Source organism: Dicentrarchus labrax, unplaced genomic scaffold, assembly GCF_905237075.1.
Source record: "Dicentrarchus labrax unplaced genomic scaffold, dlabrax2021, whole genome shotgun sequence".
Taxonomy (NCBI): domain Eukaryota; kingdom Metazoa; phylum Chordata; class Actinopteri; family Moronidae; genus Dicentrarchus; species Dicentrarchus labrax.
The window spans coordinates 21124904-21269082 of NW_026136705.1; the positions used below are offsets into that span (position 1 = coordinate 21124904).

Below are 144179 nucleotides of genomic sequence, written 5' to 3' on the forward strand. Positions count from 1 at the left end.
GCTAGGATGATAGAGATGATGATGGTGAACAGGAGGAGGAATACAAAAGCTAAATAGGACAGGGCAAGTCTGAGGCAGCAGGAGGTGAAGAAAACAACTAGGAAGAGGAAGAAAGGTGAAAGAGTCGGGTGTGAGGTGCAAAAATGAGGAAGGTGTGTGAAAGAAGGCTGTGATTGTGAAGGTTAAGGAGGACAATTCACCCTACCTCCCCTGGAAATCTGTGGGAGGAAACTGAATGAGTAGTGCTCTCTCCTCCCTTGACAACTGCTGACAAGGTGCCCTTGAGCAAAGCATTCAACCCCCGCTGAGTGTGATGGTGTGTCAGCATCAATGTGAATGAAAAAATGAAAAATACCACGAAGACTCAGCAAACTACGCAGAAATATCGTAATAGTCTACAAGCTAACTCCCACAGTTTAAAGAATGTGCAGCATACGTGTAGTACACATAAAGGCAGACTGGATAAGCATGTCAAATGGGAGGAGGAGGAGGGGGAAAGGAGGAAGAGTGTCTCACGTACTGGTCCTTTTTCTCTTGATGATTCATCAGTGTCATCAAGTTCGTCTCCACGGACTGTGCGGCCTCAGAAATAACCCCCACGTCACTCCCTCATGTTGTCATGGTAATCTCATCATCTTATTTCTGCTACCCGTGGCAATCCAAGGCATTGGGTCATTTAAAAAAGACTGGGAATAAGAGAGAGAATGAGGGAAAGATAAGAGCAGGTGTGATAGAAATATGCATATTTGAGTCAAAGGTATAAAGTATGTACAGTATATGGTCCCATACATATGCAGGAAAAACTGCGTCCCCGGGAGTCAAATCTGAAATCTAGAATCAGACTTGTATCTGATAACTAACTCAGTCCTAACCTTGGTACTCTAGTGCTGCACTGCCTCTGAAACAAAATGGCACCTCTGCTAGGAGTGACGATGCAGTTTCTCTTTCACTGAGGCATTTCTGAGGAGCTTCCTAGAAAATGAGGCTGGATGTCTACTGACAGTGCAGTTCTCTCTCCGGTACTGTCCTGCTCTTCTTTCCTTTGTTTCTGCCTTCAAGTGTGTGTATGTTCACAAAGTGTGAGTGTGAGTGTGTGCATAGTGTCTGTTGTCTAGTTGTTAGGGGCCTTTGAGACATTTTCTGTCAGGTGCCTATGTGGGACAAAAACCTCCAATGGGGCCATTTTTTAGATGACCACACACACACACACACACGCACGCACCCACCCACGCACGCACGCGCACACACACACACACACACACACACACACACACACACACACACACACACACAAATGGATATGAATTGGAGTGGAACAGCAAGGTCACAGTTTTTTTTCTGGGTGCCATGACAGATAAACTGGAGAGAAAGAGGGAGAGGGAGAGGGAGAGAAAGAGATGAGAAGGGGGATATTTCTTCATAAATGATGAGTTCTCCTTGACCCCAATTATAACAGCAGGATCAGGTAATTATCATTTTTCTTGAAAAAGAAAAAAAAAAGAGTTAGACATCTACGAAAAGGGCAATATTAACTGACTGAATAGTAATGGACACAGAAGAGAAAAAAGAGACAAAATTCTTTCACATATATTCAGCAACTTCTTATGTGTCCTTGTGCATGACACTTGACAGGAAATGTACTGTATTTTATTGGCAGCAAATCTCAAGTCAATGCCCAAAATGAAACAGTTAATATAGGGTTCAAATGGGGTTTACTCAAATAATGATTTATAATTTAAAACCAATGTGTAAACTTTAATATATTATCATTATCATAAAATACAATTATAAGTGTTGAGCCTCACAAGTAGTAGTGTGTTTTAAGCATGATGTTATTAAGGAAAGGCTTCAGGGTTATTCAAATCAAAGAGGCTTTTCCCAGCACAGCTAGAGTGTGAATTTAAAGCTCCCGTGTGTAACATTTAGGAGGATCATAAAATCCATAGGTATGTTTTCATTAGTGTATAATCGCCTGAATAAAAGAATCATTATGCTTTTGTTACCTTATAATGAGTTGTTTTTATCTACAGACGGCGCAGGTTGCAATGTTGAACGGCAATGTTTCTACAGTAGCCCAGAACCGACAAACCAAACATTGGCTCTACGTAGAGTCCTTCACGTTTTTCGTGAGTTTCATGGCCACCATAGTTGCAACCTGCAACTTCACCGAGGTTGGGGTTAGCCAAAAACAATCATCATCTAGGGACCATAAATATCAGCAGATTTAATGGAAATGTGGCCATTTTTGTGCTATAAAGAAACGTTTTGTCCAAGTCAAGTTTTGTCAAATGTGACCTTATGACAGTGCTATGGAAAATAAACCAAAATAACTGAAATACATCTTGTGGGGACCCTGTATATTTATATCAAATGTCATGGTTGTCTGGGCAGTAGTTTGATGAACCAAGTGACTGAATGACAGGGTGACTAACAACATCAATTATATATATTATAACGTATATTCATACTGGACTATTTCTCCTCTTTAATGCTTCCTCTGACATGCAATTACCTCTAAACCTGCTACATCAACCTGATAATCACAGAGAGATGAAGCTCAAACACAGTGAAACGTCACTGCTCATGGAGTCGAGATGGACATGAAATATTCAAAATTATCAGCTTAGATCACATTCCTCTGGCTGGTTGATCAACCCTTCATCGTGCCAACCCTTCCCCCTACATGCAGATAAACTGCTACCTCATGACCTTTGTTCAACACAGATTACAGGTCAGGGTGTTGCTTTGTGCTTTTGGTTTGGAATGCACTTGCTTGCAAGCTAAATATGTGTTTGAGTCCACTCTATGTGCCGCATATGATTGGACTTTAGTTCTATAGTCAATTGCCTTTTCAAATGATTCTGGTTTCTGTGTCTCTCCCTTTCTGTGCATCTGGGTCTGCATGCATGTGTGTGAGTTGGTGGTGGTTAAATGGCTGCCTACAACTTGGCAGAACTCTGTTTAGACCTCGCTATGCATCTCAATGACAGCAGGCACACTGCAGAATGAGTCAAGCACTGTCAACAGAGCGTTCAGACTCGTCACTGGCTCTGGGTTTGAGTTTCTCAAGGTGTGTGTGTGTGTGTGTGTGTGTGTGTGTGTGTGTGTGTGTGTGTGTGTGTGTGTGTGTGTGTGTGTGTGTGTGTGTTTGGATCTGTGTGTGAGTGGAAGAGAAATAGAGAGTGAGAGAAGAGAGAGACATATTGTTTGGTCTATTTTTCTAAATCACCTGAAATGAAAGATGAACATTTAATGTTCAGGGTGTCTAATCAGGTCAGAGGACACTGGAACCGTCTGTGTTTTGCAAACAGCAGACGCTCAGACTGGCACGAAGGCAAAGATACTGTGTTACTGTGACCTTTGTGTTATTCTGCACCTGTGCTGTCCTGGTGACCTGCATACCCAGTGTCATTAATTACCTGTCTGTAAAAATGGTATGATGACTCACATGGCTTATTATAAGCCAAGGTGTGAAAATAAGCAGCATGGACAGCAAGTGTCTGTGGGTGGGTGAGGGAGTGAGTGAGTGAATCCATGCATATGTGAGCAGGCACAAGTTTTCTCTATGGTTTATGTCTGTGCTCCTCTAAAGCTCTCTTACAGCCTGTACACACAGAATAATGTAACACCCTTCACACATTCACTACTGAAGCTGTCGGGTCAAATTATATCTCTGTTTTGGTTGCAGATCATGCAGCAGCCCGTGTTTACAGTGTTACTCCCAGTAGAAAACCTTTTATGACTTTAATAGTAAACTTTTGGAAAAGTCTATGGCAATCAATATTCTATTAATTAAACTTTAAAACTACAGTCATAGATTTTAGTTCATACTCTTCTTATTGGTCTAAAGCTAAAGTCTGACTGCCATAAAGTATAATAAGAATATTTGACTTATTTACCAAATTAAAACTTAGATACATTTGTTCACCCTAAGAAATCATGATTCCTGGATACTGAAATTCAACTTTTTCAAATATTAAACACTTACATGTAACTGATCATTTAAAAATGTTTTTGTAATAAACCTGCTGTATTAAATCTCCAGTCATATTGTTGCACACACAACATCCTCATTTCATCGTATTTAATCACCATTTTAATCACACCATTACAAGACGGCGCCCATTCATTCCATCAAAAGTTGCTTGTGCACACACCAAAATTTTTTTCACTCTTCCTGGTTTACTTCCTCATTCCCGCACATGCAGATTAGTGTCTCTTTCCCTGCAACCCGCTGGCCCATCCCTGTAAACCTTGGATTGAGATGACATGAAGCTCATGAGAAAGTAGTGATGCTGACTCACCGCACCATATCCAGTTCTCTTAAAGAGGCTCTCCACTCCACATTTTACACATAAGGTCCAGGTTAGTCATCAACAGTAGGCCCCCAACTTTGTAGAAGTGCATATACTGCACCCTTAGTGCCAAAAAAAAAAAAGATAAAAAACAGGGACCAGGTGAAGTCAAAACTATTTGGCTGCTAAATACTCCAATATTTTCACCACTCTTTCTGAAAATGCCACAAGAGATGCATTCGATTAGAGTGAACCAGATCAACAAAACTGAGATGAGATGAAAGATGTTAAAGGTCGGAAACTACAGTACTGGGTGATAATTCTGTTTGTTTATTACTACTAGAGACCCCTTCGACCTACAAGTAGTTATGTGATCCATGGTTTAGTTGAGTCAAATAAAATTTTATTTATATAGCCCAAAATCACAAATCACAATTTGCCTCTGAAATCCTTGTTTTGGGGAAAACTCTCCCTAAAAACCCTTTAACTGGGAATTACTGAAAGAAACCTTAGGAAGAGTCACAGAAGAGGGACGTACACACATGCAATAGATGTAGAGTGTACAGAACAAAAAAAAAAATCACATTTTATACAAATCTGGATGACACAATTTCTGAAACAATTAAGATTATAAAATATATGAAGAATGTGGATTCTTCACCATGGAGATCTGGAAGCGGACAAGCCATTGTTAATATAAAAATATTGATTATGGCAGTTTTCAAACCAAATTACCATTCTGGGTGTGTGGCTAAACATAGGAATTGCGCAAGTCCTCTTTAACCCTGTAGTAATTACTTATCAGATTCTATAAAGCTCCTGAGCAAACCAAACTGAGAGCAAGGCGTTTGACTCACTCTCACAACAGCTAAGATATTTAATTTAAAAATGTATTTTATTTAACATACAGTGTAATCTTATAACGAAAACCAGTGACTTAAACATGGCAATCTGTAATGACGTGCTTAAGCTTGAAGAGTGTGTTACAAATAAAATGATTATTAATTATTATCAAACACAAATTAATAGTAAGAAAAAGCAGCAAGCATCAGTTGAATATAGAATAGAGGTGAAGACAAACTGACTGCATGGTTGTCATCGAGGTGGCCGTGGTTGACTTGGCAACCAAATCTCTATGGGGTTGTTGGGATAGAAACAGACTGATCATTATTAAGATTTTTTTTAACCAGTGCGTCTTTTTCTCTCCATGTAAGTATGCATTATGTTTGTGTGTTTGAATGCGCGTGTTACTGCAAGGATTGTAATCACAGCATAAAAAATGTCAAAAACTAGAATTCATGTACAGGCTAAATATCATCGTTCAGTGCAGCTCAGCCTGTAGGAAATGACATTTATGATACTGGGCTTGTGAGGTCCTTACTTGAAAACCCATGGTTCTGCAAGTCATGTTGGATAGAGTGTTCTCTGTATACAAGAGTTTGCAGTGTCTTATCGTCATCATTCAGTGGGTGCTTGTTTCAGTGAAAGCCTGAAGGACATTGTAGCATGACAGCAATGCAGCTATCCATTTTAGTTCCTGTGCCTCCTCCTCCTACTCCACCTCTACTCCTCCTCCTCTTTCTCCCCCGCCTGCTAATCATCTGCGTTTCTCTCTTCCCATCCTCCTCAACACTGTCATCCTCCTCCTCCTCCTCCTCACACTCTCTTTTTCTCTCTCCCTTGACTCATCATCCTTGTCCTCTCTTCCTCTCTATCGTCCTTCTCCTTTTGTTGGAGATACAGGACCCCTGGGACTCAAGGCTGCAGCAAAGCAAGTCTGATGGATTCAATATGTCCTGATGAAAGTCCTTGACCAAGATTTCGACAATTTAACAGAAACACGCCTTTAAAGGATCAGCTGTGTAGTTGCAGATTACAACCCCCTGACCTCACCCGTTCCAAGCATGTAGGAGAAACTACAGTGGCCGCGAAAACTATGGGGGAAAAAATGAAAGAGGCCCTGTCTAGAGCCAGTGTTTGGTTTGCTCATTCTTGGTTACTGCAGAAACATGGCGGTTCAACATGACGGACTCACTTTAGGTGGTGATACACTAATGAAAACAATCTATGAATATTGTATTCCATTTCTACCAATAGATCCTCCTAAATGTTACACACCTGACCTCAAAATATAGTATAGCGGAGCATATATGATCCTTTTTGTTGATAAATTGAGTTGGTTCGAGTTGATGAGTGCAGGAAGGAACAGCTACCATTCAGACTTCTGCCAAAGCTCCATCAAACTGTTAAATTGAAATTATTCTGAGATTGTGGCTAGGGCAGGTGTGTGCATGTGTGTGTATGTACATGTGGGGGTGGTATGGATGGACCTCTCTGATGTCAGGGACTGAGTGTGATGAGGCTGTGTCTGTGAGGTTGTAAATGTTTGATGGGGTTTGATCCTACCATCTGTCCACTACTGCTGGCTAAGAGGAAGAGAGAAGAAGAGAGATGAGCTGAAAAAGACAGCACGAACACTGACAATGATTAAAAAAAAAGATAAAGATAAAAATGTTAGCGTGTCATAGTGTCAGCAGCATTACAGAGGACTCATCTTTGAATGTGCGATTAAATTAAGATTTAGGAGAATGGTAGACCAATATATGGAATGTTTGCATGATATGTGACAAATATATAATCTAGTATTGTGTATATCATATGCTTAAAGCCCTTTAGTAAAGTGCTACAAACAGTAAATACCACCAATTCGACTTTGCCTTCCCACCATAGAATATTATTATCATGTACTCATCTAATTTAGTCACATCTACTCACCTCTGTACACCATATAACAAAGCAAACACTTTATTAAACCTTAGATAACAAATCTTACAAGTACACTAACTTGTAAACATACCATTTATAGAATTTATTCCAACTGAAAGTGAAATGTCGACATCAGTTTCCCCAGGAGACTATGGTTTGAATCCTGTATGAGGCAAGTTTTTATATTTACTATACTGGTTTTCAGTGGAGAAATTCAAATGTGGTTTTAGGCTCCAGAATGACATTAGGCTATTATGTGTGTGTTTTTTCAGAGGTGACCATAGTCATTTTGACCGACATCTTTTCAACTAAAAAATTTTCACTAACTCAATCTGGAGAGTAATTGGATCCTTCTACCTCATTAAAAATTACATAATCTACAAATACGCAAATATTGTTATTTTACAAAGTTTTTCTGCTAGACACAAGATGTCTCCTACTTCACTGTAAAGTCCATTATCAGTTTATGTGAACTGGTGGCTTCAAGTTTCTACGTCACACTTTCCAGGACGGACTTCACACAACTATTTGTGATGTCACAAAAGATGCTCATAGGCCCTGCCCCTTCAAAAAAATTGATTTTCAATGAGCACAGAGAATATTTCCACTTTCAGCAGATGAATGTGAAGACATCATTCTAGTGTCAAACTCTGCTCATACATCATTCTGTACAGTGAAGCGCAAACATCCAACCATGGCAAAAAGAAGGAAAACTGGCTTTTCAGTGGAACTTTAAATAGTGAAAGAGAAGAAAAAATGCAGTGACATTTGATATTCATTTGTCTGCTTTAAAATGTTCTTCTGAGGGCAGCAATGCAGATGATCAAAGAATATGCTAAACAGTTTATTATGGATTTTCTGAGGTATTGATTGTTGGGTGCCATGACAATTGTGTGTGTATAGAGTGTATATGGCATGTTCTTGATTAATGTACGTTCACACAGTGCATATGCTATTCGGTGTGTGTCATGAATGTATGATGAACAGATAGGCATGAATGCACACAGAATGCTCTTTTGTTTGCATGCATGCATCCAGGATCAGCCACCACCCTCAGCACCCCCCTCGACAGTCACGTTGTGGGCCTCCCATGACCCCAGAGGCTGGTGACTGGCTGAGTGCGATTTTAACAGATTGATCATCTATGTGTTATACTCCAATCAATGGCTCTAACTACCAATGGGCCAGATTGTGAACTCTGCAAACTGAGGTCAATAAACAAAACAGATCCTGCCCTGAGGGGTTGGGGTTGGGGGGATCAATCTCTTTACTAAAGGCCTCCGCCTCGCACTGTCGCTCACTGGAAAGGTCACAAAGTCTTTCTGCATGATAATAATGCTAACGCAAGCTCGTACAGCAATCATCACCCTCCCAGACATCAAATGGGATTAATGAAATCCTGTAAACTCCTGCGACCTCCTGTGCATCTGTGACCTTCCCTCTATAGTAGCCCTTCCTCAGATCTTCCTCAAACCTTTAAATCTTGAGTTATTGTCTGAGGATCAGCATTTTGATTGCAGATTAGGAAATCAAGTGGCGTATCACGTTATGTAACTTTGCCCTTACAGTGCAGCAACCAGCAAAGTAGAAGCAAGTGCTGCCCTTTTGGTGCAAGCTCGGGCTTAAATAATATATCAGTGATTGTCTTCTCATCTAATGAAAAACCAGGCCACAGTGCTGAAGAGCTCAAAGTTGAACAAACAAGAAAGTTTAAGAGAAAGTTGAGGTGAAGAAAACGAGGCTTCGGCTAAGGGAGTTAACCCTAGTTAACTTTTGGCTGGCAGGGCTTTAAGGTCTAAAGGGACCACAGCGAGGACAGAAACATCTGGAGGAGTAATTAAGATAGAACAATCTGGCTCTCAGAATATAAATCTTTGAAAAGGAGGAATCACTTATTCCTTCCAAGGTTCCCAACTCCCACTGATTCCTAATATAGAAGACCATGCCAAATGAACCTGATAAAACCCATCGCAATTCGAATCGCTCAACAGGCTTGAAATAACCACAACAAGCATTTGTAAATGTACATTAATGTTATGGATAGTGTAATGTATTACTTACTGATATATGTACTGAAGGATTTCTGAGGGCAGTTCATAGAGTAGAACAAATAGACAACCCAAAAGAAAATTAAAAGTGAATTAAAAATATTTAGCTTGTAACTTTTTTACCCTATGATGTTAAGGTGAAATCAAACACCTTTCAAAAACGCTCTGTAATGCACTGAAAAGATATTTTGCTGGGGTTTCATCCCATCCCTCTTGAGAAACGTCTTTTTGTAACTGTAAAAGAATAAGTGATGACTCAGAAGAATATGAAAAAAGTAAAGATCCTACCCAAATTTAGAGAAAGAAATTACAAAGAATATTCGATTGTATGTGCAGAAAACAAAGTGGGTTCAAAGAGCCGAGAGGCTTATCTGCAAGTTCAAAAACCTTCCAAATCTTAAGGCGTATCTTATTTACTGCTCTACATTTACCCCTACACTAAGAACATCAAGGACAAATTAGCATATTCTCCAAAACAACCCATCTTTGAAAGAAACACGTATACACTTAACTACAGTATGGTAACTTTTGAAAGAGAAAGAAATATATAGAGTTCACCTTTTGAAGTGTCTAAACTGCCAGTCAACCAACAATCTCACCCTACCATTGTGAAGCCTATCAGCATTAAGGATTTAATTTCCTGTAAAACAAAATGTTGTTCAGCATATCACTGAACATGATGTGACCCGTCCTGCTGCAAGACATTTCAATGTATTCATTATTTTTATAGGCACAGAAGTGATTAAGAATTGATTGGTGGTAATGTCAGTTGTTTCAAAAAAAGGGAAAGATTTGGGATTTTTCATCTCAACGGGCATCAATGAGGAGGTGTTTTATGATTCTTAAATATTTCCAAATCTCTTATTTATGAGATTTTATAATATATCTCATTGCTCTTCCTCTCTGCCAGCTTGGGAATGTGGCCTGAAGCCACATGACCATACACCCACCCCATATGTGCGGGTGCTCCATTGGCAGATATGTATGTGTATACATGATTGATTGTCTTTTATATTTTTTAACCTTATTTAAATGTTTTTTGGTATTGTGTTTTATGATGGCCCTGCTTAAGGCCACAAGCTGAAACAATTAAGTTTGACAATGAAGTTGTTCTTTATGCTTTTTGCTTTTGGAGTTTTGACCTCTTAAGAATAACAAAACGTCACAACATCAAAACTATTTAACAAGATATATGTGAACTAGTGAGCTTTAGCTTTAGTGCTGGTAGACAGATTTTATTACCTTTGAACCAGAGTCAGGTTAGCTGTTTCCCTGTTTCCTTATATGCTAAGCTAACTGGTTGCTCAGGCTCACTTCATATTTACTTTACAGATTTGAGAATGTTATCAGTCTTCTCTTTAAACTTTCGGTAGGAAAGCAAATGAGACAATTTTACAAAATATCAAGCTATTTCTATTAAAAAACTTTATTAATTGTTATTTAATTTATTAAACTAATTTAACTATTTTACATTTGGTAGAAGGAAGTTCCAATTAAAAGTGTTGACAGTGCTTATGGCTTATGCTGATTACTTATTTTAGACACTGTTTCATTTCCATTCAGAGGCAGACAACCCAAAATCAGGGACTATATATGCATGGTTGGATTCTGCTAGGGGTAAAGTGGGTGGGAGAATATATATAAAATATACAGTTAATGTTATATTCAGTAGAACCATCTATTCAAGATGTGATATAAACATACACTCAGCTGGCTCAGTTACTGAAGAATATCAAGATTTGAATGTCCAGGTTATTTGTATTCAATCAAATTAGATTTATAAACATTAATATGCATAAAATATTCCAATAAAAGTATGTTTCCATTAAACACACAATGCTTAACTCCGCAGTGACCCAGTTACTCAGTGCTCACAAAACAATTAATGTCCACAAGTGATGGCTTTGATAGATCAAAGCAATGCAAAGTGAAATGGTTGCACGTTGCATGCATGTGGTATGAGTTTCAGCCTGTAGGAACTTTTACCAGAAATTCCTTAATTCTCAGTTCACAGCTGAAGAAACTAAGATTTGGGGGATTACACAGTTGCTGGAGGGAGTGCCGTGTAGTCTTGTCTGGAACCTCTGGCTGGTAGTCACAGTGTGCACATCATTCAGACTGGCTTTCACTACATCCGCCGGCTGACACGCACATCACAGTACATCACAGTATCCTCAGAGGTACAGCTGTGTCGACTGATAAGACACACTTGGAGCTCCACCTCGCAGTTCAACGGATCTGGATATACCATAAGCCTAACCAAGTCTTTTTTGTGACACATACAGACACACAAACCTGGGAAGACTAGCCTGATGTCTTTATAAACAAACTAACTTAACACACGCGCGCATTATAACACAGGGCCACACATATCAGTGACTTTCAGGGCTTTAAGGAGGACTTTTCATTATTGATGAGCCCACATGTTTTGTACCTTTATTGGGGCAGGGGGGGGTTCAGGTCTGCTTGACTCAGCATTTCTCTGTCCATTGCTCTTTCTTTTAGCCTCAGTCAGCACTGTGTGCGCGCGTATGTGTGTGTGTGTGTGTGTGCAGACACACAGGAAAGAGAAAACAAGAGAAAGACAAACACAGACAATGAACCCCATGCAGACAGATTTACGAGAGACACAGCTCAAGTCTGTGTACAACTAGCAGATCAGCAGACAACAAATAGACTTTCTGATCCTGTTTTGTATGTCAACAGTTTCCAGAGGCTTCAGTGGAAATTAAATGTCATCGGAGGACGGTGGCAAACATAAGGTTTTGGTGTAAGTCCCCCAGAACTGAAGGGCAGAACTTGTTGGCTGAATACAAGACATGTTTTGTTTTGTGTGACCAGAGTGTCGTTGATCACGAAAAACAAGTTGGTTAGAAGCTGAGTGGGAATGTCAGCCTGCTGTTATGTTTGAGTTAGAGATTTGGGGAATATCTGAGGGCCAAAATATCTGGCAAAAAAACAAAACAAAAAACAATGCAAGTGAAAAAAAAAACTGTGTCAAAATGGCTGCAATAAATAAATAAATAAATAAATAAAAGTCAATATTAACAATGGATATTTAGTGTTCTAATTAAGAAATACCTATACACTTGTTTATTCACTTGTTAATAAAATATTTAACTTTAAAAAAATATCTAATTTAGGTTTAATCTCCATTAATTTGGACTACAAGTCACAATTCACCATTCTATACTTGACCTAAATGCTAACATCACAATGACAATGCTAACATGCTGCTGTTAAGCAGGTATAGAATTTAACATGCTCTCCATCTAAGTTTAGCATGTTAGCATGCTAACGTTTGCAATTGGGAATGCTATTAGTTAGCATTTGGTCATAGACAGTGGTGTAGCGGTGCCTGGGGAAGTGGATATAACACCCTGTGTTATAAACAGTGACTATTTAGTTTGGTGTATTTTAATTTGGTTCTCAAACGCAGTCAAAGTGGATGGACACTGTTTCTTTTTATGTGAAGATGAAACCATATTATCATCACTATCTTGTTGCTTCTGTTTACGTTGATCCTTGATCCCTAAAAATGGGACAACATTTGCTGCTTGACTTCAAGAAGTAAGGGCCATTATGAAATTAACATTATGGTGCATATTTATCAATCAATACTGGCCCACAGTCGGGGCAGAGTTATGCATTTTGAGTGAAGTATTCCTTATTCCTTACTCCTTAAATCATGCCTTCGCCATCCGACGAAAACCCATAAATAGTCACAGAGCCATACAGCGAGGCTAAAAATCATTCTGCGAGACAAAGAAAATCACTAACTGATACAGAACAGAGAGGAAGAGGTGTGATTACACCATAATATGACATTCTGCATTATGTTATAACCCATACTACAACACTTCCTGAGAAAATAACTCATTGATACTTGACTTGACCTGTGACTTGAACATCACATGATTGCAGCTTTAAATGATCAAAATGGTGGATTTTTACTTGAAGCCGGCCATCACATTCAGCTGCTGTTGTCCTGGCTCCTTTCAGCTTGTCATCCAGCCAGACTCATCAGCCGTGGAGAAGTGCCCAGAAGGTAAATGAAACCACTCCTGCTTTAGAGGCACGGTTTCTCAATTGATTTAACATACACATCTGTGCACATTCTCGAATTATACACATCCACACACACACACACACACACATACACACACACACGCACGACCCTTCAGCAAATCAATACTTGTTTCAAATTTTTTTCCTGGTGTCGATTCATGGAGACAGTAAGGATGCAAACAGATGAAAATGAGCAGAATCAGAATCCTTTTTATATGTCACCAACAGTGAATGAATGAACAAGTAGCCCAAATTTGACATTGCCATGGAAACAACAAATTCACACATTGCAAACTACCATATATAGTACAAGAATCACTCAAGATACAGGGATGTAGTGAAAGAAATAAAGATAGACAAACACAATTATACTGTACATCCTTGACCCAATTTCCCCAAAGGAAGGGATCAATAAAATTTGGCTAAACCAAGACACTGTGTTCAGTCCCTGTTTGAGTAGAAGGTTAAATCTCCTTTAACATAGTTCTTTGTGAAACCTTTTGGCATTAATGTGCACAGTACATATCTGATTATTGTGACTACCACCAGAGCAAAAATGGGTAATGTGCCAGTACTCATTTTCTATGCAAGTTATAGTAATTGCAGATTTTCAAATAAAATTATGATTTTCATAAATTCTTATGCACATTTAAATTAAATTTTGTATATCAATTGTCATCTTTTTCCTTATGCAAAGTTGCACCAATGTCAGATAAAACTAAGGGTTGAAAAATTTAAAATGAATGAAAAAAAACCAATGCAAACATCAAATTTTCCAGTTTTGTTACAGTGAAAACTTCTGAAATATGTGTTAACTGACTTAACTACATATTTGCTCCATCTAGTGTGAGCACACACATAGAAAAAAACACCCTGACACTCACATCACAGACCCCCAGCTGCTGCTCTGTTGTAATTTATTATCCCTTCTGTACCCAGTGGAGTCATGAAATCAGCCTGGCCTGACACACACTCACACGCACACACACTCAGTTCCCGAGTCCTTTTTCAAACAGTCATCCCGGCTCGCTACCCGGCAGAGACCTCTTTGGCTTAATTAGTATAGAGTCCCCCGGGAGAGCACAACAGGGCAAAATACTCTGGACGGATGAAGGATGTGAAAGGTCTCAAAAACACTGAGGAGATGAGTTGCTATCTAATATAGAAATTGAAGGACATTGATATGTTTCAAATAATGTTGCAATGATTATGAATGATTGATCAAAACAGATCAATATGATCATGGTAGAAATATTGAAAAACTGACTGAGGCTCTGTCTCATCTATCAAGTTTTCTTTGTGTGCGTGAGGATTATAAATAGTGTTTAAAACAAATGCAACACAATTAAAATCCTTGAGACATTATAGAGAAATATTCCATGTTTTATGTGTTTCTTGTTTGATCCTTATTTGGGAAACGTCTCTTTTATCTTTCTATTCTATTCTATTCCTCTCTTGTATTTGCTTTTCGCATCATCTAATCCACCGCCCTCCCACTCCACCCTGTACCCAGAGGTCCTTGTTGTGTCCCAAAGCCACCCAGGAGCACATCCACACCATTTTGTTAGCAACATGTACACTCTCTGAATATTTCATAGAACAAACACAACCCTACAACAGCACATTTTGAAGCTTTGTTACATCCTTCAGAGCCGTCCATCTTCCTCTGAAACACCACGCATGCAAATATCTACATAATTTACACAAATACAATTGCTGTCAGGTCAAAATCTTGTATTTCCCAAATGTCAACTTGGAAAACAGCCACGTTTTTAGATGGATCACCGTGCAGTTTTGACTTTGCCCAATAATATAAAAGTGAGCCAAGCCAAGGGGCTGCAGAGTTTTCTCAGAGTAGCAAGAAATTCTTCAAATTGAAATTTTAAGATAAAAATCATCAACATGGGAGTTATCAGCTTAGCATGTGCACATAAGCACTTAGGCACACATACAAATGTGCACTCGCACTCACAAACACACACACACACACACACACAAATGCACTCTGGGAGGAATTGCACCATAATTATGCCCTAGGTAAAAAGGCGATTAATTTTTTAATGGATTTAATGTTTTATTCATAGCACCTATCGAGTCTTGGATATGGCAGAGCACACACAAAACCATTGCCAGAAAGAGAACACATGACAAAACTGGCTATTAGCTATTATATCTCGGTAGCTTTGAGCACTGTAACATTTTGGACTGAAACTGTATACATGTAGAATCCATAAATTATTCAATATATGTATGCCATTTCCTCTCTATGCTATTTGTGTGAATGTGACAGTGAAAGGCAGACAGAGAAAGGGACAGAAGGAAGAGAGGGTGTTGTCTCTTAAGTAAGGCCAGTAAGACCGGTTATTCTGTCCTAGAAAATCCATTTACTGTACGGAGCACTCTGCCTAATCATCCACCCCACTGCGAGAGGAATACTCTGCCCTACTCAGGAGATATCGTAAAGCTGGAGCACATTAAGGACTATCAAACATGACTCCTTCCTCCCGCTGATTCCCGCCCTCCGGTGTATGATTAAGATTTCACTTGAACACTTTTGTTTGTGGAACAGAACGGATATTTGAAAATGAGGAAAAGGAAATGGAGGTCACAAACAGAAATTACAATGTATAATAGAAATGCATGATACAAGCGTTAGGCTGGAGCTGCTGCGCTGTATATGTGGTGCTGAATATATTACACTGATTAAAAAGCAATGCGGGGTAAATGACTTGCATTATTATATCATTATCATTACACAATTAAAAAATTGTAATTGTATTATTCCACAGAAGATAAAGAGCACTAACAGGAATATTTTGCAGTCTAAATTTAGAGTAATATTTTCTGATGAAGAAGTGCCTCATATTACATTTAAAGGGAACTGACAATTTTATCTGGAAGAGCTTTGGTCTGGTCCATTATTAAATGTAGTTGATCTCCAATAAAAATCTGTTAGGTTTCCCACTGTGGTGGACAAATTTGCTAAAGTTTGAATTTACTATTGCAGTACTGTTAAAGGAACGGTTTTGGTGAACAGTAAAAATAAGGAAAGAGTGACGTAAAAAGCCTCCAAGTTCTTTCGCATGGGGGTATTTGCACAGCTACCACCCTTTTTGCAAGATAAATGTGAATAGTGTTACTATCAGACATCTGTAATCTATTTTTTTAATCGGATTACTTTAAGCCGGTCGGTCCCTAACCCTGCCAATACCTGCCATCCACCTCCCCATTGCTCATCCTTTCTGTACACACTTAATAACGCAGAACACCACGGATTCACTAATTTATCACTCTCTCCCAACTGGACTTGAAGCGACAGATTTATTAGATAGCCATTGGCGGCTGCATGTAACGCTGCCAGTTGAGGGACGGCGAGACTGACAGAGTCAAAGCTGTTTGATGACCTCGAGGTGATAATGACCATACAGGAGAGGACACACAGAGGAGGACAGAGAGATAAAGAGAGATGGGGAATGGTGTGGGTGGGTGAAGAAAAAAGGGGTTGGATGGTCAGACATGTGGCAGAGAGTCAGGCTCTTAGAAGGGCGAAAGCTGAAAATGGTGTGGTATACTGGACAGAAACTGGAAGAGATTAAAACTATTATATCAGACAGTTTAATGTGCATGCAGGGAACAGTTGCAATGTAGGTTTTAAATATAAGAAGGGTGGGGGGGGGTATTTAAAGGAACAGTTGGACAATTAGGGAAATACATTTTTGTTACAGAGAGTAAGATGAGAGGATCAGCACCATATCTCTCAGTGAAATATGAAGCTACGCTGGCAGGCTTAGTTTAGCATGGAGCAGTGGGGGAAAAAATTACCTTGGCTCTGTCTATAACATAAAAACCAAAAACGTCTACCACTGCCTCTAAAGCTCAGTTAATAATATGCTAAATCACATTATATCTTTTTATGGTTGCTTCTCAGCCCCACAATGACAACAAGACTACAGGTCAGGAAAACACACAAAAAACCACAAAAACACAGTTTGTTGGGTTTTTCATATGGATTAAAAAAACAACATATAACGTATGAATTAGTGAGCTTTAGAGGTGCTGTTTATTTTATTTATTTTTATTACCAGGCTAGCTGTTCCCCCTGCTTCTAGTCTTTATGCTAAGCTAATTGTCTCCTGACTGTAGCTTTCTATTTAATCGTATGAGAATTATATACATATATATTATATATATATATATTATAATTCATATTTAAAAACAATGCGGGAATAGAGATTTTTTTACAAAAAAAAAAAGCATGTGTAAATGCATCACATGGAACATGGAGTGTAATATGTGGTGCATGTGGTATTGTATAAATATATAATCAATATTTTAGTTAACCTAGAAAATAACAGACAAACAAAAACAGCTGCAGAAATGATGCCATACCTTCCTGTCTTATTTCCACATTTACAATGACATGAGATCAAAAAAGCCTGGACCAAGGATGCTCTTTTTTTCTGATGCATCCTTTTTTCGAGCAGGAGCGGGAGGAGGAGGAGGAGGAGGAGGAGTAAGGGGGGGGGTTGGGTATCTCAGTTCTCACGACCTGATACCGGCTGCATCGTGAAAGGACAGGACCGTGCTGGGAGGATTTTTTTTAAAAAAAATTTTATATTTATTTATTTTTAATAATTCCTGACCTCAGTGGGCTGTACTTATATGGATAGCATGGCTGTATTATTGGTGCACGGCCGCTCAGTGTTGTAGATATTAGGCGAGGCTGCCGGTCAGCTCGACCAATCGCGTATCGAGGTGTGGCTCTCGGGGGGCGTGGCTGCGGCGGAGAGGGTGGCGCTAGAAGCGGAAGTGTGTCTCGGCTGATCTCTCGCTGTCATTCGGCCACGGTCGGTTCCAGGAGAGAGGGGCAGCCAAGAAGCACACAGGAATCGGCTGGCTCTGTAGGGGGAAAGGAAAAAAAAAAAAAAGAAAAGAAAAAGAAAAAGGAGAAATATACAGAAATCAAACAACGAACAATGAAACCGATCGAATAAGGCTTTGTGGAAGAACCGAGTGTATTTCACACATTGCCACGTTAAACAAAGCTGTTTGATTGTACAGTCCAGACTAGAAGGCAGAGCAGATAGAGAGCTGTGTCATTGAGCAGGCAGGACACGTCAGGAGAAGAGAGAGAGAGAGAAAGAGAGAGAGAGAGGAGAAGAAGAAGAAGGAGAAGAAGAAGGAAAAACTGCACTGTACGAGTCAGCTCTCTGATCGCCTCTTCTAAAAGCTTTGCCTGACGTACTAATTTTTTGTTTCCCCCCCTCCCTCCAAGGACACCGCCTCGCTCTCAACCCCCGAGGAAAAGGATCTCGACAGAGACGTCGCCGAGGTCGAAGGTGGTGATCAGAAGGTGAACATACATTTTATTCGCCCGGTGTTCAGGCTGTCCGGCTAGCTAGCGTTTGTGCTAACGGTTAATAGCTCGCTAGCTAGCTTGCTAACGTTAGCAACGGGTGAAAAAAAAAAAAAAAAAAAAATGGTTAGCCGGCTAGCTAACACGTCTGGTTGACGACTGTTGCCTCGAGTGTGTACGTGTAGTTAATGAACAATGATTTGTGACACTATTCATCGGTCGCTGTTCGATTAAAGTTTAATAAAAAAATAAAAAAGAAAAAAGAAAAGTGAATGACTTCGCTTATATCGGATCAGTTTTGAGGGTGGACTCTCCGTGGAGTCCTGACAGCTGTCAAACAAGGTCGACTGCTTTTTCTTTTCCTTATGTCGGTTTACTGTCAACATTTTCAACGTTAGTTCACATTTTATGCCACTGTCTTTTCTTTAAGGTCATGCTGCGGGTAATTAATTGTCTGTCGGGTTGTTTGCGTTGGGGGAAAACGTCTCAAATGGAGAATGTGTCGGCTCGACACAGCAGTGTTTCTGGCTATACTGGTGGCTGCCAGCAGCTCAGCTGTAGACTTACGAGCTGGCAACGTCACGGGGTTATAATTAGCTAAAGGTGTAACGTTAACTGGTTGGCTTTTTTCAACAGCCCAGAGTAATAAGGGTAGGTTGTTCAGTGCAAGAATAAGCTCATTCATGACATCGTGTGTGATGATCATATGTCTAGGAATTCTCTGAGGGGCTAAAACAGACCCAATAGAGAGGGGAAAAAAAAATCTTTTATGTCGGTATAAAATGTCTATGGCCATCACCTAATTGTTTCTAAATCCCTTGATCTATAGTGGAATGAGAGGGACTGACTGCTAACTCAGTGCATGCCATCCTGTGTGCTCTTCTCTCAATAGGACCAAACGATCACGGGATAGCATTTGTGTGTGGGGGGAGAAAACAAATGGGGGATTACGGGTTTGGAGTCCTAGTTCAAAACAACACTGGCAACAAGTCTGCATTCCCGGTCCGAATCCACCCGCATCTGCAGCCCCCACACCACCACCAAAATGTGTCGCAGAGCCCTGCTGCTTTCATAAACAGCACCACAGCCGCAGGGAATGGCACCACGGGAGGCTCTCCCTGGCTCTTCCCTGCCTCTGCCACCCACAACAGCGTGCAAGACGAAATCCTGGGGGGCTCAGAGAAGCCCAAAGCACAGCAGCAACAGGAAATGCAAGAAACGCAAGAAAAGCAGCAGCAGTTGTCCCCTGGGAGTCACCAGGAGGTTGGAAGTGGTGGTGGGATCATTTCAGAACTGGAAAAAGCCCGGTCAGAGGAAGCCAAGACGGACAGCGGGGTGTCTGAAGGAAGTAACGGAAAGGAGAAGCAGCTACGTCTTGAGTCTCCTGTCCTGACGGGCTTTGATTACCAGGAGACGTCTGGTCTCGGGGGAACTGGCCCAGTCCAGTCTAGTACAACCTCGTCATCACTTACTGGCTTCAACAACTGGTCAACTGCAATCCCACCGGCGCCATCAACCATCATCAATGAGGACGTCAGCTTCTTCAACCCGGCCTCTGCCAACAATGGGCCCCTGCTTTTCCAGAACTTCTCACACCACGTCAGTCCAGGTTTTGGTGGGAACTTCTCCCCCCAGATCGGACCGGCAGCGGCCTTGTCCCAGCACCACCCAGCTCCCCCGCCACACCCCCACTTCCAACACCCCCACAACCAACACCAGCAGCATCGGCGCTCCCCGGCCTCTCCACACCCTCCACCGCCCTTTCCGCACAGGAATCCGGCTTTCAGCCAGTTGCCGCACTTGTCCAACAGCCTGAACAAGCCCCCGTCCCCCTGGGGTCCAGCCAGCTACCAGAGCCCCTCTCCCTCTCCCGGCTCCTCCACCTCCTGGAGTCCCGGAGGAGGCTATGGTAGCGGTGGCGGCGGCTGGGGAGGGTCTCAGGGCAGAGATTATCGCCGAGGGCTGAATGGCGGGATGACCCCCATCAACTCTATCTCTCCACTGAAGAAGACCTTTCCTAACAACCACGTGGCATCCCAGAAGTACCCTCGAAACAGTCCCGCAGGCTTCAACCCCAAGTCCTGGATGGATGATGGAGTCGGCCGCAGTGATAACATCTTCCCCTTTCAGGTCAGTTTGCCTGTGATAGTCTCATTGTATGATTTAGCAATAATTCGGGCATACTATTTTATTTATTAACCAACACATTGTGCTGTGTTCATGCTTTTGTGTGGTAATATTTTTCAGCAGTGGCCGCTTGCTGGCAGAATTTATGTTATTTCTGTTGGCTGTTAATTTTATTATACTATGTGGTATAGCTGCTATTTTTAGACATTGGGGGAGGGCGTGGATTTACATGATGAATTTGTTACTGTGTTAGCTTAGAAATCAGTCGTTGGGTTCTGTACTTCCACAGCTGTATGTCTCTGATGATGACTAATGTGGCTCTGTCACTGCAGTGGTGTGTGCCACATAGATGAGCTGGGGGGCTGGAGGGGAGGAGTGGGGGGTGTGTGGGGTGGAGGCATTATGGATGTAGAGAAAAAGATGGGGAGAGGAACACGGAAATCGGGGGAATGCGAGAGAGGGTACGAGGAGAACAATCACAGGAATGGATCACCAAGATTGACAGAGACCGAGATGTAAGGAAAAATATAGATGTACCAGTGAACAAGCACACATCCTCCAGGGATTTATTTTATTCTGGCCAGAAACAAAAAATAAATAAATAATGGAGGTAATACTGTAGATTGATGGCCCGAGCCTAATGCCTAATGATTTTTCCAGGATTACCGCTTTATTAATCACCCAGGTCATGGCTGCTATAACCTAGCAACTCGTTTTCAAAATGCCAGCCTATTCATAGTGTAATTTTGATTGCCGGGTCCACACACAATGAAGATGGCTCACATAATTCTATTATCACATGTAGACAACAGCCGATGGGATTGATGGAAAGAGGTAAAGGGAGCATGGAGATAAATTCATTTTATTGATCTAGCTCATGATTGATTGTGTCGGTCATTACAGGGAGGCGGGGGTGCTATAGGCCCAGCTAGGCCTGATGAAAGGTTTTCTTTAAGTGCTTCACACATCCTTTGCCTTCTTACCTTTGGACATTGTCCCTTCTGATCTTTCAAATTAACTTCTGGTCAGTACTTGGTTCCCATCGGTTCCCAATGTCATATTGGTTGGAGTAAATGGTATAACATTGTCTGAATGATTGCTTCCCTTTGTTGTTTCAACTCTCTGTCAACTGCCAAACAGCACTACTAATTGGCCGTAGAGACCACCAGTGATGGGGTACTTCATTTTCTTGGCCTTGCCCATCCATAGAGCAAGTCATAATCTCTATTTTTCTTCAGGAATGAATTAAAATCCTCCAAACAAACAAATTACTTCATTTTAAAATTTAGTAAGTGATGCTTGCTGTGACCTTTCTAGGTCTTTCCTCATCTCCACGTGCAATTAATGACTCACAGTGCACCACAGGCCAAACAGTGAGGACGTTGTTCTGACATGTCTTGACATGTCTTGGGTGTTTTTTGCTGAATAAGTAGCAAAGCTTGCTACTGAGCAGCTATTTACCATTAGCTAACAGCCTAATTGCTGTTGGTAGTCATGAGGTCGGGTTCATATCTGACCTGTTCTAATTCACTAGGGCCTAATCCTTGTTAATATTTTGAGTCATATTGTGGTAAGATCCACTCCAAAAGCAGCTTATTTTAATAAAAAATTGCAACTTAGCAACAATAAATGTTTTTTTTAGATGCTACATAAAAAAAAAATGGAACTAGTACCTAGCTCTGTTAGCGGATTCTCTGTCCTCTGAACTGTGATTGTGCATCCATTTTGAGCTGTGGAGAGTCCCTTCTGTTACAGATTTAAGCTAAAGCTAGCATTACTGTAGCGGCAGTATGTTGCTCTCCCTTGTGGTTGAATCAGATCAGCCAAAGTAGCATTGTCCTCCTGACCTCTTGATACTGCAAGGGCAGATGGAGGATGGGCACAGAGCTGCCTTACTGTGTGTGTGTGTGTGTGGGGTGTGGTGTGTGTGTGTGTGTGTGTGTGTGTGTGTGTGTGTGTGTGTGTGTGTGAGAGGGTGACTGACTGATTATTTAAGTATAACCCTTTAACAAGGAACAAGTAATTGATAGTTTAGAAAAACACATGAAGATGGCTGTCAAGAAATTAAGACTTACTACGACATAGTATTGGACTTGAGGTAATATAAAGCAGAAAAAATATTTAGAGTAGAGAGTAGATATATTTGCTGTGACAATGGATTTCAGAACATACTAAGAATTCTGCTTTTTCTCCAGAACGTCTCCTTTCTGCTCTCCTATTTATGCATTTAGGGAGTAGTACAGCATAATTGTAAATTGTAAATATTTGCTCCACCAGATTGCCTTTTGCCTCACTTCGAGCTGCTAAATACAGATCTGTATCATTTTGCCTATGTTCACATCTTCCACTTCTAAATATTTAGTTGCATAATGGAATTGCTCGGAAGCATTCACCTCATATGCCTATATTGTTCAAAATAAGGTGTTTATGTGCCATATATCTTGTATTTTTCTGAACCATAAGCTGACAGTATTGTTCCATCCCCTGTATATGAATTGGAGAATGTGTCTTTTCGGTGTGATCGTATAGATCACGTTGCAGCGTTGAAAATGTCACTATAGAAACCACTGTTTAATTATTACACAGGCAACCAGGTGTCAAGTTTATTCGTCGGAGGCCTTCTCAGTGTAGTTCAATCTTTAAGATGTATAGGCCATTAGGCCATTGTCTTTTCATTCACTCCCATTTTATTGCCTTTGCTGAAGAATTGCTCTAACCAAAACCAATAGAACAATAGTTTTTTTTTTGTAAACTGTACTTAACGTTATGCTTGTTGAAATTGTGCACTGTTCAGATGACTGATGACACATGTTGCCTTACACAATGCACCCCCACCTTTGGTAATTGAAATACCGTAGCTCCTGTAACTCTGAGCTAAACAGACCCCATGAGGAACTGTTGTCACAATGTTTCACTGTAAGCTTTCTCTAACTGCCTCACATAATCTACATTTTAACACCAACACCACAGATGAAAGATCAGTGGCTTTTGCTTTAGAATTCCCATTGTTCTGCCTGTGTACAATCAAAAGTTAGTGCGTAGTGTTTCTTTGTACCCTTTTGGATTAGATGTGATTGTAACACATAACTCTACAGAGACAAAAGCAAGTGGTTGACTCCCATAATGTAGCACTACTGTAACATTTGCAGTTAGATGCTATTCGGTGGATCGGAACACACATTATGGAATATGCCACTGGCCAGGTATGTTACAACAGCTAGCTGCTATAGCAACGATCCTTCGCTCTGCCCATTTTCATGGAGTTTGGCATTATCCTGTGATTGCCTTGAGCCATGACATTCATTTGTGTGTATGAGCAAATGTGTAGATGCAATTTGAGAGCCAGGCTGTATGGCATTTGGTGGATATTTTATCCAAAGTGGTGTACAACACCATGGCACACAGAGGGAGAAAATGTTCTGTGGCTGTTGCTGCAGCAGGCAGGGCCGCTGCTGTATTAGAGCAGCTTTAGAATTTGGGGATGGGCTCCAGGCCAGGCACACTGCTGCTAACTGCTAGTATACTGGTCAGCTTGTAACTAGCCTCAGACCAGAAACATGTACTTTTTTTAAATGCCAGGAAAACCTTCCTTGCCTTCGTTTTTCTTCTCCCATGGTTCTCTTTCTTTCCTCTAATCCATTTATTAGCTATATACACACACATGCCCGTGAGGGGGTTCTGGAGCCGGTCCCAGCTGAAATGGGGCAGGGTACACTCTGGTAGGAATGGGACGATGTACAATATTATCTCATATTGTGATTAAAAACACATTTAATATATAAATATACGTTTGTTGTGGTGAATTTCAATTATAGCTATGATCATGAATATTCTCATGAGTGACTTGAAAAAGCTCTCTAACCTGCTAACATGCAAGAGCCTGCATCTTTCCAGTTATTCCAAAATCTTGAGCCTGTCACCGTGGCAGAGGGCTCGGCTTGCCCATTGTATCTCCAACATAAAAAGTTAAACCAAATGTGTGAAAATACTATGGATTCCAAACTAAAGAATGGGATGAGGTACCTATTTGAGGTGTCCTATCTGTGATGCAATGTTTCAGTGCCATTGTAAGGAGTAAGGAGTTTTAAGCATATTTTGAAGGTTATTGTGAATTGCAATTATTTTGCCAGGATAATCGTGAGCTGACATTTTCATATTGTCCCATGTCTACAGTCTGGACAGGTTGCCAGTCAATCATAGGGCTGACACATAGACACAATCATTCACACGCGTATACTCAACGGGCAATTTAGAGTCGCCGATTAACCTAACCTGCATGTCTTTGGACTGTGGGAGGAAAGCAAATATTCTTTATCTCCTTGTTCCCTAATTCCTCGCCTGTGAAATTCAAGGTCAAAGGCCTGCTGCCGTGTCAGGTGTACTGGGCTGATTCGGATTGGTAAATTTGGCCAGTGACCTGCAGGGCCTGAGGGGTGAGTAAGCCAAGACAGGATATTGTCTCAGTAAGCTACTTGGGTAACTGTTGGTTACAGCTCCCTCCTCACTGTTGAGCATTTTTCTTCTGTTCAGCATTTGATTGTTTGAAAGGCCATCTAATCAGTGTGACAGGTGTTCAGGCAAGTATCAGTTGGAAAATGTATGCAGTGATTGTCAGTACCTGTTTGGCATGAACGATCTTGTTGAAGCTAACAGGTTTACTTTGAAGTAAGAAGTTCATTCTTTTCAGATAGCCTTCCTTCGTGTATTCATGATGTGTGCAGACTCTTTATTTTGCATGCATGTACGTCTACAAACAAACACTCGGAGCCATTAAGCTGTCGAAGTTTCAACTAAGTCTGGTCCTTGTGACATTGGTGTTAAATGAGAGAAATGTTTTTTTTTTTCGACTAATGAGCAGACTGAGCTGTGCTGGCAAGCACAAAACTCTGCTGCTCATACAGCCTCATTGTGCCCTTCTCACACCCTTGACAGACACTCTGAAACAGGAAGAAAGTGAGCTTGTGTGCATGTGTGTATGTGCCCATGCCCGTGTGTGCATGAGCCCTAATTAGTCCCTGGCCTATGTCTTCTGCACATGTGTCTTAACAAAGGAATAAGAGAAAGGCGAGTCTATGTGGAGGTGTCATATTGTATTTAGCATAGCTCATTGCGTACAATAAAGGCCTCGGTTCAGTCTAATCTCCAAGCAGTGCAAATACTGCCGGAACCCCTGGTTCTTCCACTCCTGTTACACCCCAAACGCACACATACATACACCATTCAACCAACACTGGATAATAGGTTGTTTTTGACAGTTGGGGGTATTTAATGTCATAGCAGGTCTTTGAAATACTTTGACCAGGAAGAAACATAATCGCAAGCATCAAAAGCTCAACCTGCTTCCCTTTCCTGCCCTCCTTTCTTCTCTTTTTACTTTGCCTTACCTCACTACTCGCTTTCCCACTCTCCATCATCCCCTTTCTTTCATCTGCCATTTTCCCCTTCCCTTCTTTGCTTTGGGCTTCCTCTCTCTGCCTGTTGTCTCACGGATGTGATTAGAAGCACACAAAAAAGGAAAAAAATGGCTCCACCAGTGAGTGTGAGGTGGATGGAAGAATAATCTCTAAACCTGAAAACTCATATTCCACCCATTTATTTTTATGTCCCTTACCATGTTAAGTTCTCCACTCTTTCACCCTCGCTCAACTTTCATTTTTCATTAACAGGCAGGTGACATGGAAGAATAATGTTTGAATGAATCACTCACAGCATGATGTATTTAATCATTCTGTACTACCCTACATGTCACCAGAATCTGATGGTGGCTGCCCTGTCTGTTTTGTGGTGCTTAAGATTAAAACCTATTTAGAATTGAGAGGATGTTGTTACAAGCAATCTGGTCCACTTAGTTATTTTAAGCTTATTTTCACTTAATCAGATTCAGCTTTCAAAGGTTTAATTTTGTGAATGTTTAGGTAGGGTTATACAGATGCCCAATACCATCATCTATCTCTGATGTGTGACAGCTGTTGGCAATGACCTAAGGTATGTGAAATAAGCAAGCTGGGATGCTGTAGCTAATGTTATTAATTTCCCTTAATTTGCCATGGTACCAAGGCAGCAAAGTTCTGCTGGTTATTCGGAGTGATCTCTGCTCAAGATGCAGCTGATGTTAGACTGTACTGGCAGAATGGGCTAGAACACACACCAACGGCGTGTCAAAATCGCTGTTGTTTCCAATGTGAACTGGCACATTGGTGGTGACGAAAACCGGCAATTTGATCACGGTTGAATAGGTACATTTTGGCAACTATACCTTGACTACTGCTATTGTCAGTATGACCTAGTCAGTGTGTGGTATGTGCTTCAAATGATTGATGTGTGCTTCACTTAACATTAAGTTTATCTTGTTATTTTATAGCAGACTCACCCATATTAGCCTTTAATAAGGTATCATTGCTTATGTGGCAAATTAGCATCTACTGTATAGGTGAAGCAGTTAGTCTCATCATATTACTGGTCCCAACTAATCACAGTATTATTTTGTCATAGATGAGCTGTTCATATGAGATCATTTTCTGAAGGTCTTGCCCTTTTTTATAAGAAGAGACAAATATCTCTGATCCACTGAGGACACACGTTTGATGATTTCCAATTTGATTTTGCATTTGCAACTAGTGTAGCACAGTCATGGTAGAAAGTGGGTGTGTCTTGCCTTTTAAATCCATCTAGCTTGAACCAGACTGCATCATGCTTATTATATTGGTTCTGTTGAAATCCAGCTACACTTGACTAAATTTCACTATTGCCTGCAAATAATAGAGTATGTCCTGTCTTCTATGTTTATACCTAAAGCCTTGGGTTAGCGTGAGCAAGCTTTCATAAATACACGACATGCACTGTAATTTGTGTGTCTTGCTTGCAGGTAATCTACATATATGTCTGTGTGTATGTGTGGATGAGACAAGTGACCATGATTGTGTGTGTTTGTGTATCTGTGCACGCCCTGCAATCTGTCAGGGATGAGTACTTTGCTGGTCAGCTGGCCAGTTGTTGAGAGAGAGAAGGATGCACGAATCTGATGATTAATCACCGTCTGCACCTCTCCAGGCTAATGCTTAGCAACTGCAGAGCACCAGCCAGGCCTTAGTCCGCCATACTGAGTCCACCTCGGCCACAAAATGAATTCCTATTCTCCTGAAACTATATAATAGGATTACCATGCGGTAGTACAGCGGTCAAAATATAACTGTAACAAGGAGATGGTCCAAGAAAGAATAATCATTTTTGAAGCACAAAAACAGGGATTCCTTCTGCTCAACTATAATTGTCTTATACAGAAATACCATAAACTTTAGAAATGCAGCAGATCCCAGAAATATTTCACTTTGCTACTACCTATCTATGTTTGTCTTGTATTTGTGTGCTTGTCTGTGTTAGGATATACTTTACTAGTTGTGTATACTTCCGTAATAACCAGTCCGTGACTTGTTTCTGCTTCCCCTGTCTTTTGAATGTTTGTTTTATTTGACCTAAAGCAATAGCCCTAAGTCCACATAAGATACTGAGACGGATATGAGAAAATAGTCGACATAGTCTGGCCTATATCCCCGTGTTGATATTTGTTTTGAGGGAGAGAGTGTGCACTGGGTGTGTTCTCCTTACCATGTCATCTCTGTTTTAGTATGTTCCTCCAGTCAGTGAAATCTACACCAGCCAGAATGGTGGTAAGATTTTGGCTACAGCTGGGAAATTTGGCTGTTTCACCAGCCAGTGTGGCAGACATCCAACCACGCTTTTTGGCTGATCAGATAGTAAAAGTAGCTATTGAGTTTTTTTCAGAGCCACTGCAGACACCAGATAGGAAGATGAAAAAGTGAGTTGCCTGCCCCTGGTCATATGGTTCACGGAGCCAGGTCTGTTTTTGTGAACCCGTTAGCATTTGACCCCTGTGGAGTTCATGGTAAATCGTGGTATGCTATGAGCTTTTCTTTCCAAGGTATTTTTTTTCTCCACAGACATTGGCCCAGGGTTTGACCTGGTTACTGGATAAAAGAGAACATACTAGAGAGGTTAGGCCTAGATGCATTTGTTGGAAAGACAAAGTGGAAAGAGTGACTGTACAGATAGATTACCTACAGGTTGACACATTGGGTAATTCTTGTTGTGCAAGGTCTGGCCATTATCAGTCAAGTTGAGGGCAGAGCTGATCACGCAGTGTTGATGTGAGGAACTTTTCGATACTTTTCAGACTTCTCAGGAGAGTTGAGGTGTACGTTTTCTTTTGACTTCTCACAGGTTACTTTAATTAGCATGCTTTCACGCAATGTCATGCTTTGTTCCTATTGTTTAATGTTAATATTGTCAGCATCACCCCACAGCTGTCACTTTTCACGTGGTATTTGCTTAAGAGGATTTCAAGTAGGCTGTAAAAAGGACAAACGACAACCCTCTTTTTCAATCAGACCTCAATGTCAACTGTTGCTACACCAGACTGGATGAACGCACCACTTGCTGGGCTGACCCTGGCGTTTTCTTCTGATTTGTTAAATTTGGAAAAACATGGCAGCTATTTAAATGCACCAAATTCAGCTGCTAAGTTTTAAGAGGGTGTGAGTTGTGTCATCATCTAAAAACTCATGGTTCCCAGATTGGACCGTCAGCATCGTGTCAACCTCAGTCAACTCTTAAGTGGATCCTTTTCAGACTTAAATCTTGTAGCAAAAACCTGAACTCAAGATGTTTCACAAGCATGAATCTTTATAGTCTGGCAGGCTCTTTTTCTCCCGATCTTGTGTACCTATTTTTACTGGTGTTAAATTGCTCTTGTGTGCTTTACAAAGTGCATATATTTACTGCATATCTACTGCACTGTGTTTACGTAAAAGGCTATTTTGTATTGTTTTGACAGTATCTCTACAAATAGTCAAATGATAGTTTCTACAATTATATATGTAGTTATTATTTACATATTTCATTATGTTTTTTTTAAAGCTTTACTTTAAAATAACCAACAAGTTGATACAATAGATACTGATGCAGGAAAAATGGGAACAAAAGAGTTTATTTCAGTCGTGACCAAAAAACTGTGACTAAGCATTTTAGTCATGATGTGCAGCTTATTGGACAACAACTTGTAGCCAGAAGAGTCACTTGCTCTGTACAATGTGAGATCTCTGACGCATAAACAAGGAATAGAAATCTTTTTTAAGGTATTTCCACTTTTATGGTGGCATGGATTGGAGTAAAAACAGGGGAAGAGACAGAGGAAGGAATAAGACAACTGTGTGATGCTGTGGGGACGTGAGACCTTTGACACCAACTGTAAATGTAAAAAAAGAAGGATGAATTTCATATTAAAGTCTTCAGCAGCATTGTCTGCCAGTGTTGTGGTTATTTTGGATAGAAGACATAGAGTTTATCAGTTTGTTATCAAGTTGTTGTCAGAGGCTGCATATTTTGTTTGGGGGAGGTGGAGGCAAGACAGAAGCCTTATCAGCACGACACTTGGAGTACTGTATGTGTGTGCGTGTCTGTGTTTGTGCATGGGCACATGTTTTCGCTGTGTTCGCATATTTTATGTGTACACATTGAATGGGTGTGTGTGTGTGTGTGTGTGTGTGTTTACACATGTTGTCTGTGAATACAAATATTTCCAGTATGGTTGGCATGCCAAGGATGCCCTTGTTGTAGGTGACAAAGCTGTCTCTCAAGAATTGGCTCAGCTCCTGCTTGGTCGTACTGCTTGTTTTACTGTTGACTTTCATTATGCTGCCTCCCTGAATGAGTGAGTTTACAGCTTGGTTAGCTATTCAGTTAACTTTGCAAATAATGCAGCTGTTAAACGCACAATAACCTCATGAAGAGGGGAACTGTGGTTAGAAATAAGACAAAAGGAACTGAAAGATTTTATTTAATCAACAAAGGAGTGTATTATAAAGATCCTTGTGTTACTCAAAGGCTTCACATACCTGTGTCATGTAGAGATATCTCTGAGGGTGTTTTTGAGCTCCTGTTTGGTGGCGGGTTGTCAATCTGTCCATCTATTTCATTCTTGTGAACGTGGTATCTCAGGAACGCCTGGAGGGAATTTCATTACATTTGGCACAAACGTCCACTTGACACAAGGATTAATTGATTAAAATTTGGTGGTCAGCGTCACTGTGACATCACAGTGTTCTGCATAAACACATTTCTGGCCATTATTCAACGCCATAACTCAGGAACAGAAGGGGAGATAGTGACCATATGTTACATTTGGTCGATACTGAATTGGTGACTCTAATCTTAGGTCCCACCTCTGTGCTCCTGGGTTAAAGCTGTGTGTGAACCTTTGTGTTTTCAAATTTGTAGCTTCTTTGCATCCATTTTTCCATATTTAAAACATTGTAGTCCACAACAAGCTTGTTTGTCTCGCTGATATTGAACACCAGGTGATTGTTGCACCATGTGACAAAGCTCTCGTCCTCTGTAAAAATTCTTTCAAAGTGAAGATGGCGTGTTTCTCACTTGAAATGATTCACTGGAATCATACATGTCAATATGGTGACACGGAAACTTAAATTTTTCGCAAAAAAACACACTTAATTATATGAGTCTGGACAGACATGGACGTAAATGGCAACTTGACTGGTTGGCGGAGGCATACAAGCTCGAGGTGGTAATTCTAGTTATTAATAGCTTGCCTTGGTCACGAATGTTCAAGCTTTGTTTAGAGTGTGAAGCAGTTGGAATGGCAAAACAGTATATTTTCTTGTGTAAATTTAGCAGAATGCTCTCTCTCCTTCTTGTGTGTGTGAGAGCTCTTTGGCCAGCTTGGGTTAATTGAGGCAATGTTACATCAAAAGATAAAGATAAATGTAATTGTTCAAGTTGCTCCCTGCACAGTCGTCAACTGTGAAGACTGTTCACGGCTCTGAAGCAGAAAAAAGTAAATGGTGTTTCACTCCTTTCTCTCCTCTCTTTAGGAACGCACCAGGTCATTCGACAGCTTCAACATGAACACGCTGGAGAGCTCCCTGATCGACATCATGAGGGCTGAGCAGGACACCCTGAAAGGTGAAGATGTCCAATGTCAATCAGAAACATGAAACACTAAGCAGACAACCAGCAATACTCAGTGTATTTTTAGCACATGTGTAATGCGCAGGTAGAAGAAATAGTCTATAGTTTCCCGATATAATTACCACATGCTTATCAATACTATGGGTGCACTTATTGTTTGGCGAGTACATGGCTAGCGCACAATATTTATCCATGGCATATATCACCTCACTTAAAATGTAGTATTATGGCATAGAATAGAATTCAATGTAAATCGACTCTGCTCTTTCATAGATTAACATTAAACATATGCAATAAAGGTATGATTGTATCACCGGCCAAGCATCTCGGAGGAGCATTACATTTCAATGTAGAGCAGATAAGTGCTCGCACTCGCACTTTATTCACAATTTAACGCCTGAATTCTCAGCAGAGAAGTTTCACTTCCTCCACAGGTCAGACAACTAGACATTTTGTCTTCTTTTGATGAGCAATAATAAGAGAAGGTTAGCCTGTGTAGCAGTTCGCTCACAAGTCTGTGTTCTTTTTCCTTTTCTTTCTTTCCCACTTTGAATTTTAAAAATGAAACCACAAAAGAAATGTTTTTTGTGTGCATATGACCTCTTTCTCATGCATTTTGAGAAGGAGGTGCATAGAGAATTCCGGGCTGATGGAGGCTTAGGCTTTGTATTTAAGAGGGGATTTGTGAGAGAGATGGAAAGACTCCCACTGATCTGAACTGATGCTGTTGGCCATCATTCGTTTCTAATGATCACAGCTGCAGTCTAGTGTGAAGTTGTGGTTGTTTATCTGTAAATGTCGAGTCAAATCTGAATTAACATGTTTTCCACTATTTGCCATTAAAAAGTGTAAAAAGGAAACCTTTGGCTTGTTAGCAAACAGTGCTTATAAACTGACGGCTATAGGTGTTCAAGAGATTTTAGTCTGTTCCAGTTCCGGGTCAATGTAAATCCCTGTATTCCTTGTATTCCCGGTCTTACCGGATTACTGTCGTGCATTGTTACACACAGGTGTAAACACAGTTATACTGTATACCTTGCTAAAACTAATGCAGTCTGATACAACAGTCCTGCAGTAAATCCTACCTTCATGAATGTTATAATGTTCAGTTGTTGAAACTGTGATCATTTTGGAGGAGGTAGTTTGTGGTGCTGTTGAACTGTATAGTATTATACTGACAGGTGTTTCTTTTATTTATCCACCCTTATTGATATAAATGGGATGGACAAAATGATAGGAATTGGTACACCTAACTGGTGTTAGTTCATAAACTGGCAAGCGAGTGATATTCTAGCAACATTTTTAAAGTATGAGCAGCAGACACTTGTAATTACCTGAAAAAGAGAATCATCGATTAAAAAGTGGACACCAACTGACTTCGGTTATTGATTAATTGAGACTAGCCAATGTCCGTTATTGGCTGAATGGTGTTAGGCAACACTGGTCAATGGTAACCTAGAAATGGGTTATTGAGTACAGCAGGTAGCCGGTGTTGTTTATTGTTTCAGAGGGTGTAACTGACAGTAATTATAGATAGGGAGTGCCTAGCTAACAAAAAGGACTGGCCAATTTTAGCAATTGGTGGAGGGGGAGTAGCTTGTAGGTGTAGTTCTGGTAGTGATCATTGTTTGAAAGGAAAATGCCTTTGAAAGGAAACACTGGGGCTTGATTGGTTATAGACCAGAGTTCAAGTTGTCAGCCGCATATAGTTTTTTATCACACCACAAGGCTTAATACTAGATAATGATAGATAATGCTACATAACCATCTTTATTTTCTGTGGGTCATTGCGGTCCAAGTAACAGAAATTGATTAACTTGGATCTTATAATGGCAGTGACAAGATGTTGTTTTTCTTTTCTTGTCTGTGCGTACAGTATGTCTATTGACAAAGAAAATGTTAACATTTTCTGTTTTGAACATTTAAGTGTTACTGTGGAGAAAGTGAAAAACAAATATAGTACATGCAATATATGAATATATATATATATATATATATATATATATATATATGTACTGCCAGCAATGCTAGAAAAAAAGGTGCAGCCATGTATAACACACATACATACCAGTTTCACTACCAGAATAACAAGATGAGTGAAAACTGAGAGCTGCAGACACTTCACTATCACCTTGTATTTATTTCAGCCTCACACCCACTGGGCTCAGCCACATCCAGCTGTGATCTAATGTTCTGCTGTCAAACCAAAGTAAATCTTCCCTCAATATTAAGAGAGGAGGACTGAAAGGTTACCTCATTAGCCACGTTTCGGTGTCTTAGCTCCAGCCATGCTGGCACAGATTCCTGCGACTGTTAGATCCAAGAGCTTGGCACCAGAAGACAAAACAAGTTTTTTTTTTCCTTCTAAATTGAGAGCCCTAATCTTCTGCTTTATTAGAAATCAAACCATTTTGAAATTATGATGACATTAAATATAGTTTAGCAGAAGTAATGTTAACCCCAACTTCCTATTAGAGTTGTATATGATTGTCCATTTGTGTTCTCTGTTCTGTCTTTTGTTGATGAAAAATATACTTGTCTGACAGTGCTTATTCGTGATCCCGCAAATTAATCTATCTTTTCTATTTCATTCTGTTTATCTTTCTTCTCACTACTCTCATTTGACCTCCTTTTTCTCCATCTTTCTTCAGCCGTTCTCTTCAGATTTGTTCTCGTACAATACCCCATTCTATACTGCTTTCACATGATCCATCACACCGTATCTCCTATTCTTTATCTTTTGTTTTGTAGCCCTTGGCCTGCTACAAAATATTATTCTATTTATTCCTTGTTTTCATAATTATAGTCCGGGCTTGTACAGCGCCGTGCCAATGTAGCAGTGACTTAAGTGAGTCCTTTCCTTTTCCCTCACAGCAAAGTAAAAAGAAAAACATAATTACAGCACATTTTCTTTGAGCGCTGACTCTTCTCCAGGCCAACTGTCTCTTGCTCTCCCTTGCTCTCCCCTGCTCTCTGTCACACACATAACATGTATGCACACACAAATATAATAAACACAGACAGCGTGCAGACACAAGCACGTTTAGATACACATAATCATAGCACAAATTTCTCATTCCAGCCGAACATATTGAACAAAGTGAGAGCGATGAAGCCAGGGAACAGGCGAGGCAAAATGTCTACAGTAGAAGTGGCTTTGAATTGCTTCCAGCATTGTCCTGACTGACAGAAAGGATCTCTCTGTTCAGCCACCACACACACATACACACTCTCACACACACAAAAACACACACACACACACACACACACACACACACACACACACACACACACACACACACCACTGTCTTGTGTGTGCTCGTGCATGCGTGTGCTTTAACTATTACTGTGCTGTACATGTAGGCAGCCAGCAGCATGCAAATAAGGTTCACAGAGCGGGCACACACAACCCTGCCAACACACAGGGATGTGCTTATGTGTTTGCAACACTTGCTCCTCAGAGACTATAAAAAGCTCTCAATATCCAATATGATGGGTTGTGCTCAGATGGACTTTGATTTTGGGTGGTGCACTTATTGGCACATGTATTACTTTGCTAAATTACTGAAGGAGATAAATGTTGAATTCTGCAGTGCAGCCTATAGGAATTGAGCTTGCGTGCGTACCCTGATTGTGGTTGGCACCGCTGTTTTTTTTTTTTTTTTATATGACTGACAGTTTGAACTTGTATTCTGATGCTAATAATGTCTAGACTTTGATGAATGTGCTTGAATATATGGGAATCTAGAGTATGGTATGTATAGTGTTAGTGTTGTAGCAGCCGAGGCCACGGGTGGTCCGTCCTGGTTTCTGTGGTCTGTGAGCCCTAGTTCTGTTTTATGCACCACATCTACTGAACACTGTGGGGCTCAATAGGCGAGGCGTGGGGGAGGGGCCACCAGATTTCCATGTGACTGAGGCATCGGAATGCACCAATCACAGGGCGGTCCATACCCATACAACAATGGTTGTACTATTTCAGCTCTTTCATCTCATTATCCCTCTGCAGCAAGCGGGCCTTGCATAACTTTGAAGCTTGTTTGGCATCATAACACGTATTTGTGTGGGTGCAGGCGTGTGTGCGTGTGAGACAGGCCTGTCAAATGGCTCAATGTAAAATGTATGATATGAGGCTCGGAGAGAGAGAGAGAGGCACACATAGGGAAATGGAGGTCGATGAGAGGGAGAGAGATGGTTGGTGTCCCACAGATGTAGTCTGTAATGAGATTGATGTGGAAGCAACACTCAGTGTGCTCATATCTGTTATAGCCACGGCCTGTATGTACTCTATTAAAGAACTGTCTGAAACACCCAGTGTTTGATATGTTCTTCTGTACAAATCAACACAATTTTCAAACCAAAATCATGCCCGTTCACTTTGAATATGTCCTGCACTGTGTGCAGAATTGTTCAAATATTACCCATCGATTAAGTAAATGTTGTAGTAATTAAGACCACTATCATGGTCACAGCCATCTTAACTGGTAGTGGTGCTATTGTCTGATGGTTTGTCTATAATTTATGGGTTTGCTGTTTTGTGATTTGTACTTAATCACAGACATGTTTCTGTAAAATCTCAAAATAGGCCATAAACACCAAAAAGAAGATTTAACACTGATCGCTCCATTCATTCAAAAAGCCTCAGGGGAGGGATTTGAAGGCTATACAATCATCAAAATTGAAATTCCTGTTCTATTTTCATCTTTTCATTTCTCCTGAAATGTAGAGATTTTTATGTAGAGTAATAAATAATAGCATAAAAAACCTGCCTGATATATTAGTTTGTAGAAAGACCGACAGGAGTAATGTCAGAACTTATAGATTTTATCTCTGTGTCACATTTATTCATATTTAAATATTTCTGTTTTGTGCCACCCTGTGCAGGTCGTCTGGGGTTCCCTCATCCAGGAGGGGACAACCCCCTGCCACTCAATGGTACGTATGGCAACCTACTTCCGGTTTTCCAGGGCCCACTAACTAAATGAAAAATTATGTCCTTGAAAACACAAGTCGATAATGTCAATCTGTATGGCGTTGTCCTTGAATATCAGTTAAAATCACTTATTAATCTGAAAATATGCACCCAGTGGATATATATTTAGTATGATTCACTCGGTTTTCATTGTTAAACCTCCATGTAGGTGACACTAAATACTGCGAGTGGAGATAGTTTAAAGGTGTGAAAAGGTGTGAGATAACCTTGATTGTTTGTGTCTGGTGACTTTGAAGCTTCGTGTGCCCTTGCTGGCCTGGGATTGAATCCAACCAAAAAAGTATTGTGTCCCTCCTCAGTGCCCTTCTGCTTTGTAAATGTCAACATGAAAAAAAAATGGCCACACTCGCCCACTTTTAAAGTAAATCCATTTCTGTTATTGATCTTTCATGTAGTCCCTTAAATAAATAGATAGATGGAGAGGGGAATTAAAGAGGATAGGTGGATAGAGGACATAGTGTTTTTTGACACCAGGAAATAAAAAGATGAATGAAGAAGAGAATGACTTAGAAATAATGGCCTTAGGAGGGCTCTAGCTAAATCTATGTCAGCTCCTAGTACGAAGACGTTCTTGTCCTGTAAATTACATCTCTGAGTATAGGGTTTTATGATTGGATTAATGTGCTCCTGGAAAATACTATAAATATATTTAATTTAATTTCTGTAGTTTCCTCATTTGGTCCCATTGCACAGAAGAAAATAATACCTTTTTAAACTCTATATAAATAACTATGCCTCTCTCCAGTGGTCCCTCTGACATGCTGCAGTTTCCACAAAAGCAGTTTTATATTCAGCTACCTCTCCTTTACCCTTGGACCCTCTCCTTCCCTTTTATCATTGTGTAATTGTGTTGTTGTAGCTTTTGCCTTCTGGTCTTGGGCCAGGATGTAAAACAGGAGAAGGGCCAGTAGTTTCTTCACAAGATCGTTGGGTCACATGGTGAGATCACATGGTCAGGAGCTGCCATCAAGCCCTGAGACAGATGGTGCCAGCGGATAGGCAGGATTCAGAGGTTGCACACCAGATCTCTCTCTCTCTCTCTCTCTCTCTCTCTCTCTCTCTCTCTCTCTCTCTCTCTCTCTCTCTCTCTCTCTCTCTCTCTCTCATTCTTTTTGTCTTCTAAGCGTACACAGATTGCATTCCTCATTCTCTTGATCTCTCTCGCTCACTCTCATTTTCTCTCACCACCACGCAGCTTTTTATCAGCTTGCTTCTCCATCTCTTCCAATGTATTTTTCTCTCTTTCTGTCACACACACACACACACACACACACACACACACACACACACACACACACACACACACACACCTTTTTATAGCACTCTCTGCTCTCTTTCAATCTGCTTTCCTGTTTGTCTCTCTTTCTCTCTCTTCTCTTTCTAGCTTTCTTTGACCTTCCCCCCAGAGTTAATGTCCATCTGGGTTGGAAAGTCCGCTGAGGGAGCCGAGGATTATTGCTTGTGTGTTCTGGCCACTTCTTCATCCTCTCTCCATGTTCTTACAGTTTTAGATGGGTCGATGTTTCAATCTCTCCAGTGTCCACATTTTAATTTGTTTCACTTCAGCTCTGTGCAAAGAAACATTATTTCCCAGTGAGCGCGTTAAATGAAATGAGTAAAAAGAGCATCGTCTTGTGCACACACATGACACTGAACTGCATTGTGGGCTTTGCACCTGTTAAATAGGTTATAGAATAGATTTCCGTGTGACTGTTTGGGGTAATTTTACATTCACAAACTCTGTGAGGTGGTGTAGATTGCTTTATAATTTTCAACAGAATTATTTAAAATATGAAACATCACTCTTTAAAGCAGGACTCATATCTTGGTTTACTGACTGAAGCTAGGCTATCTTACTATCTTATCACTATCCCTAATTACTTCACCTCAAGGTTCAGTCCTTGGACACCTTTTACCCCTTCTCCTTTTCCCGTTTCTATGATCGGTGTAATTAGAAGGCAGGTAAATGTGTCTCCAATGTTACACATGATAATACACAGTTGTGCTTTTTATTCATGCTGAGTGAACTGGATAAGTGTTCACAAATATTTAGCCAGTGTATACAGACCTTTTTAATTGTAGACTTTTAACTATAAAAAGGATTGAAATTGTGCTTTAATTTTATAGTGTAGTGTCAGTAAAGTAGTCTGGTGACAATTCAAAAGCCTGGTTAACATTCACAGTGGACAATGGAACATCTCTGCATTGTCTTGAAGCACTTTTATTGGTGTATTATGCATCTTTTATAATCATCCTCTTCTTTGATTTGTTCTTATTCCACATGCAGCCAGGAATTATAGCAGGAGACGAGGTAAAATATAATCATGGATATATTATATACCTTTTCCAGCTTAATTTCCACTCTGTAGGTCTCAATATTTTGACAGATTTTGTGATGTTAAGCCATGCTGTTGTGACTGTGTTGGTTGTGGGGCGTTGGTTGTTAAATGAGTGCTCGTTCAAGTTTTGAATGACGCATTGTATCCGTCCAGTCAAGTGACATGTTTGTCTGCATGATTGTCTAAGTGTCGGGCCTTGCTTTAAGCTTGTGATGTGATCTTATGCATCTTTCATTTAGTGTGTGGTTTTCTCGTTGTGCTTGACTCTGCTTGCTTTTTTCTCATTTTCACACACATACTGCAAGATTGTTAAATCAGACAATAGCTGTTACTGTCACATTTAGCTGAAAGTTAATGAGGCAGAGATGCACAAAGTGTAGTGTGTGATTTACACACACACTGCAACAGAAGCACAGACACATGCCCAGGCACATGGCTGGACACACTCTCGTACACGCATACTTACTCACACACAGCACATACTGTAAGCTCAGGCTAACTCCCTTGCATAAATCTTTATAAAGCAGCTCAGGGCACGTTGTATGGGAGCAGGAACAGGCTAGGGAGGGCTTAACCTCAACAACACACAGACACACACGCACAGTTCACTGTGAAACTGTTGTTTGTTTCAGAGAACCTGCATGCATGTTCAGTCCTCCACAGACATTGCAGTTGCTGGATGTGTGTGTGAGTCATGACAACTAGAATTAAAAAAAATCCAGTCAGAATGACGCATAACATGTAATTCTGTACTTTTTGTTTTTGGTTCAGTCCAATTTGTTTTTTTAATCGCTCCATGTTATACGACTGAAATTTATTTGTGACCACTTGGATTTCTCGATTATATCTATATTTGTTTCTACTAATCTTCCTTACACAGTTCTAATATTAATTTTAGTTTAACATGATCCCTTATTAGCCTTTTGTATGTTTCCCTTCACACCTACTTGTGTTTTCCTCCAGACTGCAGTATTTTTTACAATAGTGGTCTGAGATTTTGAACATATTTTCCTTATAATGTACATCACACATGTTACTAACCTGCCTTAATGATATGGTAAACGATGTCAGATCAAGAATAAACTTAAAGACAGGTGGATTATTCATTGAGAGTGAAAAGTGAATGAAAAGTCAAGATAAAAGTGCAATTGTAGTTGTCATTGCTGCCAGAGTGTTGTAACCATGGCAACATTTACTCCTAGTTCTCTCTTCAGGAAATAACCCTTTCCTGCTCTCTTCCTCCTCCTGTTCTTCTTTTTCTCTCTCTCTCTCAGGCCACTCCTCTCTCTTCCCCATGGAGGATGGTTTTCCCGATGATGAGCGTGGCGATCAGGGTCTCACAGGCCTGGGTTCTCCGCACTGTTTTCCACACCAGAACGGAGAGCGCGTTGAACGTTACTCACGCAAGGTCTTTGTGGGAGGACTGCCCCCGGACATAGATGAAGGTAGATCTCATTAACATCAAAGGGATTTCATTTTGGGTCATTTCAGTCATTTTCTGTTATGATTAAACTTAGAAAAAGGGGGACTTGAAGGAATGGTATACCATAAGATAACATCCGAAAATTACACCTGCAATGCAAGCCTGCGGTCTGCCATTGAGTATGTATTCTATCTGCCTAATTTCAGATGAGATAACAGCCAGTTTCCGGCGTTTTGGACACCTGTTTGTGGACTGGCCTCACAAAGCGGAGAGCAAATCCTATTTCCCCCCAAAAGGTATGTTGAAATTGTCATCACGGCTTCTTTATTCTGTTCTGTATTGACTCATAATTGTAAACCGTTAATTTATTACAATAAAAGACAAGTGTCTACTACTACCTCTATTAATATGTGTTTATCTGTGCAGTCTGGTTTTGTCTTTAGGCTTTTATATGAAGCATTTTGTAACTGTGTCTGGACTGTTTGTCTGTTTCTCTGCCTGTAAAAGCGTACACCCTCCTGCTGAGAATGTTGTGATCAGATATACAGTCACAGTAATCATTGAACTAAACATGCCTCTTTGTCAATACTTTGCATCCACAGCAGCACCAATAACTTTCCTGTATTTTATATAGGCTACGCCTTCCTGCTGTTCCAGGATGAGAGCTCAGTGCAGGCTTTGATCGATGCCTGCATCGAAGAGGACGGCAAGCTGTATCTCTGTGTGTCCAGCCCCACCATCAAAGACAAGCCGGTCAGTGAGAGCACACACAAATGCTCCCATCTGCTCACATCTCCTGCTGTGTCCACTGAACTCAGTGAAACTTGTGGTTATGACTTTTACTTGACTTTACAAGCAGCTTTTATTAAACTGTGCTTGGTGCAGTTTATTTCTAGAGTGCTGAAACCTGCTGGTTTTGTGTGTGACAGGTCCAGATCCGCCCGTGGAACCTGAATGACAGCGATTTTGTGATGGATGGATCTCAGCCTCTGGACCCGAGGAAAACCATCTTTGTGGGAGGTGTCCCTCGTCCGCTCCGTGCAGGTATCCCACATTTTCATGTTTGTCCTTTTTCCATCAGGTGAATTATCAACAAATGAGTGTTTACAAAGACAACTCTGACATTTGAAGTATATACTGAGCATATGGGTTGAATCCTGTGTGTTTGTTATTGTAGCTTTCCCATATTTTCTGTCAATTATCAAAGGCTTTTAAAATGTAGTGTAGATGTTTTTGTATTCCTTATCAATCCTTTCAGTACACTTCTGCATTTTATCCCTTTGCATATGTTTATACTGTAAATCACAAATAAGCATTAAGCTTTGAGCAAAATTCTCCGTTCTGTAAGACACTGCAATGTGATCAGCTTGTGTTCATAATAAACATTAGACTTGCTAGAGGGTAGAGCTAAAAGAAGCACTGTTCCGGGGAAATCGGCTTTGACCTACACTAGTCCTATCAGGAAGTACTCTCAGTGGCATGCTGTGCCGTGCAGAATATTAAATTCCTTTTTATCCTGATAGCCATGTTATGTGCTCTGTGTTCATGTTTTCTGCACTGCTGGTAGCTGTGTTTTTAGACTTCTGTAGTCTTGGCACTGACCAAGGTCATAAGACCCTGCGGTGCATTAAATGTTTTATGACACTTTTGTAATATTTTTGTCTAAATTTACATGTATGATGTTTTTTTTGTTTTTTTTTATTTATGTTTTAACAAGTAAAGCTGCACTGTAAATTTGCAAGGTTATGTCCCCCCAATTTACAATACAAAGTGCACATAAACTTAATGGGATCTGTTGCAGCCATTTTAGCAGCTGAGACAACCCTCATATTTGCCCCATCAAACTCTACTTTAAACTTTAATCCATCTGTGATGACGGCTTTAAGCTCTCAGATCAACAACCCTCATCAACTTGATGTGTGGTGTGTTTGTGTTCACTGGCTACATGGGTTTGAGTTCATGTATTAAGCCTGTGTGTGTGATTATGTATGTGGGTAATTGCAGGATTTTGCCAGAATGTTTGTTATTGTGTTTATGTCTTTTCCTTTTGTGCATCAAACTTGTTTTTGCAAATATTTTGCTCAGCTAGTTCCAAATGTCTTTTTTCCCCCTCCTTTGCAGTGGAGCTGGCCATGATCATGGACCGCCTGTACGGCGGGGTTTGCTACGCTGGCATCGATACAGACCCTGAGCTGAAGTACCCCAAGGGAGCGGGGCGGGTCGCCTTCTCTAATCAGCAGAGCTACATTGCTGCTATCAGTGCTCGCTTTGTACAGCTGCAGCATGGAGAAATCGATAAACGGGTGAGTGGAAAGAAAAGAGAGCTCAGTATTTTTCGGCCTCCCCTCTTGGCCCCCTTCTTTCTTCATTTTTCTCCCCACATCTCAGTTCTTGTTGCTTCTATAAAACTTCTTGCCTGTGCCCCATTTCTGAGTTGTACCTAAAAAAGAGAGAAGGTCTTACTAGATTTGGTTTTGGAGTGAAAAAATTCAGCACTTTATACAGAATTCTTTTAGTAGAGAATGTGTAGCAGGAAAGGACATTTTTACATATAGTAATTGTTGAAGATCAGTGCAAGTAGCAACGTTTCTCCTGACTCCAAGCTTCATGAAGTTCATTCAACCAAAATGTCTGCCATAGAGTGAGAGCACAGGACAGTATCAAAAAAGACTGCTGTTGGATTTAGAGGAAACCCGACATAAACAAGGACTTTAAAAAAAAATGTCTCTTCCTACTTACTTATTTTTATTTAACCTTCATTTCTGTAGCACAGAGTAGGTTGGATGAGCAAACGTGCTTATTTATAGCAATGCCCCCTTAGCAGTTACAGTGAGAAGTAAAAAAAAAACAGGAACAGACAGTCATGAGCAGAACAGAGTGATAAAGTGCAGATTCAGTAAAAGCAGTTACGGCCAGGTGGAAGATAGTTATTGAGCACAGCGTTGAAGTTCCTGAAAGGTTTAGATGTTTTCATTTTTCCGTGTCATGTCAGATCATTCCATGAGACCGCTGACATTACCAGCAGTCCACTGCCTGCTTCGTTCAACTACTACTGTTACAGTTTCGAGCTAAGGCCATCAATGTCTTACCCACTGTTGCCAGCATTCAGTATCATAACTTAAGGTGGCCGGTAATTGACTCAAATATTATTCACATTTGCACAGTAGAGGTGAGTGAACGAGAAGATAACGGGAAATCCAACAGAAATATCTAGTGAAGAGGCAACATCGTACTATAAAACGCTGGAATAATGGTATGCTGCTTTCTCATTTGCATAATTGGTGTGCAAATTTTGTAGATGGAGTGCCTTGGTGACATTCACTTGCTAATAGCACAATCCCTCATCACTGAGGAGCTGGAAAAGCAAGTGAATAGTGTATAGTATGGTCTGTAAAGGGAATTTGAAATCCACTAATTTCAACATTTGGAGTCTTTCACGTGCAATTCTTTATCCAACAGCTTACTGTGGCTGGTCCTTTTTTGTTATAGCTCTTCTCCATTACTCCCTGCAATATTTAAAACTAATCCGCCAATGCCAAAAAAAGATAGTCTTGTTTGATAAACAAGCTTTTAATTTCCTGTGACTGCTTCACAATAACAGCCACCTTTATGTTTCAATAGTTGAATTTTTTTAATGTGAACTATCAGCGGTAGGAAATGTTCAGTTTCAGCAGAAACTTCATTTAGCTCTGGTACAGTGTCAAGAGAGTAAACGACATATCAATGACATAAGATTAAAGACAGTAAGCCGGATTACAGGCATATATCATTTCCTTTGAATCCCTTGTGCGTAGGTAGGCAATTTGAATCCCGGGCGGGAATGGCAGACTGTTACTTACAATGGAAACTACTATTTAGAGAGGAAATTACAGAAGCTAAATACATTAGCTCTAAAACCAGAACAAAAATAGGTTTGATTGAAAATCTAAAGGATTGTAACTCTAAAGAACAATAGTTGTATATTTGTTACATTTTCCATACAACTTATACGTTTTCTTACTCAATTTTCTACCTTCCAGGCACCCATCTCTCATTTCCTACAAGGTTGCTAAAAAAGGTTCTGGCAGAGACTTGGATTCATAAAGGAATTTTCGAAAGGAATTGCTAAATTCAAATGATTCCTCCTTCTGGTTGCAGGTGGAAGTGAAGCCATACGTGCTGGATGACCAGCTGTGCGATGAGTGCCAGGGAACTCGCTGCGGCGGGAAGTTTGCACCGTTCTTCTGCGCCAACGTCACCTGTCTGCAGTACTACTGCGAGTACTGCTGGGCGGCCATCCACTCGCGCGCCGGACGAGAGTTTCACAAACCCCTGGTGAAGGAGGGAGGCGATCGCCCCCGTCACATCTCCTTCCGCTGGAACTGAGTGGACGTCAGAGAGGGAGAGGCAACAGGGGAACAGGAGGGCAGGTAGTGCAGGAGTCGCAAATCATTGTACAAATAAATGCACTTTTCTGTTGCTGGTTCCTTTTTGCTCTAATTTCACTGAACCTTTTTCTCATTTTTTTTAAGTTAATATATATCTATATTTTGAAGATAGAAAAGAAAAACTGGAATTATATCCAAATATGTCCAGCAAGGAAAAAGATGTGTAACATAATTTTATTTATGTGTTTGATTTTTGAAATATTTTTATGAGTTCTCAAAAAATACATATATAGGAAAGTTTGAGGTGTGATATGGTACTCTGCTATTCAATTGGCATATTTTTCTAAACAATGTATTTTAATTTTTAATTTTGATACAAGACGCCCCAATACAAACACACTTCTTTTGACATTTTGACTTCTTTTGTAGCAGAGCTATTGCGTTTTGTTTTGTATCAAGTCTCCAGAGCAAATGCTGTTGAACCAGTTTATCATTGGCTATTTGTTTCTGAGAGGTGTGATTACGTTTTCTATTGATACAAGAGGCTCCAGAGCAAATGTGAATTGAAAAAAGGTGTTGCTAAAGAAGAGTGCACTTATTTCCAATTTAAAGAGTGCAGATCCAGTATATGAGACCCTTAGTAGTTAACCAAAGCTGAATTGTAATTAACTTTGAAGAACAGAGGGGGCCCACTGCAGAATGAAATGGATTCTTTTCCCTCCCAAAATGTTTGAAACTCTCTTTTTATGATTTTCCAAGATCATACAAATATTTTGATGTTACTTGAAAACCACAACAAAATTTTAGCAACACATATTTGGGTTTTGATCTCCATTTTGACATGCAAAAACTAATACCTCAAACTCAGCTGCTAATGTGCCGAATACAGTTTAAAAAAAGAAAGCAAGAAAGCAAGAAAGAAAACATTATCACCCGCTGGTGTTCTCCTTTCCTTAGAACTTTAATCAAAGGGAAGTGATGCAACAGGCAGAGTGTAATGTGACTGGCACAGTTTTGTACTCACTTGCTTCATCACCTCCTTATTTTTGTAATCAAACCCAGGGTTGTGCTAGGGACAGAGCAGAGCATCGTACAGTATACAGCGTATTTAGGGGAATGTATGGCGTAGGGAGGCTACAGGAGAGACAGACAGGCTTACTGCTAAAGAGATAAGTCCAGCCCCACTCCCCCCTCCTCATGTCTGCCTGCAGCCTCTGCTGCTAAGCTAGCAGCTAACAAGAGGGTAGGGCCTAATTGGTGGATCAAAACCTGCTTTCTGTGTCTGTTCACAGTTGGTGGCTTGGATCCAGATCTTTCAGGACTGAGGTTAAGGCAACTCCTCCAGAGAAGGCTGGTCAAGTTGGCTGCCTTTTTTATTGCAGTTTTTATGGGGCTACCACCAAACGGGGGAAATGCCTGTCTTTGTTAAATTTTTTCTTTTTCTTAATGCATTTGTGCAATTCTCCCAAGTCTTTAATGAAAAAGTTCTGCTTTGCATCCAAGAGTCAGCTAGATTTAATGAAAGAAGCAATTAAAGTTTATCTGAATTCCGAATCGTCAGCACACATTTGAGTCATGGAGAGATCTGCCCTTGCGGCGAACCCTCTACCCTTTCTCCTGCCAAGCTAATCCAACTCAGCATCCAGTGTTTTTGAAGCATAAATGAAGATAGTCTCTGCAGTGTGCTCTACTACTACACACTTGTTACCCACATGCAGTTTGCTCTTGATAACAGTCGGTTGTACCCAGTGGCTTTTGGGAACCAAAGATGGCTGTGCGGTAGTGGGTCATACTGTAGCTCATTTCTTGTTTAGGTTTTTATTCTTATTTTCTTTTTCATTTCTTTTAAGGACGTTTTTCATATATATTTTTTAAAATATGTCACTTCTACCCAGTTTCGCTTAACTGTCAAGCCCAGCAAACCAAAGATTGGCCTTGAACATAATATATTTATATATATATATTTGACAGTGCAGTCAAAACCCATTAGAACACCAGTGGAAAAACAACAGGGCTTGCAGACACACACATACACACACACACACATACACACACACATTCATACACACACAAGGCCTCACACTCTCCATAGCTCAAAATGGAGGTGCACGCTGTTAGGCACTAGTTGTTTTTATCTCAAATAGGTCTGCGTGTTGGGAAAATTTTAACATAAAGTGCACATTCACACAGCGAAAAGTAAAAACTAATCCTCACATTTGTTTGACGTTTTAAGTCACTCAGTGGCAACCTACTAGCCGAGCATTTAAATATGTCAGGGAGTTAGTACAGAAACTTGATTATACACACTAGTGAGTAACGTATCCTCATATCGGCGTGGTGTCGTTGCACCAGTTTTGCACCCTGGACATTAGTTTTGTGGGTGTGGTGGGTGAGCATTTTAGAAGTTAAAACACTTTGTGAAGAATTTGCTGTTAAATGAGATAAAAAAAAAAGATTATTTTATACATGGCCTGCTGATTTTTGGTACAGTGTTTTCTAGCTAAATTATTTTGTCATGCACATATAAACATTTATTATGCACTACTTTTCTAAATATTTTTTCTTTTTCCAACAGTCATTTTAGGCACATTTTTCACAAATGGGGAAACTCCTTTTTGCAATACCTCAATTTTTCACATTGTGAAAGGTAGCTTTTGTACTTTTGTTACTGAGAGATCTGCATATATGGAAATGTTCATTTTAAGAAAAAAAAAGTTGAGTGATTTCAATATATATTATTTTCAATTATGCTTTTTATACATTTCAGTGCTGAGGAAACTTTACAACTAAGTGCGCACTTGTGTTGATGCGACTTCAGATCTGCAGAGGAGAGACCAAAGTGTATTGCTCTCTTGGTCTTAGCTTTTTGGTACACTAGACGTTTCCAGTCAATCTGGTCAATAACAGCATGGCGAGAATAAAAAAAACAAAAAAAACAAGTTGTAATTTGAAATCGATGTTAATGTCTCTAAACATGGCTATACTAGTTGGAAAATGGTAACTTCTGTCTTGGTTTCCTCTCCATAGATGGAGTATAACTTATTATAAGGAGAATGCAAAATTTGGTTCACGCTTAACGCTGAATCTCGTATCACAAGAATGGATGTTTGGTGTTTAGATATTTTAATATTTGAAAAAAAAAAGTATATATATATATTCTTGAACTTGCCAACTAGCACCTATTGTAATCCTTAGCATGCATGACAAAAAAAAAAGAGAAAATGACAAGTACATGAATTAGCTATTAAAATTAATTGTTGTGGTGTGCACCAAATGTTTCTCAACTATTAAGTTGTTAAGAACACCCCAAACCCACTCTCACCTCACCTCACACCCCCCCCGGTCCCCCGTCCCCCCGTCCCCTCCTCACGTGTTGATCTCCTCGCTTCCCCATTCGCAGACCTCTGCAGGATGCACATGACAGAGAGATAAGACGAGAAACAAGACAGAAACTTAACTTTAAATCGATTTGGCAGTGCAGGACTTTGAGCATCCTTATAGAACACTGTTTTAAAAAGACTTGAGAACTCATCCCCGCTGTCTGTCGAGGTGATCTTATATAGACCTATCTGGAGGAAGGGGAGCTTAAAGACTTGAATGTGGTAAATGTTGCAAGTTAACTTCAAGTTGTTATGTGCAATACTTCTTTTGAACCTTTTTCCAGATAAAGACTCTTTGCAATGTAATTCTTTAATGCCATTTTTAATTGCAGACATTTAATTAAAGAAGATGTTAATATGTTTTTCACAGTCATTTTCTACTGTTATTGTAATCCTTTTCATGCTGGTGTTTGTAAAAAAGAAAAGAAATCAAACTATTTGTACTAATATAAATAATTGAAGTTATTTTTAAAACATTAAAGGTTTTGTGCTCATTTGCTTATTTTGTTTATTTTAAGCTACTGTGATTGATTGCATTGTAATTATTAGGTCAACAATGTATTTAGCTGTTTATTGGTATATTTTTAATTGGAATGTATAATTGATTTTTATAATTTTGATCAGATTTTTGTTATATTTTTGAGGTGAAGCTTTTAATATGTTAAAGTGTCTAGTTTTTACTAATTGCTATATTGTGCTCCACAATATATGGTTCACATTTTCTGAAGGAAAATAAATATTTAAATATTTGTCTGTTAATGATGTTACTTAATGGCAAGATTTCAATAGTTTTTAACTGTGTATGGGAAGGTTGTTGTATTTATTAATAGCATTTTTTTACTTAAGATATCACCTTAATTTTTATTGTCATTTCACTTTATAAGTTCCTATTTTTGTATTTTCCTTTCTAATTAAGTTATGTAATACGGATATGTCCATATTTCTAGGAGTTGGTCTGTAGAAGTGCTAGTGAAACGAAAAAGAAAAATCTAATGTTATTTAATTGTTTGCAGCCAACTATTTATAACAGTATGCATAATTTTTAAATATTTGTAATGTGAAATGTTGAATGAAATAAATCTTAACTGTGATGAAAATATGTGCTTGGTGTGCTTATTTATGTCAGGTATTGGACATTTAAAGCTGTTATGGGATAGTCTTACTAACCACAAGGCGACCCCGCCATTTTTTGTCACATCTGTCTGTGTTGTAATCACAGTTTGGCTCTGTTGTGTGGCGTAATATGCTCTGACTGTAAATCAGAAAAAACATCACAATTGTTGTCATTGTTTGAAATCGCCGAGGCAAATATACATGTTTGCCTGCACAAGTAGAGCAGGTAACCATTAGAGCCTCCAACCCCCTTCCACAGCCAGCAGTGATAGCATAGTATACTGACCACACCCTGGAGTCTACTGAACGTTACTGAATGTCAGCAAAAATATGACTTTTGGCTGGTAAAGGTCCAGTGTGTAGGATTTAGTGGCATCTAGCGATGAAGATGCAGATTGCAACCAACTGAACACTGTTCAGCCTTCCAAGCAAATGTAAGAGAAACTAAGGTTGCTGCGGAACTTGCAAAAAAAACAAAAGGCCCAATCCAGATTCAGTGTTTGACTAGTCTGTTCTGGGCTACTGTAGAAATGTGGTGGTTAAAAATGGCAGACTTTAGAAGAGGACCTGTCGCAGCTGTAGATAGAAAACAGGTCATTCTAAAGTAACAAAAATACGATTATCATGTTCAGCTGATTATACTCAGAAGAAAACAAATCTATGAATATTATATTCCATTTCTGCCAATAGATCCTCCTAAATGTTACACACTGAATCTTTAACTCTAAATCCACTTAACTGAGTTAATAAACTAAATGTGCAGACACAGATTATACTAGGAATTGATTCTGGTCCCATTTGTTAAATGTATCAGAAATTGGTTGCCTTTACATTTAGGTGCGGTCTTTCCCAGCCATCAAAGAAGCTTTAGGATGGACTGACTCGTTACTGGACTTAAATTCTCTTCAATCAATGATCTTACGATGGTGGGGGTTGTATGCTGTACAGATTATAAAGCCCTCTCAGGCATATTTGTAATTTGTGATATTGGGCTATATGAATAAAACTGACTAGATGCTCAGATACTTTGGTGGGATACCACTATGTTTAGAAGACCTGGGTCATCTGTTTGAATTTATTGCTAATGTAATAATGTGTTTAAATCTTTATATAAATACTTATCCAGCCTGAATCGTCAACCTATTTTTCACTTTTTTACTTTTTACTTTTCTCTTTTCCACTGAATTGAGCCATGTACTTGTGACTTTGTCATGTGAAGAATTTCTTTCCAACTTTATAATAAACCCCCAGTTTAAGGCCAAATCACACACGTCATTCACTTTGTGAATCCATAAAAACCTGACATACTATCCAACAATCAAAGCAATAGCTGACTGGGTCATGTGTTGTTTTCAAATTCCAGAAAAAATTGTAACAAAGTGACCGATGGCTCAGTATCACCACCAGCTGGTTGCACCTCGCACTGTTAAGTCTGACAAAAAAGTGTGATTGTTGCTCATTGAAACGTCATTTAATGTGCTGGCACCAATATATTTCATGTACAATTCCCTTTTCTTTCACACCTGATGATAATTTGTTGAAATGAGATTCTACTGGCATAAACTGCAGGCTGTATGACACAGCTTTGAGATTTGAAGAAGAAGACTTAATAAAGTACAGTAGCAGCCGACCTTTCCAGGTGAGAGTACCCAGGAATACAGATGCAGGATTAACAGAATACAGCTTTTCTCCACGCCTACTAACATGAATGCAACCATTACACTTCTTAGACTAATTACTACAAGACAGAACATCTTGGTAATATCTACTTAAAGGTTAAAAAATAAACATGACATGTTTGCATAAACAAAGAGGAGCTTCTCAGACGGTGCCAGGAAATAAACATAAGGAAATTAGCTGTATTACCATATAGCACAAAACAAGCAGAGGGTACTGTTTCTCCAGTGAAGACTGAAGCTTTGAGAGCACCCTGGCATTAACCACCATTACAGATTGGACTGCCAGGTGGAAGTTGTTTGATTTCCTTGTGCTTAATTAGTGAACGGTTAGGTTCCCTACCTTCAGGTTGATCCAAGGACGAGATGGATGGCCAACATGTTGTCAGCTGGAAGGATGCTATGGTGTAGTCCTGTCAGTCTTCCAGAGATCAGACCACATCATCTTTACAAACTACTATAACATATCAAGTCAGGGGAGGTCAGGATGGGCTTCTGTTTGTTGGTTGGTTAAAGATGAAGGGGCCAGGAGTTGGCAGCAGACTTTCTGGAAGATAAAAACATGCCCTTGTTGTCCATGCATGCAAATATCCTTGTTGTCCAGGAGGGCAGGCAGACTTGTTGGTTCAGGCATAGGAAAGTTGGATGGGAGCATGCTATGCAAATGAAGCATTGCAGGTAAGCAGGTCCACCAAGGAAAGCAGGCAGGGGTTGGAAGAGTACATTAAATATTTCGTAGCTGTAGTGAAGTTATCATACAACACAGGAGAATGTGAGGCGTGAAGTGTTGCAGGTCTTGAAGGGATAAATTGTTCAAAATAGTGTCATGGGGCAGAGATGGAGGGCAAAGGAGAGAGAAGAATTATGTTTCTGAACATTTCACTGTGCCCTGTGCTTCTGTTAAACATCTTATTAGAGAGATCTACTCAAGTCAAGTCAAAATTGATTTATATAGCCCCAAATCACAAATTACAATTTGCCTCAGGGGGTTTCACAATCTGTACAACATTCAACAGACCGTCGAATCGAGTAAGGAAAAACTCTGGATATAGGACAGAGAGAACAGAGAGAACATCTTGTGTCTTGCAGAGACATTTTTTCAGGTTGTTTCACAGGTTTGTTTCATTTTTCTATGTGTGGGATGAAGGGACTGCAAACCTTAACTGTGTTGCACACCCTTGTGTTGTTTAACGATAAATACATTTCCCTGATTCCTGAATATAAATAAAATGTGTTCAATATACATACATGATGTGTTTATTCAAAGCATAATGAAAAATGATGGTATTCTGCAAATATATATGTGTACAGATACCAATCATAGGTCAATATATATTGCTAAATTTGGCTGAATTATAGTCCTCTCTGTCAGGGCACATAAGGTACCTGAAGTAATCAGCTTATTTTAATTCCCTTTTTCAAATATGTATTTGTGAATTAGCTTTATCTTGCCTTTTTGATTTCTATTTATATTACCGTACTTACGCATGTCTAATTCGCTTTGATGATTGATTTATTCATCACATAAATTTGCTATGAGAAACAACTTATCTCAAATAATTTTCTCTCCGTTTCCCAAACAAACACATAAACATGTCAGCATCTGCCTCTCAGATGGTTTCACACTGACACTATTGATATGGATCATTAATGTAGTTTTCTTTTTTAGAGGCTCTCAAGTCTGACTGTGTGTCACTCATTAAACCACCAGGTGGAGCTGTAGGACCAAAATAACCAATTTGCGTGGCACATGGTTCATGCTGTCTTCAAGAACTGTGGGAAATATTTAATGTCTAATCTGTTGTCCCAGGATATTTGTCTCCTTAACATTTACAGCTGGAAAAGTGTTTTTTTGTTGTTGTTTGTTTGGGAATAAATTAAAATTAATGTATTTTCTATTTTTGTTGTCAACAGACTAGTCTGCATGCACCTTTCATCAAGCTGCTCTGATAATTTATCAAAAAAAAAAAAAAAAACTTAAAATCATGTATCTTTATAAGCAGCCTGTTATTCAGATATGGCCCTAACTGCACAGGTTATGCCTTCATCCTCTCAGCACGGGTATAGCGTTTACGAGCACCCATGAAAGGCAACATTAAAGTCAGCTTTCCACTTTGGCCAAACAAACCAGACTCCCGAAAGGGGGAAAAAAATAAAAAAGAATCCCCCTAGTGGCAGCTCCAGCGGCTGGGTGTAGCAGCGCGGTGAGGAAGAGGCTGTGTTTGGATTAGGGGGTTGGGCTGCAGCCTGCTGCTAGGAAAACCTGCCGCCAGACATCCAGTTTGTCTCCGGCGGTGCAGCGTTCCTTTCCCGCAGCATCAGCAGCAGCGACAACGCAGCGCAGCCTCCAGCCTTACCTGCTCTTTATCCGCGCTCCCCCTCCGCCTGCTGCCACAGACACTGCCGCAGCACAGAGCACCCGGACGGACAAGGACGGCCAGCTGTAAGTAGCTCCTTTTTTTAATACATTTTTTTTTTTTTTTACTGTTTTGGTTGTTTGTTTTTTTTGTTGTGGGGATACATTTTCTTTTATGTTGTTTTTTTTGTTAAGGAGAAAGGTGGCGGATGATGCCATTGGCAGAGGTGTGTTTCTTCTCTTTGGTTTCCTGTGAATATAGTCCGAGATACGTTTACATTGCAAACAAAATGTGCTTGTTTTTGAGTGTTTTCTTCTAATCGTTTTCTAATTAACCACAAGCTCCGAATTTAATTGCCTTGTCTGCCAACAAAACTGTATTTCTTTTACCTTTTTTTTTTTTTTTTTACATTTATTCATATTTATTATGTACTTTAAGGCTACAATCACGTTAAAAAACATTAATATTTAATCTCCTGGTACACTATAATTGCTATCAAATAGTCTCAGCAACTGCCAGGTTTCCTTGACCTGAAAGGCTGTGAGGTAAAACCATCCTTTCTCAACACCTCCTCCATTCAGGAGCAGTCTTCAGGGAAATAAAGGAATATATAAGGGCGGTTGAAAGATGGTGAAACTGGGGAGTAATCTTCAAGACAAAGGGGCCAAACCTGTGAGCGTGGAGGACGGCTTTCAAAATGTTCCCCTCATCACTCCACTGGATGTTGGCAGCCTCCAGAGCCAAGCACCTGACAAGGTGAGAGACTACAACCTGTTTGTGTATGTGTGTTTGTGTGTGTGTGTGTGTGTGTGTGTGTCAAAGGGAGAGTTTTGCTTGTTTTTTGCATCTATCTGTTTGTCTTAATCTCCTCCTGTTTCTATCAACTCAATGCTGTTGACCTACATTGTCCTCAAACCTTTCTATGCTGAATAACCCTCCCAACACGCACACACACACACACACACACACACACACACACATATATATATACACACAGACACACACACACACACATACTCCTACACACACCCACAGTGTTTCATTCATTCACACATTCATTCATCTCAGCTGTCTCCCAGCCATGTCCTTTGTTTTCCAGCTGAGATTAGGAGACAGATTTGGTGCCAGACAGACTGTCATTTATCATCTCGGCATCCCATAGTAACTGTACCGCCACTCGTTAATCCAGTTACCATGGCGGCAGTGCAAGTGAAGAGCCGATTGGTGTTTCTATGGGGTCGGGGACAGAGAGCTGCACTGATTACACATTATGAAAATTAATGGAATTAGACAATAGGCAAGCTCATTGACGCTCCTCGCACATATGAAAGCTTTATTATGCATCCATTGTGGGACATTGTTTCAAGGCAACAGTTGCAGTGTGATGATATAATTTGAAAGCTATATGAATCCATATGTCTGTATACTAATAGAACTAGAACTCCAAAGAGGACTTTATCATAAAATCATTGCACCAGTAAGTTGGCTCTCATCTTATTAGGTATCACAAGACATTATTCAGACCTCTATACTCCACTTAATAGGGCTTGGGACTGGAGTCTAATAGGACAATCAATTCAGTTTTAAACAGGAATACGGTTTAATAGCTACTTTATATTAATGCTACAACAATATGGATTCCCTTTTTGGAAATCCAACCCACATAAAATCATCTCTCTACCCTCTCAGTTAGCCTTTAGTTATGCTAGATTAGAAGATCAACCAGCTGCCGGTTAGCTTAGCACAAAGACTGGAAGCAAGTTGAATCAGCTAACTTGTCTCTAATGGTAACAAAAGTCACCATCCTGCACTTTTAAAGCTCACTAATTAACACGTTATATCTTGACATGACTCCAGTAAGTCACTGCTAAGAAACAGCACGGCACATAACGTCCTGTAAAACCAAAATACGTCACTTTTACATTTGTCTTGTAGTTTTATTAAATGATTAATTGCCTAATCGATAATGAAAATTTGCATGACTAGCAGCCCTAAATCCGATTTTTTTGAAAGAAATCCCAGCCCCTCTGCTCATATTATCAAAACAAGCAGACTTTATCCCCTGAAAACATGCAGTATGGAATTTCTGTCGCTAGGGGGTTAGGTAATGTATTAAAGTTTCATTTACGTTATGTTTAGTTTCACCGACTTCCTTTCTCACTCACTGACTGCATTGTTGGAAACATTTGGGATAATGTAAGTACACAACTCAACAAAATATATAACATAGCCCTAGCATTTATAGACATTTTAATGCGGAAATGTTTCATATTATATGTTTGACTGAAATAGTTTAGAGTGATTCCTGGAAAAACAGGAAAACATCACATGGAGGGAGTAAAGATTGCATTATGTGGCACCTTTTTACAATACAGGAAACTTACTATACAAAAGCCTTTTATATTATGATGTCCAAGGTGTTACATGATTCACATGATGGATGTTTAATTTTGGGATTAAGCTCTTCAAGTAGTTTTATTGTATACGGTTTACAGAAAACCACCCCACAAACGGACTTCCATTTGTGCTTCTGCAGAAAGAAACATACCGTACAGCCTGAACCCTGACTGTGTATTCTGCTTAGGGAGGCACAATCTCTTTCCATTTCATATACCTGTTAACCGGGCAGACTTGTCATTCAGTGCACTCACTCACACACAGGAGAACACACAGGAAGGCTTTTCATTCACAGTGGAGCTTAAGTGCATTCTGAAGGTGTGTGTGTGTCTGTGTGTGTGTTTGTGTGTGTGTGTGTGTGTGTGTGTGTGTGTGTGTGTGTATACATTATAGGCATGTAAACGTGTGAGTGACAAGTCTCTTCTGTCAACAGGCACCAATTCATAGAGCTGTCAGTCATTTTACTCGGATTAAATCACTAGACTCGAGAACATCGCTTTATACTGTGGTCAAAGCTGCATTGCCATGGCACTGTACTGTGAAATTGTGTTTTACTGATTACCTGAACAGGTAGAGAGACAGAGAGAATAGTCTGGGTGGTGTGTAAGTAACTGTGATATACCAGAGAGTTATTGTCATTGACATTTGAAAGGACAAGAGGTCAGAGAAAAAGAAGGCTTGCTGTTTCGTTGACTATCAGTGAATTTTTTACATGCCCTGGGAGAAGCAGGCACAAAGATTGTTGTTGCTTGTTGCTTCTGGATACACTCGCTGACAGCTGATGCAGATTTTGTATGCTGCTCACTTGCTTGAGAGGACTGAGAAATTGTTAGTTCAGCTGCTGCATGTATAAGCTGGTTTAAGTCGTCCATACTTACAAGCATTAAGCAAAAATTTCCTTTTTATAAATCATTATGCAAATAGAATTGGGTCCATTTGTTTTGACATGGGACAGTGTGGGAGTTTTAAAGGTCAATTTGCCACTAAATCTTTGAATGTGTCTCCAGCTGTAAGTGTGAGAATTTGTCTTCCTGGCAAGTGATGCATGAACACAACAGAGGCCAAGAGAAATAATAATGAAATCTGTAATTAGACGTCAGAGCGTGGGAAGTGTTGATGATGGCTATCACAGTTCATTTAATGGAAATTCTGCACACTGTACTTTATCGTACGTGTATGTGTATGATCACACTCTATCATTTTAAAATACCATGTAGCAGTGTTTTTGTTGTCCTTTTGATACCAGTTTTGAGTAATACTTAGTAATCCTGCTTCAAAGTTATAATCCTTACATCCTTTATGATGTGGTTGGCAAACAGTTGCTTATTGACTCTAACCTGATCAATACAGGATTTCTGAATTCAATGGAACTAACTACCAGCTTGCTGTTCCTGCTACACTACTGCGGTCAGTCTGTCACTTACTCTGGCCAGTGTGGAGGCCACAGGGTGCAGATCTCTGATGTATTTTTTACATTTGCAGAGAGGGAGAGAGCTAGCAGAATTATTATTATTATTAGAATTATATAGTTACACTTTAAGTTTCTATACATAACCCATAACATAAAAGAACATAATTGATGAGGTCCCCTTGTTTTTATTTACAGTTGTGATCTAGAAATGTACTCGTCTGGGCATTTTACAGTTGAATCTTTGGCATGTCTGTTCTTTATTTTCTTGTCATTTATCAGCTAACATATTCACCAACACCGATATATGTGCAATTAGCTAATATTGGCCAATATATTATTATAACTTTTTTTGTCATGTTTCTTGTCACCTGATCAAATATTAACTGTCTTTTAGCTCTGTTTTTGGTGTCTACCAACTCCTTAGGGAAACATTTAGGGAATCACAGGCTAGTTGCTTACTGAGTGTCTGATGTTTGCTGCTGAGCAGTGTGCAGTGAGTTTCTCTCTATGAGAGTGTGGAGAGAACTAAAACAGTTACGTTTAGGGCTGGACAGATAAACAATGAGCTGTAACTCAGTATAAAGCTCAGTAAAGCTGAGGGGAGCTATAGATTCAGGTGGTAATTCTCTTTAAGTTCATCTCTACGAACAACCCTGTTCATTTGAAACAGTGTTTTTAAAAAAATAGCAATTATAGCCACTTGTTGTAGGAAGCCATATCTATTTTAGGGTTTCTCTCTCTAACCCTAAAAATATGGCCCGTCAATGTCTTTGTGATGATAATCTCCCTGAATTTAAGGTTGTTGTTGTTTTTGCCAGCAGCCCCACCCAGAAAGAGTTCATTGTTAATCAGCTTTTATCAGCCTTTCAGAATCTGATCTCAGACCAGTTTTGCCCTGTCTGTCCTTTAAAGCTAAAGCGAGGTTTATTGGGTCACATGACCTGTCTAGTACCTCAGAGCAGCAGTGCGGTTCTGAGAAGCTTTACAAATACGACCCCAGCTGTTTTCACCCTGATCCTGCCTGATGACTGTGTGACCTCCCCGACTACAGGGTTACCCAGGGATATTTGCAGTCACAGTGAAGTTCATACACATACAGACACACACACAATAACAATGCTGCTGGGGCCTACAGAGGCTGAGGAATTAGAGAGGTATTAGATTTTATTCCATCTGGGCAGGGACGCATCACAGCCACCACTGGGGCACCAATATCTTGATTGGATTGCTGGTAGTTTATAAAAAAAACAACAACCAGAGGGGTGAGGAGAGACATAGAGATAGTTTGTATCAGAAAGACACACAGATCTTTTTTTTTCCCTTCATTCATTCTTTTTATATTTCATTTCTCTGAGATCAAAGCTCAGGTACAAAAATCTGCTTCAAAGGCTATGACATTTCCTGTCCAACATGTCTCCTTACCCCTCACCCTCATCCTTTTCTTGTTTCTCTAATCAGTTGCTTCAGAGCAGTCTCATTCAATCTTTACTGCAATGTGTTCTTATCCTCATAAATTAGGGAATTCCTGGGAGCAAGGATCCTCAGTCAGCATTTTAAATCAGTAATGCATCAATGAATGATTTCTTATGTGTTGTTACAATACGAGGCCTCATAACCAGATGAACCTCCATCCAAGTTTAATTTGACAAATGAGCGAAATTATACATAACCTATTTTATAATTTAGCTGGCTAGCTGTGCACAGAGCAGTAGCTGTAACTTCTAAAGGCAACTAAATGTATTATAGTAATGACTCAATATCAATAGCATATATTTGACCAATATGTTAATTGTGAAAGGTCAGGCTTTGTCAACGGGTAATGTAAAGCTATTTTATATGTAATTCATATTCATCTTACATGTTATATTTATCATCAAATCTATTTCATTAGGGCTACAACTAACAATTATTTTTGATTAGCTACCAGTTGTTTGGTCCATGAAATGTCAAAAAATAGTGAAATATGTGACATGGGTTAGAGTTAGGGTTAGGGTTAGGTGACATCAAGAGTCTACCAACCGCTTGCTTTGTCTGACCAACAGTCCAACACATCAAAATATAGACACAGACGTCTTCACAGCAGCCATTTTGACATGAAATAGTAGGGTAAATACAGGTGTTATCAATGATACCAATCAACGTTTCATTCCATTCAAGTCAAACATAGTCAGGATGCTGTTATTGTGCATGTTGACTCACTTGAAAGGCTCTGCTATACTAAATTGAACAGAACTGTAATTACCTAATGTTTTGTGTCAAAAGGACTGCTGTGAAAAAGGTCTATTCAGTCCACCATCATGTAAGCAAATCCTCACAATAGAGTGAGCTGCGGGGAAGAATGTTTGGTATTTGTGCTTGAATAACACCTTAAACAGTTACAAGAGTAGTGGCTGAATCAACTAATCGTTTCAGCTGTAACATTAATAAAGATTTTTAATCAAAGTTTGGTCTGAAAATGATTTGAAAATAATTGAAAATAATAAGCCAATTTAATAACAAGTACTGCATGCACTCATGTGGAAATTAGTTTCCACATTTAAATTGAACACAAACTTGTAGAAATGTTAAAAAGATTTTGCAGTCATACATTTGTTTAAAAATAGGAGGAACCAACTGCAACAAGGGACATATTAATATCTTTTGTATTTGAAGTAATGAAAAACTATATATTTAATACTCTTACAGCCACTCTTTGCCCCTGTTTACTGTGTAACAGTACTCTAGTGCTGCCTGTTGGTCCATTGCTCTTCAGGACTTTGAGCCATGCTGGTTTGTATTGTAGCTGTGTAGCTAGAGATTGGTTTACACCTCACATGCCTGGGGAATGCAAATAACTGCTCTTACTTACCTGGATGAAGAAATAATCAGCACTGCTCGCCCCGAGAGACCAACAGTGGGTTTTGGGAGTGAGTCCAGTGATTGTTGTGGTTTATTTGTAATGGTATAAAGATTTTCTCTTTTAAGCTGGTATAATCATTATTTTTATATTAACAATGTATTAAATTACCATGCATGTGAAAATTGTTGCTCATAGTGATTATCACCTAACTCTGCTGTTCCTCTTAGCTCTACTGAGCCTTTTAGCATCTTTCAGCTCATTGTTTTGGATTTAGGGTAATTGTTAGTGGCCTCAGGCAGCTGCTTTCAGCAACAAAAGCTCTAAAAACCCCCACTGTACGCTACCTCTCCAACAATAAATGGAAGACAGACAGCGACTAACTGGTGAACCTAGGGGAGTTTTTAGCAGCTAAGCAGATATTTGACTTATTTTAACTCCAAATGAACACTAATGTTGCTCCATACCTGCTTAATGTATAAATAGGTAACTGTTTGCTAATGAGAATATCCATTTAAAAGGTGATCCGTGTGGTAAAAAAAAATCACTTGTTTTAGGTTTTACACAAATATATAATGTGTTTGATAAAGACTGTGTAAGTGCAAGGTATGATAACTTCAGTATTATAATTACATCCTCTGAAATATATTATTGTGTAAGTAAATTACTTTGAAAACCCGTATTTGCAAATAATGCATACCTTATTTTAGAGTTACTTGTCATTTGTGTCTGCAGGGGTGTCTAATTCAAGTCAACCAAATATCCAAACACTAATAGAGATGTTTACTAACCGCCTTTGATTATACATATCATCACTTCATCCTGTTAGATCTTGTGTTGTACCAATAGAGCTGCCACAAGGATGGATCCCCCCTGCTTTTATGTGGCTTTCATTCACTGCTCTTTTCACAAGGAAAGACTTGAATCAAGCATGTCCAAAAAAAAAAAAATGTCTGCAGCTGCCTTCCACACTGAAACTTCACCAAAGACGAACTCTCCCGCAGCTCAGTCTTTGGGGATGAAAAATGAAACAGCAATCATAGTGATAACAGGTCTGAGGAATAACATACTGTGGAAGGCAGGGAGAAGAGAAAAGTTTTGACAGCTTTTCCACAGGGAATATCAAACCTAAAAAAATACTGTGATTGGAGGCACAAAGATAGAGAGACAGAGAGAGAGAGTCACTGGCTCAGTTTGACAAGCCAAAACAGTCTTTTCTGAAATGTACTTTTCTTCTTCTTCATGTGTCATTCAAACTCTCATTTATCCACTCAAATATAAAAATGACTTCTTGAAAAACTCTAAAGTGCTTTAAAAAAAAAAAAAACAACATATACCAAGTCTTATTGACTTTAAAAGCATCCAGCATCACATTGTGTGGCAGCAGTCATTTCACCACATAGAAATTAATTGTGGAGCTCTGTTACAGATCTAAGGGACTCTGTGTCAGTCGTGGAGATATTAAAAGGTCACAGTGAATGAAGGTGTTTGCACAAAATATACATGACTAATTGAATATCTGTAAATAGATTCCCTTGGGAAAATTGCAGCCTCTGCTGTTCATGCATGCACTGGATTCATTTACCTTCCTGTTACTGATGTAGAGGTTTGTGTCAATGTGTGAAGATATTAAATTAAAAAGTCCACAGTCACCATATGAGGCTGTTATGCTTGTGTTAAAGAAAATTGTAAGAGGAATAAAAGTTGAGATAAAAAGTCAGGAGATCACCAAAGTTATTACAATTCATGATAACACTGCAGTGCAAACCTGCAGTGTAATTTTGCCTTATCAATCATTTACTGTGTAACTACACTTTTCAGTTCTGCTAGCTCCCTTTCTCTCAGCAAATAAAAGTGCGTGCGATCGTGGTAAACATTGCAGTCCATTGATGTTTCTACAGCGTCTAAAGCACACGTCCAAACCACTGGGGCAGAAAAATACTAGCAAAAAACTAGCATAAACCCACGTGAATGATGCACCTCGATCGATATACATTTGAAAATGAGCGCAGCAGTTTCACGCTGAAGATTGAGGAGGACGGACGCCCTTCTCTGATTAGAGAAGGCAGTGTTTTTTTATATAATTGTTGTGATGTAAAGTTGCCACAAACTGACGACTCTAACTCAGCATTTGTCTTAAAATATAAAGGGTGATTTAAAACAGTAGAGGGCGTGTTGAGCCATTTTTAACCCACAAAATGCAGATTTTCATAAATTTCATAATAATGTCAATTTGAACACAAATATTGATGTGTTTCATCACAGTACAGTCATATAATTCAGTTTACAGCTCAAAAAACACATTTAGGGTGGAGTACAGTTATGTTCTTCCTGGTACTTGAATGTAGGTAGTGGAAGAAAATGATGAAGAACACAGTAGTAAAAATTGGGCATTTTAGAGGAAAGGTACGGAGCCCCCCGGTGACATTGGATTAAAAAAAAATAATGCGTGGCGTTACGTTATTATCTCGTAATGCAGTAGCGGGATGGTTATCCATATGGAGCTGTCAGTGATGCTGTTTATTATTCATGAATAAAGGTAGTTTATAGTCTGCTTTTGTATTCAAGAGTAGCTTTTTTGTTATTGTCATGGCGAGTGTAATGTCAATAATAATGCTACGATGGGCTGGAGGAGCTTACGTCTAAGTGAAGCCGGACATGTCACTGTTGGTAATGCTAAATGCAGTCCCTCCAGAAAAACGCGATTATGCGATACATTTATTTATTTTCAAAGACACCGCACTTTTGCCGCATAAATCGCCGAAATTAATTCAAACTTGTCCTTGGTAACAATCAACAGTCTCTGCATGGAAATGACTGCAATAATCATCTCGTGGCCACGCATTAACTATCTCGTTGCCACGAGATAATAACGCGTGGCCACGAGAAAGTAATGTGTGGCCACGCATTTATTTATTTTTTTTCACCAGGGGGGCTTCCTAGAAAGGAGAAATAAACTATACTATTACTATTTTTGGAAATACTTTGCACACACACAGCACTGGGAAACAAAACGAAGTTTGGGTGTAATGGTGTGAACAACACTGATATTCTGTGAAAATAATTATGATTTAACATATTTCACAGTTACAACATGCAACTGAAATAGCACAGACACAGTAAGTTAACAAAGATTTGGGTAAATCAGTGGCAGTCACCATTGTTTTGGTACAGCGATTTCGGTTTGGGGTAAGTAGCTTGAAGAAAAGGGGGTACAAATCTATCATCATTGAGGGACTTGTCGATGGAGTACAGCAGCATATTTATAGGGGATTTAACTGGTTAAATGCTATCCTACTACATAGGCAATTTAGCCTTCCAGCTTTGACAGCCTACAGCAATAAAAACTAATTATTTTGCTGTTTGATCATGGCAGGTATTAGTTGCCCCAATGGACAATCAGGTGTTCATCTGGAGCGCCACAGATATATAGTTGTTATAGAAAACATTTGAGTATGACAGATTTCATGGTGATCCAACCTATAAGTAAATATCGTAAATGCCAAACTCTTGGGGACAAAAAAATCGGGGGATTACCAAAGTAATTTGGATTCATCCTCTGGGGTGAATGTCTCAGTTTTAGTGTGGACAAAAAAGTAGGGGCCATGCTGTTACTGTGGCTGAGAAATAAACATTAATAGATTCTCATGACAAATCACAAATGAAAAATGAGGTGCTACCTCTGTGCAATATTAAGAACGCAAGTTGTAATTATATTTTCATTCATCCTGTCACGACTGTTCATGGCTGCATCATTTATATGATGTTTTTTACATCAAGCTTTGTTAAAACGAGATTTAATTGTTTGTATATTAATGGTTTCCCAGACAGTATTTGGACTTGTCGAATCAGAGAATGTGCCACTTTGTTCAGTGGATTTCTATGAGCTGCCTATAGCTAAAGGACTGTGCAAATGAGGCAACATTGATTGATCGCCACTTCATTAGGTAATATGAAATAAAGGGGCGAGAGGTACAGGAGGGGAGAGAGTAATGAAGCAACATAAAGCGCTGCTGTGTTTGAACCTAGAGGCCCCCTCAGCACGTTATTGTGAAATGAGTCAAAGAATGAGAAAGTTGAGACAAAATTAGGACATTAGTTATGACTATGACAAGCCTGACATCGGGTGTTGCTGCACCGAACGCCGCAAGGCTCCGGAGCCCCGGGGGTCCAATCAAATGCACTGGAGTCAGTACACCTACTGCGGTCTTCAACTCTTAGATAAGAGCTTTCTAGAGCCAATTGATGGCGTTGTTATTCAGATAGTGGAGCCAGTTTGTGTGCACAGCAGTTTCTGGCTTTGTCTCAAAGTGACGGGGAACCGCTAGGAAGCAGCGCAATTAGCCACAAGGACACTGAGACATTGTTCTCTTTCTCTCCATCCAACCTCTCCTCTGCCTTGTCATTTGTACACCTTTCACTGTGTCTGCCCCATCCTCTGGTGCGCATTAAAATACAATGAATGCACTAAACAACGGGGACACTTTCTCCTTTTAGTAAGTGCAGTGATGAGGTGAAACCTGGTAAAAGCAACTCTTTTGTTCACTTAAGCCAGTGCCACTAAAGAGGAGACTATGCTAAAGCTGAGGGGACAAGTTAATTCAGGTTTTTTAGGATTAGGATTTGTAAGTGTGGATTGTGAAAATGTTTAGAGGATAACTCAGATATTTAATGTTAGATATTATAGATGTAGAAAAGATTAGTTTATTCTGTTGTTATAATGAATTAATCTGCTGTACACTGTTAGCTAAAGTTCTCACTCTCTTATGTACTAAACAGGACTAGTGGGCACTGATCTCAATCACAAATATCCAGTTGCTGGAAGCAAATGTTGTTTTTGGGTATTTGCTGGAACGATTGATGCTGACTCAAAATGAGACACCTTTTAGGAACTGGTTGCCTAAAATACTAAACAAACAGCAGTTCAGAGGCTTTTTTATATTGTGCCTGGATTTTCTGCAGCTAGTACAGTTAGCATATGCAACAGTGCACCAGTAAGTGACTCCCTGTGTTACAAGAGAAAAGGTCCGCTGATATTTTTGTCCCAGTGATGAGGGGCAGTTTGACATTGTTTTTCTGCGACTGTCCGACAAATGAAAAGTGCGTCGACTAAGACTCTTCTCAGCGACAAACGGATAAGTCGACTACTAGGGGGTAGCCCAGACAGAATCAAGGGACTGGAGTTTGACACCTTGCTCAAGGGACCTTAGCCGTACTGCCAAATGAATCCCATCCATTTTCCCCCACCAAGAGTTTATGAACTAGTACCTTCCACAAAAGTAGACAAATATAAGAGTTTGGGAGTTACACTCTGCCTTTTTTCCCCGTGTCTCTCTCAGCCCTCTAAACCTGTTTGTTTGAGGAGTGTTAGATTGACAGTACTGGGGCATAGCTTTACTGCCCTGGCTGTTTTTTTCCATCTAGCTGCCGGCACAAAGCACAGTGTTTTCCCTTCGGACTGGGAGTCTTGGATTCTGGGCAGTAGACCTTATTAACATACAGTAGAGCTCTAACATATGCCTGGCACCAGTGTTTTGTCTGTAGGATGGTTTGTAGCTGTGTTGGGTGTTAAGTGTAATTCATCTTTGTTTGATTCTGTGCCAAGTCCATGAATTCACTGCTATTACAATATACTGCACTGCTACTGTATATTAACAGTGCTATTATATGCATCATCTATAGCTCTGTCTTTACTTATATATACTTATGTATTTTTCTTCATTTTCCATGATCTTCTTGCACCTTGGTATTGTGTCTGAAGTACAGGGATCTTCTCAAATGTTTGACATACTTTCTGTGTTCCTATAAATCTTGTTTTCCACATCCTCAATCTAGTTGTCTGTTGATGTAAGGTGTGATAAGACCTTTAAGTGGATAAAAATGTGACATGACTATCCCCTTCTAAGAATAACATCCATCTCCCCTTCATTGCCTTCAGCATCCCTGAGTATTTGCTTTAACGGTGTCTCTCTCCTCCAGGTGGTGGTGAAAACTCGCACAGAGTATCAGACAGAGAAGAAGAGGCTGAAGGTTCCCAAGGTGGAGGAGTTCACCATCAGTTTTACTGATGGGGTGTCTGAGAGACTTAAGGTAAGAAGTTGTGATGAAAGCTAGGGATTGATTTAATATGCCTGATTGGTATCTGCACTGATACTGACCTTATTAAGGAGATCTGGGATTAACCATTATGTAAATACAGTTTTCTGTCAATAAATATCATCATACAGATTCTGTGTTTCCACAATCAGTTGCATGCATGCAGCTGTCATACCCTAAGTTCTGTATCGGGAAGGAAAACAGTTGCATCGTTGTTTTGCTAAAAAAAAACCATACTGTACTTGATCTGTGATTCAAAAGGGTAATGGCTGTTCAAGTAGAACATTCCTGTGTGTGGGTTGGCTCTAACCAGAAGCAAGATATTTATTCATCTGACATTTCCCCCTCGGCTTACCAAAATTAACTCAGTGTGACCAGGTTGAACTGCCAGTTTGGTTTAGAAATACACTTACAATTGACTCAGACAGTTTGCTATGTAAATACTCAAGAGTTAGACATGCAAGCAGAGCTGCGGACCAACAAATGGAAGAATTGGTAATGATACGATCATCATCATGCATACATGAACATCATCTCTCTCACATGCATGCAAGCAGATTTACTCAAGAACTGTATATAGACTGGGTAAAAAAATTGAAGTATTTGTACTTTAATCCATTTTTAAATAACAGTTGCCACCCTAAGAGATAATGTTAGTCCACAAAACAGATTTGTGTAGCAGCCATGTTTTTTCTTCTTTCCCATTAATAATCTCACAACAGCTTTATCTGTGTGACCCTTTGGACTGGCCTGACCCACTGGTTGGACAAAACTACTTGTCTGTATCTAAAGAATGGAGCAGATTATGAGTAGGTCCAAGGTTTGAAGTTTCTAATCTTAACACTTGTTGCTGTCAGTCGTTCTCATACTGATTTTTTGAAACAATTTGATATTTACTATGTCATCACTTGTGCCGGTGTGCAGCTTTACAAATTTAACTCACCTCCAGTTCCCTCCGTAAGCTATACAGTCCTTGTGGCCCATGCCTGTCCATCCAGGATCTTACACAAACTCTTTCCCCTCCTTTTTTGGCCTCTGTAGTGCAAATTGCAGTTTAGTGTATTTACTCAGTCTTAAGGCTTATGCTTCTTCCTGACATACACTAAAGTTGGTGGAAACAATCTTTATGTGCTGTTTGTCCAGTCTTTGTAGCTTTTGGCCGGTTTTCAGGTTTGTCCCAAAAGTAGATAAACCAGCTCCCCCTCATAGTACAACAGTAACATGCTGCCTACACTTATAATAATATAAAGTGTGATTTACAAATATGTATCAGCCACATGAGCTATTTTACTGAACAAGTACTTTTACTTTTGATACTAGGTATATATTTTGCTGGTCATACTTAGGTAGGAGTATTTTTACTTTGGTTGTATTGCTACTTTTACTTAAGGAGGCGAGTACTTGTTACAACACTAATCTTCCCTGGCAAAGAGTAGGACAGGTGACTTCAGCTGTGTGTGTGAATCACTGAGATACCTTTCCAAAAACATCTACATCACTAGGCGCTGTCTGTTCCATTCTTCTGTCGTTAGGGGAGACCAAAGAGAAGTCATGTTGTCATGGCAGCAAAGAAAACCTCCCTCCATGGCAACCCTGACAGAAAGCGAGGGAGAGCGGAGAGAAAGTGCTAAAGCAGAGTTGTGCAAATGTCTGAGTGTAGGTGTATGTGTGTGTGTGGGAGAGAGAGGTGTAGCACTGGCCTGAAAGATCCTTCAAAGCGAAGGAGAACAGAATTAGATATCAGACACCAAAAGAGGCTGTGAAATCTGTCTGAATGAGACAGTGTGTTTACATGCACATACACACACACACACACACACACACACACACACACACACACACACACACACACACACACACACTGAAGCTATGTCAGAGCATGTCGCCAAGGTTAAGTAGAAAACTGCATCACTTGGGCCTCTACAGCACTCCAAAGTGAAGCGATGAGCTCGATGTCTTGGAAACAGCATGGTGGACAAGCATGTTCTGAGTCCTCTATGTAGACATCACTGTATTATCCATTATGTCCTGGAGTCCTTATTTATTTCATTTACAGGGGAGGAAGTTCTTTCATGAGCTCTGTTTGACATCATACAGGTTAAGTGGGGAAAGGAGTGGGCGATACGGATAAAATCACAGTATATGCAATATACTTTTTTTGGTAAATCGCAGTATTGATTCATTTGAGAAAGGATTTATATGTGTAGTAATTACATGGGAATTTGTGTTTGTAATTAATCTGATGAATTTAATACCTGAACAGTCAAGGTACTTCATCATTGATTAATGCAACCAGAGATATGTATGAAAATCTCTCATTTCTATCATCTCATGGCTTATTGTCTTATTGCCCAAGCTAATCCAGGGATTAACAGTGTATGAGAATGTCTGAATTTGAATGCTAAGAGGACATTGATGGGAGGTGTTCAGTTCTTACATCTTATTGATTTTTAAAAGGCTACATTGGAAAGGCAACATTAGTCGTTACTAGCATAACACACCTGACTGAACTGTCAGCGTTTGAGTTGCATTGTGGGTAAGGTAAGCGCCAGACAAGGAAGAACAATTCAAGGAACAAAAAAGACAATATCTCTGGAATTGTTGCATACATTTTTATCTTTTTTAAAAAAAAAAACAACAGTAACAATGTACAGTAGGATTTCAGTGCTAAATCTGGGGAGTAATCTTTTAGGGTATACAGGTATTTTGGAGACATGCGATTGTGTGACACTTGCAGTGACACAGTGTCAAATAATGTCATTTAATGTACATATCTCAGTGCAGGAATGCTGAGCCAACTTGTTAAGATTGTTGCTCATCAGAGTTGCCAAAAATGTCGCCGCACACTTCCCTGTCATCTCTGGCTCGCCACACCACGTCAGCTTTTGTTAGGCAGAAATGCACTTCGGTCTGTGTGATTTTTTTGTGCGATGTCGGTTGGTTTTGGGTGCTCAACTGAACCGCTTGCTTTGCTTGACTGACAGAGCTGATTCTGCAGGCGCACAGGCATGTCCACACACACAAACACACAGAGAGAATGCTGTGCAGCAGTACAGAGCAAACATTTCTGGATGAAAAGCTTGCACATCTCTTCTCTCTTCAAAGCTTTGCAGATTGTGTTGATGGATGAAGAGCTCAGAGTGTAAAATGCTCTCTAATCTGCCCTCGCTCTCCGCCTTGCTCCTGCTTACCACTCTCCCTCTTTTTCTCCACTTTTCTCTCCTTCCATGCCACTGCTTTTTTCTTCCCTCTCCTTGCATGTTTTTGCTTACTGCAATGCTTTTTCCTTTTTGACTCAAACTGCTTTATTTTCAGATGCAGCTCAGCTTGTTTTATAAAAGACATTTTGTCGCTTTTAATCCACAGTGACACAGGTGGCCAGGGAACACAGAATGACCCTTTATGCAGGGAAAGCAGACAAAAATAGGACCAAATGGGGAAAAAGGCAAAATGGGTGATTTTTGTTTTGAGACATGTTAATATCCAAAATGCATTATTACCTAAAAAAAAAAAAAGCACCAAGGATGTAAAATACGGTTATAATATGGGGGAAGTAGTGCATAAGAGCAGACATACGATGGTTTCTCACAAGAGCTCCCTCTCTTCATCCCTCTCTATTTCCCAAAGAATCCTCCCTTTAGACCAGGTTCATGTGTCATCGTTTCGCATGTCCCAGCCCCCTCCCTCTTACCACCCTCCTACTCTTGTTCTGTCCCTCGCCGCCTGCCTTTTACCCTCCTTCCTCCCTCTCTTTCTCCATCTTCCTGATTACTCCCAGCAGACCTGAGATACAGCGTATTCCCTGTAGCTGTTTTGTTCCATTAACAAACCGAAGAGGGTATGTTTCCCCCCTCATTAAATAACTAAACTAAAGCCAGGCTGCTAGCTCCTGGATTTCACTGTATGTCGGTCTCAGTGAGTCATATATAATGTTTGCAAAACCTTTCCTGTATCACATAAAGAGAAAAGGTATAAGAGTAAATTAAATCCAAATTAATACGTAAGTTAATACATAAAGATTAATTAGTCACTGGTGACAGTTGGTTTTAATTTTTTTTTAATACATAAAGATTAATTAGTCACTGGTGACAGTTGGTTTTAATTTTTTTTTGTTAGTAGCACAAGCTAGCCCATACCGCACACTACATCATCTAATGTTTATTACAGTTATACTGTTTATTACAATATCATTTATTAGGCTATTGTGATTTTTTTTAAAGGCGCAGGCTCCATTTTTATATTTTTAAAGTATTTTTCTCATCTCAGCTTTATTGATTTAAAAATAAAATGTTTATAGTTTTTACTATTAAATTTTTTTGTGATGTTTACTATTTAGAATTTACTGTTATACTGTTAATATAAAAAATAAACTTGTAAAAAAAACCAATAACACTGAGAGTTTATTTTTTACCTGTAAAATGCCCTGTATATTTTGATCACAATAACACAATTAACCCCAGTCACACTGTTTATATACAACTAATTTGCAACAGCAAATATATTTAAGAAGAATTGCCATGCTGGCCAGATATCTTTTTATTTTGTCAATATAATAAGGGAACATATGAACATATCTGTAAAGTCAATATACAACAAATTCACTAGCAACATATTTAATTAGTTTTTTCCTACGGTAACATCTTGTAGCAGCTAAAGACTGATTTGTGTTTTTATGATTATGTTAAGGAATCCTACAGTATCAGACAAGAAGGGTTTTTTTCAATATTCAATCAACGATTTGTTCCCTGACAAAAGTGTCTTTTAGCCCAGACTACTGTATATAGGACCAACATCGTTCTCTGACGTCACAATCCTGTACGTTGTATAGCCTCGATCCACCCTGAGCTCTGTGTGGTATGAGATCGTACAATCCTGTAGTTTATTAATTACCAATTTCTTTTCCCAATGATGTTGTGGTGGTGGAACGTTTTCTGGAGTAAATGAAGCACTTCTTTTATCTACCGCACTAGAGTGCTGCTAGCATCCCTTTTTCAGAACCGGATAGTATTTCTTTATTGAAGGAAGAGCAAAGAACGTCACTGAAGACTTTTCTTGATGGAAAACATGTTTTTGCTATACTCCCAACTGGCTTTGGTAAGAATTTGACTACATTTGACTACGTTTGTTTCATACAATCAAGTACTTTTTGGAAAGTGCCTTTGAAAGTGGCTGCCCCCCCCCCCAACGAACCATCTGGCGATCTCAGGTTAGGTGGGTGTACAAAGTACTTTGACACTAGAGACTGGAGTTTTCATCCCAAGTCTCGTTTGTGGCTGGGTTTAGTGGGATATACTGTAAAGGTAGGTTTTTAGAAGTTTTCTTTCTTGTTATTTGTTCTGTCAAAAAGCAAAACAAAAATCGGCCAATATGCTTTTATAAGATTGAAATATCTAAAGGGGTTAGTCTCAAAAACTCAATATTGGTCGGGATCTAATCAGAAGGATAAAACTGAGGATAGAGGAAAGGTGTTGTTTGTGGTTTTTTGATTTAAATTCAGCTCATGGTCTTCGTTGCAAAAGATCTATTCTCTTTCTTTTTCCATTTTTGCCACCACGCTCAACTGCAGACTTTCTAATAAAAATAAAATGCCAGAAAGAGCATCTCTGAAAATGAAGACTCAGAAGAGAAAGGATTAGTATGGAAAGGAATGGATTAGTCTGGCGCAGGAGGGCAGGGATTGAGAGATGCAGGTGTAGAGATTGATGAAAGGGAGATTTAATTCGTGTTGTCCTGCTTGGTTTCTGGCACGCTCGCTATCCAAAAAACATGGTGTACTTGGCCGGCGCTCACCCCCCGCACACATTTCAAACCCACATGCACACACCCACTCCTGCAGGACTGACACTCTCACACTCCCAGACAAATGCCAACACAAACCTCATCATACACAAACCTCATCATGCACACACACACACACACACACACACACACACACACACACACACACACACACACTCACACAAACGGACACATAGACACTGACTACATGACAGTGCCGTGACTGCCAAGCCAAATCCGCTCAGTGCCAGCAGAAGTTAGCAGGACTGTGCAGGTAACGACGGGAGAGGCAGCCATCGTCCAAAACAATTATCCCATTATTACCTCCACTTCGCCTTCTGATAAAAGCTTTGCTGCAATCTGCCGCCTCCACAGAAGGCCTTCTCTGTTTGTCAGGTTGGAGGTAATTACTGCTGTGGTTCGAAACCTTACACAGCCTCCTGTTCCACGTATTGTTCGTCCTTGTTTTGTATGGATGACTAATAGTACGCTGATTGTAGGGAGTGTTCATAGCCGTCGTCTGCTCTCAGTTAAACACCCACGCTGATGCGCGCACACACGCACACTCATTACACATAACACACACAGAAATTCAAGTGAGCAATGGGGGAACAATTGATTTACCTTCAGCACTAGTATTATACTTTGAACCGTGTGTGCTGTGGAAGGCGGGAGAACATCAGAGGGAGGGGAAGAAGAGGGCGGATGCTTTTTTTTGCTGATGTGGGAGCAACAGCATCCAAACTCCTCTGCTGCACTTAGAGTACAGCAGGTGTTAAAAAACAGAGATGATAATGTGTTTGTGAGGTAGCATCGACTCCAGCTGTGGTAATCTATTTTTAAAAAAAATCTATACATTTAAAACTACTGTGTATACATGTGTGCTACTTTCCATGATGTTGTGTTTCGTGGAGCAAGAAGACTCTGATGACCACAGATTACTGTGTCTTGTGATAATGGCGGGTCAGAATATGGGTCTAGTAATAGCAAGTGGAGTGGAAAATGGGGGTAAAATGTGAATAAGCTGCTGATTATGCACCCTTTAAGTGAGTAAAGAAACAATAACTGTGCACTTCAAATGGTACTTTTAAAACCAGATTTTCACTCTGATTCTTATACCATTGATTTTCACTTGTTTATTAATCATCCAGTATACAGTCTCTGCCATCTCGCAAGTCACGTAATGCATAATATGCAAGTAATGAGCACTGTAAGCACAATATTCTATATGCTTCTATCTGATATTTTACATTATTTACAATTCCTTTTCATCAATAATGCAAATTTTTTATAATAATACTTAATGCGAAAGAAAATAACAAATGCATAGCCAGCCAACCAACCAATGAACCACAATTGTGAACCTCATGGTGGAATTAAAGGGAAAGTCTGAGGATCACCAAAGTCATTGAGATTCACATTCGGAGCAAAGTATTTCTTACTTAAGGGCAATACTGTCTCACACAGATGCAAAATATATACAAAATATAAAATTTTGCCCAAGGTTACATGAATATCCACATATAACATTGGATATGTGCTGCATTCAAAAGAACTCTGAGAATTCAGCCAAGAAATTGTCAACAGAAAAAACCCAAACAAACAAAAAACAAATATGCCCACAAGAAAACTGCGTTGTTTTACTTATGGGAGTCTATGAAGAGTATATATGTACATCATTATACGCCTCTTGCAGATCCTTCAGTAACACTGTAGGAAATATAAGGTTAGACTGTAGACAGCTAAGGCTCATATGCCTAAGGGCTGTCTGGTTATACTTTCAGATTTCTTTTTTGACTCATTTTTAACAAGTAGTGAGCTGACTTGAATGTAGTTATCGTGTTGCAGTATTATTATCTGCACCTCAGCAGCTGTGGTTTTGCCCAAAGGCAGCTTGAAAGTAATTGGTTGAGGGTTTCTTAACTTGTTCAGGGATTCAGCCCAGCAACCTTACTGGCTACTTATCATCATTTGGCATGTATTTCTTCCCTTTCTCTCCATCACATCTTTCTTCGTTCACATTCTCTCCCTCTCATCATCTGTCCAGCTCATACTTTTGTTTGCCATTTTGCCTCCTTTCACCCTCGACTTCTCCATAACACGCGAACAATTGGTGGCAGCATGCTTACGCTCTCTCATCAACCTCAGTTCTGGGAAGCATTTTACAACACCTCTAACACATACTCACAGTTCCTGTTGTAACAGTGCCAGCTCCTATTGGCAGATATTCACAGACATTTTATTGTTCAAAATTGGCTTCTGATAAAATGAACTAGCCAGATGTGATCCCTACATCCTAGAGCCTTGGCTTGCAAACAGACACACACACTGAAGTACACACACTTTGAGTTGTTATTGTTAAATTATGAATCGGTTCAGGCTGTGATGATCAGTTTAGGCCCCAGCTGAATATGATGGCTGTATTGGCTTCATGTGAGCAAGAAAATGAGTTATCAGTGTAAAACAGACAGGAAGAGAATGCTGTTAACAGGCTGAAAATGGAAACACTTTGTAAATCAAAACCAGCGTACAGTGGTATGATGCTGCACGAGTGTCTCCACGAGTGTCTCCACGCTCCACTGAACCACATACACAGTCCTGGTTAGGTCAGTCCGCTTTCCTGAAGGTTTCAGAGCCGACTTAAGTCTGAGTCATTTGTCACTGCAAAGAGGTCCCCCTGTGTCAGCTGCCATACGAGACGCACAGACAGACACTTAGACAGCCCGGACAGGCGGACAACTCGCAATCTTCAAAGCCAAATTGAAAAGCGGACAGACAGATAACAGAGACAGAGATCGCTGCTGTGTAAGTAATATTTGGGATGATTTATAAGTCCAGATGGCTTCCGTTCTGCTCTACTTCTTGTTTCAGATCCCATATCAAGCGGCACCTCAAAGGGCAGCAGACTTCAATCACCGTCTGCCTGTCAATAACAGCAGATGAATACATATACATAAATCTCTTACCCTTTCAACATGTGAAGAACTCTTAAATTAGGGATGAGGGAGTACACTATAATTGTATCTGTGTCTAAATGATCTGTATTTGTATCCAAACTCAGAATGAGTGGGGCCTAAACTGTACATGGGTGGTGCTTAAGCTGCAAGTGGGCAGGACTAATTGGAAGTTGTTAATTGAAGCCAGAAATTGACATGGGGTTGATCAGAAGTTGATATGTTAGATTGAGCAAAGTTTTTTAATAAAAGTTGTTATATTTAGGATTACGTATATTGACACATTTTACTCTAAAAAAGAAACATTATCTGTTCTGGATACCCGTTTCAGCTGAGTACTAAGACTGATGTTGACAACACAGTGTGGGCTGCATCCAAACTCTATTGTTGGACTTATTAACTGAGTCATGAGGGGTTGCCAAGATTAAAAAGGATTTCTGAGCCTGATCTATGGCCAACAGGTCAGACAACATTAAAATCTCTTGGCACACATATTCATATGCAGCCTGATTTGCTTTAATGTATCAGACAGTTTTGTTTTCGAAATCCACCACGGTTCAGGACATGAACGATAACAATGTTTTGCAAACACTTCTGTTCGGTTGATCACAACATCATCTGATCCAGTTTGTGTTAATCAGTAACTTAGTGATGAGATTGAATCAAGTATCACCTTCTTTGGGTTTTAATTGCTTGGTTGGAAACTGCCTGTGAACATAATTATTATCTGTGTCTTTTGTTTTCGTAGCTTGCAGGATATATGTAAAACTTCCAAGCATATTTGAACAAAATTTGGTTAAAAATTAGGCCATTGCCTGTGGAAAAGGTAATTAGTGTCTGGTGCTGATCTAGCAATATTCAAAGGATTTCCTAACATTGCAAGAACAGGATGTTTAAAAATGTCTTGTGAAAATAAGGCATTTTTAAGATAAATGCAGACGGTTGCTTAGCTGAGTTTGCATGCTCTCTGAGTACTTTCCAACTTTTTAAAAATGCTGCTAAAGGTATATGGAGCCAATCATATTTTTGATAGTTTGCAAAAGTACTTTCGATAAAGACAAACAAAAGATACAGGATCAAGGTCACAATGAGAATAAATAAAAAGACAGCTACAAGCATTAACCAGCAGGGTTTGTGAGCTATATTATATATATACAGTAGCAGTATTGGTATACAGCTGTTACTGTTTACCAGATTTAAGCAAATACCCAAAAATATGTGTATATTAAAGTGACAAGACAAAGTTCTCTAATGGTCACTGGAACTATTAATCTTGTGTAGTGTGATAGATGTTTTTTATAAAGGACATAAATATGGATGAATGTTTAAACAAAACGTTGGACCAACACATCATTTTCACTCCCATTACGACACCTCAACAATGTTCTCTTTTTCCAATGCAAAATTGGTGCATGTCTCAGTGTAATTCATTGGATTTATTTTTAATGAAATGTAACATGAAGGATTGCTGTGGCACTAAAAACTGAGCCGGCTGCACACAGTTACTGAATCAATGTAACTGATAGAGTAAACCTTGAATGTGTATGATAACAATGACAAACAACTGTATTTAATGTGGATCCGTCTCGTCTGGCCAATATCTGATCTGCTTACTAAGGTCAGTATTGGTATTGATAATGCTCTGGTGTTTTGGATCAGTGCATCCCTAGTTTGAACCCAAACCTCAATCTCAAACAAGTCGTTTTTGTGCTTAAACTTAACCAAACTGTAACCACAGCGTTGTAGCATCTGGTTTTACAAATGACACATTTTGCCATTTAGTTTGGGGGACATGTTGGTACCTTTAGTCTCTTCCATGATAAGAGGGATTAAAATGTAACTTTTAATCAAAGGCCCTGTGCAGAAATGATGAATTTAAGCAGATAAGAACTCAAAGAAACAAATTACTGCTGCTGGCTAGTCAGTATCTGTTCATTCTGCCACAATAGAAATGGAGCCACAACCCTGAGAAAAAACCCGGCTTTGATGTTTCCATGTTGAAAGTGATAAAGTGAAGAAAGTAAGCGAGCGGCCATTGCGCTCCCTGTCCTCGGCCAGAGTCCTTCACTTTGCTGCTGTTGTTCTGACAAGCTGAGCCATGGGAGCAATTAGGAGACAGACAGACTGCGGATGACTAGTCTGACCCTCCACTTCTCACTTCTCTGTTGTTTCCTCTCACTTTAACATCCGCCCTTGAAATCGATCCACCTATCTCTGCTGTATTACTCATGCTGTATTCGCAGTGGAGACATCAGTGTTATTACTGTCTTGATTTGTTATTAGCATCATTAATCCTCTTCGACATCTATACGCTTGAAAATCATATATTCTGAACATTATTTTGAACGTTCGGTGTGTTGGTTGACACAATTGACTCTCCTCACTTTCAACCGATTGTGAATTGATAAAAAATTGTGTAGTGACCTTCCAACAATAATTAGGGCAGCCGGCAGCTTAGAGTCTCTCCCCATCATCTGTTCTACCCCTAATGCTCCTCAAGCTAAATCCTCACACTCGCCTCTCCCTGCTGAATCATATCCCTTTTTAAAATCTCCCCATCTACTCACTCTTAAGTACAAAAAATCCTTTCTATCTGTCTCCTTCAACTTTTATTTCTCATTTTATCTCTGAACTTTCTCATGTGATTATTCTGCTGTCACTGCGGGATTGTCAGGTCTTCACATGGTTCTCACGGCATTTCCATTGTTTGCACTTAATGTTTGCTGATCCAATACCTGAAACTAATTTTAGTTTTGTACTCAAATATATAAATTGCTCTGGATGGAAACTTCACATAAATACCTGAAATATTGTATATATATAAACATTGTGTAAGTAATGCAAGTCTACACAGCCATTAAGAGAGACTGCAAGTATGTACCAATTGATAATAAAAAGACCTTCACACTACATGTCAGCATTCACACAATGGTGGCAGAGGTTGCCATGCAAGGTTCCAACTGCTCATCAGAAATAAATGCCGTTCACACACATACCCACACACCAATGGCAGAACCCAAGGACACTTGGACATGTGGACCGGAGGGAGCTGGGGATCGAACCGTCGATCTTTCGGGTTAGGATGACCTGCTCTACCTTTTAGCCAGCCACAGCTGCTTCTCCTACATTTTCAAATTGCCACTGAGAAATAAGATGTTTGTAAGTACTTCAAGGGTTATGTTATTTACCAAACCTAGGGTGTCTCAGAAAGCGACCATCAGTATTTCAGGTCATGCAAGAAATCTCACAAAAATGTAATTTGGTTAAGTGCAGCTGTGGAAAAACCAAGAAGGTAAAAAATGAAAGAAAAACTGACTTGAATTTCAAGACATCTGTCAACATGACTTACACACCTTAAAAGTGACGAAGTAGCGACCCAGCACATTTACTCACAAACACACGCACGCACACGCACATACACACACACAAACAGCTGTCTACAGGGTGAACACAAGCAGGAACATAAAAAACACCCAGGAGACTGAGAGCCGAGGATACATTAGAGTAATGAACCTTGTCTTGTGATGTAAACAACTGTTTAGAGGTGTGTTAAGTGTCCTCTGTGTATGTGTGTATGTGTGTTGAGAGGCGGGTCCCATCATTAATAATATCTCCTCTCTTGCAACATCTTCATCTAGCAGAGTAGAAGCTGATTAGCAAATCTTATCCAGATGTTTAGTGTCTCCTCTGAGAGTTATTACTGATTCTTAATGAGTGTCTGTTTGTGTGTATGTGCGCTCGTGTGTTCACATTACTGAGGATGCCTTCAAATTTGTTGTCATTATCGATTAGTGAGGTCTTTTTCCTAAGTGCACGTGTTTAATAGGTGTGAGGGCACAGTAGGTTTCAGGTCATGTTTTAGGAGCAATTGAGTATCATGTTTCTGGATTAGAGGTTTGCAGCAGATGTGATGTTTATTCATTGTCCTCAATTTACATTTTCCGACCCTGTTCTGTTTCTCACTTCTGTCATTTTAAGCCCACCTGCTATTTGACTTGGAGTCTACACACCCCGAGAGCACATTCTCCTCAGAGGGGCATCTCTAGCCAATATGACAGCACGCTTCGACAAAACCTTTGAAGTTTTGTCTCCATAGAGACCTTGCTTAATTGGGGATACATTAGCATAATTAGCATCTATCTCCTGCTGAACATGCACTGTCTTACTCGGTATTGAGCTGGTGAAGTCTATGTGCATGTGAGAGAAAGACTTTTGATGTTCTTTAATGACACCTCTTTCTACAGAACAGTGGACGAAGTAATAATTCATAACGCTATCTATACACAGCAAGACCCTAAAGACACCTTCAGTATTCCAACACAATTCGACCCTCTCATTGTACATTCAGCTTCATGTAGCCCCCCAGAAATTTCTAAAAAGCATCATCCCTCACTAAAGCTGGAAACACAACGCATGATATGAAGGCTGATTATAATCCTAACATTTTCATGAAAACAGTTTTTTGAGATTGTAAAGAGGCCAAGTCACCATGGACAGTCAGCACGTTATCTTTTAGTGTGCAGGACTTAAAGCTCTCGTCTCCCAGCTAAGCATCAGAGCAGTTGGATCCTTTATGATTATATCAGAAACGATAGATTTTTATTAGTCAGATTGGTTAATGTGGATGTGATTTGGAACTTTGGAATTTAGATAAGCGTAAGCTGCACAAATCAGTTGTTACACATGTGATGTTGGTACTTTCCATGGGTGGTTAGGAGTTTAAAAGTCCTCTTAATAATTTGTTTCTGGATGGTATATCTCTGTTTAAGCTTGAACACACAATTGGTAGGATGCAGAGCTGTCACTTTGTTCCTGCAAGTCAGTGAATTGGCCAACCTGGTCTGGTTAAAATGAAAATTCAGCAACTCTTACTGTGCTTTTATGGAGCAGGCTGCAAAGGGCGTTCAAGTACAAAGTGTTTGCAACTCATTCACCTCTGGATGTACACAGAGAAGAAGAAGGAGATTTGTTTGTTCGTACCAGAATTTAGTTTCTGTATTTTTCCTGTATATGTGGCATAGAAGCTTTAACATAATCAAATCTGTCTTAATCCATGAATTCAGTGATCCAGGACTGCTGCCATCAACATACACAACCTCACTGAATGAGTTGTTTTCTTTATTGCATTCAAGTGACCTTTACATGAAATGGTAGATCTATAATAAAATCCCCTCACATACACGGAAAAACAGCATGGGTCCTGCGTAAGTTTCCACTAAGCCCATGTTCTATTCATTGTTTTTGGAAAATATTGAACAAAGCTTGTTGACCTCACTAGATATAACCTCACAAAACCTCCTGCAAAGCTCTGAGGGAGACGTGCTCTTGTGTGCAGACCTCAGCTCACCTGAGATCAGAGGAAAATCTTGTGTTTTGTCAGGTTGGCATTTTAACAGTAAGTGTTTCCATCCGAGACACAATGCATCTCGACAGCGGCATGTTTGTACTTTGTTGCCACACTACTGTAGCTGTGCTTGTCTCAACCGGATAGCCAGTCCTCGAGAGCCCAAATCCCCCGTACGCGGTCTCCTTGACATCCCTCTGCCCCATCTCAGATACTCTGCTCTGAGGTAGCCGGCTCCCCAAAGATCTCTGCTTTGAGTGTTGTCTTTGTTCCACTAAAAACAAAGATAACTTTGCTCTGCGATGCTTGGATTGAGAAGATTGAGAGTATCCTGGAAGAAAGTGAACGAAAAAGTGTTTTTCTCTTGATCTGTGGCATCATGCTTGTATCTGAACATATGTTTAAAAACTACAGTGATTGTCACTAAGAACATTTACTCAAGTAACTGTACTCAAGTATTATTTTCAGATACTGCTGTTCCATTGCATTATTGTACTTTTTTACTTCATTACATTTATGTAACAAAAACGTTCATATTAAGATTTAACTAATGATATAATAAGCTTATAAAATACAATGCATTGTGTTCCATTTCCAGTTTGGGGCCCTCAGCTCTCATCTCATGATGTTTTATTTAAATAATTTTACAAAACTCAGAGGTCAAATTATCCAGTGTGTGTAGTGTCCACCACTATCAGTTAAAATACTTATTTATGCATCACTATAAACGTAATATATATAACATAATATACACATATATACCAGTCACAGGGGCTATATTTCTGCAGAACGAGTACTTTTACTTTTAATACTTTAAGCACATTTTGCTTATAATACTTCTGTAAGTAGGATTTTGAATGCAGGACAAGGCTTAAAAATATCTTAGGATTATCTACAACCTGCACATTTATATCCCATATACAGAAAGAGAAGGGGGCTCAGTGTTTTGCCCAAGGACACATAGGGATCAAACCTGTGACCTTTAAGTTATCGGCTGTAGTTACCACTTGCCCCAACAGGTATGGTATCACCCACTTCATTAATTTCATCATTACAAAATTGCCTTAAGTGAATAAGAGAATATTTCATTTACAGTTTTATGTAACTGATCCCCTGACTTATAACGCTTATACATGTAATGAATAGGTGAGGGCTTAGTGTCTCGATTAGACACCTCAGCAGGACATATTTTCCTCTACACCTCAGGCTAGATTAGTTGGTTCCAGAGGGAATTAATAAAGAATATTTTTTGCTTTTACTTTTTTTGAATTTTAATGTTTTGAACTGACTATGAAGAGTTTTATGGTTGATCTCATTCTTAAGATTTTGGCTGCAACATAACATTTATATACATTATCTGCTGTTTACTCTATAATGTTGGTTCCCATAAGTTCCCAGAACCTGTGGTGATGTATTAAAATGACTTGTTTGGTCTGGTCCAACAGTCTGAACCTTGCAGATATGCAATTTACGATCATATAAAAAAGAGAAAAGCTGCAAATCTTCACACGTGAGAAGGTGAAACCAGAGAATATTGGCCTTTTTAACAGGAGACATTTTGATGTGTCGCAGTGGGAAATAGCACAGGTGTAAATAATAAAATGTAATGATCCTGGTGTTGTACATGCTGGTTCACATTCATGCTGTCATGACTTACCGGGACACTTGGAGCTGATATTGTTATTGTAATTGGTAATACCTGTTGTTTTCCTGCTATGATAAGAGTAATGAGACTTAAATGATTAATTAATATATACATATAGTCAAATCCCTTGTGTACATTTGTCCACTAAATGACAATTCTGATTCTGGTTCTCTTTTCAATCTGGTGCCATGAAATCAACAGTTAAAGGACAATTCTAGTCAATTTCAACTTGTGTCCTTTTTTGTAGTTTTTGCCATTGAATTTATTTATTGTGATAACACTGCACTCACCAAGTTAATTGCACAGCAATATCCCAAAAAATAAGTCATTTGGAGAAAGACAGGCTATATATAAGACAACAGAATATGAGATTACCTAAATCACATTGTTTCTGTTAATAACCCCTCACCAAACTGTGTGTGGAAAGTAGGGAAGGTGAAATATGAACCAGGAATTTGGTCTAGTCTTCCTGTTTCTTGCCTCTTCTGACTTATTTTTCATAACATCGGTGAGCACAACCTTTTCATAGCGGATAGAATCAATGGCTAAACGTTTGAAAATAAATTAAATTGTAATAGCCCAGAATGATCCTTTAAGGCAGCATTCCCCCCTTGTCCTATCCTTTATTGTTGACCATTGAGTCTGGTGGACACATACTGGCTTTTTGCTGCAATATGACCAGTGACCTTTAAGCGTTTACAAATTTCTTTTTTTACAGGACTTTCTCTCCGTGCTAGCTCACCCTGTCACCAAGTTCATTAATTTCATTAATCAACAAACTTCCCTGAAGGCATTAGAGATTAGTACACCCCAGATATGTAAAAAAAAAAAAAAAAATGTATTTAATATTAGAATGTTTCTCATTTGAAATTAATAGGTCTTTTCAAAGCATGTAGCTCGACATGTCAGCACTGTAGACGGAGCAGAAAATAATTCATAAAAACTTGAGGGATTCAGCTTCCTTTGTGCTGCTATTGAGAAGGTGTCTGAGGGGTAATAGGAAGATGAATGAAAAATAGTTGTGTATGCTTCCTTCCGTGGTGTATTGATTGATGCAACCGATATCCCATTGTGTTTGCTGCCTGTCTGCCTGTCTGTCTGTCCCTGCCACCTGCTACCGAGAGAGGGAAAGAGATTCTCCATCTGCCCCTTGATCTTGATCATTTGCTCTCTGTCTGCCTTTTTCTCGCTGCTTTATTGTCTCTGTCATCCCCTCCTTTATTTCTCACTTTGCTCCTTTCTGTCACTCTGTTATCTGTTTTTATCAGCGTCATTTTTCTCTCCTGTCACACACCCACCTTCCCTTTTCTCCGGCTCAGGCACACACTTACATATTCTCCCCTTTTTCCTCGAGTGAATGCGATGAGGTGTCTTCTCTCCCATATGGCTTGTCAAGTTCCAGCAGTGAGAGTGTGGGTGGTGTGTTGCATTCTAACATAGCGTGGCATTTAAAAAAAAAGGAGAGAAATCATATGTCGAATGGCTGTTAAATAGGCCGCGAAGAAGCATATCCATTTAGGAATCTGCCTTTGAACTCGTGATGCACTGTGCAGCCTTAAATAATTAAAGGGAAGTGGATTTTGGGGAAAATATCAGACTTATAAATCAATTGTTTTCTACCACAGAGAGAGAGAGTCAGTGTTAGAGGATATAAGCAGGTGGTGTGTGTGCTATAAAGAACGTGGGTAAACATAAACAATAGGTAGATTTAACTGCTTAATCTGCAGTCAAAGATGAGAAAGCTGGAGAACGAAGGAACAATCCTACTGGATATTTTATAATCTGGTTTGATTGTTTGTCTTTCTCTATAATACACAACTCCAGCTGCAGTCGGCTGTTGTTTCCCTGATAGGACTCAGAATAAATATGTGCATCAAAATATGCAGGATGTTAAAGTTCACTGTGAAAAATAGACAAACGTATGCCAGTTCCAACTTACAGGTTGTTAAAATTAGCTGCTTTTTATTTCAGTGAATGAAAATGTGTTAGCAATGACATTTTAGTCCAAACTATTTATCAATTAATCAACAAGTTTTTTGTTACAGATTTGTTTTCTTTAAGTTGGCCCTTAAGGTTGTTTCTAGGAGGTGATCTCTTTGTGATCTATTGTCTGAACATTTTTATTTGTCATTTCATTTCATCTTGTGACTAATTTTTAGTTATTTAATGTTATCTGTATAACTCTTCATTATTGACCATAACTCTTGTGTATGGGGAATTTTCAGTTCAGTTTGTTCTTAAGCACCTTGAAATCATCAATTGTAATGATGCACAAAGAACAATGAACCCTGTGTGTTATCACTGTATAGCATAATATACCATTGAGAATACCATTGGGATAAAATAGTCTTATTAGTTTTTGTTTAGTTTTTTTATTTTCCTATTAAGCTTTTGTTTGTCAGTTCTAGTTGCATGCGGGCAGATATTGTGAACGCACAGGAAGAAATTGATTCTGCTAAAATGTTTTTTTTGCATAAAGACCTTGCTCAGTGCAGCCTTAAATACAATCAGAATGTTCTTTATTCATGTGAATAGTAACATGGGGTTTCTACCGACCCTGGGTGGATTTGGTGAAACGATTAAAGCCTGTGCAGTCAATCCAGTCTTTACTGATGGAGCCAATAGTTGTCAAGGACACGTTGCTTTTAGTCCAAATTATAGCAGCATGCTGTGCTTCTACCTGCATCCAAGAAAAACAAACGTCTGTCTGTTATCTATGTCGCACAGCAAAAAGGATGATGGTTGTGGTGGTGGTGATAGTGGTGTATGATGGCACATACTGGAGTGCTAATGACAACAGCCATATCAACTGTATTTCACAGAAAATAGGATGATGTCTATGTGGGTGGGAGAAGCTGCCATTCTGCAAGATATCATAGCCTCCTATTGAGCAAAAAATCATGATTCTCTACTATTGTATTCTACTGTATTTTGCTCTATGTTCATTTGTGTATGCTTAATGTGACCGCAGCCTTGGCCCAGATTCAGCTGATATCAGATAAATAAGTATAAGAGCATTATCTTTTCATAGAGGAATATTCCGTCAGGCCAGTAGATACTGGCAGATAAAAGTATGAATCCACTTCATGCATGGAGGGTGTCTTCACCCGTTAGCTGTATGACGACCTCCTAAGGTTTACTGCGGAGTTCAGCCAGATTATGAATAATGTAGAAAGGTCAGGATAGATTTTTAATGGATTTATACACCACATGGTCACGGCTACATCAACAGGGATTTTGGAGTAATCGTTTCTGTTACAAAGGGTGGGGTATGTTTTTGTCTGAACTGACTGCTGCTGCTGTGTTGAATCTACAATGAAAGTCTCATTGAATGTTAACACATGTACTCTCCATGCCAGGGTTAATACCACTAATCTGTAATCATTAAAGAGGGGTCAGATAATATATGTTATAGGATGCAGTTCCATTCAATAAATAATGTGCTTAATATTGATAATCAATATCAATATATTGATAATCAATAATAAGCATTTGTTTTATGAAGCAGTCGAAATATCCTACACTGAGATTAATCCATAATAATGCTAGCCAGGTATCGGTCGCTAATAAGTGATGATTACTAACTTATCTGGATGGGTGGAACGTGAACGAGTGACAGATACAAGAAGGAAAATAATTAAGGAAAACATAAAAATCCTGAATATTATCACAAGGAGAGTTTAAAGGTGTATTCCACCTGTTTTGGAATAAATATTTAATTCTGTTATTACATTTACATCCTGTGGTTTTGCATTTACTCATGTTGTATGGTAACTAATGGTACTTTCAAGCTGTCATTAATAGTATAGTTAGCTAAACCAAACCTGCACCCTGACCAGATTTATTATTATTGTAAGCTAAGAAGCTACGAGGCATTTCACTTGCCCTTTGTTAGTGAACAGAGCAAAGGGTATTGTGGGCCGCAGCAAATTGCAAAATCCAAAACCTGCCTGTTTTACACTGTGCCCTCTCTGCACTGGCATCTCACTTCAACTACCGCTTGTAGCCTTGTGACTCTCACCCCCCAAACTAGCAGGAACAACAACAACCATCCTCCCCATTTCTCTGCCAATCACAGGTCCGCTATCTCACACAAATCACTGTTATATGTAGCTGAGATGAGTGGCAGGCTTCATAGCTTCTAAGCATGTAACATGTTCACTGACTGAAAACTCAGCTGCAAAAACAGTCCGTTTTACCTTAGCTAACAGTCTTTACAAAGTGACAAAGTTACACTATAATACCCACCTCAACCTAATTTCTAAAGCACCGTTCATTCAAAGATGCAGCCCAAAGTGCTTCACAGAGCAAGATGTAAAAAAACATATACACATTGCAAAATAAAATAAATAAATAAAAGAGGTAAAAAACTATGAGAACCAATGGAGGCCAGGTGCAGAGGATCCGAGGGACCTTCTGGGTACTTATCTGAAAAGTATGTCTGAGAGATAGGCTGGTGCCGGCCTCATTCTCTTCATAATAGACCCCTTACCGATCCATCTACCTTGCAAAATGTATTTTCAGTTCATGTTTTGAAGTATGCTACAACGTAATGTATAATAAGAATTGAGTGAGTGGGCTAGACAGACAGATAATTAAAATGCATGCTGTTTAGTTGTGCAAAACAGCAAATCTCTGTAGTCATTAGCAACATAAGTCTTTGTTTCATGTTTCAAAGTGTCTAAGCAAAGTTGGGTCTCCACATGCATAAAACACTCATTGCTCACTCCATGACATGAGGAGCTTTATCGTAATCCCTCCTCTTAATAAGCCATTTCATGTGCATCACTATTCAAAAAGGGGGTCAGGGTGGCTCTTAATCAGTCATTCTACGTCTGTTGCAGTTCCAAAAGGCGGGTCGCCATGACTTTAAATGTGTCCTTTTAATGCATCGCATTGTGTGATGTGGGAGATGTAATTTACACAGAGTGTCAGCAGCAACCAAGGCTGAAAGTCGTGTCCCCCCGTTGACACCTAGTAAACACTCACTTAGCTTGCGTGTCCCCATCCACCCCCACAATGCTGATGGAGACTAATGATCACACCCATGTGTAATTGCTCTGACATGTCTGTGACAGATCATATAGAGAGCAGTAAATCTGGAATGGCTTTAAATGGAAACAGCACATTAGAAATATTCATCCATTATATCTATTATCCATTCATGCTGTAAATCAGATTTTTTTAATACCAACTTTCTATTTTGTGTATGTGGGGGAAAACACACACGTACACACACACAGGTACAAGCATATGCATGCACTACACATAGCTACAGTGGCAATGACTTGCCAGACTACCATTTTTAAACACAGCTATCCTTTGCATTTAATTTGCATAATTCTAATTAAATGCTCGCTCAGAAGCACCCAATCAGGACGTCAAGTAGAAAGTAGGAGGAAACAAATTCTTTTATATGTTAATCTGCTTTACACAACATTGTCTAGCCTGCCAGGGAAATGAATATTTCACATCTTAAACTACAGAGAGGTTCTTATTTGCATCAGTGCGCCGAAATAAATGTGTTATTTCCATCATTTTAAATTAGCTCTGCTTTTTGCTGCTATTAAGCATTTTTCACACTGCAGATGCATTTTGGTTCTGTCCAAGCAAACCCTGATAACATTTCACAGTTCCTTGTTGTAAAAACTGACCAGAACATTTTAGTTTGTACCAGTTTTTTATTAATATATTTTGGTTAGACAAGCAAGTGAAAGGTTTAATTTCCACACTTGAACACCTCAGAGCTGCTTGAGGTTTCAGAAAATGTAATTCATAAATCTGTTTGTCACCTTCACATTGAAAAGGCAGAGCTTATTTCTGTCTTCTGCCTCTCGCAGCTGGACACATTCAGAAGGTAGATGAAGCGCTAATTGATTTCTCCTGCTGAGTTGAGTGCACCGATAATCAGCACAGGAAGGAAGCAAATTGATTCACCAAGCTGATTTAAAAAGAAGATACCCAACAATTGAAATCCATTACATTTTCACAAGTCATCAACACCAAAGTCACTGTGGATTGTCACGACAGCTGGATTTAATCAACAACAATATATATTAAAATATGGAAAACATATGCAAATCACAGATAAAACAATCAGATTGATCCACTGAAAGTTGATACACAAATGAATTATACTTGTCTACTCTTAATATAACAGGTCTTTATGGAAACATTACTTATAAAGTCTTATAGAAAATTTCATTGTCTGCATAACAGGAGGTGATCCCGTGTAAATCTATGTAAAACAAAGTCAGCAGTATTAGTGAGCTTTAACTTTTCATTTTTGCAGGACATTTGTAATTTAGGGAACTTGTGGAATGTTTTTATGCATATTAATTTCACCATTATTTATTTGAAAACCTAATTAGAATTCATATTTTATGCATTGATTTACATCACTGACTTGATATCTTATATTTATCCATACATAGTGTCACAACCTGAGTTATTCATCACCTAGCACAACAGAAACACCTTGCCTTGAGGAGCCATTGACCTCAGTCAGCAGTGTCTTACTGTACCATTTATTACGACTATACACACACACACACACACCAGTGCACATACTTCATCGTTCTCGCTGTCAAACTCTAACCCTGTCTCACCTACATAAACCACATATTCACAATCCTTTTTATTGCTCTGGCGCACACACGGACACACTGACCAGCGTTTGTCCTCCCTCCAGGTGACAATTCTGATCATCCTGGCCCTGGCCTTCCTCGCCTGCATCGTGTTCCTGGTGGTTTATAAAGCCTTCACCTATGACCACGCCTGCCCAGATGGATTCATTTATAAGGTAAGACCCATAAGTGGCCTGTATTTCTTTTTAAAGCCTTACAACACACCTATTCACATCCCAGTGACAGTCTGGAGGTTAACAAAGCAGCTGGAATGTGAAGTGGGTAGAAGATTAGCTTCCACAAGATGAGGTAAAGGTCCAATGAGCAGGATTTAGTGGCATCTAGCGGTGTAGTTGCAACATCCTCAGTTCACCCTCCCCTTCCAATTGTGAAGGAGAAACTACTAGAGCCGGTGTTGGGTTTGTCCGTTATGGATGGATTCCATGGGAGGCATCTGTGGATAAAAATGGCTCCCTCTAAGGTAACAAAGACACGATTCCTATATTGACGTGATTATACAATAATGAGAACATAATTATGCATATTGTATTCCATTTCTGCCAATAGATACTCCTAAATGTAACACTGGACCTTCAAGTAGGGCATAAACTACTGATTATTTTCATTATTGATAGATTTTCTTTAATCATGAAAATGAAAAATAGGTAAAAATAGCCATCACAATTTCCAACAGCCCAGGTTTACATTGTCAAATCACGTGTTCTGTCCAGCCAACAGTCAGAAACCAAAAGACGGAGTCAATTTAGTTGACCAAGTTAAAATGGAGAAATGCATCAAATTTGAGACATTTGTGGAATTTACTTAAAGTGTTTATAAAGTAAAATGTGTTGCCTCTTTATTTTCTGTCAATTAAAGCAAAAGTTTGACATTTTAGTACGAAGGCTGGAAGCAGGGTGAAACAGAGACAAAGTCAAACAACTTTAAAGCTCACTTATTAGCAAAAGCGTTAATTAATGAGGTTTAGAGGTGCTGGTAGGCAGCTAGGCTAGCCGTTTCTCCCTGTTTCCAGTCTTTATGCTAAGCTAAGCTAACCCGCTGCTGGCTATGTAATGTCAGACTAATCCTCTAAGTAACTGATCAGTCAACTATTCCCTTCAGCAGTATATTTACATACCCTCCCATCCTAAGTGTCCTTGCACAAGGCACTGAATCATCTCTGCCCTTCACTATCTCCCTGTCCAGTTCCCCTTCTATCTAAATAAAGTATTAAAGGTAAGTGCACCACCCAGTCTCCTATGGGAGAGGAAGAAAATAAGATACTCCCGCCCTACTTTACACATTTCTGAGGTCATGTAACAGGAAGAGGCTAACAAGGCTTATCAGACCAGCAATCATCAAACAGTGATTTTGTTATGACCAGTGTAATCAAGTGTAATTTTAAGCTTTTGTTCCTTGACACGGAAGCCAAATAAAGACACTCCATTGAGGCCTCTCTCATATGTCATTAGCCGTGTCGACAGTTAGATGAAAATTAGACTTACCACCTATTTTACAATAATTACCACATTATGACCACTAACCGATCCATATGGCTGAGTCGTAAAAGAAAATGGCTCATACAGCCGCCCTTATCTAACAATCTGATGTCCAGACAGTATTAGTGTTGAATCGTTAAAGTTTTGCAGTGTGTGGATGCAGACAGCCTTCTCCTCTCCTCCCTGGTACTTATAGATTTCCACCGCACTGCACTTACAACACAAGTTTCACCGTAGTTTGTGGGAAGTCACCTTGGAAGACTGTGTCTCTGGACAAATCTGGTCTTTTAGGTGGAATAAATCTAGTTGCATGACCACAGCCTCTGCAGGGGCCCGGACTGCAGTCTGCAGAGGTATTATTAGAAGTGTCACATGCACGTTCACCAGGTGCAAAAGTGTCGATAGAAAAATGTGCACACACACACAATATGGCATGTACACTACACAACTGCACACAAGGTTGTTAATTTTTTTTTATGGGGAAGCAACTTTAATCCTGACAAGAAACACAGTTTTCTTCTAATCAAAGCTACTCCATCATCTGAATTTCTTGGGACACTTTTGTTCATCGTTTTGCGTCACCGATAGCTAGATAGTATTTGTTTTTTAAGACAAGCAACAACACAACTCGCACCCTCAGTCTATGAAGCTAATGTTAATGTTAGCATTGGCACTTTTTACTTTGAGAAATACAATATAATATCTAATCGTAATATCTTCATAAATGTTCGCCTAATTTGTCAGTTTTCTGTTTGACTTTTCTCCAACTGACTGGTTTGAACCCTGAAAAGACTTTGACAACAAGCAGCTGCACTGATTATAATAATGTAGAAACAATATAAATATGTGATTTTGCTCGGCACAAACATATCTTGTTTAAAACTACACCACAATTACAGCACTTGCAATTTAAGTTAAATAATGTTAATGAAATTGCAGTATTAGTTAAAAATGTACATTGTTTACAGGTATTTTCCTTGAATTCTTCTTGAAAATGGTTCAGTGAATTTTATTCTGTTCTAACTTGATAACAGATATCACCTTGAACAATGAATTAATTCACAAATGTCAACCTCACTGTTGTTTCTCTCTCACAGCACAAGCGGTGTATCCCAGCCTCTCTGGAGGCCTACTACGCTGCCCAGGACGCCAACTCGAGGGGCCGTTTCTACACAGTGATCAGCCACTATAGCATGGCGAAGCAGACCACCTCGCACTCTGTCTCCCCCTGGCTGCCTGGAGGGGCAGGGGGGCAGCAGCACGATGCTAAACCCCCGAGCAGCGAGGGCCACTGAGTTGGCTGTTAAAGGGTGTTGTAAACACATACAGACACATGCAGACATAAAAAATACAAACACAAGCAGATGTAGATGCAGACACACATAAACATGTAGGTGAATATTTAGAAATATAGACTAAAGAGATGCACATAAACACAACAGCTACATATATATTGCCAATATAGAGAGAAAACATGCATGCAGACATAAAACCACACAAGCACATACTAGGTCATATTCTGATTTACCTTGACTGCCCATTTATGTGCTCACTCTCAAATCAAGGGGCATTTCCCATTGAACCTTTGCTCTCTTGGGATTATCATTGTCTGCTGATACACACTCACATACACAAATACATACACACTGTCTGCTCTCTCATTACCATGTTTACTCCCTTCCTCTAATTTATTATTTGACTGTCATGATATATTTTTTACTGTAATGTATGGATGATTTGTATGTGATTATCAGGCAACTCTTTGTACAAAGGCACAAGCCAGTGCTGAATTTCAAGCTTCCTGTCTGTTAGATTATCTGGAGTTTGAAGTCTTAATTTCTTTTTTTTTTCAAGTGTGTATACAGTAGTAAATGTATATTCATTCACCCTTTGCTTTCTCGCCTTTCTTGTCCAAACTGCGTAACCTCAGGCATGTCCATCAAACATCACACGCACACACAATCACAGATCACTTCATATTCCAATCCATAAAATGTCAGTATGGTCTCGTATTGCTGTAACACGTTTTTAAACATAAAATATCAGCTGTACTGTCTGAGGAAGGGTTGACTCCAGTGTCCACATCTACAAACATCCTGAGTTGATTGAATGAATTTTTCCATCATGGCTGTTTGATAGCTCATATACAGTGACATTTCAATGTGCTGTGCTATACATTTTAAATCCTGAAATCCCCCAGTGACCCAAGCTGTACATACAACTGTGCGTTCATGCTAGTTTTTTGTGTGTGTATGCATTGTAGTAGCTTTTTTAGGAGGTCCCCCGCCCCCCTTTTTTCTTTTCTTTTTTTACAGACTTACAATTTCATGCAAGTTAATTACATATTGCTTTAGTGGCCAGTCTTGTAGCTCCATTAAAAACAATGTTGCAGATGGGAAAGGAAATACTGTGCATATCACCGTCTTCTGCCAAAACCCTTTATTTTCTGCTGTGTTTTGTTATTCGATGGGCTTCAACTACAGCCACGTTTTGTTCCTCTACTGTTAATTATCATTTTGTAATGTTGGATCTGTTGTCAAAAGAGCGCTTTTATGAAATATTGTGATGTTGTTAGTTGATATGTAGCGATACTTGATGTAATTTATCAGTGTGCATCCTTGTCCCTCTTCTCTTGGTTTAAATTCAAAATAAAACAAGCTGTGACCTGTGCTGAGTGTGTCTGTCAGTCCTGCTTTCCGCCATGTCTCTTTAGCGCTCACACAGCGTCTGATGCAGCCCTGAGGCTGTTCAGTGTGAATGACAGTGACGGCTTTTCATACAGCACGTCATATTATTCAGATGTTCATACTCCCACTCAAATTCATCCTACATTAGTTGTGTATTCTGCTGTCTGTATATAGAACTTTCGAGAGCTGCAAGGAGCAGATTTGTGGCCTGTAATGATGAGCACCTATGATTGACAGCAAAAAAAGTACCAGAAGAACACCTGTATCTGTAATTCCTTCTGGATATATTATTCATCTACAGAGTCCTCTGTGAATGGCAGATAAGGCCTGTTTTTCTTATGTGCAGCACTAATAACAGTGGTGAGTGACAAGAATAGCTGGTTTCCCTAATTAGAGGCTTGAATTCTAATGAATCTGTCAGCTGTCTCTGTTTTTCACTACTGAGGAGTGACACACTCGCTTAATACAACAGCTTTCAGAGACAGAGAGAAGAAAACAAGAAAAAGACTAAAATAAACTTATATATAAATATAAACACATATACAGTCAATACAATATTTATATTTAAAATGTCCAGTAAGTTGAGGATTCCTCTTTATGTTGAAGCTTTTCAATCTGTCCCATTAGTGTTACTAAAGGAAATAAAGGAGGAAATAAAAATGCATCACCGGTAGTGTCTGTGATGTAAGACCAAAATAAAGGCGAATCCATGTAATTTATATCTCTAAGACATAGTAGCAGCAATAATACTTGGACTATTTCAGTAATAGATGATACTTTACTGCTCTGTTGTTCAACCCTTGTAATAATTTTATGTCACCTTGTGTAAAAACCAAAGCACCTCCAAAAGGCTAACTTGTAAAACTTCAAATAAAACTAAATGTTTTCACAGATTCGTCCTACAACACTGGGGACATTATGTGTTCTTTTCCTCATGTTTCTCAATAATAACCCTTTAATAGCTTCTCTTCTTTTCCTCCTAGAATGCCCTGCTGTTTCTATCTAAATATTAACCTTGTGCTCATATGCTTCTTGCTGCTTGGGTAACATTGAAAAAATTCCATTTTATGTCATTTTAAAAATATTAATTTCCTGGAAAATCTAATGAGAATGAGACAGAAATGCCTGTTTTGGGGCAAATCTAGCAATTGAAAAATGATAGTAGTCATCCCAATGATGCAACAATGTCCTGATTTCATATTTGCATTTATGAGAATTGTCCATAATGGACTACACCTTTTGATGTTTACAAATGTACAGCCACCCCGATGTCAATTACTCAATATTACTTCATCAAAGGGTATTCAAAAAACATATGTCACTGGCTCTTTGAGGAGAATAAAAAATGGTTCAATATACAGGAAAGTATTAAAATAGGATGAATGTGTGTGTGTTCCTTCAAACAAACCAACAAAGAAACCTGAATTCACACAATCAGCATGTGTCGTTTGTGTTGCATCTGTCTGGAAGATGAATAAAACCAAGTTTAGGAACAGTTTCTTTCTGACTGAAATAAAAATAGTGAATGTGATCTTTTGCACATATGTTGCTATTCACTCCAAAAAATGCAATGTAAGACAGCCTAACTAAAAGTTACACATTTACACTCACAGCTCAGAGTCTCACACTGACAGTGGTAACAAGCTGTTTGGCAGGTATACTGTTTAGTATAATATCCTAACATTGTCACTAAATACAATCTACAGCTAAGGCTAATAGGAATGTCAACCACATGAAAACCGAGGTATTGGACATTAAAATTTTTACTTGATGCAGCACTAGATGGGAAGTTAAAGGATCATCAGAGTTGTTTCGGTTCATGATAGGAGAACCTGAATGTGTGGACCAGATTTCATTGCAATCCATGTAGTATTAAGTCTCTCATTTTATTCTGCACCAAGGTGGTGGACCGACTGGCAGACCATCATTACAATCAGTCATTACCAACCCTTTTGTCACGCCACTAAGGTGGCTAAGACTTGCCATTTAAATCAAACACACACAGTGTCATTGTCAGAAACAGGATGTGGACATTCAGTCCTTCACTGGAAATGAGCAGGGCTGTTGGGCATAGTTTATTTTAAGTACTAAATGGTTGTCGAACTGTTGCAAGAAAACAAACTCATTACTGATAATTTGTTGGGAACTTAGATGTTGACAACTGATCATAAAAAAGTTTTCTTAGTGGTGTTTGCCGTTTTCTTTACTCCCACATGTATACACAACAAAAAGAAATGACTGAGTCTATACGAACTGGACAGATGGTTGGTTAGGCAGTGCTTACACAATGGTAACACAACGCTGACATGTTGTGAATTCAGGGGTCAGGTGCAGAGAAACAGCTGGTGACTTCGTATGGACGAGAGAAGGTACATGGTTGTCTGTTTCCTTTAAAGGTTGCCAAGAAAAATGACCAAGGTATAAAGTGAGAATAAATTAGTTAAAAGTGCGCATAAAGATATGAGAAAAAGGACAGAAAACCTCACTTGCAAATGTTCATCCAGTTTTGACACTATTACAAGATAACAACCTATGTATGAGTTCTAAAACTCGTGGATTTTTTTAGAACTGCCTAATGTAAAGATCCATTTCATCTCTTCCCACTGCAGAAGTGTACAATCTTCACAAAGCTTATTAGACCATTCATTTAAAAGACCTTATGGCCCTGATTACTTACTAGGGACAATTGGCAATCAGATATGGGATGAACTGTGGCTTAATCCTCTCTCTGGCGCTGTAATTATAACAGCAAATAGCTTGCAGTGGTATAATTCATGATAAATTCCTGCCGGTGCAGGATATTAGATATTGATGTGAAGAAGAACTGATTGTTGCAGACAGGTCATTGGTGCTTTCTCAAAGTAAAGAGGGATGTTAGAAGAAGAGGGGTGGAGAGAAAGAAGAAAGGCTCCGTGTTGATTGGCACAGAGGGAAATTAAGCATGACATCTGGAAATGAACAGCAATATATATGTCCATCCTGTTGTCTCCCAACACAGGAAAAGATACGATGGGCTTGAAACTTCCCTGATGATTTGGAGGTGCTGTATTTGTATCCACTACAGAATAGTAACAGTTGCCTCTCTGTTTGCCTCATATTTCTTTTTTGGTTTTGTATTCAGAGCGTCTCATCCTTCCAGGCCTCATGTACGTTTTTCTCTTAGTTTACAATTTGTCTTCTTTGTTTCATATGCAAGCCCCCTGTCTCTGCCTGCCTGTCTGTCTCTTTCTTTCTTTCACACTCTCTACTTCAACAGGCACTTCATTGCTGTCATCTCCCATCTCCCTCAGCTCTCAGCTACTAAGGATGGGCAGCACTGTTTAGATTTTTAGAATTGGTGAAATGAAAAACTTGTTCTCATTTGAAACAACTGTAACCACTGGAGTGAAATATTTCTCCCTGTGAAGGCTTTCAAAAGCTGGCTTTCATTAAAATGGTTGGAATCAAGTATGTGTTTAATGTTTACTATTTTGCTTTGGGCAGAGACTTGTTGTCTGTTTCTTCTGAACACATGAGGTGTCAATATCCAGCAGACCAATTCTTGGTGTAAGGCTGCCACTACCATAGGAGGAAACATGAATTTATAATCCCAGCTTCCTGTTTGTTCTTCATGCATGCCCGGTTTTAAACCTTTAAAATTAAACTGCCAATTTGTCCAGCAATTCAAAAGAGGCATGGTGTGATACTTGGTAGTTATTTTCTCAAGTAGGAGAAACAAGTGAACAATAGCCCTGTAGACAGGGTTAAGAGTGGGGACATCATAGACCTACAAAGCCAGCTAGCTATTAAAAAGTGACAGATAAATGGCAACAAAAATGACAGCAAGCATGGATGAGATCAACACCTCTCTGGCTGTTGTAAGCTGACTGGAAGAAATAAATAAAAGTAAACCGCTCCAGCAACTGCTACCACAGCTTCTGTTTCTAATTAAAATGTTATTGACGGGGCAATTGAAACACTTGTTGCTGTTTACTTAGGGCAAAACACAATAACCATAATATTCAAACAAAAGTCATTGAACATAAACACACTGTGAAGCTAAATAAATAATGGTGTCTTGTGGTGTACCCCATGGTTTCATTTTGGGCCCGATTTTATTTGCAGTATGTGTGTTCCAAAAATACAACATCCTTCCTTCTCTGATGACACAGAGTAGTTTGATCTTCCCCATCTATCGCCATTTTTTAAATCCTTAAGACCCATATTTTTGTCATGTCATGTATTTACCTATTTCTTCTAATTATTCATTAGAATGTATAAATAGTTTTTTGGCTTTATTGGAGAGGAAAGGCAGGATAGGAACCAATCAGCCAACTGATACTTGGCAAAATTAAAAACTGAACAGAAAATTAAATGAAATTACTATAAGGCTTTGTGTCTTTCCTCCATTCTGTCTCCCTTGTCCTAAACACCCACACATAGACATGCACACACGTATTGAAATTCACATGCACTCAAACATACACACATATGGCCATCTGTGTAATTTGTGCTCTACACCTCCGTCTCTCCCCTCAGCCATCTCCCCTGCTGTCAGAGAAAGGCTGCTTCTCAGCAGTTGGCCCTCGGAGGTGTGGAGGAGGAAAAGAGAATGAAAAGAAGGAGAGAAATAGCAGAGGAGGGGGACAGACCTGGGGGATTTAAAAAAAGGGGAGGGATACGGTGGGAAGCCGGCAGACTGCACAAGGCCTTGTTTGTCCCTTTTTTTTTCTGTATAGGCCTACATGATAAAATTATTTGTTGTGAGCAGAAAGGGCAGAATTCGCCACGATCATGGAAATTCGATTTCAGCTTTGTTAAAATTTGACACACAAATTGCGCAGCTGACCAATAGCAAGCCGTCCTGACAGTGCTGACCTTTGAGGGAATGGAGAGAGAGTCCAAAATAGAAGAAGCCTTCATAGCTAATCAGCTGTTTCATACCATTAGCTTTAATTCAATCCTTCTTATCCTTCTGGAGTATATAAACGGCTCCATAAAAGAGGAATGGTTTGCTTTAAGGGACAAAAGATACAAATATATGTTTACTTAACTTAGTGATTACAAACTAACTGTTAGCAAGCTAGCAACTCTTAATTAAATAAAATGATGAGAACAAAATTCCAGGGGGAACCAAACAGCCCACTACAGACAAAATTATCAGAAACTCAGAAAGCTATTGTGACTGACCAGTGTTAGATACACTAAGCCTACCCGTGTCAGGGCATGGTGGTAACGTGATAAATATATATATATATGTTTTTTTTTTGTTTTTTTTTTACTGTATTCTGGTATAAGAATTTTACTCAATAACATAGATGAGTGTATTACTGCCTGAAGGAAACTAGTTGAGTAAGATAGTAAAGGAAAATAGTTTTAATCATATAAATCGTATCGGTGTCTAGGTCACTTTGGTGATCTTGATCACAGCTGATGGAAACTAAATAAGCTTCAGATGTTCTCACACCACACCACCCTTCACCTCACATCCCACTGGTGTGCTGCTGGCCTGCCTGTTGGACTACTGATGATGTTTTTGAGCAATATATTTTGAACAGCCAGCCATAATATACTTAGGGTTAATATTTAACACAGTCCACTCTTTGCATAAAAAATTTAGGGTTCCTCTAAACTAACATCGCAGGTAATGTACTAGTGTAGGTGTGTAAATAATGTATTTTAAAAGATTTTAAAATGTCAAAGAAACTATTTAGTTACACCTTTTAAAATGGTGCCCCATTTTAATTCATTACAAGACTCACTGGCCTTTCCAAATGGACCCTCTCTCTCGCTCTCTTTCTCTCTCTCTGATTTGTGTGTGTGTGTGTAAAATCAAAAGCTAAATTCAAATTAGCTACAGTATAACAATAAACTATGACCCTGATGATGGCAGTCTATCATGTTAAAATGCTCTCTATGCTATAATTACAGTGTAGTTTGTTAAATGAAATCAGCGTATAAATGTTCAAATGTTAATGCTTTTAAGTGTGTGTGTCCCTGTGAGTGTACTTTGTTCTGGCCTAGTTTCTCCCACCCATTTAGGAGGTTGTCAGTTAAGTCAATGAACCCTCACTGCTGCTGGGGTGCTCCCGCTGAGTTTGCTACATATAATATTCAAAATACTGAGCACAGTTAAATTATTTAGAAAAAAATGTCTGGGTTAAAGGATGTAAATCTTGTCTCTTTCTTAGGGAGCGGCTACAGAGCATAATAATCTGGCTGTTTGCAGTATTTGTTATTGCACAAAACAGAAAATGTGCTCAACGCTTTGCTGACTCGGGGGTTTTAATATTTATATAATTTCTGAAAAGAAGACTCATTAGCTCATAGGTCAGTAAGTACATTTGCCCACTTGGTTTTTCTTAACTACCTTAAATCACAAACAGACGCACGCTCACTGACTGAAAGCAGACATCGGGGTATGCTCCTAAGCAGATAAACGTATGCTCACACAAACTGAAGTGAATATGGCACTCACAATAGTCTGTGCAGCTTATTTGCGACACAGCACTCTCTGCTCGCCAGTCCCAGTGAAACTGGGGCAATGGGATAATCCCTGGTCAGATGTCAGTCATATTTAGAAATGGATGCCAAGACACTGTGTGCTGCAGACAGCAAACTGTGCTCTGTGAGGGCACGGATTACTAAGAGATGATGTTAAATACCAGCCTGGATGCATTTTATGTGCACTTGCTGGCTACAAGTGTGTTAATTTGATGACTTGTGATTCATTTCCTTCTAAAGAGGCTGGGCCAGCCAACATGGGCAGGATACCGTTTAACTGTAGTCATGACACCAAAGCACTTTGCTCCAGTGATCCCGCAAATGAAAAATTTAGGAAACTAGCTCAGACGGCAGCCGTGCCAATGAATCCAATCAGCATTTTAGGTTATTTAAACCTTATTTAAAATAGACTGAGTGCCCAGAACTGGTCCTCAATGCAAAATCAGAAACAAATTGTTAAACCAGGGTTCAAATGAATCTTGACAGAATGATGCAATACAATGCAATTACATCACAAACCTCAGATACACATATTTCAATACCACACAGTATACCACACCAGACACAGTTTCAGTAATTGTGTATTTTTGAGGTTTTGAATAATTTCGGGAGGTAGTATTTATTGCAACTGATATTATATACATATTATAATATGTTTGCAGATTTAAGTAGACTGAGTAGGTCTTTTTGAATAGGAGAGGATAATAGAAGTTGTGCAATTTAAGGTTACACCTTGACATTAGAGCAGTTTTACAAGAACACAATAATGAGTTGAGTTTGAGGAATAGCAGATGTAATGCCCAAAGCTGGAGAATCCATTTACAAATGAAAGACACATACAACTAAAACATTAAAATTGACATTTTACACACTATATAATTATCCTATATAGAAATTTTCACATTTGAGAAGTTGGAACCAGCAAATGTTTTTTGCAGTTAATTGACTAATTAATCTACTAATCCCTTCACTTAATGGCATATTACCTAAATTAATTATACCATTGTGCAGGCTTAAATTCACTGGATTTATTATGACGCGATTTATTGGTTTGCTGTACAACCATAATAAATCAAAATCACAGTCTCTGCTCATTGTCAGGCAGTGCATCTCTGTTGACATTGATCTCAACAATGCTGTTTTCAGGAAACTTTAATAATGCCACATCTTCAGGTGACTAAATCATGACTCTTGCTCGTGCTCATTAAAAGTCAGGTAGAGCGGTGTTCAGTCTGAGTTAATATTCACAACTTTCCTCACCTATCCTCTGTCCCCTATTCTCCTCTTTTCCCCTCACTTGCCTCTCTAATTATCCTGTAATTGGGCCTTCATTCACCAGCGTATCTGTCTCATCACACCATCATCTGGCATTGAAACCTAATCAGAGAGAAAAGAGAGACATAGAAATAGCCAGGTGTGTTTTCTCTTCCCTTCTGACCTGCAGCTGAACTTAAATAACAACCAGTCTGTTTAAAAAGAAACCCTCTGGCTTCATACATACTGTGGATTCTGTATTAGAAACAGGGGTGACTGTATTTTCTACTAATCATTTCTCCCAGCTAAAAACAGTGATGAATTCAGTGGAAAGAAGATGCCAGAAGGGATTTGGGTGAGTGAGGGTGAGTCATATACATATACATGTAAGAGTTACCACAGAGGATGAGGGATAATTACAGAGTGAGAAGGCGCTCTAGTTTTACCCAAAGAAAAGGAGAAGGGAAAGGGCAGCTGGATCACTTGTTGATGTGGAAAAGTTTTCTCGTGCACACAAGACTGTGTGGGTGTTTTTTTTCCACTGAAGAGTACAACATTTGTGTGCAGTGTTTTACTACAGTTTGACAGCAACTTTGTATTTGGTCTACTTGTTGTGATCCTCTTGGTGGTGGCTGTTTCATTCCAATTTGGTGTTGGTCACCAGTGTATGTGTTGGTAACACAGTAACTTTATCATATTCGGTTTTTCTTGTGTTTCCTTTCACCTCATGGAGGTAGCCATTTTGTAATTAGTGGGAGTGGCACCCACTGATTTGGCTTACATGGGTGGTTGCTGTTGAAGTTTGACCCAAGTTGACTTCTTTGTCAGTAGTCCCATTTGACAAAATTGCCAATCATTTGCTTTGTATTGAAGACTACTGCATGTAGTGTTAGGCCCTCTTTACATAACATTATAACATTGTAACATTATTTGCTGCAATATTTGAGTGTAATCTGGATTTATCTTCAGGTAGTCTCTGTCCTTCTGTCGTTATCATGAGAGATGGGTCATGACCAAAAGAACAAGATCGCAGGTACAAGCGGCCGAAATGGGTTTCCTTAGGAGGGTGGCCGGTGTCTCCCTTAGGGATAGGGTGAAAAGAGGTAGGTGTTCCTGGCACGTCCAGCTGGGAGGAGGCCACGGGGCAGACCGAGGATCAGGTGGAGAGATTATATCTCAACACTGGCCTACGAACGCCTCGGGATCCCCCAGTCAGAGTTGGCCGATGTGGCCAGGGAAAGGGAAGTTTGGGGTCCTCTGCTGCATGAATTGAATTGAACAGTGAGATAGGTACGCAGGGACTGAGTCTTGTGGATGTGCTTTGGTCTGTGTACATATACAGACTTGGTAAATAACACTCCTTTTCTCATAAGTGCGAACATTTCAATTAATAAATAGTATCATGATCATTTGTCACTGAATTCTTGTGTGTTATATTAGTGCCTCATTAAACTTTAAATGTTTTTGTACTTGTGTAACAAACTATTTATTCTTTGTTTTAAGGGTGGGGGTGTTAACCTTCTGTTTGTCCCTTTTTCTCTTCCGCTCCCTCTAGCTCTGCCCAGGTGTGCTGATTACTAAATGAGGCGCACCTGACCTGTGATTAGGCGCTTTAAAGCACTGTGTGAGCATCAGAGGTCAGAGACTTTTGGAGCGGGGACTACTGCCTCTCTGCCTCTGGGATTTTCCTGTTACTTCGTATTTATTTACGGTAACAAATCCCATGGTTTCTTTCTGTGGTTGATTTGGGTCAATGGTGTGTGTGGAGTGTTGTTTCCCCCGAAGGGCCACTTAGGGTGGATCGTAACACAGGAAAAAGCTTGAATTCACCAGCGTAAATGATTCTTAATAAGTCTGCAGAAATACTGTAGTTGTGTCATGTCCCATATGGTGACCTTACATACAAGGAAAGTGTTACTGATGTGGACTGGCGGTCATTTATACATTATGTCCAAAATGAGCATATGGTGTAACAGCTTGCGTTGACTCGTAAACCATATGTGATGGTACAGTAAGATCTACGGTATGTCTTTGCCAGTCATGCAGTGGGATTTGTGATTCAACAAGCAGGTCACATGAGAGATATACATCCAGAGAAGGGTGTCTCACTCTCGTTCTCACCCGTGGCCTATCCATCCGATTTCATACTCGCTGCATGATGGGTTTGCTCCATCAAATCAAGATCTCACTCTGACAGCCACAGCAACATACAGAGGATACAGATATGTTCTGATTTGCACACAAAATGCTCACACACATACACACACAGACTCACTCAAAGCACTGTTGTCTGTCCCAAGGCTGACGTGACTGGCTGGATGGGTGCATCCATGGGAAAACTTAAACAAACGTAATCCTCAGCTCAAGCGTCTGATGCCTCAGTAAATATATGAGAAAAATCAATCTTCATCCTTTCTTCACTCTTCAAATGATTATTTTCTAGTAATTATATTACTTTTTTTTGCTTCAATGCTGCAATTAGTAAATATTAAAAAATAAGGTTTATCTTCACTCAGTTGCTGTATCTTTTGCATACTTATTAATCGTCTATTATATTTAATTAATCTCTTCACCCCTTCCATAACCAACAACTCTACAGAAGGAAGCAACACCTCTTACTTGGGCCCGGAGGGCTCATATGTCTTGTTAATCAGTTATCTTAGTATAAAAAAATTATACAAATACATTATTCTTCTATTTTAGAATAAAACCTGATGTGACCGGCACACATGCCTGGAGTGCTCTGTACAATCAGACTTTGATGTAAAAGTTCACCACGCTAACTCCCTCACAAATGCTAGGTCTTGTCATGTTACTTGAAATGTCACAAAATCGAGGACAGACAATCTCACAGAGGTCAAGACATTTTTAGAAACTAATACTTCATATGGCTTCCCCTGCCACAAGAGTAAATCTCTTCTCATTCCTCTGAAAATGTCAAGAAAGTAGCGGGTGTGACGTGTTTACACTTCTCTATTACAGTAGCGTGTAGATATTGTGAAGAAGTTTCTTATTTGGGCATATGTGTGTCTTAACATAATCTTTGAACCCTGTATGGGCTGAATTCATGGCATGTTCAAACATGCATCTAAAATTTCGCATACTCAGGGTACGTCCTGATTCAACACACACACACACACACACACACACACACACACACACACACACACACACACACACACACACACACACACACACACACACACACACACACGCAGACACACATGCAGACACACACAGAGGACCCCTGCCTGACATCCTGAGGCTGACATAGCTGGCATATTCTGAACTGGATGGGTGCATCCAAGGAGAAACTGCTCAGCAAACAGTCCTCTGCTGACATGTCTGACGCCGAGGGAAGGATACTAGAGAAATCACTGTCCATAAATTCATTCATTCGTCCATTGTATTATGTATTCTGTTCTTTTAGAGTAAATTCATAACAATTATAAAATAAACATAAACAATCAGCCACTATGACAGGTTAAGCTCACTTGATAGTGTATTACAGTAGCTTTGAAAACACAACAGCTACAGTAGCACTCTTAGACACAGTAAATAAGCCCGAATAAATAATGCTCCTTGTTATGATTGTGCCCATCTGCCACAGACAAAAACAATATTTGCTCAGGATAAAATGACCCATCTGGTCCCTGTACATTGCACCAGTGTCTTACACATTTTTATTCTGTTTGATTTGATTTGAGCGCACAGGATATATCATATCTGGTGGTGTTGGCACAATTCGTCTCATAATTTCGGTATAGTGCAGTACATGTTAGAAATATTCTGACTTTACACTTTTCTTGGCAGAGAATTGCCAGAGAGGTCAATAAGCTACGAGCAGCAGTGACTTGCCTCCCCTTACCTGATCAACGATAAGAATCGAAGCATTATTATTTGCACTCTCAATCAAATGGAGAGTTTGTTAGCATTTGATTTATGTTATTTATACAGGGCACTGTGCCCTTCCACTGACTCAATACAACTGAACTGAATATAAATTCAAAATATACAGTACAAGCTTGTGTTTGTAGAAAGATAAAACCCTCATACATATCAGTGTAAAGGTCTTAGCTACTAAACAGCTGTCACTCTTAAAAATTCAGTCATGCTTTTACCCAGGCATTATTTCAACACCTTTCCCTTAAACACGTCTTCACAAGAAAGTTTAGAAATGTCCTTGGATTGCAAAATCCTAAACCAGAGGTGGCTATGATGAAAGAATACAAAGTTCTACTGAACAAACACAAGGGGTAAGAAGAAATGAGGTAACATTACAGCACATGCCTTACAAGTTACATATCTAGACTGCTTGACCTGAACACATGGGAATGAACTGTTAAATCGGATCTATTTCACATTTCTTTCAGTTAAAAGAGGTACGGCACATTTGTCCCAAAATTCTAAAGGCTTTGTACTGTTGACCTGACATGGTTGACACCATTCTTAAGTGCTGCATAGATGTATTAAACACAGACAAGCAGGTGTGTTATTGTGTTTAAAAGGGACCAGCAGCTTTAGAGACTGGGACTAAGCTTTATTGACCTGATATATTTTACTGGCGGTGCTGAAAGAGTACAGGGCATGGTGGGTGGGTTCCCTGTACACTTCAACTGAGAGCTGCTTTTACATTCTCTGCATTACGCCACATTCAGAGAGCGCTTTGGCTTCCAACAACAGTGCCGAGAATATAGGGGTCTGAAGTGCATCTGGTGTGTTGATTTAAGGGTAGCATCTCTGTTATTGACACATGATGTTATTCTTCTGGCTTTATTTCGCTGTGACCTCTGATGTTACTGGAGTGCACTTGACGATCAGCACCTCCAAGATTAGGTTTCTCTGCAGGGGAGTTGCTTGCAGTCTATGGGATGGAGTGAGGATGTCTGTGATTTGTTCAGATCTTGTTATCAAACTTCCGTCTCTTCGCATGAGAAAAAGACAGGTGAGGAACGTATGTAAATGCATAATGGCCTCACTCTCCTTGGATGCCTTCTAGGCACAACTGGCTGGGAGGAGACCAAGAGGTAGGCCTTGGATCTCTTGGATACACATTTCCCTTTTGGGAGATGGGCCTAGGACCATAGGAGCAACTTGGGGACCCCTTGAAGGAGCTGGAGGACCTTGTTGCCACAGCAACTGATGGATGGATAGATGAGTAAAAGGTACATTACTGTATTGTATTATTTACTGTATTTTGTTTGTGTGTCAATGAAGACACAATTAAAATGCTATTTTAGCATGAGGAAACACCAGCTCAGAGTTCGCTGCTTGTGAAATTGATCGTTTTTGTTGCATTGCTACAGGGTTAGTATTTAGAAAATAATACAAATAATAAATACATATTTTTCATAACACAACCTTTCATTGCCTTCTTTTAACCCAAAACTCACTGATCCCTCTATGTTGCCACAGTGGATACAAGGATTTCTACACTAACAGAAAAATTATTTTCATACTCTATATTACATGTAACTTCTCTCCTACTTTCTTTTTTATATATAATGCTCACTCATCGTGCCCTACCATTCAACACCCTCTATAGCTGCAGCACTGCACTCAGATTGTGCCTTTCAGGAATTCTCAGTTAATCACCAGAGAAATGAATGACACATTCAGGCACATTTCCAGACAATACATTAGACTATGATTATTATGTCAGTCTGTGTATGTGCACCGAGGAGCGAAGGAGAGCTTTTTAAAATCCCACTAATCTGTTTACCGCTCTGTTGGAGTAAAATTCACAGAAGGAAATGTCGTATCAGAAGAATTCTCTCTCACTTCATCTTTATGTTTAAAGACGACCACAGGCTCTTTTTAGAAATGGTAATTGCTCTGCTGATAAACCTAATCTCCCTTGAACAACCAAACTGAATGTGAGAATGATGGATTGTGGTGTATGGTTAGTAAATGAAAATACAGTCTTTGTTATTTTGGCTATAAGACAGATTTAACTGTAGTCTGGTGGTTATGATAATGCTTTCAGGGTTTATTCGAAAAATTCTCTTACCTTCCCTTATTTCATTTTAGATGTAGACACATTCATACACTGACAGTATGATGTGATAATATGATGTAATGAACACACAACATACATAACTGGATTGATTTAAACTAGATGTTTAGGGTAACATGTCCACCACTTGTACATGATATAGAAATGTAATAACAGCACAGTGACTTATTAAATCATATCTGTATCTAACATAAGTGGAAGAAAAGTACTAAAGAGGAAGGCCATGTATCTTGCCCCTTTTCATTCTCCCTATTCACAGAAATGTTAAATTTCAATGTGAAAATAAGAAATTCCTATGATTGATTTGTAATGCTACACAAAATTTTTTTGAAAAAAAAAAAAAACCTCTGAGTCCCATGGGATGCAGCACTACATACAATCATAAGTATTAGCTATGAAATTCAAAGTGTAGGGAACAGCCCGTTGAAGAGACAGCTGTCTCTCTTTAAGATACAATGAAATGCATTTTGCCCATCTCCGTAAATGACTGTTATTTAGATTTTCTGTCACTGCATATTTAGTTTGGGCTTCTCCCATTCATGTTTCATCCTCATTGCCATATCTGCTCCACATGCCTCTTTCCATACATCAAAACACCTTGAACAATAGTACTGAATAATGCCTACTGAATTATCATATGAAAGCCAGTTTCTGAGAGATGAGTGGTATCAGAGAAACTGTACTGAAAGCCATATAGAGTCTAATACAAACACTCGCACAGAAAGAGAGACTCTCTGGAGGAAGTGGTGAACGACAGACAGAGAGGTGTTTTGAGAACTGTTTGATTAGGAGAAGTACTAGAAGTGCAGGTAACAAGAATGCTGGAAGAGATGGGAGGAAGATAAATGCGTAACACCACCTGGCTGCAGAATCTCTTCTGGTGGTGTTTGTAACGTGTCTGACTCAACTACAACAATGCCAGAAAACCTCTGGGAGAAGCCATTTACACCGATAAGGAAGCATAATTTAACCTGTACATCACTCACTTCCTGAACAGAGAAAATTGTGCATGTGGGAATCATGCACCGGCTGAGACTTAACATTTTAAGTTATATTATGAAACATTTTACCTTTGGCCAGCTCAGCTGAACAATTTTCATCACCAACTTGAGTCATTCATCTGGATAAGCAGTCCACCATTAGCTACTTGTAGCTTCAGGTGGAGCTGACTGACATCCTGTTTTATTGTTGCTACGATCTCCCTGAAGTCTGCTGTTGATGTCACAGTGACGGCCATGGCTGAGCTTACAGTTGATCAGTCCCACAGCAAAATGTGCAGCAAAACATGACAATGAAAAATGGGGGAAAATGATTGACCAAATTAAAAAACGATAGTTACTACAGTAGCCCATTCAAAGTCTCCAGTCTGCAGAAACACCCTACTCCATTTATACATCGATCATGTCTCACCAGGATATGCAGCTTTAGCTACAGTCCTTTGCATGATATCATCAGACTCTTTTAGTCTCCCCATACCACAAGTTACACTACTCTGTTGCCCTCCATAAATTCAATCCAAGGTATAATCCAATCGTGTTTGAAAATAACCTTTAAAGTGATCAGGGTCTTCAATCTTTCAGTCTACCGCATCAGGGCTGGAGACAGATGTACTTAGCTTAGTTTTTAAATTCATTTTAATAGAAAAAAGCACTATTGAAACATTTTAAATTAAAGATCCATCATCTGTATTTTATTTCATTAGCTAGGCCAAGAAATAGTGCCTTCTCAGTCAATTCAACAATCATTGTGAGCAATGCAAATTCATTTTGTTTCAAGCCTGCAAGCAAGAGCAAGCACTTTTTTTTATGTCCTTTGCCCAATCTCCACCTCATGATGATAAAGTGGCAAATATGTAGGTAGGTAAACCCTTTGTTCTGGGTGCTGCTTGCACAGACAGGGTTCAGTTTTTGACAACCTGAGGTTATTCTAACTGGATTAATTACCTCCATGCCAATCATCCTTCTGACTTGGAGCTTCTGTTAAATTCCTGCCTGAAACTGAGGGAGTTGCGCCATAAGAGGGAATTATATAAAATAAATGTGAAGAGGTGTTGAAAAACGCTTTCTGTAAACAGTTAGTAGGGGGTTTCACATTCCCATCTGTGTGGAAAACATGTCAGAATAGGCAAATATTTTATTATATGTTCTACTTTTCAAAGGCGGAGGTAGAGTTTATGGTTTTTAGGTGGATTATTTCACCCTCCCAAATATGATACCACACATTACATAAAAACTCTGCCTCTGGACAATCTACAGGGAATGTGAGGGGAGATGGCCGACAATGATGCTTCATAGATGCTTACCTTGAAATCACTATAGCTAATTTATTCATTTATTCATACGTTTAAATGTGATTTCAATTAGCTCAATGATACTACTCTATTCCAGTAGAGTCAGGAGCTAAGGTGGTTAGCTTACTGCTACTCCACTAAGCTAGACTGCTAGTATGCCACTTATTCTTTTCTAATTTTTGGATTTAGCAGGATAACAATGAAATGCAATTATTAAGATGTTGTTTTTTAGAATTGATGCTGTTAATGTCAGTAACGTCTGAAGGAAAAACACAAAGTAAATGCAATAGCACTGGCTTTAGCTGTCTAATTGACATTTTTTTCTGTGATAGAGAGTGCAGTAAATGGGATGGAGGTAGCCTATATATTGCAATAATGTGCAATTTCTTTGTTAAATAAGCCAATTAATAAATTATATAAACTACAAATCACCCCACAAGAGTGCAGTGAATGTTGTTTGTTGCTAAGTTCCTTTTTATTAGTCTTCTGAAGTTTTTACTTGCTATGTTCATGGGATATATATTCCTAATGTCTTAGGAATTAGGGATGTCCCAATCCGATTTTAGTGATCAATATCGGGGCCAGTCAAGGCTTAAAAAAACATGATCAGGACATCCCTACTTTAGTTGGTTGAACATCAAAATTCTGATTTGTATCACATATCAGCTAAGAAATAAATAAAGCAGAATAAAGGGGATAGCAGAAAAACATGGATACAAACATTTTACAGTCCCAGGGTAGCTGAGGTGCTTAAAATGACGGCTTGTTTCAGACGGAGGATGAACTGAGGCCTGCATGAAGAGCCAGTATATGATGAAAGGACGTTTTTGAAGAGTGCATTATGCAAAGCTACACTGTAAGACTTTTCACTGTAAATTTACATCAAAGATTTACAGCGTTCTCTAGTGGAGCATAATAGGTCCCCTTTAAAAACATAAACAAAGTAAACATAAATATTTTTAGTTAATGCACTCACTGCAAGTCAGTTGAGCCAATTAAGACTTTTAGAGCCACTCAAAGTTTAATATTTATTTTCAACTGCTTCAGTACAGTGTGTGGTTCACTGAGTCACCTTTAATCTCATGAAGACATCCAAGGTCATTAAACGAAGAAACCGGTGGTTCTGTTTCAACTGTTTCAATAGATGAAATCAGTGTAATTATCTAAAGCTGCAGTTGTAAATGGCATAATTAGGGTGAAGTGATGAAAACCTTGTGGTCTCTCTCTCTCTCTCTCTCCATCACACACACACACACACACACACACACACACACACACACACACAGTGAAAACATCTGATGATAGGAAATCATAATTAATCATAATTATTGGCTTTGACCATCACATCCTCTCTAGTGCTGAGCAGTTTGCCTTTTTCATTCTTTTCTCAGAGTTCTCTGTGAAACCCTGCCCTTGATACCCATGATTTGATAAGGCGCTGTAACAGTTTCTCAAACTACAAAAGGTTTTCAAACTACAGGTCTCAAGCACCAACATGGAAGTTGCCAGGTTACAAAATCTCCAGCAGAAGGAGTGCTTTAATGGTGCCAGCAGTCTCTGTTATTTATTATAAGGTAAGTAATAATGCAGCCTAAAAAGGCAAATTACTATTTTTCTGTTGCATATTGAAAACAAATATTAAAAGTTAATTAAACTGTCATAATGTTGCCATTTCCAGTGAGGGGGAAGTGCTAAAACTGCTTTAAGAAGTAAAATTCACTGTCATCGTGATTGAGAGCATTGTCCAGAAAACACATTAAATTAACAGACAGACAAATTTCCAGTCAGGATGTTAAAAAACCTCTTGATGTCAAAGACAACCAGTGTTGCTGTTTCCTTTGTAAGAAAGAGTGGGTGTGATAATTACAAGCTGCCAAACAAAGGCTGCTATTGAACATGGACAACAGCTTAAAATTGCCTGATACATTCTTGCCGTTTCATACTGTAGCTACATAATAAACACCTTCCAGGACACCCACCATCTTTCTTTCACTCCCTCTGCTTTCCTCACTTTCCTCTCCCTCTTTATGTCTTCCAAATGTGTCTGTTTCTCTGTCTGTTCTCGCTCAGTAATTACCACATGCTAGAGCCAGATGTTTAAAACAGCAGAGCTTATCTTCACCTCCCCATGCTGTAGGGACGAGCCAGCCAAGCTATAAACAAACATGAATGAATTCAGATAATTTACAAAGGAAGGGCACTCCTTTTATTCCGTCTTGCTACCCCGTTCTATTTTTGGATGGAGTGAAACATCCAGATCTAAGGTTGATGTTAGTGTTGTCCTTTGATTTGTATCAGCTGATCTGGACTGAATTTACTCTTTGCTTGCATTTTATCCTAATCAGAAAGACTAGATTAGATAAGGTATATGAAACTTTAATGACTTGAGTCTCTTTTGGAACAAAATATTGACAGAGCAAAAAGGGACAAAGTTTAAGGACATATTGAGAATATTTGCAACAAATATGTTATTCACTGATAGATTTATAGGGAAATTTTTGTTTTACAGTGTGTAAATTTTCGTCCTAAAAAAGTTTGTAGCCACCAGATTAATTTAAAAGGATGGCAGATTGTACAGATGTGCACTGTTAATTATTAAGACTGATATACCTTTTAATGTTTTGTTATCATGTTTTATCCCAACGGGGCATCCAAGAGGGCAATTTGGTGGCATTTTGTTCCAATCAGTGGCAGACTCAATCTGTCTGAGGGGCAGGGGTGAAAAATATAAAAAGGGCACCAGCTGCATGCAGAGGGGTACTAGAGAACAGAAGGTTGTGATGCATTTATGGTTTAATAATTCCGAACCCTTTTTAAGCATGTAGGGCAGGCTATGTTACTGCATTGTGTTTCTCCGTTTTAAGGGCCCCAGTAGTGCACTGCATCATGTTGTCCAATGGAAGAACATTGTAGGGGACGCTTTATCCCATTTTATCCACTGGAAGAGAACCCTCAAAGGCACTTTGCACTTGCATATTATTACACAGTAGAGGGCACTTTATCATGTTTTATCTACCATAGGGGCATTCAAGAAGGGACTTTTGTGGTGTTTTATTCAAACATGGGGGCACCAGGAAAGACAATCCACAGTCCATCAGTGTATATAAATGTGGTTTGCATATAGAACTGTGTCCAGAAAATATACATAAAGATATATAAGTATACTGCTAACATACAGATTTAAAGTCAAATGTATGTGGCACAGCATAGTTTGCGTTGGGCTACAGTTAGACATAGACATTGGAGGAGTAGATAGAGATACTGAGTGTGGCAGAAAGCTTTGTGCAGCTGGATGGCATTTGGTACAAATGAACACTTGAAGCACTCCTTTGTACATGTAGCCGCATCAGCTCATCGAAGAGAGGGTGGGAGGCTTTATCCAAGATAAATGAATCATCCACCCCCCTGCTGACACCTCCAGGGTGTCCACGCTCAGCCCTGTGACTCTGCCAGCCTGAGGAGGACAGGGTTGGTGATCAGAATTCTTCATAGTCTGCGCTGTTGGTGGGGGTGGTGGGGAAAGTCAAGCATTTTGGATTCAGGTGTGCTGCACAATGTCAGATTTCTGAAGTGGCTGATGTACTATGCTCCCCTGCAGTCTAGCTCCTAAATGATATATCATCTGCGGATCTATCTCAATTCCAGAAAATATTTCCAGCTACTGGGCCTAACTGCACTCAAGACACTTACAACATAATCAGTATGGTGTTGTGAGACATGCTGTAGTTGTACAGAATGAAACCACATACATGGGTGCACATACGCACCAAAGTGCTCACACAAAGACATTGCAACCCCATCCCAGACTGCACACTGACGTGCACAATAAGGTTGTTATTGTCACTGTGAAATAACCAATTTATTCTGATTGAGTTACAGTCTGTATTTTGGATTTGCTGTTTAAGCATCTGATGTAATAGCAAGAGGCAGCCCGCCGATTCTCTGCAGATCACTGACTCCCAGAGAATTCAAATGAGTAGACATGCTTTAGTCCTCAACCAGAAACACACACAGACCTACACATGAAATATATTTAAATATTTCACTTTCAGGAGTGTTAAAGCTTGTGCATTGAAGGTGAAGACTTCCCTTCAGTGTTTCAGATGAAGAAGTGACCTCTATTTCACATGTGCCATCCCCTCTATCATAATCCCTGCTAGCACACGCACACACACACACACACACACACACACACACACACACACACACACAGGTTTCTACCTCACACTTTTTTGCTGTGTGTTTGATACACACCCCACCACGTATCACACCAAGGCAGATTCAGACTGACCCAGAGACTCAGAGATAATGACTGTCCTCTCAGATTCCTCAGCACAAAAAGAGAATTCCATAAGTGTTAAGTTTTCAATATATATTCATAGACGAGAGTAGATAGCCGTACTGCATGACTGAATGAAAAACATATTCAACTCACTTAGTAGATCCAGATTCCTATTATTTTGTGGCTGCACCCATTATGTAAGCGATTCAGGAGTGATGATATGTTTTAGCTGGTCATTTACATGAACTTCAGCTTAAAGAGGTAATACATAAACAGACCTTGATGACGCAAACATCAGCTGAGATACATACCCTGCATGTTAAAACAGTAACTGTAACGGATTCAGAATGTGACCACCTTCGCTGCTAGTCATTATTTTGCATGTGCTGAAAAAACACAAGGTAATTAGGCCCTGAATCATCGGTAATGAGAACAGTGAGCCCACAGCGTAAATCACAATAAACTGACCTGTGTACGTTGCCTGCAGTCAAGTCTAAAAGGCTTCAGGGTTCACAGCAGAAATACACAGTCAATGTTACATAAAGTTGATTGTGGTTTTGAATTCCATTTGATCAGATAGATAGATAGATAGAGTCAGTCTACAATGAGGTTGATTACTCCCTCTAAATCTAGTGTATTAGAAAGAAAGAGAAGGACATTAACATCAATTGGCAGAGAGTCCAAAATTATAATCTCTTGCACACTCACAGGAGCACAGGAAACAATATTGATCTCCTTAATTAAAGAAAGATGTGAGGGGAATCGGAAATGAGGCGAGCTGCATCACCTGCTCTCTCCGAGGGCTGATGTTAGTGTCTCACTGACGTCTTCCTTACATGACTCACTAATGAAAATGAAAGTGGAAGCCAGCACTTTCATTCAGAGCCACGATTTCTAGATTACGTTGGTCTAGTTTTTTGTTTTGCACTCATCTTGTCCATTCATTTAATTTTTTCATTCATTATTTTTTATTTATTTCTTTTAAAGCAGGTATAAAGACACATAAAGCAACAAACACAAACTCCAGCTGAATGAGAATGTGGTCTGTAATTGCTGGACGTATAAAGAAGCAACTGTTTGCTGTGTCATGTGCACTTACAAGGTCCCTGCTGCTGACACCCCAAAAAAAACCAACAGCAGGCCATTGTGACTTTTTCACGTTTGTCTTTTTTCACTGTTTGTAGAATAAGTATGAATACATTTAATCTAAATTAATAAATTAAAAGCAGTAATCAGAGAAATCAAAGAAATCAGTGCATGTGTAATAGCCCTGAACTTGAATGCAAATTTGTGAATAATAAAAATGAATGATGAATTCCATTTACCTGCTTCAGTTCCCGGCTCCAGGTATTGTGCATGCAGGGCTCACTGTCACTCTGTCATGGGACACTTGAATAGAACAGAGAAACTGGTAATGTTTTTTTTCCTACCATGACACATCTGCTTTGAGGTAAAAATTGCAAATTATATTTGAACATGGTGTCTTACTGTTATTTTGTGAACGCGGAATTGCACTTTTAGACTTTTCGTTTGTATGGTATGACTGAGTGTGGGTCACTGGATTTCTTACAATATTTTAACGAACCTGAAGGTTTCCTGTGATTGCAGTATGTTTTGGCAAAAATCAGGTCACATCACTGAAAATGAGAGGCAACACAGAAAACAGGATGATACAAACAGGAAGTTTCTGCCCCAGGAGTGAGCCTGTTAGTATTTGCGAGAGACTCTTGAAATTCTCTCACTAATTGGATATTTGTCGTTAACTCAATCCAGAGACATGACACAAAGAAAATACAACTCTTGTTTAAAAACCAGCTTAATATTACGGTGGAGAGCAGTATTTACAAACTTTAAACAATGAGAATATATCAAATGAATAATTAAATAGAGCTAATTGTTGAAACTGTAGTCATTACTTGCTCAGAATAGAAAGATTAAGAAGAGCATACAGGCTCAGAAAGATGAACATGGAACTCAAATTTGTCCTTCACTGAAACAAGGATTGACTTCTGTTTTATACGCCTTTGGAAAAACCTAAGAATGATCCATAAAATGTTTATTCCTCCCTGCAGCATTGTCCAAAGGATTTTTCACGGTACATTGACTTTCTGTATACTACATCATATCAGACTATCTTCTGCATCAGCCTTTGGAGCTTTTTTCACATTTGAATGCACAAAGACTCAGCCATCAACAGTTTCCTGTGCCTGGAGATGAATGTGCATTAAAATGTATCACGCAGTTTTTGTTCTCTCCACTTTTACAAGTGACAAGATATGAATTAAGTTTCATTCCTGAACAAACACACACACATATACGCATGCACACATTTCTCCGGGTTGTAGTTGATGACAATTGCAAGGGAAGTGTTTTTCAGAGAGAGTATGTCAAAGTCACAAAGACGCACATCATCATCGTCATCACATCTCTGGAGTGAGACAGGTAAGTTGTTCTATCTATGCTTTGTGTCCATGATGTTGTTTTTGTAGCCATGAACACAGATCATGGCTACAAAAAGGGAAGTACACAGTTTTGTTTACCGTGGTGTATTGTTTGTTGAGCGGACATTGCAATAGCACCAATAGTAGCAGTATTATGCAACAAACTGAATACCCATCCAAATTAAGAATCATTTGTCATCACTCTTAAATTTTCCAAGTAATTTTCTACTGCTTCATGCCTCTCCTGTCCCCGCCATGTCATCATCTTCACTGGAGTCAGAGTCTTGGTTGGAGCCTCACCTTGTTGTGTTTCCTCTCACTTGTTTTTTGGGTCAGGGTGTGTACTGCACTGCTGAGCAGCAGCTCTCATTTATCAGAGGCAGACCATTAAATTAGCAAAATAAAATGACAAAAATCACCAAAAACCAAAACAAAACAACTGGAGATCACCTCAGCCTGTTGCCGATATATTCATTCAGTCATCTAACCCTATCAGTCTCTATTATTAGGAATAAAATGCATTCAAAATTGCAGGTAAGTCACTCTACACACTAACTTTATCATATTCCTTATTAGTGTAATTGAATAGTAGAAAAGAATCAGTGCAAGGATTTTTTATTTTTGTGTCTAATGGATATATATGTTGTTGACTTGTGATGGAATTGCTTGCAGCTGTTCATTTGATCACTTATTCTTCATCCCACATTTTACATATAGTCTGACAAGCTGGATACAAGCTAACACATACACATCAAACCACTTGAAATATCATAAACACCCAAAACTAAACAACAACTTTGATGGTTGTCAAATTTTAAATAAACATACAATACAATATAATATAAATATGTTAATCTGCCTTATCTGAGTTTAGAAGAGATATGTGTCAGGTTGTTGCTACAGTGATTATGGGTGGTTGAAGAACCACTCAGAGTAAGAAAAGATTTGTGGCATGTATGAGTAATTCATGAGAACGTGTCACATTGACTAGCTTTCTAGGAAATCCACAAGTGGTCCAGAAGCCATGTGCAGATAGTCTACCTTTCTCCGCAGCGGAGGAAACACTTGAATTGTAATGCCTTAATCTCAATTGATTTACAGAATCAACAACAGCAAGAAACCTAGATGAATCAGAAGGTCAATTAATGGGCCTATTATGCTCACCATATCATCACCATGGCTTGCTGAGACAACAACACACAACCTTCACCAACTATGAAGAGGTGGCATTTACTGGGTTTAAATTAGCAATAGCAGGGTTTGTTGGACGCAACTAAGAATATTTGTATGAGAAAGCCTCACAGAATGTAAGAGAGGTTTACAACAAGAATACATAAATATTCTTACAGGCAAAAATATTCATATTTATTACAAAAGAGGAAGAGATGGAACAAGAGACTGTAGTTAGACTGTAGTTGTAGGTGGATGAGCGAGTGAGAGAGGGGAGAGGAAACAAAAGGAGTGAAATAGAAGGGTCCAGGAAGCCAAGTGGTCGTGGTCATCCCTCAAGGTCAGTGCATTGAAACCATCTGTCCGCTTCACATAGGAGTGTGGGGAAGAGCTAGTCTCCCTGAGTGCCAAGCTGCCGCTTCCCTCACAGGGTGATGAGGGAAAATGCAGCAGAAGGGCAGCATGGCAGTGTCTGCAGAGGAGGAAGGGGGTGGTAGTTGTAAGTAGACTGCTTGAGGCAGCAATTATCAGAACCGTTTAAGAACCTCGTCGGCCCTGCTGAATGTATGCATCAACTTGTCAATGTGCTAAGTAGCGTTTTCCTTAAATAACTAACAAACAGCAAGCTATGATTATTGTTATACTGCTAAAATAAGAAAAGAGCTCTAATATTGCATGCCTAAACCCATACACAAACATTAAGTATGTGGTTTATAACAGTGTTTCTAACATTTCTTAACAAATGTGTATAATTAAAGAACATTTCTAACATATCCACATTCCTCTAAGTTTAAAAATACACCAATTAAGAAGTCATTGCAGCAATGAAAGTTAAAACATATTGCACCATGTCGTCTGTGAAATACATTTGCCTTGCTTCAAACACAACTTGACTTTCAGAATATTGCGCTCTCTGTGTAAGCTAAAACCTCTCAATCCGCCAATAATGAGAAGTCTTTCCACTCTGGGTGTGGAGTTGCTGACACAAAGCTTCAGAGTGATACATGGCTTATGAGTGTGTGACTAATAGAAATAGAGGGATAATCCCCCTCACTGCTTGGGTCTGCAACTGACTGGCTTTGGAAAAGAGGAGAGGGGCTGATACCCTGCCTTTAATCCTAAAAGATAGACAGAAAAGAGGAAACAGTAAGAAAGGAGGAGAGGGCAAAGGAATGATGAGTAAAAAAAAAACATGAAACAAAATCTCAGGCAGCGAGTTCGAATTGTAATCACCATGGTTACGACAAGGAAGTGTCAATAGTTTGCTACACGCCAAGAACTGTGCCTCACTTATGAGTCAGTTACTAATCAGGGAAAACCTGATGATGATGATGTTGTGAGAAACCTCCCAAGGAAAGCAACGACGCGATTACTGTTGATGTTAAAGAGCAACAATATAAAGACAAAATAGAACTGGTCCTTAAGAGTTGTCTTGACAGAAAATACTCCTGTTTCATGTCTCTATAATATTATATATTATAATCACCAGGTGGCCAGAAACACCACTCTACATCTTGCTGAGCCAAATGGCAATCAATGCGAGACAAATATTTATCAAAGCAAAGAGACCCAGATATGCCAGTGAACTAGATTAACATGGGATGGGCAGATAGAAAGATGAGGTATTTTATTGTCAGAGACTGAAAGATTTGTCACCATAAATCAAGATAAACATCAACATACACATCTTGCTCAATATTATTATTGAGATAAGTAGGCTTTATTTATTTATTTTTTTCATCTAAGGATGCCTTGAAAGAAAGTAAAGTCACTAAAGATTTCCTTAGGATGTTGTGAGGTAGAACACTGGACTTTAAAGGCAAGTGTTTGTATGTAACATTTATGAGGATCTATTGGCAGAAATTGAATATAATATTCACAGATATCCTTACATAAGTGTGTCATTCCCTGAATATAGAAATCGTTGATTTTGTTACCTTAGAATGAACAGTTTTTTTATCAACGGATACCTTCAATGGAAACTAGCTAACACTGACGATAAGGCTGTCAAGTAACTTTAAAGGATGATTATGTGAGTGAAATATAACCATGGTAACTGAAGTGCACATATGCTGTATTACGGCAGTAACTACCATGAAAGCCTTAGTCTAGGCAAGGAGACAACCTAAGAGGCTTTATGCAACACTTCTAAATGAACCCTTGAGCTTAGTGAAATATTTTGCATAAGGACAAACTTAAGTTTGAAACTTAGGGTAGTTTATGCAACTGGGACCAGGCCTTTGCCCTTATGTTTGTATTAGTGCAATTGTTTTTATGAACCTGCATGTAAGTAATAATTTCCTGAAATTAGTGTTTGAACCTTTAATACACAACTCAGAGTACAAAAAAATTGAGTTAACATAAACACACCACAGTCTGAAACAGTGAAATAAACATGATGTATGTCAATTACAAAAATGGTTTAGAAAGGTGCAGCTTGTAAAATGATGATGGTGTTTGTACCTTTTACCATAACCCCCTCTTCCTCTTACTTTAAAATATGTTGTTTCATAATGCCCTGTCTGGCACTGTGTCTCTAGTTCTGTTCGACAAAGCTGGTAAAGTGCTGGCTTGAGGCTGACAGCGAGCGGAGGATGTCGGGCAGAACAACTCTGGGTCCGTGGCGGTAAGTCTGGAAGGCAGGGATTGAGTTTGTGAATGGAGGCTAGAAATGGAGAAGGATGTACAGATTAATGGATTCAGAGAGCTCTTTAGTGTGTGAAGCCGTGAAGTGGAGGAAGCTCCTTTGATCAGAGCTGCTACTAATCCTATAGACATTTCAGTAATTAAGCTAAACTAAGATAATCTCACTGTGACAGAGACATTAAAAAGGCTTCCATTTATTTTTCCTTATTCTTGGTAGGTAAAACATCTAGTTCATCATAAGGGATCAGTTTAAAAGCCCTGCACACCCACACAGGTGTTTTCAATTAATTCAACACCAAACTCTGTGTACTATGGATTGAGGTAGGTGCAACAAAACCAGCAGAAGAGTCTGTCCACACCCATACAGTCCCAGGAAGAGGTCTAATCAGGTATCATAGGTGGAAACACCAGTGTAGATGGACTATAGGTGGGTACGAGCTTCAATGGTACTCCAATAATTGTTCTGTGCGTATGGTATACATATTATGCAGATAGTGTTAACATATTACATATTAAACTTTTTACTACAAAGAGAATGTCTTTAACCTGGAAATGAGCTCTGTAGAAAAGGTAACAAACTCCAGAGGAAACGGTGATCCACTTTGTAATGAGCTGCACATTATAAACCTCACAGGTTATTTATAGATAATCAGATTTGTCACTTGCCATGCCCCGCTGTCTCATCTGTCAACGTTCCCGCTACATGCTTGAAATTTATGAAAAAATTAGCACGAAGGAGGGGACATCAATGCAAAGACATGAGAGAGAAACAAAGAAAGGACACACAGGTGGGAAGGCATTTTTCAATGGAGGAAGTGTGTGTTGTCAGAAATACTCTGAAATCTCATCAATCTCAGGTTAAACAGTTTGACAACAAAAATAACTAGAAGGCACTCAAACGTCTGCCATCAAGTCACAATTCTTTAACTCACAAAACTGCATCCTTCTTAATGGTTTACTGACTTCTCTGATGCATCAGACATCTGACATTCAGCATTTTAATGCACAATTTGAATACACTGTTCTTCTGTGAAGTAAACTGTTGTTGAAATTCAGATATTTAGGATTTCTTTCTTTTCTAAAAGAAGGAGTAAATTATGTATCACTTTGTTTTAACCTCCTACAATAGAAGTTGGCATAATATTTGAAAATGCCATTTTTTTCCCCCTGGCATGTTTTAGCTTCTTGAGTGGTACTGACACTTTGACACAGTGTGCAGGAATACGGTTCTTGGTGTCATTTGTTATTTTATTGGACAGTTTATTTTTTTATTGTGCTGGCTCTTTGAGCTGGGAACATTACTGCTGTGACACTTGCCATTCAAAACATTTTGGATTTTATTATTTAACAAAGGGCATCAATCAATACTTCCGACGTACCCTTGACCATCCGACGAGCACCTCAGTTTCATATTCTGAGAAATTTCTATGCTGCTTTCCAACTTTGCCATTTTCTCACATGCAGAAGAAAAGAATAATAAGCATTTTAGTATTCATAACAGGTATTTATGGCTAATTTACCAGGTCGGGACACAAGACTTGTGTATGTGAACACAGTGGAAGCTGATTTGAATTAATCAAGAAAACATGTGAGTAAAGTGATACACAATTTTATTTATTTATTTATATCCCCCTCTCTTTTTTTACATACATAACCTTTTTAGTGGTTTATATATGCACATTTATAATGGAACCCTTGAAATCAGTCTCCCTCCATATCCACTTCAAGCACATTTGCATTCTACTGCCACATAGGAGTACATAGCCTCTGTAACAACAACAACAGCCAAAAAACCCTCTGTGAATCTGACAAATTATCCATATTTTATACATTCGTGTCCCATTGTGTAGGTTTCATGTTGTTTAGGTACTTGTACAGCTCCACTCCATCTCTATTGTTTTCTTCCAACAAGTGGTGTTTGCATTGTGTTAAGGTCTCTGATCCCCACCACCATGCTGTAAGCTCTTCCCTTGAATGGAAGTCTGTTCCTGGCCATTGAGTAGACCTAGAAAAATGTACTACCGCACTCATGACAAGACCAGAGAGGGAAACTGACCCACCGACAGGGGAGAAAGCAATGTTGCTGCATTACTCACAGGGGTTCAATGAAAGAACTCTGACAGGAACCATCATTAAGCGAATTATAAAGTGGAAGCACTTGTTAATGCTGTTGAATCATCCTTATTAATCTACGTTTTGTGTTTATAATAATCTACCTTTCTGAAATGTCGCCCTACTGCGTCCGTGTCCGATATCATTCTCCTGTTCATTCATTCACTACTTCCTGTATAATAGACACTCAATATGTTACTCAACAGTGAGCAGTAAATTGAGATTTTGGACCCTCCCTAATCGTCATTGTTTTGCATCATCACTAACAGGTATACAGTTGCTCAACAGTAATTTTCGCATCCGTCAAATCTGGAGCATTGCATTGTGGAATTTCTGAGGGCACTATATAGTGGATAGATTTACACACTCAGAATTCAGACTCAGATAATATGGTGGACAGAAAAATAATGATTTGGACATTGCATAAGCACAGTAAATAATCAAATTAATTGGTTAATTGGTTGGTTACACTGAGCTGCCTCAGTTTCAGGGTCCTGCTATTGTGCATACCACCTCACTCTCACACTGTCATGACTTATTGGCACAATTACATTGAACAGAGCCATCGTTAGTGTTACTGTAGTGCTTAATGATATGGCAAAGATGTCTGCTTTAAAAGGCTAATGCATTATTGTATAGTACATTATTGTCCTTATTTAAATACAAAACATAATTTTGAGAACTTATGGGCGGAAAAACAAACAACCAATTAAGGTTTCCTGATGGCTTAAATTGCTAAAGTCCTGCTGCTGATGATCTAAAGGGTGAGAAAATACCACAGGACCTCTGGACATTTAACAAGCTGCCAATTAGCTAGAAGTTATCAAATTAGTTGAGAAACATCTGCAGTGTGTATGATGAAGGCACATCTCCAAACAGCAGCTGACAGTTTTGACATGCACTAGAGTGCAACACAACTTCAGTCCTGATAAACAAGCACCGGCAACTTGGCACATCCCTATGCCTTGAAAACTAGTGGTATTGGACACTCACACTTCACTGCACATATCAATTTCCCTCTTCGGTGAATCGGTTTATTCAGCATGTAAAAAATGTGCACAATAAGGCAAACCTTTATATATATATTGCAGTTTCATCAGTTAAATGTACAGTTATATACTTAGAACTGTTAATGTACACCCTGCAGTTGTGTTGATATGGATTTACCAGAACAAAAAGTACATTGTTAGTCTATTTAAATGCTACTTTGTTCCTGTGACTTTGTATGATCTTGCAGATGCATCTTAAACAGGACATATGAGTAAAAATACTATTTTACTCATATGATTAAAATAGTATTTTATACAATTTCGTGTTGGGTGCTGAGAAGATTAATGACTAGCCACAACTAAATTGAATAGAACATACATTTCTACGAATCAGATTGATTGTAAAGACTGCAAAGCATTTATAGTTGTAGTAACTTAGCTCTATCAGTGTACCATCTAATCATAAATTTAACCATTTAAAAACACATCATTTTAAACTGCATTTAAGATGTTCTCCAATTTCCTCTCAAAGATCCTTCTGAATGGATCACTTGTTCTGTGTCTCCACTGAATTACACTTAATACTTGTTGAAGCAATTAGGAATTAAGCTATAAAGAGAGAATTAAATCAACAATTACTTTGTTCTGGAGTGTCATTCCAATAATACTTAAATCCATCATTTATTTTACTCTATTTCACTCTTTTCTGTTTCTTCTCTCTCTCTCTCTCTCTCCTTCTCTAATGATGCATTCTTATGGAGAGAGAAATGTGTGTGTGTGTGTGTGTGTGTGTGTGTGTGTGTGTGTGTGTGTGGGGGGGAGGGAGAGAGAGAGAGAGAGAGAGAGAGAGAGAGAGAGAGAGAGAGAGAGAGAGAGAGAGAGAGAGAGAGAGAGTTTGCTGTGGATACTATTCCAGCAGGGGAGAGTGAATTGTGCTCAGTAATTAATCATTTTGTACCCACGTTGGTTTGGTCACACTGTGTACGCACATGCACACAACTGCATGTCCTCTTATGCACGTGTATGTGTACTGTACACGTACTAGTGTGTGTGTGACTTCTATCTTCAGCAATTATCACTGACGGAACACACACACACACAAACACACGCATAGATAGGTCCTGCAGTCAGAGGAGAAGGAGTAAACTCTGAAGTACGTGGTCAGGATATGAATAACCACTGGACTGTACAAACCCCGACTCTGGTGCAGTGGTTGACAACCTCTGCAACACAGCAGCTGATACACTAAATAGGAGCTGCAGAACGCAACAACTCCCTCTTGACAAAACACTGTTTGAGGAGCACATGCGGTAACATATTACTCCTCTTTAATCCCTCGAAAGCCATTGAAGCCTTTCTTTAATTTCATTGCTGTTCATCTCAGCATTCAGCAGCATGAAGTAAACACTGACGACTTCCATCTGCAAAGTGGATTTCTTCAGCTGGAGAAGAAATTCAATTCATATGAATCAAATAAAAATGTTCACATGAAAGAAAAAAAACAAAACAAACAGACACAGGTGGTCAAGGCCCGTCCAGCTCAACTCTGCTTTTGAAGCAAACCCTTGATGCAAAATTTATATTCAGAGCACTACAATTCTGTGTGATGTAAAGCTGAAGAACCAAACGTCATGCTGAAAAAATATTTTACGAAATGTGACTGCTAAATTTACAGTTAATGAATCCTCAACTTGGTTTATCTCCTCCGTCTACTCTTAGACAAGATAATAAGAAATACCCCAAAACAAAGAAAAAACAAGTAGGTCTGCTGAGTGAGGCTAATGAATTCAGTGTTTGTAAAGAAAAAATAAAAATTTTAATCATTAATTGTTAATTGGAATTTACATCTGTTCCTCTCATTCTGTGTCATGAATAAAGTCTTTGTGACTGGCAACGGTGAAGAACTGTCTCTCATTACCTTCAGAGGAAGCACAGTGACATCTGCTGGCTGGTTATATTTATTCAGGAATCAAAGCTTTGGGTCTTTTTCTGATGCAAAGGACTCATGGATCAAGAAACGCAATCACACAAACATTCATTGTTTGTTCACATCAAGCTTCTCCACAGGGGTATCTGGGGAGTGTGACAATGTCGACAGATAACTCTGACAAAGGATGACAAACTGTTTAATAACATCTTAAGCAGGCATCTGTGTGGGATGCTTCTGCAGTGACATCTGTGCCTTGATGCCTGTGTCTGGATGGATAGTCACTTTATGTTAAGGTAAAGATATTCACCATTAACCATTCACCATTAAGACTGTGTTATACAGTATTGCTTATATGCCAGACAATCATTATCTACAGCAAAAACTTTAACACAATGGGGAAACCATTTATCTTGTCGTATCTTTAAAATACTTCAAACACTGGATATTAGGCATTTTACTTAAAAGTTACACATGTTCAGTTTCCTTAGCAATGTTTGACTTGTCTGCTCCGCAGGCCTTAATTACTTTGATAGAGAAGACATAATGTCATTTTAAAACTTATATTGTGACTACTTGATGAGGATGATATTGGTAGGTGAAGAAGAGCAGATCAAGTTGCCCATAGAGAGTACAGGAAACCTAATAGAGATAAAGGAGAAGGAAAGAAAATCTAAGTAGCAGTTCTGCAGAATGTACTGTAGGACATCAGTACATATATATGAGTGTTCTGAAACAGAAATTTTATCACCAAACTCTATTTACTATACAATTCAGTATGGATTTTTTGCAGCTTTGATTTTTTGTATTTAACTAATCTAAACATGCATTACTCTGTTGGCGTTTAAAGTATATATTTGAACTGCATTCAAGCAGCACATACACATTTTATAAAATCTTTTTAGAACGAGTTTAGGGCTTAGGACTTGTATACACCTGTTTCCACCAAAACACTTATTTGAATGATCATCATCCACCTTCTGTTTCCAAAGTGTGTATTATTATGTGAATGGGATGAACAATGAAAGGTATTATTTAAAATGTTTCTTTGGCATAATTTTGTCAATGCAATGCAAACAATGCAAACAGAAATGTTCACTTATCTAACTTGAATGTCCTGCCAGTACTAAGAACATGTTATTGTGAGAATCTGACTTTGTCACAAGGGGGAGCTCTTGCACAAGATAATTTCCTAATTTCTATTTAATCTAATAATTTTATTCTAAATACCAAAGGTTTGGTGGACATAATGATAGAAATATCTAAATAAGTGTTTCCTATTCAGAGGTGCATGTACTCCAGGGAATACTTCTGGAGTTACCAGGATGTATGTGGAGAGATTATGGTTACAGAAATTATGATTTGCCAGAAAATGAAAAAAAAAAAAAAAGATTGAGGTTGATCTTATATATGTATTTATTATCACAATAATAACAAAGAAACTACCAGATGCCCTTATCATTAAATAGACTGCAGAGGCTGCATTTATATAGTCATTTTAGATGATTGAGAGTCAAAATGGCTAAAAAAAGGAATGGAAACATTCAGCTTCTGCCTTTGTGGTAGTAGCAGAGGGATTAATAAAGTATTCTTCTTCTTATTATTATTATTATTATATTGAGAGGGTTGAAGAACATCCAGTTTGAAATTAAATGGACATATTTGGAACGTAACAGTATTGATAAAAGTGCCTGAGCCCTGATCTGATAGGGTGGTACAGTCTATGAAACACTGACATGATGGCCAGACAATGATATGAGTGAGTGTAGGTTGTGTAAGTTCAGGCTTTACCTTGAAAAATAGATTGACAAAAAGTAAATGAATACCAGGTGAAAAAGTAAAAAACAAGTCTGTGAACACCAGACTGAAACCGAGGACAAAGTCACTGACCAGGAGTCGGCTGGAGAAAGATCAAGCAGGACAATGCCAGAGACCTCCTCCCCAACACAGGACCACCCGTTATCATGTGACCAGAGTTCCACATTTAGGTCACATGATGACAAGCAAACTTCATCTGTTGATGAAGATCGTACGCCTCGGTGAAAGCATGTAAATGGACCTTGAGCTTGTCAAACATTGATAAGATAATGAAGTTTTTCTGCAGGTGTCTTAATGACAGAGCCCATTAGAATTACATTCAATTCAATTTTATTTGTACAGTGCCAAATCATAACAGAAGTTATCTCAGGACACTCCTCAAATAGAGCAGGAGACCCACATCAGTATAGTGTATAGTTTCTTACCAATTTATCTGTTTATTTATTATTCAGTAATATTCCCAGATGTTTCTCATGGGACGATCACTTCAACATAAAGAAGTAATTCATGAATAATAAAAAAGAAAACCTAAAAATATAAAACTCACAAATGGCTTGGGGACGGTCTTGTAAAAGTCTTTTACAAGCTGCTGGTCATTTGAAAAACATAGAGCTCTTTGGCGTCACATGAGGACAAAAAAGTCCCGCTGTAGCAGAAGCTATTCAGATCGCCTCTACTTGTATTGGACATAGTAAGAGCTCCAGAACATTAAGTATTAAAATACTTTTTTTCTGCTTTCCCCTCTCCAGCCAAAGTTCCTCTGACACTGAGGGAGTGAGCAAACTTAAAAATGTCAAGCCACAATAATAAACTGAATGATGAATTTGCATAATTTGAGGGAAAGACTAAACTGTTTGTGTCTGAAAGAAAACAAACAACAGCAGGAAACACATTTTAAAATATGTAGAAAACAGTCTGTTTCCATTCCTGTAACCTCACCACACACACACCACACACACCCCACACATGCAAAGACACACACACAGACAGTTTTAATGGGGATGAGTAGTGAGCAGGTTAAGTGACAGCCTTACAAAATCACAAAACAGGTTCTCCTTTTTGAAACCAAGCCACATTTATGAGTGAATCCATCATAATGGAGACAGGTAGAGTTTCCTTGTTGTGTCAGAGACTCTAAATAACACAATGAGAGTGAACTGTCCTGCTGTTGGCAGCAGCTGTGAAGAGGAACATGAGGAGTGTCTCCACCAGCAATCTGTCTCTTGTCTTTTTGATTCACAATCCATCTCTGTCTCATCACTGTGAGATATCTGATCCCTCGGTGCATTTAGCTTAGAAAGCTAATGCAATATGATGACAGATAGAAGGAGGTGGAGAGACATTTCCACAGTGGTTTGCTCATAATAAAAGAGTCCATTGAATAAAACATGATGTGACAAGAGAGCAAAACATGATGATTCATACGTTATTATCTGTTTTCATCAGCATAGCCTTCACCAGTCGGCTAATTTACCCATATTTATTTATTTCTATTTTTACTTCACATGCATTACTTTCATGTTCGTTGTCTCTACAGTATATTTATTTGACTGCAATCTTTGTAGTCAAATGACTTTCTAACTACAGTCTACAAAAGTCTGATGCCCAATTAAGGCGTGTGTATAAACACTTTTAGTACTGGCAGTGACTAGAACAACTAAAACTCTTTTTAATCATGACTGTGGTCTTTTTTGTAATAGACCTCAAGTCATGATGGGCCTTTTCCGACTCTGTGGCTTCACACCACCCTGTAACAGCGCTACATTTCCACTCTGTGCCACTTGCGAAGATGTATTAACTGTAGGGATAATGGGGAAAGAAGGGTTGGGGCCCTGGTTGGGCACTTTGTTTGTTGCCTTGAAAAAAATCCCATTCTATATGCCAGTTTAATGCTGCATATATAGCAATGACAAACAATAATTGAGATGCTAATCGGATTTTATGCTTTTAAAATACCAACTTGAATAAGCTTGTTTATATGTATTATCACCTATTGTCTCAGTATTAGTTGTTCTAACGTCAACATTGCCTTGAGTACTTAATGTAATTAAAATATAAAGCAGAGCATAGAGTAAAACATTTGCAATTCTAATCTTTAATTCTAATTACTTGTAGGATGTTTACTGTTTGGAAAATTGAGTCTCAATTCATCAGATTATACAATTTAAGACTTAATTTCAAAGCAAACAACTGCAGAAAAATGGCAAATGTTTCTGCATACCAAAACAAACTGAGCTTTGGGGTGAAATTAAGACATCAAAACTATTTTCCAGCTTGGCTCATCGGAAGTAATTTATTTCTTGTTTGTGAGCAGTAGGAAATACACAACTAATGGTGAGGACCATGTACGCAGCATTAACAGCTAACTTTGACATATGACCTCTCTAAATGCTCCAACCATCACATCGACGTAAAATATTAAGTGTTACAACATAAAAAGAGCCAAACCGCAGGCTTTGAAGAGTAATCCTCGTTTCCCCCAGAGGTTCCCCGCGTGAAATAGGATAGGGTTTTTAAGTCCTAATAAGTTCTTAATTTAGTGGAAACACACACGAGAGGGCACGCACACATACACACACAGGGTCAATAACAGCTTACCATCATGCTTGAGTTATTGCCCCTCTAAATTTTGGTTTGTGTGTGTGTGTGTGTGTTTGTCCTTGCTACACATTCTTGGGTTCGGTTTCAGGATATTTCAGCTAAAGGTTAAACAGTCTTGTAAAGTTCACTGAGAGTGAAACAAACGTACATAATTATCTGAACAAATAACATATATACATTTTAATATGTTGACAACAGCTTAGTATGCCAATTTATTCCTCATCTCAGGAGAGTTCTGGGTGTCAGCAGTCAGAGTGTGTCTTAAAACCTATTGAGGTCAGTTAATTAGAGCACGTGGAGTCCTGGGGGCCTTCGTCATTAATCAAAGCAGTTCTCCATTTAGAGACTCATAAAATCGCTCTGGTTGGTTACACACTGCCTGGCAGCAGATGGACACAATGTCTGATTAAGAAGAGGAAGAGCAGTCACCATAGTCCCACTGTATTTATCTCCTGCGATTAAATGTAATCAACTCATGATATGAAGATGATGAAATATTCGAAAATGAGAATCAACCTCAGTCCCAAACTTTATCATCTATTTAATTTGTATTATTTGACCTAATTCCTTTTTTTTGTATTACTTGAATTTATCATTGCATATTCAAGAAGCATGTGTCGGATATAATAAATACAGGAGTGGGTAAATTGAGTTTTAGGTTTGTGCTACAGTGATAGCCGTAGCATTTGCAGCTGTTTTGGCTCATAGGTTACAATAACACTAAAAAGTGAAAAGTTAAACAACTTCCTTTAAATTGTGGATACATATTTCTATTCTTTGTTATTTGGTAGAATTTTATTATTAGAATTTTAAGATATTATTATGTGTCTTGAATGTATATATATATTAGAATATTAAACTATTTCATATCTGATTCTACATTCCTTGAAACAACTGACTGCTGGCATTTGATCAATTTTAATTTACCCTTATATATTTTTGACACTCGATTATCTCACCATATTTAATCTATTTTAATATTATTTTGTGATCTAAAGTATATTTTATGATCTACATGCTGCTGTCTTGGCCAGGACGTAACACTTTTTCATGTTGCATAAAGTCATTTGTTTCTAACTCTTTTACAAACAAAGATTACAGATGCAATTAGCGAGGATCAATAAATAAATATAACCAATTAACATAATGTATTGCTCATTTAAACAGTAACTGAAAGTCTGATATACAAACAAATGTGTTGCTTAGTCCAAGGCGTGGGTGGATATCAGACACAGATTAATGATGTCATAAACTGATTACTGCCATGCTAGCAGCAAGTGACAACATCTGTTTGTCAAAGACTTTTGTTCCCAATTGAATATCTGGACAACTAATAGATAGATTGCCATGACCAGATAGTTATGGCTCCAATGGCTGAATGCTAATTTAGTGAGAACATTCTTTGTGTCCAGTACTTCAGTTCATAAAATGATATCTCAAAAACTAAGGAATCAGACTATACTGGATATACTTAGCTGGTTCCAGACCCCTGAACTGCTGCCCATGTGTCTTGGTTCAGCAACTGAAATAGGTCTGGTGTTCTCATTGACAGCCAATTCACCAGTTGGAGAAACAATTAGACCAATCTGTGCTTTGGAGGCAGTATTAAGAATGGGAATGTCATCTATCTACATAGCTAGCAATCTAGCTACATACTAGCCCCAGTTTGTGCCTCTCATGTATAAGCATTCAAGTCAGAGTGCTAACCACTAATTTAACAACACATACGCCTATTGCTTTTCTCAAGGTATATCCAGAATCTTTAAAAGACCGCCTTAAATATTTGAAATATATGAAAAAATATCAACTGCATGATAAAAAAAAGGAAACAGACACTCAGTGGGGTTTCTATGATCAGTGAGCATGCTTACATTCTAAAATTGACTTCAAGTCCAAAGCATAGCTGAGTCTAAGTACACCTTGGCTGACAAGCTGTGACAGTTTAGACAGATGAAGCTGAGCCTGACAAACTGAATCTGAGATTATTAATGCTTAATTTAAGTAGAACATGGACCTCGGGCCACATCCTATATCGGTATTAATGATCCACGAATGGCTAAATTGTTTAATATTCCAACAGTATTGTTTTCTTCTGTGTATTGAACCTCACAGGGCAGCTTCAATAGATTAGCTATAGACTTTTAATGTTGTTAACTTAGAGGTCCATTTTACAAGAAACAAGGAAATCGATGTAACAGAGACAGACTGTAACACCTTATTGACTCAAATGCTAATGTTATTTTGTTTTCTTTTGTTTCTCTAACAAACAAACACACACCAGTGTGTATAACAATCCCTGTCAGTCCTCAATAATGCCAAAGACAGGTAGCACCAAAGCACACAATAGCTAAAGTGATAATTGCATCTGTTTCTGAGTATTTACAAATGTGATTACGATTTCCATTAAGTTGCTGTCAAATGAGTTGTCTGCGCGTGTGTGTCAGAATTTTTGTTTGTGCAGCACACAACCACTGCATGGATGACTGAATGTTTCCAATTACAGTTACAAAGTGTATACATGCACAGAAACACACACACACACACACACACACACACACACACACACACACACACACACACACACACTGCGTCCTGTTCTCCAAAGCAGACTCCAGCACGGCTGTCTGGCATTCCTCTCTATTGGCAGTTGACAGCTTTAAGCCGACATGAAGTGTGGATTTCACTGCTGCCGTGTAATTGACATCCTATTGCTTGTCAGCCTCTTTTCTTTTTCTACTGCTCCTTCGATCACAACACCAGTGCCTCATTCTCACACTAACAATGCAGGTCACATGATGAGGGCTGGGAAAAATATTCAGTTGTTTTTTCAATGCAGACATTTGTATTTATGTATGTCTGTGTGCCTGAGAAGTGAAACTAGATCCATCTTTCAGATTTACGCCTCATGACATGGTCTCAATAGAGGTTTTTGATGGTTATGCAGCTTGGACAGGATGATCATGGACACTACATGGACACATAGGCAGGAGAGCTTCTTAAAATGTTGACATGTACAACAAAAAGAACAAAACAAAAGAATATATAATTATAAAAATATATTGTATGACACGGAAATTGCTGACAAGGTGAGGTACTTATTTCATTTATCCATGGTCTTGAAGAATTTAAGTACACCAATCAGCCATAACATTATGACCACATGGGCACCCAATGCAACCACATGTGCAAGCTGATGCACTGTGTGTTCTGACATCTTTCTATCAGAACCAGCATTAACTTTTTCAGCAATTTGAGCTACAGTAAGACTCTTTGATGCACGTTGGGAGCGATGGTTGGCCCGTGTGGTCTGATCCATCCATCCATTTTGTCAGTAATATGACAGCACAGCCAAACAAAGCATTGTTGTTAGATTGTTGTAGTAAAAAAGTAAATCATTAGTTCCTGCAATAACAAAAAATGCTAAAAATGACATGTATTGCGTCTTGGATGCATTTTTAATGAACACAAAAATGCATCTCGGTCAGCACTAACCCTGCTGACAAATACATTGCATTGCATGCATGTGACTGCTTCAAAACAAAAGCCACAGTGTCTCACCACTTGAATGCTTTTAATGTGAACTAGCAGTAGTCGGAAATGTTAGATCTTTAAAGTGTCAGGAGATTGAACAGTAAACAGTAATACTGATATCAATGGGATAAAGTTACATTCTGTAACAGGATATAGTCACGTGATTCCTGTGAATTCTTCATTCATGTGAAGGCAATTTGAATACGATGCTGGAATGGTGGAACAGTTTTGACTGGTAGAAAAATCCGTCTCTTACAAGATAATATATTTTAAAGGACCAGAGTGTAGGATATAGTGGCAGCTAACAGTGACTGCATTGAGGAGGAAAATGTATCATTCTAACGTAACAAAAACACAAATATTTTGATTATACACTGATGAAACCTACATATGAATATTATATTCCATTTCTGCAAATAGATCCTCATAAACATTACACACTGGACCTTTAATTGTGACAATAAAAGAATCAGGGTCACTATCATCAGGTTGGACTTGATATTGTTGATTGTTCTGGACCATTGAACCATTTTCGGTGGGTGAGACATCACAAAGTGCGTCCATTATGTAAATCCATGCTCTCTATAGCCAATAGTCAGATTGCTATATTTGAATTAACTGTGCGATTAAAGTGTATTTATCTAAGCTCTGTGTTGAAATGTCTTTCCTTTCTTTCTTTTTTTATTTTTTCTGACTACTTCCAACTTGTGACAATCACTGTAGGTCCTTGAAGTTAAATAGGGTTGAGCAGCGAGGTGTCAGTTGTGAGTGCTGTATTGTCACTAATGGACACTTTGGAAAATACCTCACTGAGGACAAAAGACAAGACTTAAAAAGACCATTATTGCTGGTCAAAAGGTCTTGTAATTATATGGTATTAGTTAGCTGGACAGATGTCAGGCATGAATAATGAAGGGTGTTACAGTCTCAACTGCAGGCTTGTGTGACAACAGGATTATTTCTACACATGGAAAGAAATGTTTATCTTTCACACGTGCTTTTCTTAGCCAAGTCCTGAGTCATCATGTTTAATGGCATCAGTTTTCTTAATTCTCTTAAGTCCATATTAAATACGATATAAAAACATATTGATCATGTCGACTTTTCCAATTCTATGTGATTTTTTTGAAGAGAGTTAGGTATCAAATGAATGATGGGAAACATTAAATTAATTTGTATATCCATATTGTAGCCTGCGTATTAGAGTATAGCAGAGTATAGTAAAAATACATCTACAGCACATATAGAACCGAGAGTTACCTCAGGGTATTGTTGCCAACCCAGAAAAAGTAAAATGGATCAGCATCAGGTTATAACATGAAAATTGTATTATTATAACAAGATGTTTTTCATATTATAACAAGACACTTATCATGTTATATCAATAAACTTTTTATTGTTATAACAATATCTGCTGTTTATCTGGTTTTACATGAAACGTTTCATGTTATAATGTGATGTATTGTTAATATAAGTTGTCATTATATAAGTGAAATGTTTTATGTTATAACAAGATACATAGCATATTAGGTTTTTTTTACATTTTACATTTGTTATAATGTATAAAGTTTGAATGTTTTAATGTGATACTGATACATTTTTCTTTTTCCAGTGTGGCAGCAATACACTTAAGCAACTGAACAGTATACCTATTTGGCAAAATGACAATAGAGTGAGATGATATACATTTTCCATACTGTGAAAACCGTGGTATATATCCTTTTAATAAATTATGGGTGAATTAGATCTTTGTGGTTATTTTATCCACTCTCAGAAAATCTTCAGAAAATATACTGTATCGTAATATATTTCAAAATCATGCTATAAAATAATATAGTATAGCATAAAGCCTACAGCTCTATATGTACTACAGGGAATACTGTGGTAAACAGTACAAATGTAGATTCTAGATGGTATGGTTTTAAAGATGGATAAACAACCTACTGTACAGAAAAAATTTAAAAAAAGCCACCCTTAAGGATCTTTCAGCCATCTCAACATATCATCTCTTTTCCTATTTTATACATTATTACCTTTTTAAAGAAGTCTTAAGGGTAACTGATCTTTTATAAAGATCCCCATGTAAAAGACAAGTAACAAGTGCAAACAGCGTAATAAAACACAAGAACTATAAAGCTCCGGGTTCGGAAACAAGAAAGAGAGAGAGGGGAAAAAAGCAGTTAATCCATGAACTAACCACTGCTGAGACGGCAGGCTGAGCCTCAGGTATTTCATGCACTTCACAACTTCAAATTAAGAAGCAATTATATTCTCTCCTGGGTCATTACTAATCCTGCTGAGGTAATGGAGCCGCACCTACAGCCTTAATTGCAGGGATTACAACTGAAAAGGCACAATTTCTTTAACCAATGCTGTCAGAAACAAAATCTTAACAGGAAGAAAGGAAACTTTAATACCTCATTTGCTAATGCTGAGAAAATCTTGAGTGAAAGGAAACTATTTATAATCGCTCTTTGTCCTAATGCTCGTCTTTCAAGCTTTTTCGCCCTCTCTCCTATTTTTTAAATTGTCAGTCCCTGAGGCTCAAACACCACCAAGACTATGAGACAAAGATTTAAACAGAGATGAAAGGTTTCATTACTTTCACCAACATTAGTACATGCATGTTTTCCCATGACACTCATTGTTTTATGGCCCACGACAGCAGATAACTTGCTTCAGGGATTTTCTGTCACATATGCAACTTCTTGTGCAGAGCAAAATCTCAGATCTATGCCTGCCCTAAATGGCTGCACAGTGGTAACTGAGAGCCCCATAGCACCTTGCAGAGAGGCAGAGATTCAATGCAACTTTAATGATTCCCGTGGGGGAAACTAGGAAAACTTTCAGTCCTGTGCAGACACAAGCCAGTGAATTTCTAATACATCAGTGTGACCACTCGGTCACAACAACTTGTTAAACCGAAAAAGGGAGAAGATAAGAGAGAGAAGAGGTGAGAGCTGGGGAGTACTGGGGCAGAGGAACATCCCCTCCCCATTAACCAGTATTAGCCCTGACCTTGTTAAAAGAGAAACATTCCCTCTTGTCACCACAATGTCTGCAGGGGGTGGAGAGTCACCCAAACCCAATTACGCACCCTTTCTCTTGAATTATACCCTGTCAGGTCCAGGTTCTTGGGACTATCATTAGTATATGATCGTTATTTCTTTTCTAATAATGTCCACTAAACAGAACTGGTGATAAAGTTGTAAAAATGATCACAAAGCTGTGTTTCCTCTTGAAGGGAGCCAAACAGGCGAGGCTTGAGGAATTCACTGTAGTTGATTTTCTCAGTGTAGCGAGCATCAGTAGATCAAAAGATTTAACTTGTGTTGCAGGATGTTGCAGCCAAAGAACTGGCAAAAAAATGTTGGCAGGGGAGTTTATTTCACTCCTTTCAAAACATAGAAAATAATTTGTTCATGTTTGCACAGACTAAAAAGTGTTAAACTTGTGACATTTAAATGTTATTTGGAAGAATAAATAATCACAGAAACACAGAACATGGGTAGGTGTCAATGTAATGTGGGACTTTTGGTGCCATGCATGGGTCAGCATGTTCCTGGACCTTTAAATCACCTGAGTAGTGGTGTAATTACGGCTCTCTGGGACGCCACTCAACCCTCTAATACCCAGGGGGCTCTACAGCGGCGCCACTTGTTGCGCAAGTATTCAAAGAGAGGGAGCTGCAAGGAGGGAAACACTGAGAGAGGCGGGGGGAGTAACTGAGCGTGGATGGGGAGCTGGGATGCCCTTTGGCAAGTTCGAGGTTAATCTTCTAAACATCGGCTGACAAAGCAATATTGCTGAGTGAGTGTGTGTGTGTGTGTGTGTGTGTGTGTGTGTTTGTGTGTGTAAGGGCAGGGGTGGGGACCAGGGTTGCGGGAGAGAGGTTTAGGTGGCAGAGAAAATGAGAGGGAGAAGCTAAAAAGAGGCAGTCACTCCACTTCAGACAGTTTAGCCAAGATTTAAAATTTTGTTTTTTCTTCAATCAAAACAAGTGGGTTTTTTTTTTTTTTAAATCCAGGAAATATTTGCTGTTTAAGCAGAGCTACAGGCCAAAGCGCCACACATACACAGAGATTAAATGCCTCGCTCGAGGATGTTTCAGTAGCTGATAAAGGTACAGAGGGAAGAAAAAAATATGCTCATTTACTTTCCCATTTTGCTTTAGGCTTAAGGATTAAGGAATCAATGCTGGTCAGCTTCTTGAAGGTTATGACAAACTGAACTGTAGTTAGTGACGTTCCTGTCAGAAGAGCTTTCCTTCCCAAACAGCCAATCCCAAATCCCACATACAAATTCTAAGATGTTTTTCAGCTGATACAAATCAAAAACTAGAAACAATCAGTGACGCTCATTGTCAGTTACTGCACTGATTTTAATTAACTCTGCTGATTTATGGGCTTAATATTTACTGAGTAATGTGAAGTGATGTGATCGATATGTGCTTGCAGGCAAATAAAAGGATATTTGCTAATTTAACAAAGAGGGTTGAAGCCCAGACACGACATTTGGCGCCTTCTGCAGTAAATTATCAGTCCTTCATCAGTGAGTGTGTGAGTGTGGATTTGTGTGCAAGTCTGTGAGACTTCATATCAAAAGCATGGTGAAGGGGAACAATCCTGTGATAATGGATTATATCCTAAACCACCAAAATGTTTTTTCCCCCTTTCATGAATGCTGCAGACTAATGCCCTGGTTTCATGATAATGAAAGGGCAACAATCACTTTTGTGTTTAGTATGGTTGGAAGTTCTCTACAGATACAGAAGGAAATCTCATCTGGTAATTTTTAATGGTGTAAGAGACTTTGCTGCATCTCAAGCCCTCATGGCGCCAACATATATTTAATGCCCAAGAGAGGAACTCATAGTTGCCAGAGGAAATGTTAGGTTAGGTGAAAGCCCCCTATAATCGGAACAGCAAAAACTGATAATAGATAAGCATCGCTCCGTGTTTAACCAATGACTTTACTTATATTTTCACTGACGTACCATGTACAGCACATATTTTCCAAATAGGACGTTGAGTTGAAGTGCGAAACCATGAAGCAAATATATAATTAGAGGCCAGAAACAAAAACATACATAATGTGCTTCATACAGATACTGATTTAACTACACGCTCACAGTCCAACCCAAAGTCATATTCATGGCTTGTCTAAAATTATCCAACATCTCAAACATAGCTCATCACTATCAATCCATCTTTACAGGCAGCGCATGGCTGTTTTCCATACAATTAAGATAAAGCTTCAACTGGCGCCTAACATTTTATTAAAGGCTATTTCCAGATCTATATTCACACTAGGAAGACTTTGAACATGCACCCATGACGGATCCATTGGCCAACAGGATTTTCACAGAGGTGAACTGGCGAATCCAACTATTTGTGAAAGATCCAATCCAAAACATCCCATTTAAGAAACATTTGAAACCCCTCCACTTGTTGCTAAAACCCTTTTCTGTTAAATATTAAGAGTGAGAAATGTGCAGACTGGCTACAGTACTAGTAATAGTATACTACTCATCTAGTTGCAGTGCTATTAAGTAAGTAGTATGCAGTATTCAAATAACACTCTTATTATTATAGTGCATTTTAGCCAAGTGAACACGTTAATTAACTAGTTATCTGTGAAACTGGAACTGCAGCACGTTAACATTCATCTTTGAATCACTGCCAACATTTCAGTGATGTACAGTATGTCAGGTGTTGCTCTCATTGACAGCCAGTTGGATGAGTATCAGAGCCAACCAGAGCTCCAATTCACCACAATATAGCAACAAGCGTGGATCATCTTTCGGTTTTATTTTTTCGTGGTTCTGTTTTGCATTTAACTTTTACCATCAAAATGTGTAACTTTGCTCTTGTTTTGTGACTTGAAATAATACTGAGCGAGAATAGTGCAAATGCAATAAGGGCACTAATACTTGACTTTGCTCATATTTGATATTGTTGTGTATTGTTTATTATGTGTCTCCAAACGCATCTTGCCATTTTATCTCAAAGAGCAACCGTTTTTATGTGCTATTTCAGCTTAATACCACCCTAAAGAGCATCAAAAACAAGTCCACGCACAATCATCGGTAATATCTTCTTGTTTTCATAGCGACACTCTGCTGCAGATATTTTTAGAAGGGTGTTTTTGCTCATTTGCTCACGCCCTGATGGTTGGCCGTGCATGACAGCTCACTGGCACACGCAAACACACATATGTGCATTGATAACCTTAATTTAGTAATTATTTTACTTCATTTATTTTTTTGATCTATTTCACCTCTCACTTGCCTCAGATTTGACAGGGCTCCCAGTAGTTTGTTGAGGTAATTACCTGTAGACATGGCGGAGAACAAAGAAACCAGGGAGGGTCCCTAAATACGCTGTCTAGACTTGGTGTCTCGCTCCTTCTCTCTGTGTCCCTCCATTTATTATTTGACCTGTTGTCTGACCTGACGAGGAGTCAACCTTTAACTTGAAAGAGGACAGACGACACCAATTGTCTTCAGATCATTACTTGTCATTTATCCGTTAATAAGCACGCTACAACTGGTCTGTTTCCAGCATTGTCAGACCCTTTTTTTCTTTATCAACAGATTTCAGCACATCAAATGTTAAAGCGTAACATATCTAAGGCTTCTTACTCTGAGACAAACAACAGGGCAGCGCAGTAAAGAGACAGTTAGTCTGACCCGCTGTAATGGCCCTCCTTTGAAGTGGTGAAGATAGTGCTTGTAATCAGCTTAATTGATTGTAACAAGGCACTAGCACCAGAGACTAAGATAGAGACAGAGCGCCGTGGGGGTGGTTTTAGAGAATGTTTGGGTGTTTGGGTAGAGTAGTAATTCACCATAATGACAGCCATTACTCCAAAGGCAAACAATGTCACTCACTTCTCCAAACTCTGGGTCAAGCTGGCAGATGTAGTCATTGTACAAGAACACAGCCACAGGGGAAATTACAAGCAAATACGGTTTAAGTGCTACTCAAGTACTATTGAATCATGAGTAATTGCCATTCAATTAGGTAAAGAATTAACTGGAGTGCAACAAACACACTGTTGTAATAAAGTGCAATTAACAACATATGACGCTCGTCTTACTTTAATCAAATGTTGATTTTGCCACAAACACCTCGGAGCTGATGTTACATATTGTGAATACAAATGGACTAATTGTCACATTTATTGTAGAAACTGCATGATCAGTATCCTTCAGTATGTCAGACCCTCTCTTTCCATTTGTCTGTGCCTGTCTTACTTGCTTTCTCCTCGCTCTTGTCTCGTCATCTGGAGTTGATCACTCCATTTCCTGGCTAGTATTACAGTCAACAATTATCTACAGATCAGTAGACAGCCCAACTTAAAAGGCTTGGAGGGCACCGACACAGGAGCAGAGAGAGCGCAAGAGAATGTCATGTCATATCATACTTATTAAATTGTTATCTCAGTGAGGTTGTTATGGTGTCAATCTCCAGTCTTTAAACCTGCAGGTAATGATTTTTTGGCCACTTAGGGCCAGTGAAAACATTGCATTCATTTTTAAGTTGTGTTTCTGACCACCTGGTGACAGGAAGTCCAGTATTCCCTCTTGTTTGAGCTCTGTTTTTGATCTTCACAGCCTCCTGAGGAAATATCTGGTTTTCACCAGCTAGTTACTAACTTTAACATCTGCCATTTGTGATGGACAGATATTATACTGTTTTTAGAGCTTCTTGCTGACAACAGCTGCCTTCTGCATCTGGAAACAACGCTGATGAGAGCGGTGGGAGGGAATCAAAGCAGTGAAGTTAAAGAGTTGAAATGTGCCGTAGAGCTGAGAGCAACTGCAGAGTTGGGTGCAAATTCTCTGCATGTTTGTCACTACAAGCTACCCCATTTTACATGTGATCATTTGATGCATTGTCAATATGAAAATATTGAATCCAGGTCATCATTTTAAATGAGAATTGGTTCTCAATTGACTTCTATGCCACCTTGCTAATGCGCATTAGCAAATTAGATGGCTGTCTGTATGCAATGGCAGATGAGGTTGGAGTTAGTTGTGGCAATTCAGTGTTGAACCATTATAAGAATTATTTAACATACAAGAGAACACATCACTGCAGCAGTAGGCATATTCCATTCTATTTAAATTCATATTGACAGAATAATGTTGATATAGATAGTGCAGCAATGGTAGCAGAAGCACTTACCATGACTAAAACCAATGGAAAAACCAATGTGGCAGCAAAGCCAAGAATATAACAATGCAAAAGTTTTTTTTTTTTCAGACATGGATTAAGCAACAGTATTATTTGTGTATTGCAAAAGTAAATTAAATATGCTTGTTCTATTTTTATTTTGGCAAAGGAAGTGTTCCTGCTTCTTACATGTTACGGCTGTAAGGTGAGGCAGATAAACTGGACAAGCATTTCGGTAATTGCCATCCTGCCAATCAGTCCAGCAGCAAGCCCCTGTAGCTCCATTTCAAAGGGCGCATGCAGAGGGTTGTAACCTTTGACCCTGTAGGCGAAGAAAGGATCACTGCAAAGGACCCCAGTGGCAGTCCTCACTCTACAGGGTCAAAGCAAAGATCAGGGTGGTTGTGTTCTCTGGACTCTCTGTCGGATTCTACCAATGTCCTTCATGGTCCCACTGTGACTGGCGTCTTTCGCTCATTAAACAGCAGTGAGTCTGAGTCTTGAGTCTGCTGCATCACACACACACACACACACACACACACACACACACACACACACACCCACACAGTCAAGGACTTCATTAATGAAGAGAATCCTGATCCACTGTGGTGTCAGGTCATACTTTGCACCTCATTTCATGTCTCTGCGGTCTCTCAGCCAGCAGGAGTCAGTCTGTGAATTACAGAGCTTTGATTAAAATAATCAGCTGCTCAGTTAGCCAGTCCTCCCAGAGGATGTTCAGTCGTCTCCTCAGCCAGCCAACGAGCCATCCCACCAGCCAACCAACCAGTGAGTCAGCCAGTCCCGTCCCAATTGCTGACCTTTAAAACGATTACGACCAGCTTTGATGTTCTCTTTTCCTTGTTTTGGCAGAGTGGCTGATTTGTTTATTCACTTAAGTGCTTTTGTTCTTTATGACTCTATAAATGAAGCTGTCACTAGACAACGTTAAACACAAACGCATATAGACTGAAACTTGAATCTTGGTAAAGACGAGTGGACTCTTAATGTTGTACAGTAAATGTATGTTGTGATATGATGGAGCAGTTTTAAATGTCCAAAATGACCAAGATGTCTGACATTTTCCAGGCTCAAAATTAACATTCTGTAAAGCAGCATACCGTATTTCAAATAAAATATTTTTTAATCATTTTTGTCATTAAAATTAAATTTCTAATAAATTAGACACCTAATTCAACATTTAAATGTGTAAAGTAAGTCCTTAAAACTGTACATGTCAGGCTGATGATATGTTTGAGGATTAATGCCTGACTTCAAACTTAAACCAAAGGGTCAAAACAAATTGAAATGAAACACTAATATCGAGGATACTTTTACATTCATAGTTGCAAAAAAAAACCCCTCTCCTTATTGTAGTTGAACAGATAAAATATATTTGTCTTGCTTCTGTTTCTGTGTGTAAGCACATTTCACTCTCATATAACCCAAAGGGTGCGTGTAACGCAGCCATAATAGTTGGGAAAGTTGTGGCTTTTTTCTACCATGAAATGTTATTTGCTGTAATGAGACAAAAAATTCTTTAAAGGAGATTTGTTTTTGTGGTTTAAGTTGTTTGTTGTGTGGAAGGTGGATTTCCCCAATCTCTGGAAAACTTCCCAGAATACTGTGCATGTTCACACGATCACATGCAACACACACACACACACACACATGCAACACACACACAAATCCATGCCCACTTGTCCTTCCAGCACCACTTAAAAACAATTATACCATTTCAGTGCCTCTCCATAATAACAAGCCTCCTTGTGATTTACACGATGGCCTTGTCATAAATTCTACCTGTCAGAACTGATTAAGATATAGTGTGTCAAAGGGAATCTACATGGTTTTGCAAGGAACAGATGGCCCCTAGCTAGTCTCTTGCTCTCTGTGGAGGCTGAGAGTTTGACACGGAAACTGAAGTCATGAGGTCTGTGATGCACACTGAGTCATAGAAGTCTGATGATGCTCCCAGTCTCTGATCTTGATGTTACTCCATGGTTCATTTCCAAAAGCCTGAATGCAAAGTCAGCTGAAAGAGAGCTAACTCTTCTTCTCATTTATACTGTACTTGCCCTATACAGTGCCAGATCAAAAATTATACGTCTGCATGTTGTTAAAGGTACATACAGAAGTGCTCAAGCTATAACAGGTAACCTGTAGGGAGAAAGAATGCACACCCATTTGCTCAATTTTATGGGGTAGAAGAAAGGTTAAGAGGTCGCCTAGTTTGAATGTGCCCAACTTTCCAAAACCCTTCAAGCTGTAATATTTTAGTCATGAATTGAAAGGAGGACCTGATAATAATGGGTTATGGTGAGGTGAAGCTATGAACCTACATTAATGGATAAGTGCATAGGCTATATAGTGTTCAAAACTTCATCAAAGAACAGAGAACAGTTCCAAAAGTATAATTGTAGTTGCCGATTACCCAAGCAATTATCACCTTCAAAGGAACAGTTTGTTACATATTATGGAACTGATAGTTTCCTTTTGGCACGAACAAAATTTCTCTACATGTTTGATGTGAGTGTGTTGTGTTATGTGCTATGTTATTAATCATTGTGGCTATGTGGTGTTGTTATTGGAGCTGTATTATTTTATACTGCCTGTAATAAACTGTGTGGTCATAAAAGTGAATTGAGTGTGTATGTTTGCTAAGCTATGAATAAATATGCAGTATGAGCTCTTTAATGGCTGTACAGTATGTTCTTTGACATATACTACATGTATTTGGTTCAGAGCATATGTACTCATAACCTTTATGAACGTAGGCTATATTGCTAGACTGTATTAATTTGAACAAGGTGCACCTAATAAACTGGCAACTGAGTATATATATACAGTATATTGTGATACCGTATATTTTCTAGAATAAATGATAAAGGCTAATAGAGAGAATGAATCACTTTATTAATCAAGGTACTTTCAAAACATTGATTAAAAAAATGTGTGTAACTCAAATATTGCCATAATGCTGTCTTTCTCATTGTTTTGCAGCATTGCCAGCAATGTCCTAAACCACAAATATTAAAGGGATAGCTAATTCAAAGTACAGCAAAATCTTATGGTTGACAAACTTCTGTCATTTCACTTTATATATCATTATTTTGCCCAAAACTAGTTACAAGCATGCATGTTTGTCTATAATATGTATCTTTATGTATGTCCTCCATTCAACCCCAATACTGACTTATACTCAATCCCCAGTTTTCTCAGGAGTCCTCCCCTGCAGGCTCACAGTAATCAGCTGACTATCCTGTAACATAGCCCAGGGCTGAGTCAAGCAACAGATTGCCTCCTTCTCTTGTCATTAGCAAAGTGGGCATCAATCTTTCACGTTACAGGAGGCCTCATTCTCTGGCTTCTGAATAGATCTGTCTCAAGTGTTAACAGCTAATTGGCCCTGGCGCCATTGTAGCATTCAAGGTAGTTATTTAGGTGCATTACAGGCAGAGGTTCTGAAGGCTTGGGAAACTCAGAGAGAGAAAGAGAGAGAGAGGGGTGGGGTGAGTGACAGTACTAAGATTATTTTGGATCTGTGTGAAAACAATATGATTAAATTGAATGTGTATGTGTCAGTTAGTTATTTACAACATGTCCTGCTGGTTTGACAAGTTACTCTCCTACTGAGAAGAATGTGACTTAATTGTGTGTACGGCACCATACAACACGTGTGTTAATGTACAGAATGTCCATTTATCAAATTTCAGTGAAATTGTGTCATGAAAATATTGTGTTATCACTTTATTAATTTGTGTAGTCCAAGCTAATGTTTTAAAACAAAGTGCAACTTGAAATTAGGTTTTTGTTTTACATGTGTGTGAAGAATGTAAGACGACTCACAGCCTAAC

The 144179-nt window shown here is 39.1% G+C and overlaps 2 protein-coding genes across 5 annotated transcripts; both read left to right on the top strand.

The window, feature by feature from the left end:
- Positions 1-17989: 17989 nt before the first annotated feature.
- Positions 17990-49263, top strand: cpeb4b (cytoplasmic polyadenylation element binding protein 4b). 4 transcript variants are annotated; one of them, XM_051400362.1, is made up of 12 exons: positions 17990-18530; positions 19426-20663; positions 31568-31658; positions 36549-36599; positions 38945-38968; positions 40271-40441; positions 40626-40715; positions 41054-41172; positions 41349-41463; positions 42541-42722; positions 44557-44828; positions 46079-49263. In XM_051400362.1, exons 2-11 carry the CDS (start codon positions 19473-19475, stop codon positions 44782-44784), a joined length of 2262 nt encoding a protein of 753 aa, XP_051256322.1. In that variant the 5' UTR covers positions 17990-18530; positions 19426-19472; the 3' UTR covers positions 44785-44828; positions 46079-49263. The 4 variants fall into 4 exon arrangements, with proteins under 4 accessions (XP_051256322.1, XP_051256321.1, XP_051256323.1 ...); XM_051400361.1 differs by having other exon boundaries at positions 44557-49263; XM_051400363.1 differs by lacking the exon at positions 38945-38968 and having other exon boundaries at positions 44557-49263.
- A 3875-nt stretch (positions 49264-53138) lies between these two features.
- On the top strand, positions 53139-92565 carry nsg2 (neuronal vesicle trafficking associated 2). Its single transcript, XM_051401679.1, has 5 exons — positions 53139-53398; positions 53894-54068; positions 65936-66046; positions 88465-88575; positions 90993-92565. The coding sequence occupies exons 2-5, from the start codon at positions 53940-53942 to the stop codon at positions 91188-91190; spliced, it is 549 nt and encodes a 182-aa protein (XP_051257639.1). The 5' UTR covers positions 53139-53398; positions 53894-53939; the 3' UTR covers positions 91191-92565.
- The last annotated feature ends 51614 nt before the right edge of the window (positions 92566-144179 follow it).

Coding starts and splice junctions, on each gene's coding strand:
- cpeb4b (XM_051400361.1), top strand. CDS start 19,473: ATGGGGGATTACGGGTTTGGAGTCCTAGTTCAAAACAACACTGGCAAC. Junction 36,600..38,944: donor CAACCCCCTGCCACTCAATG/GTACGTATGGCA, acceptor TTCCACATGCAG/CCAGGAATTATAGCAGGAGA. Junction 41,464..42,540: donor CCCTCGTCCGCTCCGTGCAG/GTATCCCACATT, acceptor CCTCCTTTGCAG/TGGAGCTGGCCATGATCATG.
- nsg2 (XM_051401679.1), top strand. CDS start 53,940: ATGGTGAAACTGGGGAGTAATCTTCAAGACAAAGGGGCCAAACCTGTG. Junction 66,047..88,464: donor GGGTGTCTGAGAGACTTAAG/GTAAGAAGTTGT, acceptor TCCTCCCTCCAG/GTGACAATTCTGATCATCCT. Junction 88,576..90,992: donor CAGATGGATTCATTTATAAG/GTAAGACCCATA, acceptor TCTCTCTCACAG/CACAAGCGGTGTATCCCAGC.